General features: G+C 39.4%; 5 protein-coding genes and 4 long non-coding RNA genes across 11 annotated transcripts; 3 read left to right on the top strand and 6 right to left on the bottom strand.

Annotated features, from left to right (window-relative positions):
* Positions 1 to 25,189: 25,189 nt before the first annotated feature.
* On the bottom strand, positions 25,190 to 29,016 carry LOC124254741. The gene is made up of 4 exons (XR_006892542.1): positions 28,883 to 29,016; positions 27,614 to 27,701; positions 26,697 to 26,767; positions 25,190 to 25,321 (listed from the first exon to the last, which is right to left on the bottom strand). It is a non-coding gene; the product is annotated as an uncharacterized LOC124254741 (long non-coding RNA).
* A 2,868-nt stretch (positions 29,017 to 31,884) lies between these two features.
* On the bottom strand, positions 31,885 to 35,733 carry LOC124254742 (proprotein convertase subtilisin/kexin type 6-like). The gene is made up of 4 exons (XM_046688586.1): positions 35,622 to 35,733; positions 33,403 to 33,496; positions 32,767 to 32,837; positions 31,885 to 31,929 (listed from the first exon to the last, which is right to left on the bottom strand). The coding sequence occupies exons 1-4, from the start codon at positions 35,695 to 35,697 to the stop codon at positions 31,922 to 31,924; spliced, it is 249 nt and encodes an 82-aa protein (XP_046544542.1). The 5' UTR covers positions 35,698 to 35,733; the 3' UTR covers positions 31,885 to 31,921.
* Positions 35,734 to 43,651: 7,918 nt separating this feature from the next.
* On the bottom strand, positions 43,652 to 45,001 carry LOC124254707 (neuromedin-U receptor 1-like). Its single transcript, XM_046688554.1, has one exon. It carries the CDS (start codon positions 44,999 to 45,001, stop codon positions 43,652 to 43,654), a length of 1,350 nt encoding a protein of 449 aa, XP_046544510.1.
* A 10,666-nt stretch (positions 45,002 to 55,667) lies between these two features.
* Positions 55,668 to 56,105, bottom strand: LOC124254709. Its single transcript, XM_046688555.1, has one exon. The coding sequence runs from the start codon at positions 56,103 to 56,105 to the stop codon at positions 55,668 to 55,670; it is 438 nt and encodes a 145-aa protein (XP_046544511.1).
* A 2,763-nt stretch (positions 56,106 to 58,868) lies between these two features.
* Positions 58,869 to 60,302, top strand: LOC124254729. Its single transcript, XR_006892536.1, has 3 exons — positions 58,869 to 58,883; positions 59,632 to 59,725; positions 60,232 to 60,302. It is a non-coding gene; the product is annotated as an uncharacterized LOC124254729 (long non-coding RNA).
* Positions 60,303 to 67,048: 6,746 nt separating this feature from the next.
* On the top strand, positions 67,049 to 70,950 carry LOC124254730. The gene is made up of 4 exons (XR_006892537.1): positions 67,049 to 67,206; positions 68,259 to 68,346; positions 69,721 to 69,791; positions 70,824 to 70,950. It is a non-coding gene; the product is annotated as an uncharacterized LOC124254730 (long non-coding RNA).
* Positions 70,951 to 79,620: 8,670 nt separating this feature from the next.
* Positions 79,621 to 98,522, top strand: LOC124254726 (protein rolling stone-like). 3 transcript variants are annotated; one of them, XM_046688569.1, is made up of 3 exons: positions 79,621 to 79,756; positions 95,683 to 95,801; positions 96,898 to 98,522. In XM_046688569.1, exons 2-3 carry the CDS (start codon positions 95,715 to 95,717, stop codon positions 97,705 to 97,707), a joined length of 897 nt encoding a protein of 298 aa, XP_046544525.1. In that variant the 5' UTR covers positions 79,621 to 79,756; positions 95,683 to 95,714; the 3' UTR covers positions 97,708 to 98,522. The 3 variants fall into 3 exon arrangements, with proteins under 3 accessions (XP_046544525.1, XP_046544524.1, XP_046544526.1); XM_046688568.1 differs by lacking the exons at positions 95,683 to 95,801; positions 96,898 to 98,522 and adding exons at positions 84,998 to 85,144; positions 88,229 to 89,908; XM_046688570.1 differs by lacking the exons at positions 95,683 to 95,801; positions 96,898 to 98,522 and adding an exon at positions 88,229 to 89,908.
* Positions 98,523 to 122,037: 23,515 nt separating this feature from the next.
* On the bottom strand, positions 122,038 to 123,138 carry LOC124254679. Its single transcript, XR_006892520.1, has 2 exons — positions 123,067 to 123,138; positions 122,038 to 122,182 (listed from the first exon to the last, which is right to left on the bottom strand). It is a non-coding gene; the product is annotated as an uncharacterized LOC124254679 (long non-coding RNA).
* Positions 123,139 to 124,164: 1,026 nt separating this feature from the next.
* LOC124254711 (proprotein convertase subtilisin/kexin type 6-like) lies at positions 124,165 to 127,132 on the bottom strand. Its single transcript, XM_046688557.1, has 4 exons — positions 127,014 to 127,132; positions 125,838 to 125,931; positions 125,194 to 125,264; positions 124,165 to 124,309 (listed from the first exon to the last, which is right to left on the bottom strand). The coding sequence occupies exons 1-4, from the start codon at positions 127,087 to 127,089 to the stop codon at positions 124,302 to 124,304; spliced, it is 249 nt and encodes an 82-aa protein (XP_046544513.1). The 5' UTR covers positions 127,090 to 127,132; the 3' UTR covers positions 124,165 to 124,301.
* Positions 127,133 to 144,179: the final 17,047 nt, after the last annotated feature.

Consider the following 144,179-nt stretch of genomic DNA (forward strand, 5'->3'; position numbering starts at 1 on the left):
GTTCTCGTCCCTCTGGTGACAATCTTGGCATTGCCAAATAAACTTTACTTGCGGAGGTACAGCTAAAATGAGAACGGTTTTTTGCCGACGGTCATGATTTATACCCCTAATCAGCATGTTTTACGCATGCAATATGTGCTTTTCGTGTGTGTTGTACATGAATTTTGTCATGTGATGTGTTCCATGATGTGTTCGGGCAATCCGTTCTTTACTGTACAGCATTATTTATTGTCTTTTGTGTTATTAACAACATTTCCAACGTTCATTTTCACTCTCAAAACAATCCTATTACCATGTTTCAAAATTTACATGTGGTGCGTTTTCAATGATGTTCAGTATATTAATGTTATCTGACACAGGTGGGCAGCATTGTGGGTGTCTGTAGGATTGTATTGCGTTCGCACGCAAAATTGAGGGGTCAGATATCGGTTATCTTCCCCGCTCGGAGCAAGGAAGATATGGGTTATCTTGTCGGGTCCAGATATGGACCCAACGATATCGCCAATATCGGGGTAGCAAAAACAATGCATATACGGGGAAATTATTACTCTATTTAAGAAATACAGTTCGCTCTACTACCATGTATAGTTTAATAAAGCACACTTTCGCCCTGAACTATTATAGTTAAAGCACGAGGACGCTATAATAGTTCAGGGCGAAAGTCTGCTTTATTACACTATACATGGTGGTAGAGCAAACTGTATTTCTTTTCTAAGATGTCAAATGTAATACTTTCTAAGGATAATTACGAATAATCTAAGGCAGAAAACATACGACGGTGCCAGTGACCCAAATTAGGAATCCTCGCACAGGGCAAACTGTCGCGCTGTTCTATCGATGTGTCTTCTTTTTCCTTTTTTTTTTCCCCTCCCCCAACACAACACACACACACCCCTTTACGTTAAGACGAACGTTACCAGAAACATGTCTCAAGGAACAACTGTATGACTTGCTTTTACGTTTGCTTGTCTGGCTGTTTAACTCCGCACTCAGCAATATCACGGCTATATGGTGGCGGTCTGTAAATAACCGAGTCTGGACCAGACAAACCAGTGATCAACAGCATGAGCATGGATCTACGCAATTGGGATACGATGACATATGTCAACCAAGGCAGCGATGACCTGTGGGAATATGACAAACTAATATAAACATGTATGTCATCGAAGGAGCCGATCTTCAGAAGATAGGATAAATAATACATGTATGATGGTCATTACAATGTTTGACCAGTGGTCTGGGGTTTGGTGGCATGATCTTATGGCCAGTTATGGGCACGTGGAACCAAAAATCAAAGCCACAAGACTTTAAACAAGACACGTTGGGTAACTGAGAAAGAGAAGAGCCGTTCAGGACTTAAGCATGTGTCCTAATGAAGCCAGTGTTGAATAGCGATACATCATGGCACATACATCGCCACAGCTGGAGCATCATCAACTCCATGGATGACACGCCAGTGGTTGTAGGCGGTTAGGGACCGTTCATAATTTATGGCTAGGTGTGTGTGTGTGTGTGTGTTTGTGTGTGTGTGTGTTTGTGTTTGTGATATTATGATGATTTTTATGGAGTAGCATGTACAATGTGAATGACCCCCCTAAAAGTTATGTACAAAATAAGTGACCCCCCTGCATGTCATGTACAAAATCAATTAACATAGTTTTGATCGTGCCTTGACACGGCTGAAAGTTTGTCACCGCTCCTTTTTCCCCACAGGTAACACGCTTTATTCTTTACCAAGGCACTGCTCATCACGCTGAAGAACCGGGTTCGATTCCCCATATGAGTACAATGTGCAAAGCCCATTTTTGGTGTCCCCCGCCGTGATATCGCTGAAATATTGCTAAAAGCGGCGTAAAACTAAACTCACTCACTAACCAAGGCACTACCTGTTATGACGATCGGTATCATCTGGTTTAAAATATAATTGGATGTGACACTATGACCCTATTAAGTCTATCAACCACTATAATATACATTATAAACTACAGAAACATGTAGGACATTATACTATGAAGAGACTGACCTCGTATTTGAACCCCTGTGAATGCCAAGGTTATCGTGCACACCACGCAGTTTTAGTATTTGAACCATGTGTTTTTTTATTTTGTCTGATATGAATTTTTATATTTAAATCTCATCTAATCTGTAGGCATGTCTTCAACCACAACAAGACACGTGCTATGCATCCAAGATATATCTGCAAAGTTTACTATAAAATGTCTGTAAATCCACTATGGAAAACATAGCCACATTTTCACTGTGACAATGTCAAGTTTTGGCTGACAGAGTTACTTCCCTTCGGTTCGATCCCGCCGACATTTTTGAGTTTTGGAAAATGCTTCAATACAATCTCTCATCAGGAAACTTATATTTCATACAAAGGATAACAGTCATAGTCAGGTGCAAAGTGCTGAGTGTTATTGGTTTCTGAAACAACCTCTTATTAGTATGTCTACGTGGGGCATCAATGTTAAACTGCGGCCTGGCACGTGTCTCTATCACCTGGCACATTCAACGCATCTTTGGTCTACACTAGTGCAAGCAGCCACACAAATGCGTGCAGTTTGCCTTGTAAGTCCAGTAGTTTTGAACGCAATGTTACACGAGACTTCTCAAGTTCCGGTTCCTTTCCGTTGATGGGATGAATAGGAGCCATGTAGAGTTTCCATACTTGGACAAGTATTACACCCTACCTCTTTGTCTTTATAAAATATCTCAATAAAACAACCTTTTAATGCATCAATTTATTCTGTGATTGTATCGACTGATTAAAAAGATCAACTCCAAATCATAACTAAAACCGGAAGTCGGAAGAAATGTTCAGAGTTTCCCCCGGCTTACGTCACTTCCGGCATCCCGTTGTTAACCTGCAAAAAACCCAGCAGTGACAGCCATTTAGATCTAATGGTGTCGCGAGAGATAATTAGCAAATGTTGTTTAATGCTGCAGAATATTTCAGTTGTGTCGAGGCAGCCAGTGACTATCAGATTGTTACATTCGAACCACTGGTTAACAGCCTAAGCATCTATCACTGCTGTAAGGTTATGACAATGTTTCTCTTATCCCATCTTCATTACTACAGGGGCGGTGGGGTAGCCGAATGGTTAAAGCTTCCTCTCGTCACGCTGAAGACCCAGGTTCGATTCCCCACATGTGTACAGTGCGTTAAGCCCATTTCTGGTTTCCCCCGCCGTGATATTGCTGGAACATTGCTTAAAGTGATCTACAATCATACTGATGCACTCACTTATTACTACAGGCTTTAGTCGCAATAGTGTGATATTGTGAACCTGTTCTTTAAGATGTTTTCTGCAGTATAAACACCTCCTTCCTTAACTTGGGTCGTTGTTTGTATAGTATTATCCATTTTTAATTAGTACATGGGTCAGAATCAATATCTGAGAAGAAAACAATATCTCGCATGTACTACCTTCCAACGGTGGGTAGTTTATTGATGAAAGCTCGCTCGTCTCGCCGAAGACCAGAATTCTATTCACCAAATAGGTATAGTAGGCCCTTCTTTGTGTCTCCCGCCGTAATGTTGCTGGAATATTGCTGAAAGCGGCGCAGCACATATTCACTTGAACAACACAAGTATATGTAGATACATTTTGGCACATGAAACACCAACGTATGTGTCTATTACTCGAAACTGCGCATGAGGCGACTAACGGGATCGGGTGGTCAGGCTCGCTGACTTGGTTAACATGTCATCGTATCCCAAGTGCGTAGATCCATGCCTATACCGTAAAGGCACAATTTCACACATTTTCGACAAAACTTTGGCCTATATTATATATATTGGGATATATGCACTCAACTTAGCTTCATGTTGGTGCAATGAAAGACTTATTATCCCTTACGACTTGCCTGAAATCGATAATTGAAACCTCGAGGCTGACAGCTTCCAAACAAAAAATACTTGCCATGGAATGTAAACAATTGCTCCTCACATCGAAAACTGTCGCACGCGTTGTTGTCGATGTTGCAGATCTGGTTTCAGTCACAAGTTGTGCGTAGGATATTCGTGAAGAGCGCTCCAAGGGACATAACTCTGTGGGGTTCGCTTGAAATAATGTTCAGCCGATACAGGGAACGAGATTCGATTTAATGCAACGTTGCATTAATTCATTCGAACTTTAAAATTTAATATTGTAATATAAATACGTATTTTTAAAAATAAATTATATGGAAGCTTCCCTGAGGGCTGATAGTTAGTATTATTGAGAGAATAACAAACAAATCAAGGTTGAGGCTTGCTGAGAGCGGCGTTAAACAAACAAAGTTAACAAACAAATCCAGGTTGAGACTGAAATCTTACCAAGGGTATAGAGGCACAGGGAACCCTGACAGTACATTCCATCCAGGCACTGTTTAACGCAAACAATGTTTCTGTAGGACAAAATTAATAACATATAATTAGCATCAGTTGATAAAGGTATTGTGAATTTAGAGACATGTTACTATAGATGTGATACCACTTAATTGAAACTGAAGTTGTTATATTATGTAGGAGATCTGAAGTTCAGAAATATACTATCCAAAAAAAAGAAACGCATAGGACAGAAATCCTTTGCGAAAATGTTGTATTTTCAAACACGCATAACTCGTCCACAAATGGCTTTAGTGCATAATTTTTTACATCAGTTTAGAAGAAGGTCATGTCTATACATCCAAGTGGATATTTTTAGTTAACGGAGATCGTGAGCGCGATGGCGACGACGTAGCACGGTCCCGACGTCGGGTCTCCTGGCTCTCAGTCCAATCTCTCTCAACCTGTTCCGTACCGTTTGACCGGATATCCTCCGAAGTCCAGGCACCCTGGCTGTTGTGCTCTCACCCGTGGTAGTACGATCACGTAAATGTAGTACCCGGATGTACCGATCTTGGGCGACAGTGGTGACTCGAGGTCTGCCTGTACGGGGACGGCCATTTGTTATACCTGTTTGGTTGTAACGAGCTGCAGGCCGTGATATCGTGCTAAGACTCACATTCAGACGCCTGGCAACATAAGATTGATAATCTCCAGCTTGCATTCTTTCAATGGCGATGTTCCGTGTCGCAGTGTCAAGACGTGTCAAGACGTGAAACGTCTTCAAAACGAATGTCGATTTCCGAAAGTAATCTGGACTTTTATAGCCAGACAGTGTATGCTCTTTGCTGCACAATTTTAACTTCAAGGTGATTTCTGTTGCGTTGTGGCGCTGCTTTTTTAATCCTTGTAAGAAATCTCATCAAAATCAACATTTTCAGGTAAAATATTTGACTTGCACAATTGTGTAAAATCATGTTATGAACACTTTTGTTACCTATTTTGACGACTGTTCGAACACAAAAGGCAATAAATAGATTTTTATAAATACAAAATGCCTATGCGTTTCTTTTGGGGCATAGTATATTATCTCTGTTTTATAAAGACAATTATTGACGATATAATTTAATGTTTCCATTGCAGGTCTGTTGTACTTCCACAAGTGTAACACCTCACCGCAGACTTGAATTCGATTCTATGGGTAACCTATGTGTGGTGTTTCCTGAAGTCTCGGACTTTATATCTTTTGTAAATAGCTCACCCGGTTTTGTCGTCGGAATAATGGCAGTATCCCGGATCACAGCGGAGACACCCCATGAATGGGCACACGGTATCTTGACAGTTGGGAGGACAATCTGTGGCAAATATAGTTAATATCAGTGACAAAAAGGTCTTTCTGGTTGCTAAGATGTTGTAAAGACAAATTTGAGCAGCTTCATGTTATAACGGTTCGTTCCCATGAAATAGGATTGTAAAAACATAGGACTGAGCTTGGAGGGTTTACCTTCAAGGCCTGATGATCTCAAACAAAGGCCAGTCTATGTTTTAACAGGCATAGGGTTGATACGAAAACTTGAACTAGTAAAGAAACGAAATGAGTGTAAACTGATATTTAACATTTCATGACATAATTTATTTGGTGTCGCCACAATTAATCACAAGATGAAACATATCATATGAAACATATCAAACATTGCACCAAACATTACAAAGTACAAATATATATTCTGTTATATGTACAATTCAGTTAATACATTTTTCCTTAGTAACAAATTAATTATTTTATCAATATCACTATAAAGCACCCAGTAGTCACAATTCACACAATTCATACTACACATATTACATTACTTCAAGCTGGTTTCATTCCATGAGATACTCTATCTAAGTAGTACAACACATCAATGTTTCCACGCGCAAGTCTGTGTTGCTGGATGGACAGTTCTCTGTGGAGGTCTTGAAATCGTATCGAGATATCCGAAATATCGAGACATCCGTATCGAGTTAAAAGAGCTTGAATGATGATAAATTATGAAGGATTCTGCCGGGATCGAGATGTTATATCGAGACAACCGAGATATCGAGTTCGACACAACGGTGCTCGACTGTACTTCATTTTCTTTTGGGGCAGTCTCTGGCTGACACTGTATTGCAACATTTTCAGTTCGTTAATTTTTTGCTCGTCCAATAGGAATTTTATCATCTTGAATACGTTGGGTAGGCCTTTCAACGATCTTTAATCTGCCATGCCATCTCTCCAAGCTGTTGTTTGTTCTGGGCCCGTTCTGCGACCTGCAGACATCTGTTGTCCTGGGGCATGTCCGCTAGGATTTGGAGCCAGACATCTTCCACCTAATATGCAAAAACACAAAAGTTAGACAATGTTACCTCGTAAAACTCGAAATGAAATGGTTTGGGTTTTGTGGTATCATAATACATTATGTAATTATATTTTTGAGAAACAGTAATAGCATGGTTTGGTTTTTATGGTATGATATAATGAAATATATTATATGTGACTATATAACAGTTTATGAATCAGTAAATATACTTACAATTGCCTCTGTAACTAAAGAAAGACGAACACGACGGATGAACAGCATCCTCGTTGTTCTTGTAGTCCGTCTGGGGACCGACGTTCTGTGTTTTCCTACACGCACACTGGGCAAAATGAAAGTAACATCCTTTCCAGGTATTTTTTACAATATGTAAGATATGCAAGTGTACTCTGTGGCACTGATTGTGTGAACAAATTAATCAGTTTCACATTAATCAGTATCAAGTGAGCTAAACTCAGTGAACGAACTCAGTAAATTCAAATCATATTTCACAACACAGTTCAGAATTTTACAGCACCCAGTGACTTAACCCTTTACAACAAGGGGATGATACTGTAATAACAACATTCTACTTCACGGGAATACCTCGTTAAAACATATTCACTCACCTACACTAGAAAGTACACACTTGTTTGGGGGAATAACTTTAAAAACATAAAGTTTTTCGTGTTTTCATAGTGATTTACACTGTGTACACGGCGCCAAAACAAGACAGATATCCTTTCCACTGCTACCCGTGAAGATCCGGGTTAGAATTGATCTTCAGTAACTCATGATTTACACTGTGTACACGGCGCTAAAACAAGACAGATATCCTTTCCACTGCTACCCGTGAAGATCCGGGTCAGAATTGATCTTCAGTAACTCATGATTTATATTGTGTACACGGTGCCAAAATAAGACAGATATCCTTTCCACTGCTACCCGTGAAGATCCGGGTTAGAATTGACTTCCATTAACGCATGATTTACACTGTGTACACGGTGCCAAAATAAGACAGATATCCTTTCCACTGCTACCCGTGAAGATCCGGGTCAGAATTGATCTTCAGTAACTCATGATTTATATTGTGTACACGGTGCCAAAATAAGTCAGATATCCTTTCCACTGCTACCGGCGAAGATCCGGATTTGAATTGATCTTCAGTAACCCATTCTTGTCGTAAAAAGGGACTAAAGGGATCGGGTGGTCAGGTTCGCTGACTTGGTTGACACATGTCACCGTATCCCAATTGCGTAGATCGATGCCCATGCTGTTGGTCGCTGGATTGTCTGGTCCAGACTCAATTATTTACAGACCGCCTTCATATAATTGGAATATTACCGAGTGCGGCGTAAAACTAAAGTCACTCACTCATTCCTTATCACTGCTGAGACTGGAATATCATGAAAATTATGATTTTTAAAAATCTCTTGCGCTATATTTGCACCAACACTGTAAACACAGTCGATTGATATTGTTAGCTGTATACAAGTATACCTGTTAAAGGCACAGATCAAAATGTCAATCTTAGCATCATTGGAAGGAGAACGAACCAATGGAATGTCGTAGATGGGGGCTTTGAACTGCTATGTTGCCAGAAAGTTCGGTTGTACAAGGCAGACTATCATTAGACCAGGCTGGTTAGACATCTTGAACAGCAAGACTGAATGTGACCACCCTGCAAGATGGCCGTCACCTGCGCATTCATCTTCAGCATCAACCGCGTCGCGTCATCACATCAGCAAGAACACGGTGATGAGACGACTGCGTGCTGTCAGTATAAGGGCCTATAGACCATTTCGGGGCATGTCATTAATCGAATCGTCCACGTTGGGCGAAGAACGTGAGCCTCTGGCAATGTCCCAGCTGGGTACGATATATGTGGCGTTTTGGCAACATGTACGCAATGGTAACATGTTTACAACTTTAAGTCGAAATCTCAAACCATTTCTCAAACTGATCTTTTGGAACATGATCCCAAAACACCAAGCGTGTACTTTCTTTTCTACGTCAGTTCAGTCATATAATCGTTATAAATTTATATATTCATACACTTTGATAATGTAAAGGATTTAACTAGTCGGTCATTAATATTTTAATGATTCCGGTTTAATGGCCGATTTTTAACCACTTTGTGTTTAATATATTTTGATGGATAGAGACGGGCAAAAGGTTCACAGAACTCAAAATACAAAGTAATTGTTGTGAAAGATTTATGAATTCCTTTTTTTGGATATAATATCCCTGCACATCAGTGCAAGTTGTCCATATGTACTGAAAGCTGCCAATGCCTTGAAGTCTTCTGACTGACTGCTGTCTGCAGGTACTGTAGGTCAAGCTGCATACGCCCACGCTTAAACTCAGCAGCCCATCTTACCACAGCGGAATATTAAAGGTCAAACCCCCACCCCACATCCCACCCCACCCCACAATTATGCATGCATGTTGATCGCGTTGACTCCCTCTTTTGAGAGAACCCTAAGCACTACTCTGTCCTCAATTTTGGTGTTTTTCATTTAAGTAGGGTGTTTCTGATTACACTACCACTGTAACACTAGGCAAGATAGACTTGGAATTTTCTTACCATCTCATGGACATTCTAAGTGTGTAACACCACTATCGCCACAATTGTCTTGCAACTTTGGGTAGTGTTGAAGATTTTTACCTTCCCGCGTACGTTAATGTCGAGGGCATTGTTTCTTCAAATCATTATCTGAACTGCATGTCTACTCGGAGTGGAAAGTGTGTTGTAAATATGTGACATTTGGTTCAACACGATTGTCTAAATGAAAAATATACTGCGTTTAATTGTATTTTAACTTTTGTGTGTGTTCGTTGAGTATCTGGCCACAGGGTTACGTAGTTCTTCGTAAGTAAGGACAAGGCACCATTAGGAGATAAGGCGAGAGTACGATGTCAAGACGACCTCTGTTAACTTTGCTCACATACGTCAACTGTTTAACGGATTTATTAATAGACAAACAAACAAACAGCCATATACTTACTGCCACCTAACTGCGCCTCTGCAATGACAGCGGTGGACAGCACAGTCAAAACTACTATGAGCAAACACTTCGCCATTATCGGTGGAAACTTGTTATAAACAAGTCTTCTTTTGTAACATGCTATCTATATACCCTGACAGAACAGTCTTTTAATGTCAGCACGTTACTATGGAATGATGTAAAGGACATATTAATAGGACGTATTGCATTTTAAGAGAATATGTTCCTTATCTGTTTGTGCCATGAAATTCTGAAGTTACTGTGAAACATCTCTGTATCATCCATTACCAGTTGCTGTTGGACTTTTACATGAAAAATCATTCTTAAAATTAGATTAAACCCTTAATGTTGGATGAATTGACCTAGTTTGGAATTGGGATGAAACACCCGGGTGAAACGACTTGGGTTGAAACGACCCGGGACCGCTATGATACAGGTGGATAATGTCTCTTTCTGGAACTATTACATCACTAAGGAAGTAGGTATGGTTCAGGCTATCCTCAGTATCACCAGTTTACATGGTGATCCGTTTCCAGTGTCTGCCTGTTTGCCTCAAGTATAATGGGTGTGATTGGGGCATGCCATGCTATTTTCCAGCACAATAAATCCGATAAAAGACTGCACTCGTAAAAGCAGAAGCACACATGCGTGTACGCTGCTATGTATGTGCAGCAACTTTGAATGGATCTTAACTTCTGTTCACCTCCGTATACCAGGTTCCTTTTCCATTCAATATAGAACAAACTTTATGGATAACAACTTCTTTTTATTCGTGAGTGCGACGTTTCGATACAGATTCTTGTACCGTTGTCAAGCATAATGACATTCTGTATCGAAACGTCGCACTCACGAATAAAAGGAAGTTGTTATCCATAAAGTTTGTTCTATATTGTACTTCCCAACTTCTAAAATGCCACTCAAAGAGGTTATCCTTTTCCATTGGCGATAGTTGAACAGGAAACAGTTAAAGCTCTCCGCATTTAGACACAGTAACACAACACAATACGTCTTTGTCGTAATAAATCATCTCCAAAAGATAAGTGTCCAATGCATCAATTTATTACATTATTTTATCCAATATTTAAACAGAGTAAACCTCAGTAATAACCTATGCCAGAAGCCTATTGAAGAGTCCAGTGTTTCCTTTGGCTTTCTCCACTTCCGGCATCCCTTTCTTTGTGTCACTTGTCTACAAAGAAAAGACATGGACGAAAGCGTAAATCTGATAGTGTCAGAGTGAATCAGAGAATGTTAATTTGTGTCGCCTTCTGCTTTTTCTGTTTGTTCTGAATTTATTATATACTATGTTAAAGTAGTGGTATACAGTATATGGATCAGAAGAGGTATTCGAGAAGAAAATATTTCTGATCAAACTCCTTCAGTCAAACTATGTAGTATACATACCTCCACCATATGAATATGCAGTTGTCACGGCGATCTACACCTATCGTAACTCGATACTTTATTATAGGCTTACGAATGCCATAGTGCTACGAACGTTTTATGGATCAGGGTCCCGATCCACAAAGCATTCGTAGTGCTACGACGTTCGTAAGCCAATGGTAAACTATATAGTTACGACAGGTCGTAATGTTACGAACGCTTTGTGGATCGGGACCCAGAAACATAAAAGCAGAGTAGCACGAAAACCACACCTAAATGGGCATGTATGCAGCAACACATGAGTCAAAAACACGCGTGTTACGTGCGCCCCAAAAGCTGAGAGAACAGCATCTGTTATACTGAGTGTATGAAGAGAATCCCATTTCAGATGAGGTAGATTTATTGCTTTGCGAGGAAATGTGTTCACTTTACATCTCTCCCAAAATAATGTAGGTGTCTTTGATGTGTTGTTGATTTCCAGTACGATGTTTTATGTTTTCTCTCGGAAAGCCTTTTCTGGAAATTGGATGGTAATGTATTGTAAATGTTATTGGATGGCAATGGTTATAGAGTTTTTGGTTTTTTATTTTTGTTTAACTCCGCACTCAGCGATATTCCAGCTATATGACTGCGGTCTGTAAATCATCGGTTGTCTGTACCAGACAATCCAGTGATTGACATCATGAGCACCGATCTACGAAATTTGGATCTAAGCAATAGATCTATGCAAATGAGCTTGACCACCCTATTCCGTAAGTCGCCTCTTACGATAAGCATGGGTTGCTGAAGACCCGGATCTTCGATTGCTAATTCTAACCCGGATCTACACAGGCTTATAATAGGTAGTTCAAAAGGCATATTAGTGATTTTACGGAAATCACTGTCTGTGCTAATCAGACTGGAACTGATAAGGTGCCCCTATGAGTGATAGGGAAATCATTAGATAAACAAATGCTTAGGCGGAGGAATTAGGACCGGATCATCTTTTTTTCTACCCTCATAGACATACCTATGTCTCGAATACATCGATAAGTCGAATTTAATACTTGGTCCCCAGAGATTCGACTCATCGGGATTTGACTGTATGTCATAGATGTGTTTTGGATCTTTGCAGCGTTTCATTGGCTATTATGACCAAGTGAAATGTTGATAACATGTTTAGTCATATCCAATTTCATGTCACGCAGATGAAGACTGGAGTAGGTTTAAGTTGGTTTGCCTCAGGTTGTACCTATGTAACTGTTTGCTGAATATGTTTGATGCCCTGAATGTATCAAGGTACACCAAGGTTAAGGAACTTACCCTGGATACACAGGTTGAGGCGTGCTTGACAGTACATTCCATCCGGGCACTTTGTGACGCATCTGAATTTACTGTGGGACAAAACATATGACCTGTTAGCACCAGTAGATCATGTATCTGTAAATTTTGATACGTGTTGTCGTAAATTTTTCAAATTTGAAGATGTTACCTAATGTCGTAAATCTAAACTTAAGAAATATTATCCGTTTTACCATAACCATCATTAATGATAAATATTTCAACTGCACCTGAGCTGTGTGTGCAAGTTTGAAGGCCCAAGACTTGATTCGATTTCATGGGAAGCCTTTATCTCGTGTCCACCGCCCTGAAATCTCACGACGAGAAGAGATTTTATATTTATATATTTTGTATTTTCTCACCGGGTTATGTCATCCGAATAATCACAGTATCCCGGATCACAGTGGAGACAACCCATGAATGTGCAGTCAGTCTCTTGACAGTTGGGAGGACATTCTACGGCAAATATAGGTAATATCCATGACGAAAAATTCAATAATGAGTTTCTGATTGCTCAATTTTCTAACGAAACAACAAATATCTTGTGATTGACAGTTAATTAGATTTTGTGTATTTATATTCCATGATTAAATATCAAATGAGTTAAACCATCAGTCATTAATCATTCCTGTTTTTTTCACTGTTTTGCATGCACTTCAGGCCGATTTGTAACCGGTTTGTCTTAAGTATATTTTGATATACATAATTCAATGTTAAAAGATTGTTTTCTTCAAACTGATATGAATTTGGGGATAATCCGAACTGTATATGTACTCGTTACGGAAGTAGGATTGTCTAATTGAAAGAAATTTAAGTCTAATTGTATTTTTGAAGATTTGAACATGTTCAAAACGTTTCTTGCTATCGGGTTACGTAGTATAGTATTTGTTTGTTTGTTGTTTAACGCAACAATGTTCAGCAATATTCTGATTACGTGGCGGCGATCTGTAAATAATCGAGTTTAGACCAGGCAATCCAGTGATCAACAGCATGAGCATCGATCTACGCAGTTAGGATACAATGACGTGTCAACCAAGACAGCGACCCTGACCAAACGATCCCGTTAGTCTTTTACGCATTTTCATGTAAGAGGCACATACTTTGGACCGTGCTATGGCAGGTTAATTGATATGCATAAAAAACATAACCATTCAGACACAGGATCATGGCGACGTCTGTTCCCCTTGCTTGTACATATCAACTGTTTAGAGGATCAAATATAAGAGTAACAGACAGACAGACAGACAGACAGACACACAGATATACAGACAGACAGACAGACAGACAGACAGACTTACTGTCACCATCTGTAATGGCCGATATGGACAGCACTGTCACAACTACGACAAGCAATAACTTCGCCATTATCACTGTACGCGTGTCCTGAATGAGTCTCCGCTTCTCACAAGCTATCTTTACCCACGACAGAACAGCTTCTTAATGTCAGCGCGTTACTGTGGAGTGATCTAAGGGCCATATCTGCTTACTCACATTTAATCTCTTCCACAATGGAGGTAGTTTGTACATTCTCATGATAAAAAAAGATGTTAACTCTTCTTCTGTCACCCAGGTTGCAATATGGACAATGAAAAGTGGATTGCAGCATCATTATAAAAATAACGTATGACGTCCAATCACGTCCGCGTAAGCGGATCCGATATAATGTTAGATTTTTGCGGCTATATAACCACCGGTATACGTCCCCAATTCGTCAAACACAGTACAGTTATCCCCATTCTAATTCAACTTGTTTCACACTGTTTGTTCGTGAAAGAAATTCATTATTTAAACCAGGTCAAAGTTCCTCTAGGTCAAAGGTTAATCATATCACTCCTTGAACTTACACCATCGCCAGTAAATGTTCAACACGTTTATTATGTGCACACTGACTAAATCGGACAATGATGAATAAATCATAGTGTTATAGCTAAAATGGACAGAATTATCATGAAACCGCCCTCAAGTTTTAAGAAATGATCGAGCCGCTGCAAATGAAAATGGCCCGCAGATTCCTCAACTACGGGCCAGCAGGTGACGTCACGTTCCATAATGACGTCATAAATCTTATTTCATCACCTAACAGTGCTGGGTCAACAGCCCGTTGCGAGTAAGTTGTTTGAACTTTCAATTAAATTTATGATACTGGTTTGTCTTTTTTAAAAGCAAAATCCATCAATTTTGGCGGGATAGGGGAGTTACTTGATCTAGAGCTTCTGCAAATGACAATACCCTGAAAAACAGCGTTACCCCAGTAGTGTAGGGATGCATTCAAAGGGTTTGGTGAATCGGTTTTCAAATTGCGACCATATATGCTGATTAAATCATTGACCAATCAGAACTCGTGTTACATACTAAGTTGAATTAGAATTGTGGGGTGGATGGGGCGTTAATGATTGAGAAGCAGCGGGAATCAAATATACGTTACCACGCGAGTGTGTTTTGGGATGGTAATATCCTGCATTAGGAATATTGTATTTTGTGTTTGGCGAGCCTTTTTGCATTTTTTACGAGGAGGAACCACTTGCTCGTAGAACAGCCAGGTGTGCGAGTTTTAGCTGTAAAATTGAAATTTCACTACACACGCTTGTTAATTACCTGGGTGTTCTAATAGCAAGTGGTCTTTCCCTCGCAGAAAATGCGAAAAGTGACAACAAAATAATGTTAAACACCTTTTCTATTCTGGTGTCCAAAATTATGAGACAAATCATTAGAGCTGGTTTGTAGATTTCAAGTGACTGTGCATATTTGGTTTTGTTGCCATTATTAGATTTTGTGTTAGTGAGCAATACATTATAGATGTATTGTACTGTGTAGCATTTCGAGTCGGGGGTCATCTCAAAACTTTTGTTTTTCAAATCCGATGTCCAGGCTTGATGGCCAAATGCATATTGGGAAATACATATGTTTACATTTATTGTGTTGTGTAAAAGATAGTGGACATAAACTATTGCACAACCAAAAACAGGACTCACGCATCTCTGATATAGCGTGTACAAGCTATATCAGAGATGGGCAAAATGGTTTAATTATGGTGACCCACTATATCACCCTTCACAAGCAAAACTAATGCCACTACCACATATCTCGATTGGTGTCAACTGATTTCAAATTACCTTACAACGAGTAAGGACTCGTTTCTCTCCACGAACGAATTCGTTTATTAACCGCATAAACGAAATACGCGAACATGACCCTGACCTCCTTTTTGAACCACTTTGACTGTAAGACAATCTTGTGCAATGTTGGTATTTGACCTATGTGTATTTCGTCTGATATGTATATTATTCTAGTTCTAATTATATCTAATCTAATCTGTAGGTATTTCGTCAACTCCGCCCTGTCACTTGCTATGGTTCTCAGTGATAAAAAACCCGTTGTAGTTTCCAAATCCTTTGTTCAGTTCTAATCAAGTCTATACTCAGGTCAAGATTCAATTCAACTTCAAAGTCACATGTCATGCACTTCTTCAACAAAAAATGCCAATACCTTCAATACAGTTGACTTGTCTTTTATTCTTCATCAGTGCTTGAATGATTGACTTTAATATGTATGATTCAGGTCCTCAAATCCTTAAACATTAAAGCCAACCCTCCAACTCCAAATCCACACACCTAACACCATGGAGTCCAGCTGACCATGAGTTCACATCTCAAGTCCATGTCCCAATTCTCAGAATTACTTCCCTTGGCCCCTGGCTTGAGCTAAGTGTCCCAAAATCTTTACTAATTTAGTTTCGCACAAAAATTAAAGTTTTGACATAAAAATTATTTCAACTAATAATTTTGGCCATAACATACCAGCCCCTTAATTACGTCATTAACCAAATGGAAGCAATTACGCATGATAATAACCCCCCAAACTGGTCAAAATTTAAATATAACCTTTTGCACGAAATCCCCACAAAATAAAATGAATACTACTAGAGTGGTTGAAGTTTGATATTAAAACCTTAAACTACAAACTTCCCACAAACTAATATAATTTACTGAATTGCTATAAAATGTGTAAAAGAAAACCTTTCAGTATGTAAAGCAATTTACACAAAATGAAAGAGTTCTTTAAGATTCTTAAGTCCTTGTCTGTTCATCAAATCTCTTTGGTCTTGAAATGGTGATATACAACATTGATAATTAAAGTTCACCACATTCACTTCACTGAAGACCAGGGGAGACAATCTTGTCTTCAGTCATTTTCTAGCAGCATGCACAGCTTATGTACTGGTCGAACGTATTCGCCCGACCGAGTTTTGACTCGAACAGCACGAACGAGTCCTTTTCCATCAGCCATCACATCTAGGACCCTGGCCATAGCCCAGGAGTTTCTCGGAGGGTTATCAACTACGAACACAACGTCTCCGACTTGTACGTTTCTTTTCGGGAAACACCACTTCTGTCTTTGATTTAACAGTACTATATACTCTTTATGCCACCTTTTCAAAAATATGTCTGAAAGGTACTGGATTTGCTTCGAGCGACGTTTCCCATAACTATCATCTTTGTCGAAGATACCAGGTGGAAAGCTTTCACCAGGTCTAAGTAGCAGGAGGTGATTTGGAGTTAAAGGGGTCAGGTCACTGGGATCTGAAGATAATTCTGTAATCGGCCGATTGTTGAGATTTGCTTCGATCTAAAAAAAAAGCGTTTGTAGCCCTTCATCGTCCAAATGAATAATTTGCTCTTGCATGAGAGAATGGATAATCTTTCTTAATGATCTAAGGAGTCTCTCCCAAATTCCACCGAAGTGTGAGCCACTAGGTGGGTTGAAGTGCCCATCAATCTGCTTTTGTTGGAGTTCTTTTGTGATTTTGTGTCGATTCCCATTCTGAATTTCAAGTTTTAATTCTTTCTGAGAGCCAACCAAGTTGGTTCCATTTTCTGAGTAAATGGATTTCACATGGCCTCGTCTCACAGTAAAGCGCTGAAAAACATTTATACATGAATCTGTGTCGAGGCTGTGTGCCACTTCCAAGTGGACAGCCCTTATGGCTAAACAGGTGAAAACTCTCCCACGTTTCACCAATATTGGTCCAAAGAAATCCATTTCTGTGTTGGCAAATGGTGGTTCGTCAGTTGACAATCTTCTTTGCGGCAAGTCACCCATCTTCTGTCCTAGAGTTTGAGCCTGATATTTCTTGCATGTTACACATTTAGACAGGACACTTTTGATTACATTTCCTGCTCCTACAATCCGAAACTTTTGATGAAGTTCAGACAGCATTGTGTTTTTCCCTAAATGTCCAACCCTTTTGTGAATATCTCTCACAATGAATTCAGTGATAGGAGAGTTCTTTGGCAATATGATAGGATGTTTAGCATCATAAGAAAGTTCTGCTTCGTCAAGTCGACCTCCAACCCGAACTGTGCCTCGTGAAATAATGGGATCAAGTGCTTGATTTGTCTGGAATTCTGTTTCTGCTGATACAAGAAAAAGACTAGAAATTATTAATAGAACTCTAGGGGTGGAGGAAAAGAAAGTTGACAATAATAGGGAAAATAACTGTTATTAAAACTTTAGCACTTTCATCATTGGTGCATATCTTCACTTCACTCCCAAATCCTTCAAAGGAATTCATTGACAAATTAAACAATATATTTTATAAATTCATCTGGAATGATAAGCGGGATAAGATAAAGCGAACGACACTTATTAGAAAATATGAAGAGGGGAGGTACAGATATTCATAAACTCTTTAAAACTGTCAGTTTTACATAAATATCTTCAAAATAATAGCAGCTCTAGCCCTAGCATCTTTCCATTTAAAGATATATTTCTGCTTGGAGCCAATATTGAAAATTATGTCAGTGTTATGAATCCCTATTGGAAAGATGTATTGGCTGCATGGGGAATATTCTATAAAACACATAAAACTGATTTTACAGATATTGATCAAATCTTATCCCAACCCCTTTGGTTCAATCACCAATTCCAAAATAGTAATTTCATTATAAGACATTGGCATCTCAAAGGTATTCACTCTATAAGAGACTTGTGTAATGATCAAGGTATTTTGCCATTTAGTGAACTTAAGAAAACTTACAAAATTAAAGGCACAATTCTTGACTATTATCAGGTTCTTTCAAATATACCCCAAAAATGGAAAGATACTATAAGAAAGAATTTATTGATTGTTCATAATCATTATCTTAACACATCACTGATAGATTTACTTTCAGCACCAAAGAGATCCAGATATTTCTATGATAAACTTATAACTACTGAAAAAACCTACCTACAACATGTGAAAAATGGCAAAATATCTTTGATATTGCAATTCCATGGCAAGATTTTTTTAGAAAATATAGAAGATGTACAAAAAATACTAAATTGATTGACTTCCAGTTTAAATTTATCCACAATATTGTCTACACAAAGAGAGAATTATTGAGAATGAAATTAGTAGATGATGAACTTTGCTCATTTTGTAATTTAATGTCAGAAAATTTGATACATGTTTATTGTGAATGTGAGTGTGTGAAAACGTTCTGGTTGAAACTGAAAGAATATATTGAAGATAAATCATCAGAAAATTTTACCCTGACAAAATATACAGTCTTAATTGGCGAAAATAATAACGACCTTATGAATCACATACTTCTTGCCAGTAAAAATATATCCATATATCAAGCATTAAAAAAATCACTCACTCGATACATTTGTAAAAATATTGAGTGATATTTTCAAGACAGAAAAGTTTATTGCCAGTAAGAATCAAAACATATTACAATTTGACAGAAAATGGTCATCTCTACTGCACACATTCCCAGCTTAATGAAGATTTCAATATGTGTAATGCCAACCCATATGAATTTGTTTTACGGTGTACAAGTGTTGTTGCATCATGTACTTTTTATATTTTGTATCTACTGATTTTGAATGAATAAAAAAACAAAAAAACAAAACAAACTTCATCCAGTCTGAAAAATGGTGGGAATAGTCTGAGTCATTGTGCTATTGACATGGCACTTGATTTCTGGATCGTCGCTTTCTATTTTCAAATGTTTTTGATCTTGGTTTCCAGTGTTGATTGGAGTCTGTAGAATTTCTGGTCCATTCAACCAAATACTCGAGTTATTACCTCTTGACGCCATGTCTGCTGGGTTAGACTTTGAGTCTATGTAGTTCCACTGTTCAACATCTGAAGCTTCTCTGATCAATGCAACCCTGTTTGCAACAAAAGTGTGAAATCTGGTAGTTTAATTACTTATGTACCGTATAAGAGACATGCTGTCGGTCCAAAAGTAGCCATGTTGCAGTGGATATTCAAGTTCTCTTGTCAGCACTTTGCTTAGTCGTACAGATAGAACTGCAGCTCTGAGCTCGAATCGTGGAATAGTGATCTTTTTCAGAGGAACCACTCTTGACTTTCCGAGAACTAGGATGCAGTGGATTTCATCTTGACTGTTTGTAATGCATATGTAGGCAGTGACACCGTAGCCTGCATCACTGGCATCAGAAAACATGTGTAGATCACAAGTGCTAACTTCTCCAAAATTAGGTGGTTTGTAACATCTTGGGATTTCAAGTTCACTTACTAACTTTAGATCTTCAATCCAAACGTGCCACTTCCTTTCATTTTGTCACCAATGTCGTCATCCCAGTTGATCTTCAGTCTGCACAGGTTTTGCAGCAGTATTCTTGCAGTTAGCATAAATGGTGCTAACAATCCAAGAGGGTCGAAGACAGAGCTTGTTACTGATAGAATACCTTTCCTTGTTTCTGGCTTGGGTTTGATGTTCACGTCAAATCTGATTGTATCTTCTTCGACATTCCAATGAACACCAAGTGCTCGTTTAGATGGAAGTTGGTCTTTGTCGAGGTTTAGGTTCATGGCACCTTTAGCATGCTCTTTGATGGGTACTGAGTTCATGACACTATGGCTGTTACTGATTCATTTGTTCAAATGGAAGCCTCCATTAGAACATAGCCGAGTTACTTCTTGGGTAAGTGCTTTCCCCTTCTCATCTGTTCACGTTGGCTTTATGAAATCGTCCACATGGAAGTTTTTCTTGATCAGGTTCATGACTTCTTCTGAAGGGAAGGTTCATTGCCAATATCAGTTTGTCTGAGGTCTATGTTCGCACAGGTCGGTGAGGAGATGGCTCCAAACAAGTGAACAGTCATGTGGTAGGTCAAGGGATATTTAGACATGTCGCCACCAGAAGCATCGTAGGAAATCTTGACCATCTTTTGGAACTTTCACCTGATAATACATTGCCTCTATATCCCCCATTATGGCAACTCTTTCTTCTCTAAACCTCAACAGTATACCAAGTAGGCTGTTGGTTAGGTCAGGTCCTTGTAATAGCTGGTTGTTCAGAGAGATGCCCTGGTGTAATGCGGAGCAATCAAATACTACTCGGATCTTTTGCTTCTGGGGATGGTAGACGTCATGGTGTGGTTCTCGTCCGTCACCTCTGTTAAATTCATCGCATGGCACCTGTTCCGCATAGCCATTGTCAATGATTTTGGTAGTGAAATCTGTGTAGTCGGAATGAAACTCTGCATTCTTCTTCATCTTAATCTTGAGATTTCCAAGGCGTTGTAGTGCTTGACGTGAGTTGTTTGGTAACTTGACGTTGTCACTTCTAAAAGGCAATCCAATCGTGTAATGTCCAACTTTGAAATCTAATGACTCTGTCACCTTGTTGAGGAACATCAAATCTTCCTGTGAATATTCTTTTCTATCATCTATTGTCCGTTCCGGGAAATCGTAATTCATCGAGTCTTTCAACATCTTGTTGTAACTTTTTCTTCTTCTGTTACAGCAGCTACTTCTATTCTGTTGGCATATTGCATGTTGTTGACATCAGTCACAGAATCTCGAAGCAGGTTCCATACTACCCAGCCGGTTCTCACTTTTTTGGGGTGTGTATGCGCTTGCCACATTGTTGCCGATCAATAGTCCTATTTCCATTTTCTTCTTGCTTAAGTTGATGTCAGATAGGTGCGACCATTTTGAGACATCATCTTGTTGTGGAATGTGGTTTCTTGATACGGGTAATTTTTCCTTGGTATAAACCTTAGGCAACTCAATTATAGATTTCATTTCCAGTTCACAGACTGTAAAACCGCTGATTTCATAGGTTGACATAGTGTGGGGCTTACCAATAGTTTCGAGAGATATCATCTTCTTTCTTCCTTCACAACCTAGCCTATTCATCAGTGTCTCTGTGCAAAACTTTGCGCTACTCCCGGGATCAAGGAATGCATATGTCTTAATGTACTTCAAACTGTCCTTGTATCTCACCTTGACTGGGATAATAGCCAAAGTGCACTGTACTTCACCAGCCCCTGTGTCATCTTCCTGCGTGTGAAGCTTGGCGCAAGCACTCAGTGGACTTTTGTTGTCTCCGACCTGCTTTGTCACAACCTTGTCCTGCCTGTCAACTTTTTCATCTTTCTTGTCCATGTCAAGAATGCTTAGGTGTTGACCCTTACACTTCTTACATTTTGCAACTTCCCTCTTGGGACAAGACTAACTGACATGTCCATGCCTCAAGCACCTGAAGCAATGACCTTTGTTCCTCAGTATGTTGATCTCAGCGATATGTTGTAGAGATCTCCACTGTTCACACCTTTCTTCACCATGTTGGTTTGACTGGCAGAAAATACACAGTGCAAGATAAGCTTGTGCTCTTGTCAGAGACTGTAACTCTTCACTCTGACTGTACTGCTTGGTGGGAAGATCAGTAGCAAAGAGATTTGCTTGTCTTTATATACTGGATTCCTATTGCTGTGTTGTGTCTTCTAAACTGGTTTGTGTTCAGGCCTTTGTGCCAACTTGCCATAGATTGGGTCGTTTGCTTTTCTGGCTTCCAGCTTGACAAAGTCTACAAGGTGATGAAATCTTATCAGCTGTTTTGTACTTCTTCGTCTCTCCACATAGGCTCTCCCCTTGTCATGATAGTAGTAAGGCAGCTTCGTGACTAGCTTTTGATATTGTCAGGGTATTCTAACACCTTCATAGCTTCAATGCTTTCTACTGCATTCATGCATTCAGTGAGGAAAATTGAGAATTCGTCAAGTGCTTTACATTGTCATTCTTGATGGGGTTCCAGCCTAGCGCCTTCTTGATGAACGCTGATGCAATTGTCTCTGTATCACCATAGTGACTCTCTAGTTCTCTCATCGCAGCTTTATAGCCTCTTCGTGAGTACAAGTAGCTAAAGCTGGATACAATTTTGTGAGCTTCCCCAGTTGTAAACTGTTTCAAGTAGTTCATAGTTTCATCTGTATCTTCTGCATAAGCAACTACCTTTGTCCTCAAGTGATGAATAAAACTCTTGTACTCCAACAGATTACCGCTGAACTTGATGATTTCTGGAACTGGTTTACGGAGCTGATTGACGACGCTTGTGATTGCTTCCTCAGGATTTGCAGAGTGCTGTTTGGGTGTTGGTCCACTAAGTGTTTGTCTCTCCGCTCTGTCAAATTGCTGTGGCTGAAGCATTTCAGGACGAGAATTAGCTTCATAGTTCAACTCTTCCCAATCTGACTGTATCCTCCTGTTCAGGTTGAGAGTGTCTCTTATGTAACCACCTTGAAAACATGGCTGTTCCTCTTCATAGAATCTATCTCTTCTATTGTCTCTATAGTGATTATTATTTACCTCCTTGTGACTTGGGTTCTGTTCAGTGAAACTGTTTTCTAAACATGCCTTGTGTTAGTTGCTGTCTCTCATCAACTATTTGTTTACTGTCCCGCTCACGTACATATGGTCTGGTATCTACTTCTTTCTTCATGGTTTCACTAATGACACTACTGTGTGCAGACTTGTGTATCTCTTGCTTTAGTGGTGAATGACTACCAGTTCTATGTTCTGTATTGATACCTTTGTCATGACTTGGTCTCATTCTTTGGGACCTACAGGTACTTGTTACACTCGAATTTTCAAAATCTTCTAAAACCTTTGTTCTAGCTTCTGCTATTGCAATTTCCCTTTTAGGTACATTCTTTCTTCTTCCATTTTAAGTTTCATCTTGGAGATTTCTAAATCCTGTAATTTCTTCAAAGCTTCTATTTTAGCCCAGACTTCAGCTTTTTCTGCTCCTCTCTAATGCGAGCAGCTGTCACTGAAGTAACCTGTGATAACCTAGTTTTATTTGACGCTATCTTGGGGACCAATTCTTCTTGTATTGTTGGCCAGTTTTCTAGCTTCATTCTCACTTAAACTGTCAACTTGAGCTTTTAAGAGCATCAGCTCATTTCTTTTGCTATCAGTTTTCTCATTATACTCTTGTCTTTCTTGTTCATTTGCTTGCCTGAAATATTCCTCTTCGTCACAAAACAATTCCTCAAATACAAGAAGAAAGTTACTGTATTCAGTTCTGACGACTTCATAATCTGCACCCTCTGATATAAGTTCATTCACACACATCAAATTGTTCATAACTTTCCTCAAAGTCAGTTTCAAGTTATCATATTTCTCCTTCTGATGATATTCTAAGCCTGTGTCAGTAAATTTTTGCTGACGTTTTGGTCTAACACTTTCAAGATAGCTCATGCTAAGTTATGGCTTGTTTTCCACATTCAAAATATATCCTCTTCTAGTATTCAATTCTAGAAAGTCATAATAATATTAATGTCAATTAAATGTAGTTTCCAAATCCTTTGTTCAGTTCTAATCAAGTCTATACTCAGTTCAAGATTCAATTCAACTTCAAAGTCACACGTCATGCACTTCTTCAACAAAAAATGCCAATACCTTCAATACAGTTGACTTGACTTTTATTCTTCATCAGTGCTTAAATGATTGACATTAATATGTATGATTCAGGTCCTCAAATCCTCAAACATTAAAGCCAACCCTCCAACTCCAAATCCCCCACACCTAACACCATGGAGTCCAGCTGACCATGTGCTCACATCTCAAGTCCATGTCCTAACTCTCAGAATTACTTCCCTTGGCCCCTGGCTTGAGCTAAGTGTCCCAAAATCTAGGCCAATTTAGTTTCGCACAAAAAAAATTGTGAGACGATAAAAATCTATCGGCTAATATAAACTTTTGGGAGACAGAGTTATCTCACTTTGAGGTTTCCGTTCGTCATTGTGGAATGATTATATTCAGAGTAAAAAAAACCCGAACTTACGTTCACTCACATATCATGCATCGAATTATCAGGGCCTGAATGATGTCTTGTGATTTTGCTGAAAGCATCCAGGACATAAATTCATTTCTCAAAATGTATTCTATTTTGTTATCAATAGCATATGCCTAGTGTCATATTGATGACATTCTTTGAATATTTCACAAACAGCCGCAGTCTCCCTTGTTTTTGTTAAGTCAGTATTAAGGGTCTGAGTGGGGCATGTGATGTTAATCCCCCCAGGCAGTAAATTCGATAGAAGTCTGGACCAGTACAAGCAACCACACACATATAACAGTTTGGGACGCGACGTTAACTTCCAGTTCACCCCACCTCTCGAGATTCCCTAGGGCGAGTGAGGGAGTGAGTGAGTTTAGTTTTACGCCGCACTCAGCAATATTCCAGCTATAAGGCGGCGGTCTGTAAATAATCGAGTCTGGACCAGACAATCAAGTGATCAACTCCATAGGGCGAGAGTTGAAAGGAGACGTGTAGACCTCTCATCATTAAGACAGCAAAGAAACACATCACAGTTTATCTGAGTGAGTGAGTATGGTTTTACGCAGCATTTTAGCAACATTCCAGCAATATCACGACAGGGGACACCAGAAATCTGCTTCACACATTGTACCCATGTGGGGAATCTAACCCGGCTCTTCAGCATGACGAGCGAACGCTTTAACCACTATGCTAACCCACCGCCCCTCACAGTATAAAATCAGTATTAAATCAATCCCAAATAACAAGTGTTTAATGCATCAGTTTATGAAAGTATTTTTATTCAATAATTGAATACTTATAACAAGGAATAACCAATGCCAGAAGCCCAATGAAGTGTTCAGATGTTCCTTCAGCTTGGCTCGCTTCCAGCACCCAGTTGACTGACTCACTCGTCTACAAAGAAAAGACAAGGACAGAAGATGTACATTTAACGTCTCAGAGTAAATAACTGAGTGTTATTTTATGTCACCAGGAATAGGAATTGGCCACCTATTCTGACCAAAATATCCAAACCTCCTGCAGTATATTCTGTGGACTAAACATAATTTGTCCACTTCCTTGATTTTGAAGTTATTATATTCTGTTTGTGGTATATAGTATATGGGTGAGAATTATATTTGAAAACAAGTATTTTTGATCAACCGTCTCCTACAGATGTTTAGGATGCACATCCTCACCACATGAATATGAAGATGTCACTGCTGTTCAGAACCACAGGAACATTGATACTAGAAAACAACACCCAAGTTTACATGTATGCTGCAGTACTCGAGACAAAATCGCGTGTGTTTCATGCGGCCAAACAGTTGAAACAAAATCTGTTCCAGTGTAGCAGTGTTGAAGGAGCACCATTTTAGATGTGGTAGACATCTTGCTATGTGGGGATAGGGTTTTAGGTTACTCTCGAGACAAAATTTGAAGACGATCTAAGTGGGTTATGTTTGATGTCCATTACAATGTTTCATGTTCAATGTCGCAAATCCTTTCCTAAAATTGAAACAAATAAACGTGTGATTGGATGGTAATGATTGTTTGCGGTTTAATGTCGCATTCAGCGATACTCCAGCGATATGGCAGTCTGTAAATAATCGAGCCTGGACCAGACAATCTAGTGATAACAGCATGAGCATTGATCTACGCAATTGGGATACGATGACATGTGTCAGCCAAGTCAGCGAGTCTGACCACCTGATCCCTTTAGTCGCCTCTTACGACAAGCATAGGCTGCTGAAGATCATGTCTAACCCTTATCTTCACATGGGGAGACAAGCATGGGTTCCTGAAGATCAGTTCTAACCCGGATCTTCACATGGGGAGACAAGCATGGGTTCCTGAAGATCAATTCTAACCCTTATCTTCACATGGGGAGACAAGCATGGGTTGCTGAAGATCAATTCTAACCCGGATCTTCACGGGTAGTATGGTGATGTATTGACGGGAGCATCATGGACTTGGATGTTTGTAATTATTAAGTCATACCCAATTTCAGGTGTACTTTGTTTTGCCGGTGGACATTATTAATGAATGAAGGCTGCAGTATATTTGAGTAGTTTTGCCTCGGGTCCTACCAACGAAAGTGTTTGCGGGATGCTTGAAGTCCTGAAGTAATCAGTCTAAGTAAACTTAGGCTCAGTATTATTCGTTACCTTGCTATACTGAGTCTCAGTTTAGCAGTGTAACAAATAATACTGAGCCTAAGTTTACATAGACTGTGAAGTAATGAGATGAGAAGACGGTTCATGTACATCAAGAAACATGGAGAACTCACCCTAGACACACATACGGTAGGTACTTTGGCAGTACTGTCCATCCGGGCACTTTTTCACGCATTTGAATTTTCTGTGGGACAAAATGGATACCCTATTACCACCAGTAGATTGAGACATGTTATAGTAGATGTCAACCCCCATAATATGAAACCTTATATGACACATTATGCATCAAACTTAATGTAAGAATACCATTACACTGAATACCGTCTCTGGGCACCGAATAACAAGTATCTATAATGAACATTTCGGTTGCACTAGTGGTATACACTGGTGACAATCATGTCTTTGAAGTTGGTATTAATTTCATAAATATTTGTTACTATTGTCATCAAATGTCCGCTTGATATTTTGTTAGACTGGCATTATTGTTACGTATTTTACTTGAATTTCACCACTCACATGACCACTATCATTTCATTAGAAGTGTCTCTGTAAGTAAATGGCGGTATGTGGAGCAGTCAGCACTGTTGCAGCTATATCGAGGCCTTATGTACTCGAGTGTGACCAGGCAAAACAGTGGTTGGTTGATAGAACGAGCAGCTTGGTAGCCTTCCGTGGCACGATGAATCACGGCCAACCGGGTCACACAGTAACAGGCAAAGTCGACTCTCTCCACATGCAATGACCGTATGGTAACCCTGGGGTTAAAACCTTCGCTTGTTAATCTTGACCCCCGGATTCAATTCCCAACGTGGAAAGAATGTGTGAAGCCTATTTCTGGTGTCACTCGTCCTGATATCTCTCTACAAGTACTGACGTCGTGGTAGCCTTGGGGTTAAAGCGTTCGCTTGTCACACCTAAGCCTCGAATTCGAAATCCCAACATAAACATAATGTTTGAAGCCCAGTTCTAGTGTCCCTCGTCCTGACATTTCTCGACAAGCAGGGGACTGGATGTCTTATTTTCTTCTTACATGCCCTCCTGGTAGGCGCAGAAGCCCACGTCACAGTCCTGACATCCCATGAAGGTGCACTGGCTCTGGCTACAGTTGGGGGGACAATCTGCGGCAAGTGAACACCAATAATGAATAGTTGTATGGACAGACGAACAGCTCAGTCTTGTAACCAAACAATAAACGTCTTATAAAGACAGGTGGATGTAATAGTTCAAGGTGATTATTGAGGTCACTTCGCAAATGTTCTTATAGGTAATGTACACAGTGAGAGATCTCAATATAACCTTAAAATATAACCCATTAAACTGTATCTATGTATAATTAATAGAAGAACAACTTGATGAACGCTACCGTGGCATCTCAGAGTATATCACGTGTCACAGGGAAAGTTACAGCAAAACTGTATTTTTGTTTTGGAACTGGTTAGGTTTCAGGCAATCTTGTCCCAAGACGGCGAGATTTACCTGGGAACGTTGTCACAATGTGCAGACGCAGGGCGTGTCAGGTAAACTAATTATGTTGCAGATAAAGGCGTGATATATTCCTTTAAGGCAGTCTCAGTTTGTGTGGTAGTACTGAGACTGGAGACTGGTACCATGAGTAGCCCTACAGATTGTTCTCAGTGCGTCTACATTTCACCTTTCCTACTCCAATGCTTGTTCTTGTGAACAATTACCCCACACCTGAACACTGCAGTCAAAGATCGCTAAACTATATGAAAACTATATATTCTCTAACGTATTTTTCTGGAATATTTAAGCAATGTAGTCTTCGAATTGATCTAGTTTGGGAAATGTTTCACCTGAGCTGTTTATCTCCACGGCAAAGAAAGAGTGTGACAATATCTGACATTTTGTCAGTACCTATACGATTGTCCTACTGAAGAGTCTGTAAAGTTTAATTGCAAACATAGTATTAGCAGACATGGTATTGCAAATGACGAGTGAGTGGGTGAGTTTAGGTTTAGGCCGCACTCAGCAATATTCCAGCTATATGGCGGCGGTCTGTACATAATCGAGTCTGGACCAGACAATCCAGTGATCAACAACATGAGCATCGATCTGCGCAATTGGGAACCGATGACATGACAACCAAGTCAGCGAGCCTGATCACATTAGTGGCCTCTTACAACAAGCATGGGTTACTGAAGGTCAATATTCTAACCCGGATCTTCACGGGTCTGTACATGACGAGAGTCTAATAGCGCCATCCCATTTACACATCAACTTGTAAGGATCAAATAATGTGTTAAACAAACAAACAAACAAACAAAAGACGTGTACTTACCGTCAGCTGCAATGACCGCTATGGACAGGACAGCCAAAAACACCACAAGAATTAACTTCGTCATTATCGCTGGAAACTTGCCACAAATGAATCTTCTCACAAGCTATGCTACTGTGGCACGGCAGATCGCCTTTTAAATGACGGCCTTTATTATGGAAGGCTGTGTGGGACATATAGCCGTGTTGTATTGCATTTTAATTGCATCATTTAAAAGACGTAGAGATTAGATATATTATTGTGGTTTTTTTCAAAGGTTAATTCATGAGTTTATTGTGTAATATGATTGCATAAATTTGGTGACAATAAGGGTTGCATTTTTACTTTCGACAGTTGGGTATTTGCTCTAGAGAAGGCACACATGTCATCGTATCCCAATTGCGTAGATCGATGTTGATGATGTTGATCACTGGCTTGTCTGGTCCAGACTCGATTATTTACAAATCATCGCCATATAGCTGGAGAATTGCTGAGTGCGGCGTAAAACATCAAACCAACAAACAATCTAATGAAGATAAGGGAAAGTGTATTTTCTGAAAGTAAAACTCTCAATATATAAGTTGAAATGGTACGTCATAATAGTGAGCGAGAGAGTATGGGTTTACGCCGCTTTAGCAGTATTGATTTAGTTTTTTTAGCTTAACGGGCCAGAGTTGCCCCCCCCATCCCCTTAGATTATGACGGAATTGGTCACAATTTGATTTTGAAAGGTCTCCTGTCTTATCCCAAAGCAATACCACAGGAAATAATAGGATGGACAAGTATGTAAAAACTAAGAAAGGTTCACTATAATTGAAACTTTAAGCCGAAAGATACATTCATCATGTGTAGTTTCATAAACCTCGATTCAATGGGTTTATCAAATACAACAATGCATAACAATGTTTACTTATATATGACATCACTATCGGTACGCACGTTTCACAAAATGGCGCGTTCACTCACACGAGTATGCGGGATGTTATTATATTAGGAAGGAAACTGTCGTGTATTCAGAGATAGTATAAGCATAAATGTGACATGGAAGTAATCACGTTCATTCTGACAATGTGCCTCTTGATATTTCCTTTTCGTTTCCATACAAACCAAGAGAAATAGGAATGGGGAGACGTATCGTTAACGTTGTGCGTGAGTTTCCATTCAGTCATGGTGTCATGTTTGACGGAAACTATAATAAATTGTGTTGAAATACATCTGGCTTTATTTCCCTAAATCTTTGCTACGATAATCTTTCCATGCATATTCTACACATTCGCAATCTTTGCATACGAGTTACTTTTCCAAAGGTCAATATCCAGAGAACGGTCTTTACAGTATTCCATACTTTCAAGATTACATTGTGTTGGGCTGTTCCAGAATACCTACATACGCTTGACTTCTTTTTTGACAGCTACGGCTCTGCGTTATTTCGGTTTTTACCTTGCCCTCACCTTTTCTCGCTCTGTGATGAGTTACATATAGCCTTGCTCATAAATGTAGATCACTGAGTATATATAGCGTAGATGATTGGCAATGTATAACTACTAGATGTGTTCTAGTTTTAGAGGCGTATGTAAACGAGGCATGGCATAAGTCCCCAGTTGAGGTAAACACTGTATGTCGATAATATGTTAAGTCAATACCATCTGTTTTGCACCCATCTCCAGCATGGGAGAGAGTTGTAAGAATGACGTTACAGAATATATCGTTGTACAAAGTGTATTTTGTACTTTACTCAGAATATATAAACCTGCATACTCGTGTAACAACTGACCATGTGACGTCAGTGTGTATACATAGCCCTCGGACATACATTCATCAGAGGAGTGCAACAAAGTTCCACAAAGTACGTGGTCAAGTTGTTGGATCGCGATTGTGGCGATTTGTGGGTGCGAATAATGAATGGGACTAAAGCCCTTAAAGTGTATTGGAAATACCAAGTATTAACCAGTCTAGATCCGAGTTAGAAATGGTCTTCAACAACCCATGCTTGTCGTGAGACTTCTAGACTCGCTGTCTTGATTTACACACGTTATCGAATCCCAGTTACGTAGATCGATGCTCATGATGTTGATAACTGGATTGTACAGATTCGATTATTTACAGACCGCCTGAATACTGCTCAGTGTGGCGTTAAATATCAAACAAAAGGAATTACTTTACTGAGACAGTGTAATATGTAACACTTGTTTCATTTTCACGGTGTATTCATAGCTATAGAAACCCAGCCTTCTATAGACTTGATCAACAGAGATCAAGAGTATTACGTCCCAGCAGAAATAGGATTCACACATTAATGTCGTGTGTGGAATCGGACCAACAGAAATGACCCTGACCTTGACCAAGTTAATCTTGACCACCACCCAGTGTTGGAATTTGACCTTTTTTGTACTTTGTCTGATAAGTATTTTCCATGTATATCTAATCTAATCTGTAGGTATTTCTTCAACTCCACCCAGTCACTTGCTATGGTTCTCAATGATAAACATATGAAACCGATAGGAAATCAAATGAATTACTTCCATATTATTTGTAACCGTCAAGGCGCCATGTTGAAGCTGTGACCTGTGTATAAAGCGTTGGCTTGCCACTTCCATGGTGTGAATATGTGAAGTCCGTTTCTGCTGTCTCCTGTACTGATATCTCACGAGGAGCAGAGCTATTTGATGTATAAAGGTTGTCAGTTGGTTTCACGAACAGCCGCAGTAGTTTCCCTTGTGCCAGTATAATGAGTGGGCATGTCATGTGAATTCTCCAGCACAATATACTACAAGCAGCACTCTTCCTTGTGTGTGCAGTAATGTTGAACGCTTTGTTCACTGCATGTATCAGGTTTCCATTGGTGCTAGGTGACTAGCGAACAAGGAGAGTTCTCCCTGTTGAGACTGCTATTACCTTACATCTGTGTCTAAATCATTTCCAAACCTTGTGTTCAATGCATCAATTTATTTCGTGATCTAATCTTACATTTATACAGATCAGCTGTCAATAATAACCAGTGTCAGCAGCCCAATATTCAGAGGTTCCTTCGGCTTGCCTTGAATCTGACACCCGGTGTTTGCCTCACTCATCTACAAAGAAAACACAAGGACATAAAACGTGGATCTAACGACTCAGGGTGAATGGTATTTTATGCCGTTGTCAGCAATATTTCACAAGAATTGGAAGCAAGAGAAAGCAGCGTATGTGGGGTATGAATACTACCCATCAAAAGTTAGACTCACTAGTGTAAATATAGCCACATACTTCAGGCAACTGTTCTGAACTAGACTTTGCTAAATATTTCATAATGTTTCAAGGTACTGTTTACACATAAACTGATGTACTGTAAAACAAATTCGTAACGTTGAAACAATTATTTAACAAAACTTTACACCAAAACGCAGCTGTTCACATCCACGATATTTGCACATGCTTTTAAAAAACTGATGCACGATTTGCAGATGGTTCCTTTGAGTTAGTGGAGAAATTCATCTTCGATGTATCCGTATATATATACATAACATACACTGCACTTCGCAGTACACAAGACACAGACGTCTTGAGAGAAGACACAGTTAAAGAACCCATTTCACATTAGGAACACTTATTGTAGTAACGTTTAATGTTTGGAAAAGAATCTTTTCGATTTTCGTCTTTGATTTCAGTGTTTCTCTGATTTGTTTTCAAGTAAGCACCATTTTATAAACTTTTGTAATGTTTTCGTCATATATTATTTTAAGTGCACTTTGTTTTCCCGGATGTTCACATTGTGAATATGCCGGTGAAGGCGTTAATTAGTTCAACAAAATACACGAAATGAGATACTTTGCCTCAGAGTCTACAAGCGAAACTGTATGCAGGACATGTTTTATGTACCGAAAATTATGCGATGACAAGAATGTACATAAGGTTTATTGAGAACTTACCGTTAACACAAAGGCGATGGGTACTTTCACAGTACATTCCTGCAGGGCACTTCTTGACGCACGTGAATTTACTGTAGGACAAAATATATAGGATATTGCCATCTGTAGATCAATCATCTGTGAATTTAGACATGTTATCGTAGATTTGAAACCGCATAATATGAAACTTTATCTGTTTATTTAAATTAAACATGCGTATCTACTAAACCGTTAAAGAAATAACTTAAGTGTGAGTGAGCAATATTTTAGCAATATTCCAACAGTATCACGGCACGGCACGGCTTCACACATTGTACCCATGTGGGGAATCGAACCTGGGTCTTCAGCATGACGAGCGGACACTTTAACCATTAGGCTACCCCACCACCCACCACAACCCCGAATATCAATTACTTCAGTTGCAAGAGTGGTGAACTTTCGACTGTCTTGTCATTATTTCGAAACAGCCATTAAAGACTGTGGGAAGCCCATTTGTGGTGTCCCTCGTCCTGGTATCCGTCAGGCAATGGCGATGAGGCGATCTTTTGGTCAAATCGTTCACTTGCCACTTCCACGGTTTGCACATGTGAAGTCCATTTCTGAAGTCTTGTTTTGATATCTAACGAGAAGCAGAGATATCTGCTGTATTCCTCTCACCCGGTTCCTTCCCCGGAATAATGGCAGAAGCCCAGGTCACAGTCCAGACATCCCATAAAAGAGCACTGGGTCTCACGGCAGTTCGGGGGACAACCTGCGGCAAATATTGGGAATAATTAGGGCTGTGCAATATTACCGGTAAACCGGTATATACCGGTACAGTATCTCGCGATACGATTATCGCGATATGGTTCAGATTCTGCAATATATTGGGTCATTCAGACTTAGCTCCCTTTGAATAATGTGCCCTTGATTTCCATAGCAATAAAATGTGCTCTAAAAGTGCCAAATATACATGTACTTTAATTTCTGTTGGTTTCTTGTAACATTTTACAAGTGGAAGTGTCTTTATAAGTGGTTCTAAAGGTTCCCAATATTCTACCAAATGGTTCACGTTTTGTGGGTTTGAATGGTTTCATATGTGACGTTTTGGATGAATTAAGAGGCCTCAAATGGACCCATCTTTTAAGAAAAGCAAGATTTAAGGATGCCAACTTCTTGTTGTGAATAACACGGCGTATCGGAATGTATGTTCACTCACTCCTTCATCAGGTCATGAAGGAGTAAGCATACATTCCGAAACGTCGTGCTATTCACAACAAAGAAGTTGATATCCATAAATCTTGCTTTCTCATGCATTCCACTTCTAAATGCCCTTCGAAGATTTGACCAATCTTTGATTTGGATTTATTAGTAGAGCTTCTGGTTCTGAGTGACCAATTTGTTTTATAATGGGACATATGTTATCAATTTATCAAAAAGTCCCAAATCTTATTTGTTTTGTACGACTGTAAAATGACATTCTTGTCAAGGATCTTAGCTATTGGAGGTCACATGACGTTTCAAGCTCAAGTAGTTCATCAAAATCATGTTTTTGTTTCATTTTGCAACAGTTCATGTTAACACGTGTTTATATTTGAGCTGAATCTGAATGAATCACTGACATACATTTACAATAATTACATACTGCATTGAAGTGCATTCTGTTGAATCAAACAACACTGACCATGAAAATCATGTTATACTATTACCTTTTAATTATGTTCGCAAAACTTTGTTGCAATACAGTACTTCAATTAAACATTCTACATAAACGCTCTATATCATTTTATGTATCTGTAAACCATTTTCATACAGCCATACACAGTGGGAGCGGGGAGCCTGAAGGTATGGTGTAACAGCAACTAAGAAGATGATGTCGCACACAGAGAGCTATTGTGAATTTATGATGTACGCACATGGACCCCGACCGCGTCAAAAAAGACCTTCCAGTCAATATATCACAATATGTATTGCAATATCTCTTAAATGGTATCTCAGTGGGCATCACTATAAAACCAGCTTAAGTCAGGGCTAATACAAGCAGCCGCACGTATCGCAATATGTGAATCAGAGCAATATCCAGCCCTAGCAATAATAATGGCGAAGTGAGTTTCAGCGATTTACTGGTTGTTGAGTTTCTAACTAAAGGGCAAAGCACTCGTATAGAAAAAGATTAAAGTGGCTTGATGTGAATGTCTGAAGCAAGTACTGAGGTTACTCTGCAAACATTTCTCACAGGGAATGTACACGACGAGACACCTTAATACAACTGTGTGGATAGATGTTTTCATAAAACCATGTAATCATATCATTTCAATGTCTGCTGAAGTCGAGAATTAACCATACAAATTTGAAAAAACGGCCCCGACACAAATTCTACTTGCCACGAGCCAACGGGAAACGGCCTATCTCGTACACTGGTTATAATTGCTATAATTTAGTTCTATGATTTGAAATCCAGTAAAAATGTTGATGTACAAATAATATAGCAATGTTCTTCTGAAAGATCTTGCACGGGAATAACTGCAACTCAGCTGTATATTTCCTATGTATAGGGGCGGTGGGGTAGTCTAGTAGTTAAAGCCTTGGCTCGTCACGCCGAAGACCCGGGTTCGAATCCCCACATGGGTACAATGAGTGAAGCCCATTTCTGGTGTCCCCCCGCCGTGATATTGCTGGAATATTGCTAAAAGCGGCGTAAAACCAAACTCAGTCAGTCAGTCAGTCCTATGTATACAAAGTGTAATTAGAACGGGACATCTTATCAGTACGATTGTCCAGTTTGAAATTTGTACGTGGATACGTAATTTGTTAAGTAAAGGCAACGGTAGGGGCGCACATGTAAACTTCTGAGGATTTGATTAGAATGGAAAACAAACAAACAAACATATACTTACTGTCACCGAACCTCACCCCTGTGATGACAGCAATGGTGAGCGCAGCCAAAACTACGAAAAGCAGTAACTTCGCCATTATCGCTGGAAGCTTGTCACAGAATGAGTCTTTACATTTCACAAAGACATTCACGTACCCGTTTATGAGGAACACCCTCTCAAACATTCAGATACTATGGGTTGCTGAAAGGGACACCTTTGTTGGGTGTATTGCATTGTAGAAAGTAGGGATCGAGCATATGTATGTTTTCTGTTGGTGGTCTGTCTATCAAAGTTCAATGTGTGAAATTTTCTTTGTGATGTGATTGCATAATGTATTGCCATTTTATGTTGGTCAGCCTTATTGTACAATCCTCACACCGTTTCACAAACGTTCCCAGCGCTACGATTATCATACGCATGAAGCTTAAACATTCGTAGCTATGCCTCTTTGTGATACACTGGAATTTTGGGTAAGTGTTAGGCGCCTTGGAGTAAGTTACTTTTGGTACATGCAGTACGTGGTGGTGTTGTGAGACTCTGAGGGTTGAGGATATGGCTGTGATGGGAATGTTTCTGTCCATGCAAGTATCTACGGCTATCATGCCGTTTTGTTAAAATACGTCGTGAAAGCATGATATCTCGCCTTGGGTTTGTGGTCTTATTTGACAAGTCGTAAAATGTCACATTCTCAACTTCCGAGAGGGACTGAGGATTTGATTAGAATGCGAAACAAACAAACAAACAATTTAGCCAGGAATCAGGGACATAGAACTACTATGTATTAGAAAGAAACCCGGCGTTCTGAAACTGTTTCCACATGCACAGGTCAAGATCCTGAAAATGGTCCCTACAGTATTCCATACGCTAACGCTTACAATACTCCGTATAGGTGCAGATCATTGACAAGTACCTATCAGATGTCTCCTGGTTTTAATCCTTTACTAAATCCTTTCAGGGTATATAAACAAGACACGATTCAGTCACCAGTTAAACAAAACACGATATGTAGGTAATCGGTAATGTCAATACTGACTGTTATAAACCAATCACGAGCGAATATAAGAACTGGGTGACTGAGTAATTCGTGTTTGGTGTTTCCGAGAGAACGAAGAGAGCATATGAATAACCTAATTATACTTGTGTACACCCCTATCCCCTTCCCCCGCTCACACAAACACACAGGTAGAGATACACACAGACACACAAACATAATAACCTCTCTATCACCTGTTGATTCCCAAGTTGAAACGAAAATTTAGCCAGGAATCAGTACGTACAAAGCGTAGGTGCGAAACAAACAAACAAACAAAAATGCAATGTGATATTATTAACAAATGTATCCTAAAATTAACTAAGTTTACAAATGAAGACAAATCACTACAAAGGTATGGCAGTGGTAGTACAAAGTAGAATGGCAGTATATTCAGAGGCAGTATATTCGAATTGAGTGATGATAGCAACATAATGTAGTATCCAGGGTAAATATGATCTCCACACAATTCCTGGTCTTCTTGTAACTTGAGATGAAATGTGAGATGAGTGGCAAGAGTTAACTCTCCAGAAGATTCTGCTACTCCCTGGGTCAGAATATAGTGGAACCGCCTATACGGTGGTAGTACCCTGTAGTACCTCCCAGAACTCTGTCTACATAAAACACAACACGACCCCTCACTGACCATCCACATAAACAGTATACTACTCTTGAAACAATGTTACACAATGAATGACACTGCCACATAACACCTTCCCCTCTCTCTCTCTCTCTTCCTCACTCTCCTTTGTTTAAGTGTCCCTCTCTCTCTTCCTCCGTCTTTGTCTATCTCCTCGCTCTTTTCCTCTCTCTCTCTCTCTCTCTTCCTCTCTCTCCTTCTTTGTTTAAGTGTCTCTCTCTCTTCTCCTCTCTCTCTCCTCCTCCGTCTTTGTCTATCTCCTCGCTCTCTTCCTCTTTGTTTCTCTTCCTCACTCTCCTTCTTTGTTTAAGTGTCCCTCTCTCTCTTCCTCCTTCTTTGTCTATCTCCTCGCTCTCTCCCCCTCTCTCTCTCTTCCTCACTCTCCTTCTTTCTTTATTTAAGTGTCCCTCTCTCTCTCTTCCTCCGTCTTTGTCTATCTCCTCGCTCTCTTCCTTTATCTCTGTCTTCCTCTCTCTCCTTTTTTTAAGTGTCCCTCTCTCTCTTCCTCCGTCTTTGTCTATCTCCTCGCTCTCTTTCTCTCTCTCTCTCTTCCTCACTCTCCTTCTTTGTTTAAGTGTCCCTCTCTCTCTTCCTCCGTCTTTGTCTATCTCCTCGCTCTCTTCCTCTCTCTCTCTTCCTCTCTCTCCTTTGTTTAAGTGTCCCTCTCTCTCTTCCTCCGTCTTTGTCTATCTCCTCGCTCTCTTCCCTCTCTCTCTCTTCCTCACTCCTTTGTTTAAGTGTCCCTCTCCTCCTCCGTCTCTTTGTCTCGCTCTCTTCCTCTTTGTTTCTCTTCCTCACTGTCCTTCTTTGTTTAAGTGTCCCTCTCTCTCTTCCTCCGTCTTTGTCTATCTCCTCGCTCTCTTCCTCTCTCTTCCTCACTCTCCTTCTTTGTTTAAGTGTCCCTCTCTCTCTTCATCCGTCTTTGTCTATGTCCTCGCTCTCTTCCTCTCTCTCTCTCTTCCTCACTCTCCTTCTTTGTTTAAGTGTCCTTCTCTCTCTTCCTCCGTCTTTGTCTATCTCCTCGCTCTCTTCCTCTTTGTCTCTCTCCCTCTCCCTCCTCCTCTATCTGTTTTTTTCTCCCTCCCTCTCTTTTTCCTTCTGTCCATGTCTCCTCTGTCTCTGTCTCCCCCTGTGTGTGTAACAAATGTAGTCGTAATGCACTACATGATAGATACACTACTTGGTTCAATGGTGTGTCCGGTCTGCGTCGTGAGCTGATAATAAGCCTAACCTGCCTGAGTGTGCCAGAATCACCCCATATAGATTATTAATCCGTTTAATGGTGGTGACGGTGGTGTGATGATGATGATGATGATGATGATGATGATGATTCAGCTGATCACAGACCGGCATATCATAACACAAATGCAGCTGACTGTTAACAGCATGTATTCTCCCTTTTGGACAATAAAGATAACACACCTTATGGGTAATGACTTCTGTATTGTATAATAATGCGATGATTCGGTATAGATTACAATGACGCTGTCTAGCAAGAGTGAAGTACTACAACATGGAACAGGCTTATGTTATCCAATGGAGATTAAACAAGCCCATCCAATATGATGGTACGTGATTATATGTTTACGTTTGTCAGCTCCATATCGATGCACATTGGATTCGCAAATGTGGTTAAAGTCTAGATCTAAGCCAAGATACAACTGATATACTTTCCAGGACAATACAAACAGTACACGTTTACATGTGTCATACACCACGTGCTGATAATAAGCGTGACAAAAAACAATAATTTTAAATCCTTCATTTTCCCAATAATTCATGTTTCGTGTGAGAAGACATGTTAACGTTTATCGTTACAGTCCAGATTCTATGATACAGTTAACCAACTGCATGTTTTCTCAGCTTTCACAATTGCCCACATATCCTATCTGAACCATTTCTAAGGCGACGATAAGACTATATATGCTACAAAGAACCAGCTGTATGTTCATGTTTTGTTCTGCCTTCTTCTGAGGTGATGAATTAGGTGAAATACACATATAGTCAAGACTGGAAGACTCGTGTAAGAATTCATGTATCACTTCGCTAACGCTCGGCAAATACAAGAATTCCATGACTCGTATCGTTACATCATTATGACAAATTGCTCTTATAATAATTAGTGCAATATATCTGTGTGTTATTTAACACAAGACATCGGAAAAACATATATATCCTTGAAGGTATGGAGGTTCACAAATAATTTTACATCAAGCAGTGGTCACTGAGAATATATATTGGCCCAGAAATATTGTGGTAAAAGTAGATTTTTGTATATTGAAAATGTTTTTGTACCTATCACTTTGGTTTGTGTATTTGCTGTAATTGTCTTGTGCAGTATATACCAAAACATATTAGAACATCGTTTTAATTGTGTCTTGAAATGGCTGAAATAGGGTCACAGACTCACAACTGCTTCACTCTTTACATGCTTAAGGTTTCACCACGCCATTGCCTTTTGTGACACTCGGTTTCTAATGGTTTAAAGACTTTAACCTGTCAATAAAAGACGACCGTCTTAAGTTAACATTTTGTGTATAAGCTTCATGAACAAATAAGATGGGGCGCACTAAAATGACCTTGACCTCACACTTGAGACCCGTGAATGTCAAGGTAATCTAGCACGCTGTCTGTGTTGCGTGACCCGTGTGTACTTTGTCACATATGTATTGTCTTACCTGTAATCTAATCTGTAGGTATTTCTTCAACTCGATCAGGTTTTTTGTAAGAAATGCGTTCAATGACACAAATATACTCAAACGTCAAAGTGCACAAAAGCAGTTTAATGAAATATATATTTTGACCTTACAAACCCTCCAACTGTTATTGTCGAAATATTTAAATTTTCGTTTAGAACGTGTTGATATACTGTTGTGTCATGGTTCTCCTTGGCTAGAGCACTGGTCAAATGGCTGTTCACCATTAGGGTCACGGGTATCACAGTGATATCCCGATAAGGAGAGACTGCATATCACTGACGGCCTATAGAAGTACACACTGTAGTTTGTTGTTGTTTAACGCCGCACTCAGCAACATTCCAGTTGTATGTCTGTAAATAATCGGACCAGACAATCCAGTGACAGACGTCATGAGCATCGATTTACATTGTTGGGACACGATGACATTCAGTAGAATGTTGAGCATTTCTAAAATTATGTTTGACAAGGTTTAGTGACATCAATGTATGTAATTCTTGCATAGCTTCTACCTCTATCACATCATTAATGTAAATCCTGAATTTGTGGGTGCTATTGTATTAAAACCAAACTTCAGTAGGCAGCCATCCGTAAATACTCGAGTCTGGACCAGACGATTCAGTGATTACCAGCATGAGCATTCGGTGATTATCAGCATGAGCATCGATCTACGCCATTGGGATACGATGACATGTGTCAATCAAGTCAGCCTGACCACCTGATCCCGTTAGTCGCCTCTAACGACAAGCATGGGTTACTGAAGACCAATTCTAACCCGGATCTTCACGTGACCGTGTGGTGTCCAAAACATGGCCACAGAACAGAACAGGTGTTCCTGCGACATAACTACTGCTGGTTATCACACTATGTCAGAAAATGGAACGAGGTTTCAGAACTGACAAAAGACGTTTTTTTCAACCAATGGTTGACAAAGACTGAGAGATATCAACTGCAAGGTGTCACAAATTGCACAATATGCACCTTTTACGACAAACATTGATTGTCAAAATATTCTGAGCCCAATCGTCACGGGTCCACACAATGCACATGTACAGTCACAAGCTATGTAGAGCACAACTTACACTTAATCATATCATGTTGGACCACGTATGTGGTATATTCGATACTGCAACTGCGGTGAGAGGAACGTCACGGATTAGTGCAGGCAGCCACACACACACGTGCACGTCATTACCTGTGCAAGAATCTTGAACCAGACTTTGAAACTCAATACCCCTATCACATCGCACACAGGCTGCTAAAACACCTACGAAACATCTGCTTGAGTGCAATATGTTACACGTTGTTACTTTGTTTCTGTCAAGATTCACTTATTCTCTAAATCTATTCATTTAGTGACGTTAAATATATACTTACTCACACACTCAGGATTTGCGACAGTAATGTTTATATAACTAAATTTAGATGATTTTCGGATCAAGGGTGCTCTAGAACCTTCTAGGACTGTATAAACCACTCCAGCACAGTGAAGAAACATTCCGGAAGATTTTGTCAGACGACAAAAGCTGGCTGGTTGGTTGGTTGGTTGGTTGGTTGATTTAACGCTGCACTCAGCAATATTACAGCAAAATCAATATGACGGTGGTCTGTAAATAATCGAGTCTGCACCAGTAAGTCCAGTGATTAACAGCATAGGAATCCATCTAAGCAATTGGGATACAATGACATGTGTCAACGAAGTCAGCGAGTCTGACCACCCGATCCCGTTAGAAGCCTCTTACGACAAACTTGGGTTACTGAAGACCAGTTTCAACGGCATGCCTCTCACATTACACTAAGACCAGCTAATTGCTGCTCATCATGTGTAGTCCTATTGTGAGCTTGACCACTGTTGCTGCTCTAAGTTATGATCACGAACATTATTGCAAATTACTGCTATAGTACTGTACTTTGAAATGTCATCGTACTGCCATTGAATATAGTACTGCGCCATATACTAGTACTGTAATAACTCTGAAGTAATGTGTATTACTTTGTTAACCTAGTTAATTTTCCTTGTTTATGGTAGTACTATTTTGTGTTTTTGTAGTCTTTCTAGAAGATTATGTAGGTTACCCTACTGTTTCAATTTCGATATGGACAGGTAACAAATCGCACACATGCTGATATTTTGCTTGATTGTTGTTTAACGCCGCTCTCGGCAATATTCCAGATATATGATGGGTTAATTTACTGTTTCAATTTCGATATCGACAGGTAACAAATCGCACACATGCTGATATTTTGTCTGTTTGCTGTTTAACAGCATGAGCATCGATCTACGCAATTGAGATGGGGAAGCGAGCCTGACCACCCGATCCCATTAATTGCCTCTTACGACGGGCATGGGTTGCTGAAGATCAATTCTAACCCGGATCTTCACAGGTCCTGACCGTTACGATAATCGCTGTATTTACATGTGTGGGTACAGCCGCATTCACCAGGCCCCGATTTCTCGAAACCGGTAAGTAGCGGAGTAGGGTACATGGTACAGCCAAGTCACCAGAGTAGGGTACACGGCACTAGTAAGTAGCGGAGTAGGGTACATGGTACAACTAACACACCAGAATTGTATGAGCAAAGAATAGATTTATGACAATTTATCACCTAGTATGTTCACCATTTGGCGATAGTGACCACTGTATAAATCTAAACAGTCGACATTTTGTTTTTGTTTCTAGACCACCCAAACTTTGTTTGGCTGGGTAATTAACAAGGTTTCGAAATGAACACAAAAATACTCCGAGGTAATTACAACGGTAGTACAGTGCAGGCAACAGTGAGTGAGTTAATGTTAACGTCACATCGCACAAAATCTCAGCCATATCGTGACGGAAAGAATATATACAATAAAAAGTGAAAACATGTGGAGGATTAAAAGCTGTCGACGATTGACAGTGAAAATACTAGAGAATCACAGATGTGAATATAAAACTAGCGAGCAAAGTTAAAACATTCCAATTAAAGAAGACAATACAGTATAAAACACGGGCTATAGATCGCCAACAACTGAAGGTAGATCACCATACTAGGAACCATGGGGACATTACTTTTGCTACCTGCATGGACCCCAGCTGGATTGCAGACCACAGGTAATACACAATTCAAAGGAAGTACAATTGCTATGGCAGTATAAAATTGCAGTGATGACAATGATAATAATTCAGAAATTGCAGAAATGGTGGTCAAGCAAAGTGATCAAGGCTGGATATCCACGGTGAAAATAAAACGTTCACGCAACCGCCGGTTTCATGTTATGTGGGTTGATAGAGTTTTCTACATGTTTTATAAGAATTGCATTTTAGATCATTCTATTCCAAGAAAGATTATTCCATAGATTCGACATTACACATGACTCCAAAGCATAAAAATACCAGTGCTTACATTTAAAAGTAATACATTCCTTACAACATATTACTGCTAATGCAGACAGTCGTGAACCTGCACTGAATTGTAACAGAAAGTACGCCGAGGGACATCGTTTAACAATATGTTGCACGGGCACATAACAAAGTATAGACAATAACATCAAAGCAACTAGAATTGGTGGGTCAAATAAGTTCGGAAACAAGGTCGAAATGAAGAACAATCACAATCAAGTGAAACTAATTTGTTTGTCACAAGTACCTGTTCCTCTGCGATTAATATTGCGTAAAACAAGCGTCCACTGTCTATTGCCCGTTGTTCAGTTGGAACGTGAGATGCCTGTTGATATTGTGCCTAGTCTGGCACTTCCTGTGCCGATCTTCTTTCCTGGTTTACCGCGAGCTGCACATGGGATGAACACTTGGACGAAGGTTTCCCGGAAAGCTGTACTGAGAGCAATGTAGAAGATGAAGTCAGTAAACATACTGACAAGCTCACAAACACCTCCAGCTTTGTTCACGACCAGGAAAAGGAAGTGTTCTCTCGTGTAAAAGCCGTAGTCGTCGTTGACGTTAGCGATGATCGCGCTGGTGTTGGAAGGCAGGGCGAGGATGACGAAGACAACGGTTGACGCCATGATGGTTATCGTCGTCTGCCTCTCAATCTTCTGTTTTTCTCCCGAGTTCTGGCTAGTCTTAATCGATTGCCTCCCCTTGCTGTGACGTCGGAGTGATATTACAATTAGAAGATTGAACATTAGACATCCGAAAAGCATCAAATACACAAATATAACTTTACTAGCGATACTGGAGTTTTCAAAATGAACTTTATCCTTGACATACATTGAGGAATACCCGGATTTGTACGCTGTTGTGTTGTCGGACGCCAGGTAAGATATGACGGCAAATTTCAAGGGGCTGAAGATATGTGCTATTAAGCAAACCGCCATAATTAGTGCGCAGACGACACCTGGGTTTTTCACAAGACGCATACTTTTAGCTTGAAGGGGAAACGTGACAGCTATGAACCTCTCAGCGGACACCAGGCAGGTGTAACAAAATCCAACTCTCCTGAGAGCCACAGCTACGAAGACGTTAATGTAGATGCCATAGTATAGTTTGATGCGTTTAGTCCCAGCCTCGGCGCCGTATATCAGGTTTATGATGCTGACGATCATGAAAATGACGAGGAGGAGGAGCTGGGAAGCGCACAGAGCTAGTAGGATTGTACTTGACGGGCTTTTCATCCGTTTCTGACAGAACACGATGACGTTGCAGATGTTGGTGGCGAGGGCTATTACCGAGCATGCGAACTGGATGTAGTCAGTCACAGTGATGAATGATTTGTATGTAGCCTCTGTCACACTGCCAGAATGGATCAGACCGAATGGGTTGGTCTGCTTTTCTTCTTCGTTAGCAGTGTTGTTACAGCTGTCGTTCATAGTTTCGTTGTTGTCGATGCTGTCTCTGACATCCATGTCGGTCACGTTACACCTTGCAACAGATGCGGCAGTTCCGGCAGTGATGTTACGCAATATTGATGATGCGTCTGCAGTCGTCGACACCTCTGTGTTGTTACGACCTGAGGATGTAGGTGTCACTGCCAACTCTTGTGCTGTTGATGATAACCCTTGTATAACAATCACACTGTAGAACCATTTCAGCTCCATATTATAAATCCGATATAATTAGTACACGTTTCCTCAGCTCTGTTTCACGATAAATTTCAAGTATTTTGTCAGCGAATGTTGCACAAATGTCTCTTATAACAAATCCTACATACAGCAAATCCTTATTTAAATTACCGAGTTCGTAGTCTTGGTATATGGCCTATTCCTCTTACTCAGTCTAAAGTTTGCAGACTTCGAGCAAAGGAACATACTTCGAGTATTTCCTGTGCACTAAGCATTCATATATATAGGCTCACTGTTCCCCCAATCGTTTCATCACTGGGCGCGGCAATGTAGTCTGATTTGCCTTGCTAAAAATCGAAATTATCAATCTGCCTTGGGTAATTTGTTTCCTCCTAATTGATGCCATTATTGATTCACAAATGACCCCCGTTACTGGTGTGGAACATCAGAATATAATTATACCTTCTGTGTTTGTGGGCACCAATAATGAGTGAGTATACTTTATGAGTGGGTATACTTTACCATAGTATTTTTCAGTTGTATAACAGCAGTCATATCACAGTTAAGTATGTTATAGTTACATGAGAATGTACGTGACGCTCTATAATGGAGCGGTGGGGTAGCCCAGTGATTAAAGCGTCAGCACGTCACGCCGAAGACAGGGGTTCGATTCCCCACACGGGTACAATGTGTGAGGCCCATTCCTTGTGTTCATCGCAGTGATAATGCTGGAATACTGCGAGGCGTAAAAAATAAACTCACTCACTCATAATGCTTTTTTTGTTTATATGAATATTTTGAGCCTTCGGATGAACCACCACAATACGTGTACCCATCATTTGGACCCATGCCCAAAGTGTTGACATTTATAACACCGGAGTGGATTGGGGACATGCACATCCACCCCAATGTTAACGTAACCTGCTTTGATCGACTGCGGAAGAGATGATCTAGCAAAGGCCAGAGATAAGTGTTAGTATTTATAATTTTGCCGTCTTCATAGTGAAACGTTTCACCGCCGTTATGGCCTGATCTTCAAGCTTTGCAGCTATGTCCTCCTCTGACATGTCAGAGAGACAACGAGCTCCGTCTTGTATGATACCACGGCAAGAATTGAGAATCTTGTGCAGGCAATAGATTAAGGGATTGCTCCGTGCACACTCCACCAGAAGTGAACCACTACAGAGACGGTTAACAGTTCGAACTTTTCCACAAATCCCATGGATAGCTTTGGAAATAGCGAATGGATTATATTTAATGGGTAGATCGTCAGAAGAATCTAGCCCAGTAGTCAACGTTTGAAGAATTAGTTTCATTTGCACGATCTATTTCGTCCAGGCTTCCCTTTTTATCATTCCGTGATGAAAATAATTCGGCACCCTGCTCCCCACCCACCATGGAATATCAACAAGGTCAGTGTCGACATAGCAACGGAAATATTCAGGATGCTGACACCAGGTATACAGGGGTGTTTAACTCCAGAAAAAAGGACACAAATAGCTGCCTTTATGTGCCAACTTAATGTTAGACTGGTTCGGCCCATAACAATAAATTAGAAATATACATTATTTGGAGGTCATTATCACAAGAATGGCCCATGAGCCAGCGCCCTTTGGCATAGGTCTCTTGGCAATTTAATATAATAGTAATTTGAACATTGATAATCAAATGGCCACAAAGATAAATGTGCAAACTATTTTCTATGCACAGGGCTTGGCGTGACCAGCCGATTGATAGAATCGGGCCAATTCTACCACCCGTCTAGGTGAAGTCAGGGCCAAAGTGGTTTGTTGGGCAAAAGGAACACGGTTCCAGGCCCCTTTTGCCCTCAACCACCAGAATCCCGTTCTCCACCAACCCACGGAAAGCAGGTTGCCCAATTCGGTCTTACGACCAGCAATGGGGTGCTGTGGACCTATATGCCCCCGGGTTCACGCCGGGGTGAAGGGCCGTTAGCGTTACCCAGCATCCACCACGAGGAGATTGCTTTTAAAGGGTGCCTATAAGGGAACGAAGGTCGACTGGTCACCTACCAACTTGCAATTTGAAAAAAATAAAAACTTTAGAAAGTCCAAAGCTCTGACGATGGCGGAAATAATTCTCTGACATTGAATTCACTCGGGACAGATAATCCGTCATTCCACGTCACTTGTTAACTGTTGCCCAGTATATTCCTGGTCACTGATGAATTGTTGTTAATGTCATGCCAAGTATATTCCTCGTCACTTGTGAATTGTTATTGTCATGCCCAGTATATTCCTGGTCACTTGTGAATTGTTATTGTCATGCTCAGTATATTATTCGTCACTTGTGAGTTGTTATTGTCATGCTCAGTATATTATTCGTCACTTGTGAATTGTTATTGTCATGCCCAGTATATTCCTGGTCACTTGTGAATTGTTGTTAATGTCATGCCAAGTATATTCCTCGTCACTTGTGAATTGTAATTGTCATGCCCAGTATATTCCTGGTCACTTGTGAATTGTTATTGTCATGCTCAGTATATTATTCGTCACTTGTGAGTTGTTATTGTCATGCTCAGTATATTATTCGTCACTTGTGAATTGTTATTGTCATGCCCAGTATATTCCTGGTCACTTGTGAATTGTTGTTAATGTCATGCCAAGTATATTCCTCGTCACTTGTGAATTGTTATTGTCATGCCCAGTATATTCCTGGTCACTTGTGAATTGTTATTGTCATGCTCAGTATATTATTCGTCACTTGTGAGTTGTTATTGTCATGCTCAGTATATTATTCGTCACTTGTGAATTGTTATTGTCATGCCCAGTATATTCCTGGTCACTTGTGAATTGTTGTTAATGTCATGCCAAGTATATTCCTCGTCACTTGTGAATTGTAATTGTCATGCCCAGTATATTCCTGGTCACTTGTGAATTGTTATTGTCATGCTCAGTATATTATTCGTCACTTGTGAGTTGTTATTGTCATGCTCAGTATATTATTCGTCACTTGTGAATTGTTATTGTCATGCCCAGTATATTCCTGGTCACTTGTGAATTGTTGTTAATGTCATGCCAAGTATATTCCTCGTCACTTGTGAATTGTTATTGTCATGCCCAGTATATTCCTGGTCACTTGTGAATTGTTATTGTCATGCTCAGTATATTATTCGTCACTTGTGAGTTGTTATTGTCATGCTCAGTATATTATTCGTCACTTGTGAATTGTTATTGTCATGCCCAGTATATTCCTGGTCACTTGTGAATTGTTGTTAATGTCATGCCCAGTATATTCCTGGTCATGCCCAGTTGTGAATTGTTGTTAATGTCATGCCAAGTATATTCCTCGTCGTCACTTGTGAATTGTTATTGTTATTGTCATGCCCAGTGTATTCCTGGTCACTTGTGAATTGTTATTGTGTTAATAGTCATGCCAAGTATATTCCTCTGTCGCTTGTGAATTGTAATATTGTCATGCCCAGTATATTCCTGGTCACTTGTGAATTGTTATTGTCATGCTCAGTATATTATTCGTCACTTGTGAGTTGTTATTGTCATGCTCAGTATATTATTCGTCACTTGTGAATTGTTATTGTCATGCCCAGTATATTCCTGGTCACTTGTGAATTGTTGTTAATGTCATGCCAAGTATATTCCTCGTCACTTGTGAATTGTTATTGTCATGCCCAGTGTATTCCTGGTCACTTGTGAATTGTTATTGTCATGCTCAGTATATTATTCGTCACTTGTGAGTTGTTATTGTCATGCTCAGTATATTATTCGTCACTTGTGAGTTGTTATTGTCATGCTCAGTATATTATTCGTCACTTGTGAATTGTTAATGTCATGCCCAGCATATTCCTCGTCACTTGTGAATTGTCAGTGCCATGCCTAGTATATCCATCGGAATGTTCCCGACGCTTTAATGAAGCATGCTAATTGTAGTCACGTGTAGTGATGTTTAGTGGGTGAGTGAGTGAATGAGTTCAAATTTCAAGTCAATTTAAAGCCATATCGTGACTTAATCAGTAAATACTTTATAATTTTATTTTTAAGGACAGTAAAACAACTAGTGTGCCACAGTTAGAGATATAAAACTAGCATGTAACTTAAAATCATATACTATTTAGGACACTGCAACATTAAAATGGGCTGTAGATCGCCAGCAACTGAAGGTAGATCACCAACTAGGGACCATGCGAACTTGTAGTACCTAAGTACTAAGTGATTTTTACCAGCAGTTTCCTTTGTGGAGGCGACCGCCTCAGTGGTGTAGTGGTTAGATCGTCCGCCCGGAGAGCGGAAGGTCGCGGGTTCAATCCCCGACCGCGTCATACCGAAAGACGTTAAAATATGGTACCTGTTGGTCCCGGCCTGGCGCTCGGCATTAATGGGTACAACAAGGACAGGTCGGCTCGGAGTCAGTACAATATGTCTGAGTGGGGTATTCATGCTTCACTGCGGCATGGTATCTCAGTGGGCTAACACTACGTCGTCCTGCTATTTCTCTTGATCTCCTTTGTGTAATATTGTGATGGATGAGATTCATGCAGTGCAATTGTCGGTTATGTCACATTCTCACCCCAAATTTTATATATTTTTTTATATTTTAGTTTTTTTATTTTAATAAAGTAAATTCTTCTGACAATATGAAACTTAAACTGCCTTAAACTATAAAATATACATGTTATATTTCAGAGAAATATCTCCTAGTGGGCTAACACTATAAAACCAGCTTAAGTCTGGGCTAGTACAAGCAGCCGCACATACACATACACACGCATGCACGTCGTCATATGAGCGAAATATTCTCAAGCACAACGTTAAACCAAATTTCACCTCACCTCACCTCAAAATAATACACGCTCAATATTATTGCCAATATTCGCAGTGTCGATTTCGGGCGGACCTGTACCTGACGACACAAAGAAATTGATTGTGCGGTGTCGATTTCGGGCGGACCTATACCTGATGACACAAAGAAATTGATTGTGCGGTGTCGATTTCGGGCGGACCTGTACCTGATGACACAAAGAAATTGATTGTGCGGTGTAGATTTCGGGAGGATGTACACCAGATGTTAACGCACAGCAACTAATTGGGCTGCTTTGATTTCCTACGGCCGCATGTATTATGAAAAATAATCACACCCAGAAATAATTTGGACTAAATTGATTCATATTTATGTGGCTTATTGTGTGTATCTGTCACTGGAGCAAGTGCCAACCTTATTCGCAGTGAAAAAATGGTTTATTTGTTGTTTAACACCGCACTCAACAATATTTCAGCTGTGTGGCGTCGGTCTGTAAATAATCGAGTCTGAACCAGACAATCCAGTGATCAACAGCATGCGCATCGATTTACGCATTTGTAATACAATGACATGTGTCAACCCAAGTCAGCGAGTGCATGAGGGCGAGTCAGGTAACTTAATCAGCGGTCGCAGTAGAATGGTCCCCTTCGATGTTCGCTCTTCCGTTATTGAAATTAACAATGACAAACATTCCCACAAGCTGAGGGGTGTCCTCTAGTTTGACCAGTTGTGTATTCTTGGATAACAACAGCTACCTTGTTATTTCATGTACCGTAATCCTCCAATAAGCGCCGGAGGTAAAGCAGCTCACCAACAATTACGGTAATTACACCCAGTAAGCGCAAAAAGCGCCGGGCCTCTAATAAGCGCCGGGTCTGGAAGTCCGTTGAAAAAATAAGCTCCTGGGTGCTTATAAGAGGAAATACGGTACATGGAATACCTAGTCAATTTGATATCCAAAGACACAGGGTTGTGTTTTGTTTCAACTACAGCCTGTAAGGAGTGATTTGACATGTAACATTGTCACAACTCCTCCTTATGGCACCGGAAGCATATTATACATCCACTATAAAACAAATAGTCATTAAACTAGAAACTTCACGTCGCCGCGAATAGCTGCAACACTGCTGATGCCGCGTTAAGCAATATTCACTCACTCACTCAGACACTTCACATTCACATTACTGTTAGTTATTTTGAGAGCGGTAATTCTTTTCAGTTTACTGCTGTGGTTGAAGTAGCGTAAAATTATTGTCCCCCGAGGGGGGTGAGTAAGTCCTATTTCATTCACAGTATTTTTCATTGTCCGTGATTTTAATCGTAGTATATATGTATTTTTAAATGTATGGTTATATTGTGCAAAAATCACCACCATCTGAAGGAATGATGTAAATCCAGCTAGAGTCCATGTAGGTAGCAAAGGTACTTAAGTCCCCATGATCCCCAGTATGGTGATCTATAGCCTGGTTTTTATATTGTATTCTACCATGACTTCAGTAAACACTGGATTGTGATTGGCTAATTAAAGTCATTCAGAGGTATATAATCACGTTATACAGGTCTCTGTTTTCCGTGCGCAATCATACATGGTTTACGGTAATGCACTATTTTTGTCTGCCCACCAACATAGCGGACACCAAACAACCTACCGATGTATCGATAAATTACGGCGATGTTACTGTCGGAAATTACACATATGTCTTTAAAGATGGATTTAGCGATGACGGACTCGACTCACTACTTGCGTAAATCACAGCAATAGGTGTTTATACATACAAAAGTACTTCGAAAGGATGGAAACATATTCAGTCGAACAAGATCCGAATAAAAATTCAGCAAAAACAAATATGTTTACGTTGATTCTATGTTGTGTCAGAATAGGTCCAGCAATAGACTGCTACGTAATTTCCGTGTTAAATTTATTATCAGCTTTCGTCAACGATATCGCCACTGATCTTGATCCGGTAACGGAGGATGCATTATCATCGAACGCCGAAGAAGTTTTAATGCCTTCCGTCCATATAAATAAACAGTTGGGTTATCAATTCAAACCAAATGATATTTTGAAATTTGTACTGTTTCAAATTTAGCGGTAGTAAAACACAATTACAGAATCTGCAAACCGTTCTGTTTAGCCCAACATATTTTTTTTCTAAAAGTATAATATCGTTGAAAAAGTTATTTAGCTTAGCCATGATCCCTCTTATCCATTACACTGCTTGATCTAAAGTAGTCTATTAAAGTATAATTAATCACCTTACCGTGTTTATGCCAGAGGTACATCCTCATGTCCTGATCCATCCTTTCGGAAATATCACCACAAATCTGGCTCTTTGTCAACAGCCTCGCGAACATGCCAGCGAATCCGGTTCAATTTGAATTCACTACACTTTGAAGCCACTAGGTCACAAAACACTTTCCAAAATGTAAAAAATAATATCCGTAGAATCGGATTTGAGCACAAAGTACACACATGAGTGTGTAAGAGTCACCACAGCTTTCGCACACAGACGTAGAGGTGCGTGAAATCGTTAAGTTGACAGGGCGTAAAATTCAACAGTATCTAAATTCGGTACAACACGGACTTCTTGTTACAGCAAAAGCGCCTCTACTCTTAAATTTTGTACCAGTACCAGTAATTAGATGTCAAAGACTATCTCAGTCATACAATTAGGTTAACCTTCCGCAAACTGTCAGAGGCTCTCCTGTCGCATATTTCCAAATTTGCACGTAAATGTAAACAATCACTTCCGAGAAAATGGGGCGGTGGGGTAGCCTAGTGGTTAAAGCGTTGGCTCGTCACGCCGAAGTCCCGGGTTCGAATCCATGGGTACAATGTGTTAAGCCCATTTCTGGTGCCCCCCGCCGTGATATTGCTGGAATATTGCTAAAAGCGGCGTAAAACTAAACTCAGGCAGTCCGAGAAAAGGTCAAGGCCATGAGGTTGCTGCCATTATTCTGGTGGGGTAAGGGTCTACGGTGGAATTTTCAAATGTGAACCAAGCTTTTTAAACTTATTTGAAATATGTTTTCCAAATAATCAGTTAATGATTGGTGATTGATGCATTGAAAAAACAAAACGTGATTTGTTATTACTGAATCTGGAGTTCGTTAGTCATTGACGGTTTGCCACCAATCACCCCGTTTCGGGCGATGCCACTTGAGATTGGAATGCGAGGCCGCTTCACGTATTGACTCGTAACCAAAGAAAGAGCTCCACCTGAAATTGTTCATAAAATTGTCATGGTAGAATGGAGATAAACCTCCTGTGTTGGAAAATCAGAGGTATATAACGAAATTAAAATAGCTCTAAATTGTTCATTGAAAACCTCACGCTACGCGTATTATAATTTCGTTATATACCTATGATTTTCCAACACAGTAGGTTTAACTCCTAATTATACATCCTTCGTACTGTGTGTCTGACCTCTTCATTGATGGAAAGGGTTTTGTCACCTTTATGATTAAATATGATATCCACTGTAGAATTTCTGTGCGCTCAAACAAATTAAGACAATTGAAACACAAATCAAAACAGAAAAAAATGTCATTGTCTTTGGTTAATCGCAAATCAAACCACCTGTCTTGTGGCACCAATAGATGAGGACATCCTTAGTTTTTTTTCTCGAACACCTGCCTGGATTTCTCGAAACAAACTTAAGTTTTTACTCAAATTACAAACTGAGTTTGAGATTTTGACTCAGTTGAGTTTTCTCAAATTTTCCGTTTCTCAAAACAATCTCAACTCAAACTCAACTGAGTTTTGATTTGAGATCTCGCTGAGTATTTTTTTGTTCATGTTGTAAGCGGCATGAAGTGCCCGTAACTTCCGTTTCTAATGACAACAACATCGTCTGCTATCTGCTCGCTTGTCGTGAAGCCATGTATACATCAATTGGAAATAATGAAGCTGAAATGTCAAAATGAGCAGTGATTTGTGATCTACATAGAATCCAACTAGCATATTTGTACATGGAATATTTCACACAATGAAAATTTGTTTGTTCATTATGTTATATAAGGAATCATCATTTGAAGATAATTTGTACAATATTCAGGTGAAGTATGACTGACAAAGATAATTTCTAACATTTGTTCCACTCAGATCATCAGCAACTTGGAGAGTGAATTTATCATCATTACAATCATCGTAATCAACATTAATTACATCTTGGCGGTCAATGCCGATATTATGTAATATTACACTTGTAACAGTTACGTTACATGCACTCTTGGGTGACATGCGCAAACCACTGTGCAGACAAGAAAATCTGCGCTTAAGGATTCCGAATGTTTGCTCAATAAGAACTCTGGTTTTCGTTTGACTTCTGTTGAATTTTTCTTGAGCCCTGTTTACTGGAGATAGATACGGTGTCATTAGGTAGGACTTGCATGGGTAGCCAGAGTCTCCCAGAAGTAAACCCTTGTAAGTACCTGAAATGGAAATGACAAATTACAAATGTCAAGTATTCTTTGCTTGTTATTTGTATATGATGTCAATTTGATTAAGTCATAGGCTGGAGAATGTATGTACAATGAACTGGAAATGAGGTTAGGATATGGTGTTTTAGTAGAGCTGGGTAATCATTATAATTCTATATCAAATAGTTAAGTATGATTTAATTAGTATTTAGTGTTATTGGGTAGTTACACTAAGTCTTGTGTGAGTTGTTGGATTATTATGTACATAATCCTATGACATGTTAGTGCATATGTTAGGTGCATATTATTGTTGGTATGAGAAACACTGTGTGTGTGTGTGTGTAATATATATTGTATTTCATTGTGTTATGTTATTATTAGGTATTAAATACACTCATTGGCCACTGGTGGCTTATCACTGTGGAGTACCTGCGTCTCTGAGACGAGGTTAATTTTATTCTTAGATTTTCATCTGTATGACTACAATTTGTGATATATGCTTAGATATATACATATATTAAGTAAGCCTTGTTGTGTTCAGAAAATGTTCAATGTAATTGTATGTTTACTTAAAGATGCTTGTTGCTGTACACCAGTAATTTGTTTATGCCTTGTTTCAAGGGTTTTGTCACAAGATCCACTGTGAGGGATCATCAAATCCCAGACAATAAATCTCAAAACCCTTCACACGTATTCGTCATTACTAAATCTTCACGAGATACCCCTGTTATATGAGTACATTCACAATGGCATTCACATGAAATTATTAAATGTATTCTCATCGCAAAGTTTATACATACCATTTTCGAATGCCACACTGATTTGACTGTCCCGGAAAATTCTACTGTCATGCACACTTCCTGGCCACTTGGCCACACAGTTGGTAACTCTAAACTGTGCATCACAGATCATCTGCCACAAGAAAATAATAATTTGTTGAGTAAATGTAATATTTGGGTTGAATGTTAATTCCATAACATGTAGTAAAAGTAAACTAATGATTATTTTTGATAATCAAAATTAGTTTTCATTTACTATGATGTGAAAAATTACAATAAAATAATCATGAATTAATTTTAATACAAATTCATTACTATTTATTTTTAATATTCAGTTCTAGGAATATGAACAATTTTCAGTATGGAATATGTTTTTAACTTGAAGAATTTTAACACATGAACTCACCTGAACATTGGGTGAATGAAATCCCTTTCTGTTCACATAGTCACCTTCAGCTTTATTTGGGGCAATGATCCTTATGAACGTGCCATCAACACATCCCAATACGTTTGGAAACCCTACAAGGTGTAAATAATTATATAAATTTAAGACTAAAATGATAACAATACCATAGGCAATATCTTTGCAATGTTATAGATTTAAGAAGTGATTTTTTTATTCCGCTTCGCAGTTCAACTTTTATATTTTGAAACAGCATTTGGATTGATCTCCCTTTACATAACATTCGGTAAGGATTCTTAACCGTGGTTTTGATATTTACTGGCTAAGAAAAATAAAGATGTTTACCTGCAATCTTGTAAAACATGGACTTGCATGAGTCCGTGTCCACGGGCATCTTAATGTAGCGCTGTGCCAGGGGAACCAAAGCTCCACAAAAGTCCCTGATTGACCGATACACCGACGATGCGGAAATGCTGCGGTACGTATCGGCAATCAGGTAACAAAACCCACCGGTCGCCAGAAACCGGAGAGAGACGAGCACCTGCGTGAGAGGAGGCAGGGGGCAGCTCCTAGCGGTCTCTCTCCTCAGCTGGCCAGCTACCAGGGACACTATGAACAGGATCGTTTCAGGTCGGAAACGATAGCGGGCAAACACCGATTCCTCAGACATGGTTTCAAGAGGGTTGCTACGGTCGATTAACCCTCTCGCCACTCTAGACTTGTTTCTCCGACGGCGTTGTTGCCTTCTCCTATACGCCATTTTCATCTCAAATAATGACTTAAGTTACCTACCTAGCAGACTCAAATATTTTGAGTTTTTAACTCAAGTTGAGTCGAAAAACAAACTCAGTTTTGTTTGAGAAATGCATTTTGCTGAGTTTTCTCAAATTTGTTTCGAGAAATCGGGGCCAGGACCAATATGAGACCATTCGTAGTGAGTGAATACATTATGTTAACATCAGCAACATTTTAGTTTTGGTTTAGTTTAACACGCAGGCCTGTGATCAATTGAATCAACATCATCATCATCATCATCATCATCATCATCGTCATCATCATCATCACCATCAAAGGGATTAAAATACATAAGCAGAACAAACGAGGATGGGGTGATTCTGACATACACAGACCGGTTAGGCTGTCACTAAACGTAGACTGAGCACAGAATTAACGTCTTCTTGGAAGCGCTGCCCAGTCGAACCTTTCAAGACTCCCCAGCACTGCAACCTTCTGTATGGCTTACTGTAGAGGCAGACAGGTGCTCTACTAACTCAACTCTGTATACATTATTAAAATAGCTTGCCCCTGCTTGAGGTGAGAGTAACAGGTAGTATCGGCATCTGACCCAAATTAGCTACAAACAAGTGTTTTGTTGTGGTTGTAGTCTTATCTGGGAATCGCACCATGTTACCTGAGCGTGCTCCTCTGACATGTAGTAAACATTAAGATCTTGTGGATATCTGATAAGTAGTTATACTGTACTGGCATCATTGATATCATCATATGCTATATGTGAAACATAGTATCATTGTATCTAACAAGCAGTGCATTCATGACCATATTTGTCACAGAGCGAGAGGTTGGCAGAGACAGCGTTCTGACACAGACTGAGAGACAAGAAGGGAAGGCAGAAACAGATAGAGGAAGAAAGAGAGGGGGTGGGGGAGAGAAATGTAGAAGAGAGACAGGGTCACAAAGAAAGAGAAGAAGGGAGAGAGGGAGATACAAAGAGGGGGAAGACAGAGGGAAGACAGAGAGGAATGTTTTATGTGGCAGTGCTTTTCATTGTGTAACATTGTTCCAAGTGTAGTATAATATGCTCTTCAAAACAAGAAGAGGAACCTGAACTTTCAATTTGGATAGGAAGTATAAGCGCTCACAAACTTTTCAAGGACAGGCATCTTATGAACGCACCACCATTTCTCTTCAACACCACCCCTAAACACACCGCATGGGATGCACGTACACAACGCAGTAGCCCCATACACCCCATGCACGGGGTGTCATTCTTAATTATGACGGTTTTAAAGAAGGTCGATAATTTGGACAATCATCCTGCATCACACAGTTGCTAGTGTTTGTTTCTAGCCGGGTTTTTTTTTTTTTGAAATTGAAAATCGTACGCATGCAAATTTCACGTCATACACCAATATCTTTCAAGAGCGATTACTGTACAAACAACTATGGTCATAAGGAAGTGCAAGTGGTGATGCCCCCTAAAACATTCATTATTATAATATCAACATTGATTGACTCCGATATATCACCCAATTGTTTCAATCGTAAATTAATAATGAAGTTCCCCTACTTTTTTAAGAGGATATTATTGTTTTTGTGGATAGTCATGAGGGGCAGTGTTCTGGAAGGTACTACAGGGTACTATATTCTGAACCAGGGAGTAAAGAATTAGTAAAGGTTTAAATCCAGGATATATCTGATAGGTACAAGACACTTTTATCAATGATCTGCACCTATATGGCGACGTGTAAGCTTTAACGAACCGAATACTGTAGGGACCACTTTCAGTATATTGACCTTTGAATCTGGAAAAATGTTTCAGAACTCCAGGTTTCTTTCTAATACATAGTAATTGTCTCTAAAGTTGAGAATGTGGCATTATCCGACTTGTCATATAAGACCACAAACCCAAGGCGAGACATCATGATTTCATGACGTATTTTAACAAAACGACATGATAGCCAAAGATACTCGCATGGACAGAAACATTCCCGTCACAGCCGTTTCTTCAACCTTCAAAGTCTCACAACACCACCACGTAATGCCACGTGACAACCATCTTACTCACAGATCTGGTATCAAACAAGACGCCTTCTAAAGAGCTAACTACCCGTGAAGGTCCGGTTTAGAATATTGATCTTCAGTAACCCATGCATGTCGTAAGAGGCGACTAACGGGATCGGGTGGTCAGGCTCGCTGACTTGGTTGACACATGTCATCGGTTCCCATTTGCACAGATGGATGCTCATGTTGCCGATCACTGGATTGTCTGGTCCAGACTCGATTATGTACAGACCGCCGCCATATAGCTGGAATATTGCTGAGTGCAGCGTAAAAATTAACTCACTCACTCACTTTAAAGAGTTAACACGTAACCCAATTCCAGTGCATAACACAGGGATCGCAGCGCTACGACTGTCGTAGCTCTGTGTTTGCAAGTTTAAGCATGATGCGTACAATAATCGTAGTGTTGGGAAGGGTGTAGGGGTTGTACAATAAGGATTACCCACACAAAGTGGCAATACATGCAATCATATCACAAATGAAATTTCACACACGAAACTTTGACAGACCACCACCAAATGCATAATTATGCTCGTTCCCTACTTTCTATGATACAATGCACCCAACAAATGTGTCCCTATCAGCATTCCAAAGTATATCAATATTTTTAAGGATACTCCTCACATACACGGATACATAAATGGTTTGTGAAATGTAAAGACTCAATCTTAGACAAGCTTCCAACGATAATGGCGAAGTTACTGCTTTTCGTAGTTTGGGCTGTGGTTCGGTGACAGTAAGTATATGGGTGTTTGTTTGTTTCTCACGCTAATCAAATCCTAAAAAATTGACATGTACGCCCCTACCCCTGTCTTTATTTATACAAACTACGTAAGTGCGTTACCCTGTACACAGATACTCTTACAAATATCAAACTGGACAATCGAACTGATAAGATGTCCCGTTCTAAAACACTTTGTATACATAGGAAATATACAACTGAGTGGCAATTATTCCCGTGCAAGATCTATCAGCAGAATACTGTGATTTAGTATTTAGCATTCACCCGATGGAGGAGCAAGAATTTGCTCTGAAACGTCGTACAAAGAATAAGAAGTTGTTAGCCATAAAAACGTGTCATGTATTCATGCTGTAGTATTGTTGTCTAACATTAATGGACGACATTTCTGGACTGGATTTCAAATCATAGACTGACTGACTGAGTTTAGTTTTACGGCGCTTTTAGCAATATTCCAGCAATATCACGGTGGGTAATCGAACCCGGGTCTTCGGCGTGACGAGCCAACGCTTTAACCACTAGGCTACCCCACTGCCCCCTTCAAATCATAGAACGTAATTATATACATTATAACGAGTATCCTAGATAAGCGCTTACCTGTTGACTCGTGGCATTTACAATTTGTCACGGGGCGTTTGTTTTGCTTTAATCATTTTTTACAAGAGCTTTGTCCTTTAGTTAGACTCAACAACCAGTAAATTACTAGAACTCACTTCGTCATTATTATTCCCAATATTTGCCGCAGGTTGTCCCCCCAACTGCCGTGAGACCCAGTGCTCCTTTCTGGGATGTTTGGACTGTGACCTGGGCTTCTGCCATTATTCCGAGGAAGGAACCGGGTGAGAGGAATACAGCAGATATCTCTGCTTCTCGTTAGATATCAGAACGAGACTTCAGAAATGGACTTCACATGTGCAAACCGTGGAAGTGGCAAGTGAACGATTTGATCGCAAGATTCGACCTCATCGTCATTGCCTGTCGGATATGAGGACGAGGGACACCACAGAATTTAAATTGGCTTCACACAGCCTAAACCGGTGGGGCGTTGGGGTAGCCAAATGGTTAAAGCGTACGCTCGTCACGCTGAAGACCCAGGTTCGATTCCCCACATTGGTACAATGTGTGAAGCCCATTTCTGGTGTCCCGTGCCGTGGTATTGCTGGAATATTGCTAAAAGCGGCGTAAAACCTCAATCACACTTATTTTATTTCTTTAACAGTTTAGTAGATGCGCATGTTTAATTGAAGTAAACAGATTAAATGTTTCATATTATGCGGTTTCAAATCTACGATAATATGTCTAAATTATCTACAGATGGCAATATGCTATATATTTTGTCCTACAGTAAATTCACGTGCGTCAAGAAGTGCCCTGCAGGAATGTACTGTGAAAGTACTCACCGCCTTTGTGTTAACGGTAAGTTCTCAATAAGCCCTCATGTACATTCTTCTCATCGCATAATTTTCAGTACATTTCGTTTGTAGAATCTGAGGTAAAGCATCTCATTTCGTGTATTTTCTTGTACTGATTAACGCCTTCACTGGCATAATCAAAATGTGAACATCCGGGAAAACAAAGTACACTTAAAAATAATATATGACGAAAACTTTACAAAAGTTTATAAAATGGGGCTTACTTGAAAACAAATTAGAGAAACACTGAAATCAAAGACGAAAATCGAAAAGATTATTTTCCAAACATTAAACGTTATTACAATAAGTCGTCCTTATCTGAAATGGGTTCTTTAACTGTGTCTTCTCTCAAGACGTGTTTGTTTTGTGCTCTGTGAAGTACATGCAAATATACAGATACGTGTTGTTTTCCATCAACACTGTCTCTGTCTCTGTAAAGCAATGACAACTGAATAAACAGACCCACATTCGCTGCTTTTTCTTGTTTCTTATTCCTGTGAAATACTGCTGACAACGGTATAAAATACCATTCGTTGATTCACCCTGAGTCGTTAGAACCACGTTTTATGTCCTTGTGTTTTCTTTGTAGATGAGTGACGCAAACACCGGGTGTCAGATTCAAGGCAAGCCGAAGGAACCTCTGAATATTGGGCTGCTGACACTGGTTATTATTGACAGTTGATCTGTATAAATGTTGGATTAAATCACGGAATAAAGTGAGGTATTGAACACAAGGTTTGGAAACGATTTAGACACAGATGTAAGGTAATAGCTGTCTCAATACGGAGAACACCTCCTTGTTCGCTAGTCACCTAGCGCCAGTGGAAACGTAACCTGATACGTGCAGAGAACAAAGCGTTCAAAATTATTACACACACAGGGAAGAGGGCTGCTTGTACTAGTCTAGACTTAAGTCGTATACTAGTATATTGTGCTGGGGGATCAACATCTGCCCACTCATTATACTGACTTGAGGAAACCAAGGGAGACTACTGCGGGTGTTCATGAGACCAACACAGACTTATGCCTACTCATTATACTGTCACAAGGAAGACTACAGCGGCTGTTCGTGAAACCAACTGAACGTCAGTTTCGCAGTATTTGTCTCAGATACAATTTCATTTCCCTCAATACTACACCCTTTATACAGCAAACATATCTCCTTATCGTGAGATATCAGTACGGGTGACACCAGAAACGGACTTCACATATTCACACTATGGAAGTGGCAAGCCAACGCTTTATACACAGGTCACAGCTTCAACATGGCGTCTTGACGGTTACAAATAATAATTCATTTGATTTCCTATCGGTTTTATGTGTTTATCATTGAGAACCATAGCAAGTGACTGTGTGGAGTTGAAGAAATACGTACAGATTAGAATGCATGGAAAATACTGATCAGACAAAGTAAACATATCTGCTCCTCGTGAGATATCAGTACAGGAGACAGCATTGACGGACTTCACATATTCACACCATGGAAGTGGCAAGCGAACGTTTTAACCGCAAGGTCACGGCTTCAACATGGCGCCCTGACGGTTACAGATAATATTGAAAGGTATTCATTTGATTTTTTAACGGTTTTATATGTTTATCATTGAGAACCATTATCGCAAGTGACAGGGCGGAGTTGAAAAATGCCTACAGATTAGATTAGATATAAGGGAAAATACTGATCCGACTAAGTACACAAAGGTCAAATTCTAACATTGTGTGGTGATCAATGTTACCTTGGTCAAGGTCAAGGTCTTTTCTGTTGGTCCGATTCCCCACACGAGTACAATGTGTGAATCACATTTCTGCTGTCACCCCGTCGTGAACATTACTCCCACGCTCAGCCATTCACTATCAGAATGTGCAGTTAATACAAAATACCAAAATTAAGGAGACGTTAACTATAAGGTCCTATGTCAAATCGTGTCAAATTAAAATAAATTTTAAAAGATTGACACCGATCTGTGTAAAAAGTAGTGACACGGTGAATGATAAGCGGTGAAGAAGGTTAAAAGGGGCGTCGGGTGACCACGGTTCAGCCTTTCCAATGGAGGGAGTGTGTCTAGTTTTACGCCGCTTTTAGCAATATTCCAGCAATATCACGGCGGGGGACACCACAGATGGGCTTCACACATTGTACCCATCTCGGGAATCGAACCCAGGTCTTTGGCGTGACGAGCGAACGCTTTAACAACTAGGCTACCCCACCGCCCTTTCAAAAGGATGTTCACTGTGGTACTGTTCAATTATTATACTATTATTATTCTAACTTTTGTATAGCGCCAATATCCAGCCCCACTGCCCAAAAGGCGCTTTGACTGTCCCTCGATCATTGGTTGTCAGACTCAAACGGCACAATCTCAACTCCTTGGGGATCATCAAACTCTTGCAGCCACTAGGCGCACCAAGTTAATGTGACTTTCCCATCCTTGCGAAGTTCAATAGCATTACAAATGGACACAAAAAATGCCAGTGATTTCAAAAGGATATTAATTGAATATATTGACCCCATTACCGTTCACTTATGATAAAGATAAACGTAAGCGTACAACTTAACGTACCAAGTTCTGTATATATTTCTCTCTCTCGGTCTGGTGATGGGGTAGCCTAGTGGTTAAACGGCCAGTACCAATTACATATATACAGTGTTTACTTCAACTGGGGACCTGTGCCATGCCTTGTTTACATACGCCTTTAATACTAGTACATATCTAGTAGTTATACAGTACCAATCATTCTACACTATATATATATATATATATATATATATATATATATATAAAAGAAAGTGATGAGAATACCGAGCGTACAGTAGTACATATATAAGAAGAAGTTTCTGAAATAATTATTTCAGAAACTTCTTCTTATATATATATATGTATATATATACATTGCATAGATAAATAAAAACAGAATGCCTTTTTCTCCAACATGATAAAAATTATCAAGTTCAAAATTCGGATAAAGTAAAACGAATTTTAAAAGAACACTACTTCATAGACAAGTACAAACCAATGTTAAACCATTGCAAGCTGTGACCTTGTCGCTCTAGAATGTTGTCCCTATTATGACGTCACAATATATATGTAATGACGTCATACTGTAACCGCTACAATCTCCCTGAAGAGTAAAGAACGAAACATGTTGGAGAAAAAGGCATTCTGTTTTTATTTATCTATGCAATATTTATGACTGAACACCTGTACTACTTTGGACATTTTGTGCGTATATTATATATATATATACTCAGTGATCTACATTTATGAGCAGGGCTATTTGTAAATTATATGCTACTAACGCTTTGCTAAGGATCCCAAAATTCACAACTTTAAACGTAGATTTGAAATTGTATCCATTAAAACTGGATAAATAATAATATGGTAACCCCTCTTTAGGCAAATAGTCACTTTAATCTAACCTTATGCACTTGATACATGAGTTACAATAAAAACGGTTTTCATGGCACCATTCAACCATTTCGCAAAACATGGAACGAGGCATTGATAAGTACACAACACCTGTCAATAGCAGGTGTGGGATCCACAAGATGAAACGACATACTAAAACCTAGGAACCATGCTTACAATAAGCTTAGATATTTAAACCAAATTTGACCCCACATCATAGTTTTCTGTTGAATCCATGATTTGATCCTTAGCAAAGTTTATATATTACAGAGCGAGAGAAGGAGAGGGGGAGGTAGAAACGAAATAACGGAGAGAAAGAGAAGTTATGTTCGCTAGATAACCATCTAGCCATGTTCACGAAGCCGTAGTTTGTGAAAAAGAAATTCAGTTAAGCGTATTCTGGAACAACCCAACACAATGTAATCTTGAAAGTATGGAATACTGTAAGGACCGTTCTGTGGATCTGGATCTGAGGAAATGTAACACCTATGCAAAGATTGCGGCTGAATGTGTAGAATATGCCTGGGAAGAGTATCGTAGCAAAGATTCAGGGAAATAAAAGTCTCATTATTAAGAGAGACATTATCATTTGTAGACATGGAGAGTCAAGCTGATGAATCCACGAAAGTTTCCTTCAGAAACTCAGTTCCCCTATACCCCGAAAACGAAACATACTTGTCGTGTATTACTTACATGTCACATTTATGTGAACACTCCATTTTGTGAAAGGTGCGTACCGATACTGATGTCATATCTAAGTAAACATTGTTACTCGTATACATGTTTGATATTCCCATTGACTCGAGGTTTATAATAATTCATGAATTTATATAGCGCATCATTCACAGTCCTATGCTCTGTGCGCTTAGCAAGGGAAAGCCTGGGAGAAGAGAACAGTCTTTAATTGTGACTTGAAGGATTCAAGTGAAGAGGCAGATTTAAGGTTTTCGGGTAGACAGTTCCATTTTTCTGCAGCTGCATATTTGAATGTTCTCTTGCCAAAAGTTGAGGTCTGAATTTTTGGAATGGTGAAAAGTTTTTGCTTTCGTGATCTGAGAGGTCTCGGAGGACGATAGGTGTTGAGTAGTTCAGTGAGGTACGGTGGAGCAATTTTGTGAAAACACTTGTACGCATACAAAAGTATTTTATAGTCAATGCGGAAAGAAACTGGCAATCAATGGAGCTCTTTGAGTACTGGGGAAATGTGGTCAAACTTTGACGCTCTGGATGTGATTCTGGCAGCAGTGTTCTGAAGGGTTTGAAGTCTTTTGATCTGTTCTTTAGTGGTATTGACAAGTAGACAATTACAATAGTCCAATCTGGATAAAATACGGGAAACAGTCAGTTTTTGTGCAGCAGGTCTGGTGAGGTATGGACGGATCTTCCCGATGTTTCTGAGATGATAGTTTGTAGTCTGGCACACACGAGTAACATGGTGATTCATACTCAGCTGTTGGTCAAACAGTACACCCAAATTCTTCAATTTTGCTGATGGGGTGATGACGGAATCTCCAATGACAAGCTTGGAAATACCGTTGCACTGTTGTAGATGCTTTTTTGTGCCTATTACCATGAACTCTGTCTTGTCCTGATTGAGCTTTAGTAGATGACACAGCATCCATTGCTTGATGTCACTGCAGCATTGTTCAACCTTGATCACACTTGTATCTGCATTCCCAATCGTGAATCCGATATATATCTGATTATCATCAGCATACTGATGTTCCTGTAGACCATGCTTGTCTGCAATCTTGCTGAGCGATCGAGTATACAGAGTAAACAAGATAGGACCTAATATAGAACCTTGTGGAACTCCACAGTTAAGATCACATGAGTCTGATGTTGAGCTGTTTACAACCACTGACTGTTTTCGGTCGGCTAGATAGGATTTGAACCATGCAAGTGCAATCTCTGTAATGCCAAGGTCGTGTTTAAGGATTCCTAAGAGAATGTTATGATCCACGGTGTCAAAGGCTGATGAAAGATCTAGTAACACCAAGATTACCACCTTGCCTTCATCAACAGCAGTTACGATGTCATTCATAACTCGGATCAAAGCTTTCTCAAAACAGTGCTGTGCCAAGATTATCCTTGATCTGTAGGCAGACAGGAATTTTCATATAAACTGTTGCTCTTTGGATGTTGTTGTAGCCTACAGAGACACATTTCTCAAGAACCTTTGATATGAATGACAGGTTCGAAACAGGCCTATAGTTCTTCAGTTCATTTTTATCAAGATATCCTTCTTGAGAAGTGGCTTGACAACGGCTTGTTTGAATGCTGTAGGAACTGTACCCTCTTTGAGGGACTTGTTAACAATGTGAGTGATGGTTGGGAGGAGAACATCCATACACTCTTTAACAAGAGCAGTCGGTATTGGATCCAGAACACAGGTTTTAGCAGGCATAGGTTTTATGACATCTAGAATGTCATTCTCAGAGAACATGTACAGTTCAAATAAAGGTATAACATTTGCATCTTGGTCTTTCTGGCCAAACAATGTGTTTTCTTGAGTACTTTCCTTCTCAAGATTCAGACGAATGTTATCCACCTTAATGAAATTACACGTGATGAATGTATCTTTCGGCTTACAGTTTCAATTATAATGCATCTTTTTACAATACGTTTTCATGCGATTAACGTCTCTGTGGTGTCTTTTGCTTTGGGACAAGACAGGCGACGAGTCCAAATCAAATTGTAACCAATTCCGTCATAATCTAAGGGGGTAATTCTGTCCTGTTTAGCTAGGAAAACTAAGACCCTGTTAGGGCGTATCCGCCGTGATATTGCTTGAATAAGCGGCGTAAAACCATACTCACTCGCTCACTATTATGGCATGACATTTCAACACATATATTGAGAGTTTTACGTTATAAGATAAAAAATGAGTTGATATTTCCAAACACTGATATCAGCTAATTCTAAAATTATTCCATTTTGTGTCATATCAGAAAACAAGATTTTTCGTGTACACTCTCTTTTCTTAGACGCCTTCTTTAGATTGTTTGTTGCTTTGTTTTTAACACCTTATTCAGCAATGCTCCAGGTATAAGGCGATGGTTTGTAAATAATCGAGTCTGGACCAGACAAGCCAGTGATCAAAATTATGAGCATCAATCTACGCAATTGGGATACGATGACATGTGTACCTTCTCTAGAGCTAATACTTACCCAACTGTCCAGATTCAACAAGTAAAAGTGCAACCCTAAATTATGCAATCATATGAAACAATAACCTCCTGTTTTAACCTTTGAAAAACAGACAACAGATATATACCTAATCTCTACGTCTTTTAAATGATGCAATTAAAATGCAATACAACATGGGTATATGTCCCACACAGCCTTCCATAATAAAGGCCGTTATTTAAAAGGCGATCTGCCGTGCCACAGTAGCATAGCTTGTGAGAAGATTCATTTGTGGCAAGTTTCCAGCGATAATGACGAAGTTAATTCTTGTGGTGTTTTTGACTGTCCTGTCCATAGCGGTCATTGCGGCTGAAGGTAAGTACACGTCTTTTGTTTGTTTGTTTAACTTACTTTATTTAATCCCTACAGGTTGATGTGTAAATGAGATCTCACCATTACATCGTACTCTAGTCATAATGGTGATGTGTAATACCGCTAATCTACGCAATATTCACGCTGCAAGATGAAGTCTTACAAAAATTCAAATGCGCAATTAAACTTTAAATCTTTTCAGTTGGACAATCGTACTGATAAGAGATCAGATCTATCCACCAAACTGTTGTTTACTACACTAATTCCTTGCTGGGGAGATAAACAGGTCAGTTGAGACTATTCCCAGATGAGGTCAATTAGACGACCATATTGATTATTCCCAGATGACAAACCGACCTGTTTATTAAATATTACATATTACAAACCGCCTGTTCAAAAACGCAACGTTAGAAAATATATAGGTTTCATATATTTAGCGGTATTCGACTGCAGTGTTCAGGTGTGGGGTAATTGTTCACAAGAACAAGCATTGGGGTAGGAAAGGTGAAATGTAGACGCAATGAGAACAATCTGTATAGGGCTTCTCGTGGTACCAGTCTCCAGTCTCAGTACTACCACACAAACTAAGACTGTCTTAAAGGAATATATCACGCCTTTATCTGCAACATAATTAGTTTACCTGACACGCCCTGCGTCTGCACATTGTGACAACGTTCCCAGGTAAAACTTGTAACTGTGACATCTCGCCGTCTTGGGACAAGATTGCCTGAAACCTAAACAGTTCCAAAACAAAAATACAGTTTTGCTGTCAGTTTCCCTGTGACACGTGATATATTCAGAGACGCCACGGTAGCGTTCATCAAGTTGTCCTTCTATTAATTATATATTGATACAGTTTAATGGGTTATATTTTAAGGTTATATTGAGATCTCTTATTGTGTACATTCCCTATAAGAACATTTGCGAAGTGACCTCAATAATCACCTTGAACTATAACATCCACCTGTCTTTATAAGACGTTTATTGTTTGGCTACAAGACTGAGCTGTCCATCTGTCCATACAACTATTCATTATTGGTGTTCACTTGCCGCAGACTGTCCCCCCAACTGTAGCCAGAGCCAGTGCACCTTCATGGGATGTCAAAACTGTGACGTGGGCTACTGCGCCAACCAGGAGGGCCTGTAAGAACATCAGATATCCAGTCCCTGCTTGTCGAGAAATGTCAGGACGAGGGACACTAGAACTGGGCCCCTCACATCATATCTATGTTGGGAATCGAATTCGAGGCTTAGGCGTGACAAGCGAATGCTTTAACCACCAGGCCACCTCACCGTCATTGCATGTCAAGAAATATGAGGACGAGGGACACTAGAAGTGGGCCCCTCACATCATATCTACGTTGGGAATCGAATTCGAGGCTTAGGCGTGACAAGCGAATGCTTTAACCACAAGGCTACCTTACGGTCATTGCATGTCGTGAAATATCAGGACGAGGGACACTAGAACTGGGCTTCACACATTATATATCTGTTAGGAATCGAATTCGGGGCTTAGGCGAGACAAGCGAACGCTTTAACCACAAGGCCACCTCACCGTTAATGCTTGAAGAGAGATATCAGGACGAGGGACACCAGTAATAGGCTTCACACATTCTATATCTGTTAGGAATCGAATCCGGGACCCGTGAAGGTCCGGGTTAGAATACTGATCTTCAGTAACGCGTGCTTGTCGTAAGAGGCGACTAACGGGATCGGGTGGTCAGGCTTGCTGATTTGGTTGACACATGTCATCGGTTCCCAATTGCGCAGATCGATGCTCATGCTGTTGATCACTGGATTGTCTGGTCCAGACTTGATTATTTACAGACCGCCGCCATATAGCTGGAATATTGCTGAGTGTGGCGTAAAACATAACTCACTAACTCATTCGAACCCTAGGGTTACCCCACCGTCATTGCTTGTGGAGAAAGTCGACTTGGCCTGTTACTGTGTGACCCGGTTGGCCGTGTGTCATCGTGCCAGGGAAGGCTACCAAGTTGCTCAATCTATCAACCACTGTTTTGCCTGCTCACACTCGAGGACATAAGGCCTCGATATAGCTGCAACAGTGTTGACTGCTACACATACCGTCATTACGTCATCACGTTGATGAAATGATAGTGGTGATGTGAGTTAAGACAAGAATGAAATTCAAGTACAATACGTAATATGTGAGTGAATCAATGTTGCTTTAAGCCACATCAGCAATTTTGCAGCTATTGGCGGCTAGGTAATATGTGAACTATCAAAATAGGAGATGGCAATTTAATGACGACCGTAACAAATATAGTAGTAAGTTAATGGCAACTTCAAAGACTGTCACCACTGAATACAACTCTTGAAACCGATATATTCAATATTAATATTTCTTATACGGTATAAACGGTATTCAGTGTTATGGTATTCGTACATTTTATGCTTAACGTAGCACATGAGGTTTCATATTATGGGGGATGACATCAACTATAACATGTCTCAATCTACTGGTGGTAACAGGGTATCCATTTTGGCCCACAGAAAATTCGAATGCGTGCAAAAGTGCCCGGCTGGAAAGTACTGTCAACATACCTACCGTTTTTGTGTCTAAGGTGAGTTCTCCAAGGTCGTTGATGTCCATGAACCTTCTTCTCATCATTCGAGTGGGTCATTACTTCAGGACATCTAACATGTCCCCAAACCACTTTCGTTCGTAGGACCTGAGGCAAAACTACTCAAATATACTGCAGCCTTCATCTGGCATGTTCATAATGTACACCGGCAAAGGATAGAATGTAATTACAGACATCCATGTCCAGAACGATGAAGATCCGGGTGAGAACTGATCTTCAGTAACCCATGCTTGTTGTAAGAGACGAATAACTGTATAGGGTGGTCAGGCTCGCTGACTTGTAACAGGTCATCATCCCAGTTGCGTAGATTGATGCTCGTGATGTTGATCTCTTGTTTGTCTGGTCCAGACCTTAATATTTACAGACCGACGCCATATTGCTGGAAAATTGCTGATTACAGCGTTAAACAACACACAAACAATCATCACTGTCCAGTCACACGTTTACTTGTTTCAGTTTCAGGACAGGTTGAACATTGTAATGGAAACATAGCCGACTTAATTCTTGTCCACAGTTTGTCTTGAGACGGACCTAAAACCCTGTTCCCGAATTGCAATACGTCTACCCCATCTACAATGGGCTTCTCTCAAATTTTGTTTCAACTCTTTGGGCGCATGAAGCACGTGCGATTTTGTCTCGTGTGCTGCAGCATACTGTCCACTCGTAGATGTTGTTATCTGGTATCAATGCTTCTATGGTTCTGCACCGCATCGACATCTTCATATTCATATGGTGGAGATATGCATGCTACACGTCTATAGGAGACGTTTGATCGGAAATACTGATTTTTCAAATACTAATTCTCACCCAGATACTATATACCAAATAACGTTGTAAAATGAATTCAAAACCAAGGACATGGACAAATAGTGTTTAGTCCACAGAATATCCTTCAAAAAGACATTTGGACATTTTGTTCAGAACAGGTTGTCAAATTCCTATTCCTCCGTATTAATGCTTACTGCGGCATAAAATACCATTCTATTTTCGTTTTCTGTCCTTTCTTTGTAGTCAAACAACGGGGTGATGGAAGTGAAGAAAGAAAAAGGAACATCTTCCTGGGCTTCTGGCATTGGTTACTCTTTGTAATAAGTATTCAATTATTGAATAAAATAATTACATAAATTCATGCATTAAACACTTGTTACTGTGTTACTTTGCTGTCTAATGTGGGGAGTTCTACACATCTCCGTTCACCCTATGGAAACGCGACAGGAGAGGTGGACTGGAGCTTAATATCGCGTTCAAAACTGTTGCACTTTAATTACATAACAGCGTACATGCCTGTGTGTGGCTAGTCTGTGTGTGTGTGTGTGCGTGCGCGCGCGTTTGTGTACTAGTCCGGACTTATATGGATATAAGTCATGCTGATCTCACACCCAGCATACTGACTTGAGTGACTGACTGACTGAGCGAGTATGATTTACGCTGCTTTTAGCAATATTCCAGCAATATCACGACGGGGGACACCAGAAATGGGTTTCATACAATATATCCATGTAGGAAAGCGAACCTGGGTCTTCAGCGTCACGAGCGGACGCTTTAACCATTAGGCTACACCGCATCCCCTACTGACTTTTGGGATTGAAAATTAAAGCAAAATTACAAGACATTATTTAGGCTCTGAAATTCGATGTATGATACATGAAAGATCGTAGGTTCGGTTTCGTGAGACTGAATATAACCATTCCACAAAGACGAACGGGATGTGTAAAATGACGGAAACCCCGAAGGGAGATAACTGTGTCGTCCAAGAATTTACATCAGCCGAGAGATACCCGATTAGCCGAGAGCCTGATTTGAGGTAGTAAAGGAAAATAACGTTTAGCAAATAATTGGGAATTCCTCATCTGATTTTCCTTTGGTTTTAACGGTTTTTATTACTGAGAACCATAGCAGGTGACAGGGCGGAGTTGACGAAATACCTACAGGATAGATTACATATAAACATAAATAGAAAATACCGACCAGGCAAACTACACACAGGTCCAAATACCAACATGGCACAAGATTACCTACAGTCCAATCAATCTTTATTTTAGTACTTAAAAAGGCCACAGGCCTGTAGTACATTTAGAGTTTACATGAGTAGATAGAAGTCATTTATAAACTCTTTCTGCAACAGTACTTTTTCTTAATCTCATAACGAAATAGATGTACATTGCCAGATTCTGTAATATTGATGTGGTAGTATCTGTTAATAGTGAAATTAATGTTGTTACACTTGGATGCTTATAATAGTATGGCTTTAAGTAGTTCGTTCGTCGAGTCGTATAAACGGGACAGATTAGAAGGAAATGTAGTTCATCCTCAACAGTACTCATATTACATAACTGACATATTCTGTTTTCTCTTTGTATGCCTGCATACCTGCCAGTTTCAATAAATAATTCATGGGAAGAGCAACGAAAACGAGAGAGAGCTATACTGAACTTCTTTACGCCGATTTTTGCTAAATAGTCTTCAAAACGTATGTCCGATTTCCATTGATTATAGTATAAACATTTTGTGGATAGAAGTAGTGATTCCGACCAAGACTGGAAATAGATATCTTTCATTCTTTGTGTAAATGATATGATAAAATTGGTATGCAACTGAACATTGTGATCACACCACACATAACCATAACCAGTTTTGTACAACAACTCCCTAATATCACTCACCCAATTTCTTTTCCCATTTTCGTCATACAATTTCATCATATCATAACATTTTTTCGGAAACCTATGGCATGGCATATGCAGTAATCTTACCCAATACTTTATGGCTTTAATGGAAGAGTATATAAACAAGTGGAATCTACCTAATTCTCCGTAAACCATCCTATTACATGTGTTCGGTTTTACACCAAGAAACCTTTTGCATGCATATAAATGAACTCTTTCAATACTGTCATATTGTTGTAATCCCCATATTTCAGAGCCATATAGAAGTATTGGACTTATCTTCATATCGAATATTTTAAAGAATGTGTTAAAGGACATTTCACCCAACGATCTCATATTTTTACAAACACCGATTAAGATTTTCAAGGCTTGTGCTGTCGCTTGTTTTGTGTGTTTGGACCAGGAAAGGCTATTACAAAACTATACACCAATATACTTATGAACACTGGTAGTTTTGAGTAGTTGCCCTTTATAATACCATTTTTCTAATTTAGAGAGCTTTCCACCGTTCTTAAAGACGATAATTTTGGTTTTGTCTCTGTTTACACACAATTTATATTGGTCAGAAAATTTGTCTAATTCATCTATTAGTTTCTGTAAACCGCTAACAGTACTAGAGAATAGTACAATATCATCGGCAAAGAGTAGCAGAAATAGTTGTATTGTATCTGAGTGTAGTTGAATCCCATTCGTACATGTGTGTCCTCCCATTACGCAGACAGCCAGTTCGCAGACACCTTAAAACAACAACATTTACAGTTCAGTGAACAGATTATCTACTACCTGTTACCTACACATTATAATGGAATAGTCCAAATAAAAACACAGGAACGAACTGAAGCTATATTATTTATTTGAAAGATGGATGAAAAGACATAAACATAAACATTTCTAGTCTAACGGGAGTTGGCATCATCATATTGAAAACATTAGCTTATCTATTAGAAATTGCGACACTGTTGTATCATATAAATCAAGTAAAGACACATGTGAACCTAACTTTAATTCATATGCAATAAAGAAGTTATATGTTTTGCACACAATATTAAGATATATGACGAGTGCACTTAATTACGATTTATTTAGAATAAATATATTTTAAATATGACGCATCATGTCAATGTGGCCATGGATGTGAGAATGTTTTTCATTACTTCCCTGAATGTCCATTGTATACTACTCAAAGACAAACTGTTACAAACTTTAGAAAGTATTGTTAAAATTAGAACACTGATTGGTATTAATCGTATCTTACATGGTAATGCAGGTGTCTTATTTACTGCAAATCAGAATGTTTTCAAATATATACATATCTATATCTCTCCAACAAAACGTTTTCTCAATTAACTTCTGTTGTACATATGCTATTATTCGGAGGCGGGCTTTTCTATCAATAAACACAATCAAACCTCTCAGTGACAAACCTGTTTTTATATTCGATAGTAATTGATAGTAAAATCAATTTTGAGAAGAGATATCATTTATCATTTAATCACAACAAAGTTCAATTTACCCACAATCAAACTTCTCAGTAAGAAGCCTGTTTCAGGCTCACCCTGCTCTACTCACTGGACAGTGGATTGTTCCATTATACCCGTAGGTGTTACTCTAATTAAGCTTCTAGTTCAGTGTCTGCCAATTGGGTGTCTGTCAAATGGGTGTCTGTCAAATGGGAGATAACCGTACATGTGTCACATATTTGTATTGCTAATTCATTAATGAAAAACGTAAAAAGGAAAGGGCTTAGAATACAGCCTTGTCTAACACCTAGTTCACTAATGAAAGGTTCAGAGAATTCATGCTGATTCCTTACACACACTTTAACATTTTCCTATATACTCTTCAACATTTTATTCATTTTACTACTAAGACCGTGCGATTGTAGAAGTGTCCATAGTTTATCCCGCTGCACAGAATCGAAAGCCTTTGCAAAATCAACGAATAGTGCGTAGAACTTTCCACCTTTTGAGCTGACGTATCTTTGTATTAGGCTATACAGTATAAAGATATTATCTGTTGTTGTATATCCCTCCATAAAGCCCGCTTGACCCTCGTATATCTGATCCATGACGTCAGTCCATTTAACTAATCTTATGTGGATAATGTAAGTAAATAACTTGCCAAATACACTAAGTACAGTTATTCCACTGTAGTTATTGGTATCTTTAGGGAACAAGAATGCCAACTGACCAAGATTCAGGAAAGTTCCCAGTGTCGTGGATAATATTGAAAATAAGCTCAAGATATGGAAGTAAAAGATCAGATGAATGTTTGAAAACTTCCGGGAGGATGTTGTCTAATCCTGGTGACTTATTACACTTTAGATGTTGTATACTGTTAAGTATTTCATCTCTACGTATTGGGGCATCCAATATGTCGGAGGCTACACCTGAAATATGAGTAGACTCAGTATCGTTCACATAGTCTTGTCTATTTGGATCTGGGTTGTTATCAGAGGTAGAGAATAATTACTGAAAGTAATTGAACCATTCGTCGATTTCAATGTTATTATTTTGGCTTTTCTTAGGATTTAGTGTTTTAAGTTCATACCAGAATTTTTTGGCATCATTTATATTATTTTCTAGGGGTTTTTTTCTTTTCTGTTCCATCAATGACTTTCTCTTTTCCTTGCAGGTTGTATTATATCTGTTTCTAGCTTTGTGATATCTCTCCAGGGATTGCAAGGTTTTATCTTTTCGGAAGGAGTTAAGAAATTTACACCGTTCTTTTTTTAAATGATTACATTCTTCATCATACCAGATAATCGTGTTATGTTTTTCTGAAAAGGGGCGTATCTGTCTTTTCATATCAAAAGCAGCTAGACACAATGCTTCTACGACATAATCTACACATTGACTTATATCAGTGAATGCTACATCAACAGATTTATCAAATAAGTCTTGTATATCATCCGATAGTTCTGAATTCGATTTCTGAATTGCGACAACATCTTGCTATTCCAAACAAATTTGTATGCTTCATGATCAGATTTATATTTACCACTTATAGTCTTTGGCTGTACTGGTGGGTGATGCGCACGTAAATCTAAGGTTAACGGGAGGTGAGAGGACTCTGCTTTAGTAGGTATAGCAAAATCTAGCACTTTGTCAAATAAATGTGCAGAAGCAAAGACATAGTCTATGACGCTTGTGCCATTTGTACCTATAAATGTAAAATCCCCTAATTTAAAATCTTTACCACATCTGCCATTCACAATATGTATATTTAAAATGCTACATAAATCTAAGAGGCAGCTACCGAAATGGTTGACGACTTTGTCGCAGGAGAACCGTTCCAGGTTAAAATGATCCAATATGAAATCCCACCTACAGTCAAAGGGGTTCAGAAAGGAAGTCAAGGCCATTCTTATGTGTTTTGACTTATTGCTTTTATGCGGTTCATAAACAATTTGGCTTTATGGAGAAAACATTGCACAAGATTATCTTACAGTCAAAGTGGTTCAAAAAGAGGTCAGGGTCATGTGCGCTTATAGCGTTTATGTTGTTAATAAACAAATTGTTTAGTGGAGAGAAACGAGTTCTAACTCGTTCTAAGGTGATTTGAAATCGGTTGACACCAATCGCGATATATGGTAGTGGCACTGTTAATTCAGCCATTTCTGGACGCCTTGAACCAGTGACTCTTTATATCATGGCAAACTGATCAGGTGTACAACCATCCATGATTAACGCTACACTCAGAGAGCATGTATATTTTATTGTGTACTTTAAGAGCATGTATATTTCATTGTGTATTTTAAGAGCATGTATATTTCATTGTGTATTTTAAGAGCATGTATATATCATTGTGGATTTGTAAGAGCATGTATATATCATTGTGTATTTTAAGAGCATGTATATTTCATTGTGTATTTTAAGAGCATGTATATGTCATTGTGTTTTTAAGAGCATGTATACCCCGGTATATCATTGTGTATTTTAAGAGCATGCATATATTATTGTGTATTTTAAGAGCATGTATGCCATACTGATGTTACGAAACGGGTGTAAGAATTTCCTGTGTTTCCTGAAATGTCTCTTTCTATTATATACTTGATACTTATACTAGACTGACATTTCTGGGTTTAAGAAAAGTGATGTTTTACTGCAGTGACAGAAATATATTAATATTTTGTAAATATCACTTTGCCGGAACTACTTCATGGCTCAACGAAGTATTCGGTTCAGTTACACAACACAATAAATGGTAATGTAAACATAATTAATTTGGTCAAATGCCTTTGGTCAGCAAGCCTGGGCATAAGATGACCAATCTCCAGCAATCAGCGACCAGCCTCCTGCCAGATAACTCGTGTCAATCAGCTGGTCGCCGAATCATTCAGTGCACGGCACTAACGGTTACACACCACCAAAAGTTTTCCCATAGGCTTCTATAGTAACCTTATAAAAAAAATTAAAAATATCCAGGCTATCAACAGCCATTCCATGTACACATGGGTACACTCTGGCCTTTAAACTACCATAAAACAAAATATCAGACCAACTTGTCCTGCTCGTTTGGCGAGCACAGGAAGCGGAACACATCAACCCCAGTTCCGCACCAAATGTCACCTACTGGAACATATCTGTACACAGAATAAGCATAAGTGATGGTGATAAAAATGAGAGCACTAACTACTTAAAATTGTGGTCAGTTTTAATTACTGGTTGGATGTGCTTTTAAAAAACATAAACATCTTACACTTTTTCATCCAATCACAGCTGTCACATGTCTCTGTCTCTCTTCACCTGTTTCATACGGCTCTCGCTCAAAGAGCATGTGATACTGATTTTTTGTAGTGGAACCTAACCGAGCTCGACTATGCGTAACTGTGCCTCGCTGTGTTGCGTCGAGTCCACTGTCCATTGACAGCGGCCATAACTGTATTTATGCTTACTGTCACAGTTAATAGTCAATTTTTCTCAAACGCGTTTTCCCCCTTTCTTTCGGTTCGCTATGTTTGTTTGTGGTTCTTATGTTTTTACGTTTACGCTAAGATCAGAAGGATCGTTAGGTGGATATTATTATAAGTGCTGATCCTTTTCATACAACTGCAATAAGTAAAAGATAGCAACTAATACAGATATTGTGTCGATTTCAAAACATTACAAATGTTCCCATGCTTAGAGTATTGAAGCTGACTGATGCTTCATGTAATTACCTCCCAGGTTACAACAGGATCCGCAGATCCTCCCTTATATTCCATGTCCGCAGACTGAATATCATTGTCACCCGCCGCAGCGGCTTCACGCCACTCTCGGGCTGGTACCCAATTAACACCGGGTCGGGCAATTACCCACTTAACACTGGATCCTTATCCCCCAAGTTTTAAACCAGAGCTCAGGTTACAACCGGGTCCGCAGTCCCCACTTTAACAATCAGAGTCCGCAGACTCCACACACCGCTGCGGTGCCAGGACGGCAACCTAGCTCTCGGTCATCCCTTCTTCAGTTATCAGTCAGCACCCAAGTTGTGCCAAATAAATGTTTATTAATAAAACAACTGTTGTGTTAAATTGTTTATTGTGTTGTGTTTGCACAAATTCCTATTGTTCTCCGCCTGACTGAACTTGTTGTTTTAGGAAATGTTGGGAAACCGGGGGTAAACCGACGTGGGGTTTGGGTAGGGAAGTGGGTGATCATACTGTCTGACTGTCATCATAAGCTGAGTCCAGTATGTTTGTGTTTCAAAGATATGTGATGTGTCTAGACAACTGTCAATATAAGCAGATCATTTTGTAAATAAACTTATCACTGAGTATGTATGCTGCGGGAATGGCGGTTAGTAAAAGAGAAAATTACAATCAGCATACTACATGTACTGCTAATATACTCATGTACTATTACTAAAGAAGGGGTCAACCTCAATGTTATTTTACTTAAATTACAGTGGACCATGTTTTCCGTTAACTTATTTTGATTCATAATTGGAAACCCCAGACACGTATCGCATGTATGTGTGCGCGTGAATGCGTGCGTGTGTGTATCTGTGTGTAAGTCTTCTATAATATATTTATGATTATAGCTAAAACACATGGAATTATCATGAAACGGCCCTCCTATTATAAGAAATTTGCGGGCCGCTGCAAATGATATTGGACCGCTCAACCTTAACGACGGGCCAGTATCAGTTCTGTGGTCAAGCAAATTTATAATATTGCAAAATATATTTACGGCCCTGCCAGTACCACAGTCAAAAATAAATGGTCAACATTGATGCCGACACTTACAGCGTAACACGCAGCCACCAACACGCCCCCTCCCCCGTCTTCTCCCCTCCATTCCCATCTACTCTTTCCCCCTCTCCTGTCTTCCTCTCCCTATTTCCACACTTTCACTTCTAGTACTTATCGTATATTTGCCCTAATTTTTCAATATAGTACATAAAGCAAATGCTGTACATTTCCGAGGATGTTACTTTCACATCCGTAGATAATATCTTCATCTCTATGTGAAATGGATATATTTGTATTCACATAGTAGCAGTGTAACATCTCGCTATATATATGTACTTATGTATCGGATATGTAACATCTGTCCCTATTCTAATAAAAAAAAAAGAATCTAACCGAACGTTATCGTGACGTCACCAAGCTGTAAACGTTGCCAAAACAGTAAAAAGGTTTTAAACACAACTATGATAGAGTATGAAATACATCCCGATCGCAGAACCATAATTTTCTTCTTCTTTTCTTTTTTTTTAAGACGACTCAAATGTGTGTATGCTTTCTTTTGTCCGGTACTGTAGATGGTTGTAGTGAGTGAGTATGGTTTTACGCCGCTTTTAGCAATATTCCAGGAATATCACGGCGGGGGACACCAGAAATGACTTCACACAGTGAACCAATGTGGGGAATCGAACCCGGGTCTACGGTCTGACGAGTTTAACACTAGGCTGCCCTACCGCCCCGTAGATGGTTGCAAAGCGCTATTCATTAACTCTTACATTAGTATTAACTAGTATTTCTGAAAGTCATCCTTTCATCCGCTATCCTTAACTGAATACCATTAGATAACAGCACTACTCGTGGAGTCTCCATTTGAAACAAGGGTGGACGAATCATGGATTTGAACTCCCAAACGGACACCCGCCACTCCGTAATAATCACTGTTTACGTAAGGCAGACAACTCTTCCATGTAAATTGAGGAGCAACAAGTCCTTGTTTGTATCCGGATAGGATATAACAGATCTCACATCTCGTCGTCCCGTCCTCGACTGCTGTTAAGGTTCGAGATAAGACCAGCCTTGAGACAGGACACGCCCACGATAGTGTAAAGGTTAGTGTAACCCAGATATACTTCACAGAATAAATGTCCTTATAACTGACGTCGAAACGGGTAGTGCAGTTGTACCACGCACATTCTAACATGTCGTAACAGGGTGTACCCGTGATCACGAGTGGCTTGTTTGCACAGTGTATACTACCATGGTCATTCGTACGTCCGTTTTACGTACACATACGTATGGCACGCTACAGATTTGATGGTACTACTTCACCTATCCTGGCTCAGGCCTAAGATTCGATAAGAAAGCGTAATACCGATTTACAGTGACTTGCATTGCTTGAATTACAACCGCTTGTCTAGCATATAGGTCAGACTTGCCACCTGCTTTGTCCTACCGTAAATATACCGAGTGGGTTCGGCCATGTTTAAGACATTATTCATGTGAACCTTCGGATTTATCTGTCTAAAATCAATGTTTTTTCATGTTTCAACTCGGACTCATTTTTCAATGCTGTAACAGCTTGTGTTAACACATATTATGCAGTAAACGTTAAGGTTAAGGAATTTGAAACGGAATTACATGATCTCCCTGCTCTCGGTGTTCAGATTTTTAGTGACATTTTTCAATGAAGCACTTTGCTAATTTGTATAACTGTACGTATTACGTGTCAATATAATTATGACTGAAGGATTCTGTACCCTGGGACTTAAAAATAACTGAAATGTGGGACATCAAACAATACAATGCTTGACAACGCCTGATAATTGCACTGCATGCTCAGCTGCAAGTTTGGTGGTCATAGAAAACCGTTAGACCTACTGTGTGAGTGAGTTAAAATTTGACGTCGTGTCGGCATTGTTTCAGCAATACGGCGACGTTAGGCTTGCTAATGTAATGACAACAATACAACGTGTGTCGGATAGTCTATGGAGATTGAGACTGCAATTCAATCGCCAAGTAAATCAAATAACGAGACATATATTTAAACAATACATGTTTTGCAAAAGAATTTAGATTGGTAAACAGGCATACTATGTACATATCTCTCCCTACAAAGATATTTAACTATTTAAAAGAGGGGACCTTGCATGATATAGTACAGTTAGATAACTGTAGGTATTTTTATAAGTATTTAGATGCAGATGTGTATATTCAAAAACAAAATATTTATATAGTCAGAGAAAGTACGTTTATCTTAACTTTTTTCTCCACACATTGACAGCTGCTATTGATGCTGTATTCAGATTCTGTCGATTCTGTTGTCAAATATTCTGTTGATGAAGCCAAACTGTTATACTTGACACAATCGAAGATTGTTATGTATTATAAACGATCTTAAGTGTTTGGGTATTCGTAAAACAACACACCTGTTGCAGAAACAGATACTCAGAATGGTGATAACTAACTTACTGGTATTTTCTTAGTTTGCCAAAATAATGTAACGTTCATAGTACTATAGTTGACCAGGTAATGTTAACTTAAAGATTTGTGTAACGTTATGAAAACTCGGGTGTTCTTTCAATACGTCTGAAGAACTATTGTAAGAGTATTGAATGATCTTGTGTCCACAAAGGAGTTTTGACCAGCACAAGCGTTTGCGAGTGTGTGTGTGTGAGAGAGAGATCGCGTACGTGCGTGTGTGTGCGCGTGTGTGTGCGTGCATGTATAGAGGTGAGGTGAAATTGGGTCTAACGTCGTGCTTGAGAATATTTCGCTCATATGACGAGCATGTATAGAGTCTCGGGTACTTGTTCTGCTCAAAACTCCTAGTCCACATTTACTCAGGTAGTGAATCTCCCCTCTCACTGGGGCTCGTTTCAGTAAACAGAAATTATCCGTTTCTATCAAAACTATATATTGTCACTAGTGGACAACTCTACGGGGCCGATCTCTGACTTGACAGTTCAGTTGATATGGTGTTCCTGTGAACGTTGCACTGACATGATATCATACTGTGAGATGACAGAATCGAACATTCCTCGAGTTTGCCAACTGCCAGTCTTCCTTAATGGTGACGTGGTGAAATCAAATGAAAACGACCAAACTTTAATTTAAAATTTCCTGAAATTTCACTTTCGAATATTGTGTATGCCCTTTTGTAGAGAACATTCCTTGAATGTTCCTTATTTCTTGCCAAAACAAGAAATAACAATGACGGTTACTAGGGATGCAACGATTCGGTTCGCGAAAATCGAATATGACGCCTGAGTTTTGATTTTCGATAACCATTATCACTATTTCGATTCGATATTTGAATACCTATTTAAATTATTTCCACACAGCGAGAACGTAATTTTGGTTCCAAATCGAGCAATTTCGAGCGCTGAAATAAGTCGAAACGTGATTGGTTGACGCCAGGCTAATTATCCAATGAGAAATCTTGTTAATAGACATCGCCAAGTTGAATATGGATTTTCACGCTGAAAAAGCCGACTCTGGGAGTTAAATGAAATCTGATGTTTTTACTTGTGTGGAGAATCTAATTGAATATGATCGAATCGATGGTCCAATATCGTAATCGCATCGCGGTCTGGGTGAATCGTTGCAGCCCTAATGGTTACACTAATTTTCACACTCTCTATCATCACCACTCTCCCCAGTTCATATAAAATCCATATAACGTTTTGTGGGTGTACAAAACTCCACGTCACAGTTACTTTTGGCTTTGAGTATATTATTGCACTGTGTTTCCTACTCTTACTATCCCTGCACAATAGGATTTGTACTTACAAGTATATGATGTGCATTGTAAGACACATTATTAATCGTGTGCCCTGCTTCTCTTCACTAATAGCTAGTGTTTTGTTAAATATCCAGTTCCCTGGTATAACACTAAACGAAATTCCGTAGCTAGGACCCTATATGTACAAGATCATAAACCGCTGTAGTACTTGTTTAGACTAATGGGGTACGTGCTTGAAGGTAACGCCTTCTTAAATGTCAGCAAAGCTGATTTTTGTTTAATTGAACTCATCATCGATCTTCAATCTATTTGTTTGATCTATTTGTTTGATCTTTTTGTTTGAAAGCCCTGTTATTATGTGACTTACAAACATGTGATATCACGGTTAGAAGTCTGACCTCAAGACTGGTGAATGGCCAGTTGACCCTTCAGTCTGAAATAGAATATATTTGAACACTCTTAAACCATTCACATTCTTCACATTACATTAATCTACCCACCTTCACTTCATTGATTCTAGTATTTAAAGTGTTGCCGAAGCCCCGGGTTCGATTCCCAAGCTGAGTAAAATATAGAGATTGTGCTGCGCGTGTATGATAACATGATAAAATATACCAAATATACTTTGTTCTGTTATTCCACAGTTGCGCAAATGTCTTCGCATTCAAAAGGTTACTATTAGGAGTCTGGAGAATATAAAGTTTGGGAAATATATAACATGTACACATGACAGGGGTGTAAGAGAGGTTTCAAACATTTTTTAGAAAGCTCCGGTTTTTCACGCCAAAGTCCCGTGTTCGATTCCCCAGGTGGGTAAAATGTGTGAAGCCCATTTCGGGTATCCCTGATATCGGATATTGTGGAATATTGCAAGAGTATTGCCAAAACCATAATCACTCTCTCACTCAGGAATGGGCACAGGAAATAATCTGTTGTCGGGTTGTCATCGTGCAACGACTCCAGCAAGTGTCAGTGGGTACCCGTCAGTTTCCTGAAATCTCTTCCAACTGTGTTACATGTCATCGGTTCCCAATTGCGCAGATCGATGCTCATGCTGTTAATCACTGGATTGTCTGGTCCAGACTCGATTTTTTACAGACCGCCACCATATAGTTGGAATAATGCTGAGTGTGGCGTAAAACTAAACTCACTCACTCACTCCAACTGTGTTATGAAGGACTAATGTATGTACTCTCCCTCCAGTATTTCGCTTCCTATTTCATGTCGACCAATCAATACAAAAACGGAGTTTAACAAAAGAAAGAGTAAAACAATTTACTCAAAATGTATGAAGTGTGAACAATACAAACAAATACCAAGGAATCTCATCTTAATTTCCATTATGTTTCGCTGAAACAAATGCGACCTCGCGTGCGCTATCGTCGTAACGGAACCAGTGATATCTCGATCCTTGCACGGCTCTTTGAGCTGTACTATTTTCGGTACCACCGACGGTGCAGGATACTCTTGTCTTTTTCGAAAACACCTGGTGCCGTAACGATTTGAAACTGAATTACTGATAAACACATCCAAATGATATGGTCAGAATTTGTCGCTTTTATTAACGACGTTTCACCGTCTTAATTTACATTTGGGGATTACAGTGACTGTAATAAAACTTTAACTCATCAAAATATAACATCCCATCTCAACCTCGCCAACACGAACTCGAATGTTCCTGAAGAAAATCAATTCACCAACACTGAACATGGAAACACTATACATTCATGAGTGTTCAATATAGTCCGTTCATAACTTTTCAAAGTCACGATATGGCTGAAATATTGCCGATGTGACTATAAATCCTCACTCACTGACTCACTGACTCACTGAATATGACACAGAAACGACAGATCTACTCAAATCTCTGCGTAAAGCGGAGACGATTGTACAATATTGACTTCATAATGAGTAAGTGCTTGCTTGACGCTTCTTTCACCCCGTTTTCATTAACCTTTAAAATTACACATGCACATGACTGTAATCAACGAAATGAATTCGTCGATATTGGAAGCTGTCATCATATTATCTACACGTAATGTCATTTATTATGCAGAATATTTACAATATTTACCAATATATTAAATAAACATTACTGGTTTACTTGACATCCTTTGACTAAGTAATAGGATGTGCCATTATTACACCATCAAACACTGTCATAATGAACGAAAATACATTATCATTCGTTACCAATGCTATAGAATAATTCCCTTTCCATATCTGACAAACTTGCTTGGAAGGGTACCATCTGTTTGCCATTACAATATCGACGAGAACGGTGCAATGAGAGACGAATGTAGAGCACGGCCAACATAAGAACACTTATCGAATTGTCCGGGTTCTTCAACTGAACACTTTAACAACCATTAACCTCTGTTATAGAATTGTTTGTCATCGTGCTTAATATGCTCCATATATTGGTCCCTTTTGTAGAGCACGGCCAACATAAGAACACTTATCGAGTAGTCCGGGTTCTTCAACTGAACACTTTAACAACCATTAACCTCTGTTATAGAATTGTTTGTCATCGTGCTTAATATGCTCCATATATTGGTCCCTTTTGCGCATGTGACTTGTGGGGTATATTGTTCATTTCATGTCACAGTTGATGATCGATTATACCACCCCATGATCAAACACAGTCACCCCGATTGCCCAATGCACCACGATGTGTTCTGTCGTCCGGAATGAGTTTCGTCTGTGTAATTTCGGATTGAATTTTCATCACCCTGAATACTTTGGGATCTCTCAGGTAAGATACGCTATATATTTATACACTTTCAAATGAAACATGAATATAATTTAAATATTGTTCAAATGAAATGATTTCATTGTTAGAATTATAACATTACAGTGATGGATGAGAAGTTTGTAAACGTGGAAAGACAGAAGTATTGGCAAGAAAACAGAATGATCAGTAGTGACAAAAATACTAATAATTTAAAAAATCAAACAAACAAAACAATAAAAACAAACTTACTCCCAACAGTAACGCTTCCGCCCCCTCCCCAACTGACGTTAATAACAATACTGTGGGTGTAAAACCTTATTGTCACAATTTTTAGTGCAATGCATAAGAAGTGGAGCACTTTTATGTTGTCTATCCACAAAAGTGTTCTATTTCAACATACCAGCTTCTAAATGCCACTTAAGGGAGTCAATGCATAAGAACTCTACAGTACATTACAGAATATCTAATCACTATCAATAAATACATGTACAATGTAGGTATCTAAGACACGCGGGTGTTATGACGATTATTTATCGGATGTTTACAACAATGTCCACAAGTGGCTTTTCCTGCCTGCTTATTTTTCCCCGCCCAAAGGACAATGAGCGGTGGAAGAGTTTTATTTTAGGCCTTCGTAGGGTCGTGTTAAAGGCAGACAACAGCAGTAACACAAGGGTACTGTATATTCCCGATGTTATACTGCACAACGATATTCACCTTCCTGCACATACTCATGGCAATACTTAAAGGTTGCCTTCCTGCAAATACCCATCACAATTCCCAATTCCCAACACTAAAACATAATATTTTGTCAAAATTGACTACACCAAAACAAACGCCTTCAAGCAACACTTAACAATAAAACTTCGCCTTTCTGTATCACTTACCAATAAAACTTCGCTTTCCTGCAACACATAACACTAAAACGTCGCCTTCCCGTAACACGTAACACTTAAACTTCGCTTTCCTGTAACCGCTTACACTAAAACGTCGCCTTCCTCTAACACTTAACACTAAAACATCGCCTTCCTGTAACACGTAACACTAACATATCGCCTTTCTGCAACACTTAACACTAAAACATCGCCTTCCTGCAACACTTAACAATAAAACGTCGTTTTCCTGTAACATGTTACACTAAAACATCGCCTTCCTGTAACACGTAACAATAAAACGTCGCCTTTCTGCAACACTTAACACTAAAACGTCGCCTTTCTGCAACACTTAACACTAAAACATCGCCTTCCTGTAACACGTAACACTAAAACGTCGCCTTTCTGCAACACTTAACACTAAAACATCACCTTCCTGTAACACGTAACACTAACATATCGCCTTTCTGCAACACTTAACACTAAAACATCGCCTTCCTGCAACACTTAACAATAAAACGTCGCTTTCCTGTAACATGTTACACTAAAACATCGCCTTCCTGTAACACGTAACACTAACATATCGCCTTCCTGCACCACATAACACTAAAACGTCGTCTCCATGCAAAATCAGCCAAAGATTTATACACCCACTCGGGCTTATACACCAATGATCTCACACAATCTCGAAAGTCATTTCTTAAATCCACCGAGAAATGGGTGAATGTTTTGTAGTACTGCAAAGTACACAAAAAGTACTGGACTTTATGCATAAATAGGTGCGGCCAATGTTTGTTGTCGTGACACACACAGCAGCACGAGTACTTGGTCAACAAGAAACCTATATGTGCGTCAATATAGGTAAAACTCTATGGATAACATCTTCATTATGATGCAATGGCGACGTTTAGGTATAGATCTGTATATACCGTTGTCAAGCAAGCATGAGTGTAGAACATGGTACAGAATGTTTATGACGGAGTAACTTTAAAAATTATCATAGGTACGAGGAAGTAACGATGGTAGACTGTAGGTTACCTTATAACAACAAAAGGATTATACTGTAACCAGAGAACGCACAATGGAAGCCAAGTAAATAAGAGGCCAACTAAACCGTATTAAATTATTCAGATGGTACACTTGAACCGCCCACAGCAGGAGAAAGGTAGAAGGCTCGTTTGGCGACTGTAGAGAAGATGTCTGTCTTAGCTTTTAAGGGGAGGTTAGTGTATAACGGAGTCCACTTTGTCATCTGTCAACCCCCCGAGAAATGCCAGCCAAACAATGTGTCCCCCAAGCCTGCGTTAATAATAGTGTATTTGAAGTTCCCAACAGTCAATGTTGAACGGTCTTCTTTAACCAAGGATGTTATCATTTGTGTTATGTGCATAGATCAAGAGTAATGCACCTAGAGAAATATATGCTTGCACCTAGAGAAATATATGCTTGCACCTAGAATAAAATATGCATGCACCTAGAATAAAATATGCATGCACCCTGAGTAACATATCCATGCACCTAGAATAATATATGCTTGCACCTAGAATAAAATATGCATGCACCTAGAATAAAATATGCATGCACCCTGAGTAACATTTCCATGCACCTAGAATAATATATGCATACACCTAGAGTAATATATGTATGCACCTAGAGTAATATATGCATGCACTAGAATAATTTATGCATGCGTCTCCACAGTGAGATGGGGCACTAGATGGCGAGTTTATTGATCAGAGAATGCACTTTGGGGACTTCTCGTTATCGCCTGGGAGATTGTGTTGTACTTTTTAGGCGTACATGTACCTGGGCCACTCATCTGTTCATACTTCTCATCCACGAACGATTAAGCTGGGAATTTCTGACTGGGGTTGGAAGCAAACCATTCGACACTTTTGAAACTTTCATTTCGTAACGTATGATAGTGTTGCTTATTAGACTATACATGTTCAATTTTCCCATACAGTGTAGCATACACAACAATTGTGTAACGAATTGTAAAACAATTTGAGTAACGAATTGTGAAACAATTTGAGTAACGAATTGGAAAACATTCTGGGTAACAAATGATATATTATCGGATACAAAATTCTAATAGTATAAATTCATCTATATTGGCATTGTTCGTAATACTGCGAATAGAACAACATTATTTTATCATTGCATGTAACACTTGACGTTATTATGAAAACACTGAAAGTCTCTTCATGTATGTTTAAATGTCTACTTTCAGTGGAGATGGCCCCGTCCAATATATCTGATTTACCGTCTAGTGATGGCGGGATATACACTGTTTGCCCTCATCTACACGCTGGCAGAAGTCGACGGAGCATCAACAGAACCCGTGTCCAAACAAATGGTGTACTTTACCAACTGGTCATACCTGGTTCTTACATTACATTTCTTCATTGCTTTCGTTGTTGCTGTTGTATGTCATATACATACCAGGACGACTACCAAAACACACCCAACGTCAGAAAACGCCCCCTCCGCAAACGTCGGTGAAACTACGACTAACAGCGACCACGACAAGGGGAAGGAAAGTCATGAAGACAGTGCCATTAAAACTGACAATGAGATAGGCACTGGCGGATCAAAATCAGAATCCAAATCTCCAGACTTCAGTGAGGCTCAACCCGTAAATACAACACCCTGGTATTCCAAGATATCCTGGATCCTTGCCAACATCACCTCCGATACCTGCATCATAGTGACGTCGATCTTCTTCGGTGCGTTATACGATCCTTCATCAGGAATGACACTGTCAAATCTGAACGTCCATGGCCTCAACACAGTCTTCGTCATCGTGGACACCTTCATCACGGCGCGACCTGTCCGAATTCTACATTTTATCCATGCGTTGACATACGCTGCGGTGTATATGATCTTCAGCCTCATCTACTGGGCTACAGACAAGGCCATCATTTACAAATATATACTGGACTGGTCCACGCCCGGGTCCACCGTTGGTATACTGTTGGGCATATCTGTGCTTGTGTTTATACTGCAAGTTGTATACTTTGGTCTTTATCAACTTAGGCTGTACATCTACAGGAAAGTATACGGTAAAGAGAGTTAATAGGCAAACTATAATACTGACACCTCGAGGTTAAAGAGGTCCGTGCTTCCAAAGTGTCTGAATTGACCTGCGAACAAAGATTCTTATCAGTACTTCTCATACAATATATCACATCCTCTTTTATTCTTGTGGTCAGGAGTGACAAGGGTTTTACACAGATGTCATACGTTTACAATCTTGGCGATACCCGAGGAGATCTGGGTTAGCATTGGTCTTCAGCAACCCATGCTTGTCGTAAGAGGTGACTAACGGGTGGTCAGACTGGCTCACCTGGTTGACAAATGTTAGCGTATATTAATTGGGTAGATGCTGTTGATCATTGGATTGCCATTTGAGTACCTGGTCAAGGATCATTTACAAACCGCCTTCATATACTTTGAAAAACTGATGAAATCAGAGTAAATCAACAAGCAATCCAAAAACAAAACAAATTAACTCAACGTATGACCTGTTTATGTTAGTCATAGTGTCAACAATATACTTAGCAAATACTTAGCAGCGTTGTGCATTAATAAACAGTAAGTTTCTCAGCTTTTCATCGGACACCGATAAAGCACTGTGCGAAGATTTTTTGTACTTGCCATCTTTAGAGAAAGTGAACAAAATAATTCCAGATATATGTGAAATGGGTTTATGTACTTATATATAACGTTATACATTGTATGTGCAAATTTACTTGCAATAAATCACGAAAATGGATTTCCTCTATGACGTCAAACGACGACCGAGAGGTCACAGCCGTATAAAGATAAGGGGGCAGTACTACGCAGTGCTTAACGTCAGGTCAAATTTGCTGCGGGCACTGTATTGTCGTGATGTTTTGTTCACGATGAAGAAGACTATTCCTAAACAAACATCCTCACTGTAACCGGATAAGTTTTGGTAGTAATACAATTTATAAGAAATTATGATATGGTATTACATGAGAAAGCACGTAAAATCGAGTTGGATTACCCTATCCAGCATGTAAATTAGTTTTCAGATCCCCATAATCTCCTGTATGTGTACATGCATTTTTTGCGCCATTATTAACAGAGTATTAGCCATGTCTTCATATATATATGTCTTTTGTATGTGTGTGTGTGCGTTTGTGTATATGTCTGGGCTTGTGTGTTTGTGCGTGCGTGCGTGTGTGTGTGTGGCTTTACTATCAGTGATTTTTTAGATATAACTGTGATGTTTTTCTCACAGGCCATATGGCCGGATGCTGATTTTAAATCCCTGGAACAATGTAATTGTAATTCAGCATGTGACACAGTAATAAACTCCATTTCTTCTTCTTCTTCTTCTTCTTGTAATGAAATTACAGAAAACAGTACATCATCTATAATAAGTTGACGTCATAGCTTGCTTTATTGTGTTTTACGACGTCAGAGGAAGACGTCATTGGTACCGTATTTTCCCTACTAAGCGCCGGAATATCTGAAAAGCGCTGGGGGTAAAGCAGCTCAATAACAATTACGGTAATAACACCCAGTAAGTGCAAAAACGCCGGGGGGCTCTAATAAGCGCCGGGTCTGGAACAATAAGCCCCATGCGCTTATTAGAGGAAATACGGTATGTTGATTAGTATATAGCTCTTCTAATTTCCATTAATTGTATAACATTTCTCGATTTGTTTGTAAGAATTTGACGCTCTTTCGGCAGAACATGTAATTACTGGTTGTACCATTTAAATAATGTCCTAAATAGATAAACAATTACAGGGTTTGACTGTGTATTTTAACGTTGGAAAATTATTTAATGATTCACTTCAACGTAAATGAAAAAGAATATTTCAAAACACGAAAATTTATAATATATTTTTTAAGATATGACTTTTCTATGGCGGGTTGCACATCATAAGAGCTAATGTACGTAGATCTATGTGTTGCAGTTATGCCTACGTTTCTTCTGTTAACACTGTGAAGCCCATTCCCGGTGTCCCCCGCTGTGATATTTCTGGAATATTGCTAAAAGCGGCGTAAAACCATACTCACCCAGTCACTCTTTTAACACTTGTGTAAATGTTACAAATATGGTGTACTATGCTAGATGTGTCAAATTCTCATGTAAATATTGTTCAAACAAACAAAAACATTCACAAGATAAAAATGTATAGCCTATATCCACATATGATAATATTGAACAGGGCAAGGTAGATAATGAAATTAGTTTCCTGAAAAAATATCTGAACGCCACGCAAATTACATAGTATACTATTTAAGCAGCAAGATAGGGTGATTATGTTTAGTCTTATTCAACCGACCTTCACCTCAAAGAAATTGCAACATATGTACAACAATGTTGACATATGACATCACTGTCGATGACCGATTGCAAACAAAATGGAGGGTTCGCTAGTGTCGGTAAGCAGGATTTTGCAAGGGGCGTTCCTGTGATCAAGGGAACGTGTGTCTATAAATATGTGGGGGTTAACTACTCAGGAAGACTCTAAATGTCTATTGTTATTTGGTTTTAATGTTTTCATTGTAAGTAAGAGAAGAAGTCAGAAATGCCGAAATTTACCGTTGTCATTCTGCGTGAGTCATGGCGTCACGCTGCAAGGAAACGTTTTGACAATTCATTTGATATCAATTAAATCACTATGTTGTTATCTATTTTCAATTTCCTGTTTCTTGCTACGTCACATGCAAATTCTAAACTTACTTACCCAATGCATGCTACGAATAGACCCTTAGATGTCTGAACATTTGAGAAAATGCTACGCCGCGTAAATCCTGCATTTGTCCTCGTTTTCACGCCTAAAATGTTTCATTTGATTTAATTTAGACCCTTGGATTTGCTGACAAAGACCATTTGGAATTTAATTGTAAGATGTATAAGAAATTCAGTGATGTACTTGTCGCAACTGAGTGTCAAATATACGTGATGTAATAGGCGTCACATGACCGGCCTTCCTGATCGATCTGTCACCATGCAATATCCAATATGGCGAAAAGTTCACTTGGGCTTTCGTGTTCATGTATTTTCCAAAACATCTTAACCGATTCCAGGTTTATCGGCGACGTTTCAGAATTTTTATTACCATTGCTGATTTAATTAAAAACTGATTTCCGTGATAATTAATATTCTATTTTCAAAAATTCAATCCTCCAAATAATTATCCGTTCTTTTTACATTTCAAAACGTACTAAAAAATAACAAGGTGAATCGCGATTACGAAAAAGGCGAAATTTACGATGTGCCCAATTCTGAAAGATCTTTCTGCAGTACTTTTGCCTTGTCTAAGATGATAGTGGGTGACATAAAGAAACTGGAAATTTCCCACTGAATTCAAATCTGTGAAGTGTATTTGAGTGCGTGAAACGTACGTTTTGAATTTATGTGGAACAATATATGTGTCGCTCTGGCAGGGCGTGCCAGCTTAGCGTGGGTAAAAAGCCCGATGTGAACGTTTTGGTGCTGAAACACAAGGATCCACCACGGGCACCAAACCCAGAGTCACCTGATCCTTTCACGACTCGTGTCAACTCCTGAGATTTTGTCCAATACACGTGTTCCACTCCCGGTCCATTTATTCATGTAGGAGAGAACTAAACTGTGTATGTGTGTGTGTGCGTTAGGTCGGTAGGGGTTGGGGTGACATTGGGGTGCGTGGTCTGAAGGCTCGCTTTTTCCGACAACGAATAATAATATTTACATATTTAAATTATATGGTTCAAAAGCATTACATTATGGCATGTTATTCAAAATATATATATAAGGTCTAGGCGGCGTGATATTGCTGGCGTAATGCTGGGTGCGGCCTCTCAATGCTGCTGTCGAACCCATTCGACAGGAGAGCAGCATAATGACACTAAAACTTACAATAACTACTGACAAAGTAGGATTTACGTTTCAAATATGTATGAAATGCATGAATTCACAGTTTACTAAATATAAAAACCGTAAGTACTAACTGTTTATGTACCTTAACACGAAAAGTCCGCGAATTTAAAATGTATTTCCCAAATTTCTCCGCACGCAGCCACAAACATTGGCCATTGTTGACTTCAGGCACTTCATGTCGAGTGGTACTAAGTCTAATATATTATCTTCAAAATGAAATCATTTCTTTTACAATTTGTTCAATAATTTTGTTCCTTGGTGGAGAGAAAACACTTAAGTTCCCTACTTTCTAAAAAATAGCAACTGCTTGTTTAATTAATCATAAACTAAAACAATCTCAATGATAAATCGCGGATTGGATGCATAGGAACGATCACGGGCGGTAAACAAACAACTCCACATGCATCGTGGTAGCGAAAACACTATTCCCATCTTATTAATATATCCAACTATTTTCTTTTTTTGTTTGAGTGGCATTTAGAAGTTGCTTCTGTAGAGATGACACATCTTTATGGATGATCAACTTCTTTATTTTAACAATAGCGACGAAAACGCTTGAAAACGGTATAAGAACCTATACCGAAACGTCGCTATTGTTAGAATAAAGGAGTTGATAATCCATAAAGTTGTGTCATCCCAACTATTTTCGCTAAAAATAATTTCATTACGTAACTGTTAATGTCTTTGTGAAAAAAGTATCATATTTAGCGAGTTTATAAACCTTCTAACATTGCCATTGTTGACAGCCGTAGGTGACACGCTTGGCCTAAATTGTTTAGGTGACAAGACACGATGAATGTTTGAAAATACGAGTTCATAAGCAGAATCTAAACTTATATACATCCTAACAAAACGATTCAATATCTTAAATAATGCAGATCATAAAAAACTAATCACAGTATTTGTAACTGTATATTCCCTTGATGAAACCGGAAGCACATCGAGGTAAAATATGCACGAGTTGGAGAGCTACCATTGATACATTTTCTAAATAGATTCAGATTCCCGTAATGCAAAATATATTGTATAATTAACTTTTTAATCACCTTCACTTGGTTACTGGTAATTGGTATAAACTGTTTTTCTTTAATATTGCCGTCGGTGCGTAAGATCTTTTTTCCCACAAATCCGAAGTCGTGATGGATTTCGCAGTCGATGTTTTTTCGAATACTGTTCTGACACGGGATGATATTATAAAATGTCAGTATGTCATCACAATCACATAATATTGTTCTGTGTCTATGGACAATTCTGATAATTGTAGATGTCAATTCATGGAGGACCTGTAGTTCACTGAAACGAATGAAAACACGTCTAGTGTAGGTAACTATATTTATGGTAATTGGATTTCCTAAAATTTGGAATAATGGAATCAAGAAATATTCATCGTCTATGTGAATTAATTTCACTCAAAATCGGTATTTATTTTAGACATTAAAACAGGTAATCAGCACATCTTTTGTTCTTAAAGTAGGAGCAAAATTTATATAATTTGGTTGCCTCAGCAAGTATAGCTTTCAAAGTTGTATTCCTATGAGCTATGATTAATCATACTAAATAGGCATTAATTGGATTTGAAAGATCACATATTTCCAAATTTACTGTTAACATTCAACAAAGATTTCTGGTAGACAACATCTGTCTTTGACATCCGGTGACCTTTTCCCTTACTAGCAAAACGAAGTTAGATTTCGCGATCTTAATTTTCGTTTTTCTCTCGTCATATTCAACTGAAAATGATGAATGGAACACTTGTAGAAGAAACGGTTCGTCAAATTTCGCCAGGGTTTATACATGAAAGTGGTGTAAACTTTGCTCTGATTAAAATAGCTATATGATTTATTTTCGTACGTGTTACGGAATACAACACCTGCGTTATGTAGGTTAGAGTCGAAAATATTAAACATTAACACTTGAAATTAGGACTGGTGAATATTCATAAATCATGTGTTATATTCTGAAATTTTCGTGACTTGACACGTTGGAATAAAGTTAATAGTGTCATTTGAATAAAAGATGTGATGACATCGAAAATACGATTTGTTTACGACTAACGTTGTCGAATATATTTTTCAGAAACGATTTTAATTTGTCGTCGCATTGATATTTGCAGATGCAAATATACGAATTTAAACTCATTTGAATATGCGATATCGGAGATAAGAATATTGAAATCGGTTGCCGCTAATTTAACGATTTATACAGGTTCCTATAATATGAAACGCACTCCACTGTCAATCAAGTAATTCAGGTAAATTCAAGAAAACTTAATTGCTTTGGCCTTAACCTCTGTATGTTTGAAAATATCAGGATAATTTTTGATAATAATATTCACTCTATCTAGTATTAATGTGCAAATTATTTTTTTCAGTTGTCCCTTATTTAATGACGGAACAATTGTTTGAAATCACCCACCCTCTTTACAACGCCGTATGCTGAAATTAATTCAGCAGGATAGAGTTAAAGAGTGAGAGGAGTTGTTCACATTATACGGGTCAAGTTCTCAGCATTAAGAATCCATTATCGCTATCCTGAAAACTCGGGAGAGACACCATAAAATTCTCACCCTATAATCCGAGTTTTGGATGAATTCAGGCTGATTCCATTTTGAGAAACTAGTGAAGAGTCGTGTCCTGGCTTCTTATAAATTTGAGTGACATTACCTGTGTACTCACACGTAAACATGAGACGCTTTCTTTAGACTTCTATGGAAGGTGAGAACCCCTTCCTATTCAAATACCTGAGCGTTCAAGGTCTCGTGTCATGTCAATTCACAGGTGCATATTGCCGTGACTGACGTTTGAACAAAATGGCTGAAGTACAGAGCAAGCTGCGTTTGTTTGTGAGGCAACTGTCTCCTGTCCCCGAGAAAATAGAACCCTTCACCAAATCACAGGTAAGAGTGTCACATAACCCACATTCGTGTACATTATATACACTATCTAACAAATGTATCAGAGCTCCACTAACGTTATTTTGGGGATTGTGAATTTCCGATGTGGACCTTATCTATTTCATATAACACACCCAGAACAATACACGCGGGTATGACATGTCACGTGCACAGGTCACAGGTCACATGTGGTCCCAGTTCTTGTTCTCGTACAGGGACCTTGTTTGTTTATATGTACACTGAATAATTGCTATCAGGATTAGTGCAATTCATGTTTGGTGGAACGTGCAATAGATTCTGCTTTTAGGGGCGTTTTCTTTGATTATTGAAATGATGATGTCTCTTCTATTTGTTAGAATATACTTTGACACATAAGGCACCCACTGTCACAGCCAACCCGTATCCCTAACTGCTGAACCTCAGCCGCCAATGAATTATTTACCAGCAGTAACAGACCACGTGGTGGTTTTCTAGAGTTACTGCCCACGTTTTATTCAATGTGTGGGTTATGAAAAGGATTGTAAGGAGGGAGGGAACAACTCCACCCCCCACCCCCACCACCCCCGGGATGAACAAGAGCATTTAGGGGATGTTAGGGTGAATGGAGGGAGTGGGGTTGTGGGGATGGAGGATTACCTTCAGGGGTGAGGGGGCGAATGCGAGACTTCAGGAGTGTGGGTTGTGGGGGTGAAGGAGAGCCTTCGTGGATGTGGAGTGTGTGTGTGTGTGTGTGGGGGGTGAAGGAGAGACTTCAGGGGTTATGGGGGATGGGTAAAGGGGATGAAAGAGAGCTTTCAGAGGTGTTGGGGGTGGAGGAGGGCCTTCAGGGGCGTGACGGGAATTAAGTAGAGCCTTCAGAAGAGTGGGGTGAGAGGATAAAGCAGTGTGGGATGAGGGGCTTGAAGGAGAGCCTTCATGGGTATGGGGATGAAGCAGTGCCTTCACGAGTGCCTTCAGCAGTCTCCACTATTTACAGACCGCCGCCTTATATCTGGAATAGTGCGGCGTGAAGCTACAGACGAACTCACAAACAAACCTCCTTTCCAAAAAGGTGTATCGTTACTTGAAAAATGATCATTCCATTATTGATTTGTTTCAGTGGAGCTGGTGCCCGTCCATAGCCCTCGCAGTGTTCTATGGGGTAGTGACGATCTACTCATTGAATGCATTCACACTGTGGTACAAGTCAGCTGTTCTCCAGTACGATGTCGGCGTGTTCCTCACCACCTGGTCCTACTGTACGGTATTCCTCCACTTCCTACTGTCCACACTCATCGTATGTACTCACCATGTATCAGTGTACTGTCTGCAATCCCGTTCTGCTGTGAGGAATAGACGAAGTGATGAGGACTCCTCGAACCAGGACGGTCAACCCGACACCAACGACATCGTCAACGACGACGCCAGCAACATTTCTGAAAACAACACCAGCAACAAGTGGATCACGTGCCGGGACCACTTCTTGAAACACGTGACCATTCCAGCATCATGGATACTTTCCAATATTGTTTTTGTGTTTGCGATCGTTGTGACAGGCGTTTACTACACAGTTATCTGTCCGAAGGATGTCACCTGCGGGAGATTCTCCAACATCAACGTCCACGCTCTGAACACCGTCTTCATCGTCGTCGATGTCATCGTCAACGGACGCCCAGTGCGAATGTTTCACGTAGTTTACCCTTTCATCTTTGGATTCATCTACGTAATGTTTACTGTATTCTTCTGGGCGCCCGATCACAGTCGAGTTATTTACCGCATTGTGCTGAACTGGAACAAACCAGGACTGACAATTGGCGTTTTGGTTGGTGCCATTATTGGCATTGCGTTGCTCCATGCTCTTCACCTTGGAATCTACAAACTTAAACTTTATCTGTACAATAGAAAATACCAAGAACCTATTCGAGTTTAAACGATAAATAATATAGGGAGATATTACCATACTATGAAGGTCCAAGTCTTGCCGATAGGGTTTGCCTTAACCGATAGGGTTTGCCTTATATATTATATCTGTGATGTTGTTCAGTGGTCCGGGACACGTCAGCGAAGTGTCGTGTCTTATAATCGAATCCACTGATCGATCTGATTCCAAGTTCGCCCAGAAGATAGCCAGTACCTGTGCTCATGGATTTAATAAAAGTGCTTAACGTGAGGGGATCGTCTCCTTAGGATTTCTTGCCATGTTCAGGATGTTTCCTGGAAGAAGTTTGTGACAATACGCACATTGATGAGGACGGTATCGGTAATCCTTTGATAATGTCTTATAACACCATGTTTATGATATAAAGCATGCTTTTTGCAGAGAGTATCACAGACCAAGAATCAAGTCTTCAATGATACGGCGTGATATATATAAAACAGAATTCCAATTCTAATATAGGTCACATATTGCTTCCGACAAACGTGAACGAGGAGAGGACGTAATGTTCTACTGCGTCACTGACGTGTAACCCTCATCTTACCAGTTGCTTGATAACGACATTAGAATCTAATTCGAAACGTCGCCTCTCAAGAATAAAGAAGTTGTATATCCATAGAATTATCATCGTTCTTCATCACCTGAACTTCAAAAATGCCCATCAAAGAAGTGTTTGAATATTGCTCAGCATAAAGTGAAAGGTGACTACTGGAAGGAAGAATTAATCCAGTGGAATAATTCAAAAACAGCTTCTACATTCTTGCATACTAGTTTCTCTCTACCAGCTCAGCAATAAATGTTAATAAGTATTTATAAGTATTTTTTTCACGAAAGCTCTGAACCTGGGGTGGATGGGGTTAACTTACTCAGATGACAGCCAAGTGTGCATCAGTGCAAAAGCATCCCAATTAAGTTATCGGAAAACTCAGCTAGAGACCTGTGTCGAAGAGGTGCGCTCCTGGGTTTATTCCAATTTTCTGAAAATGAATGACGAAAAAACCGAATTCGTGATTTTTGGCTCACAGCAACAACGACTCAACGGTCCCCACACACACACCCCAATGGCGACAGCTCAGCTATGCGGCATCTCGGCGTGATGTTTCATCCATCCTTATTTCTCCAACCCCACGTGAGATCTCTTTCTGTCTCTACAATATCAGCAACATCAAGAAATATCTGACTGTGGCTTGTCTGAAAACTCTTGTGCAACTAGTATCACATCCCGCCTTGATTACTGTAACTCGCTGCTTTATGGAACATCCAGCTCAAACATCAAACTCGTACAGCATCTACAGAACAGCTCTGCTCATCTCATCACGGGTTCGAGGAAGCACTGTGAAATCACACCAATCCTGCGTGAGTTGCATTGGCTTTCTGTACAGCAACGAGTCACCTAAAATCAAGGTATTCATTCCAGAAAAAACTTAAAACACACCTTTTCAGGCAATATTTTAGCTTTGAATCCTCGACCACCCCTGATTCATCATCTTAGCTTTTGCTGTCTTTTTAAGCATCACTGTTTTTAATCACTGTGTAATGTTTCTGTAAAGCGCCACTGAGCAGGCAATAACCTGGATATTAGGCGCCATGCAAATAAATTGTCATTCATTCATTCACAATAAAAAACTCATGTTGTAATCGACAATCGCTGGCAGAACTTTTCCAGTAGATGGGTCCAAAGGGATGTGTCAATGTTATTTACCTGGGCCGGTGGGGTAGCCTAGTGGTTAAAGCGTTTGCTGGTCACGCTGAAGAACCGGGTTCGATTCCCCACATGGGTACATTGTGTGAAGCCCATTTCTGGTGTCTCTCGACGTGATATTGCTGAAATACTGCTTAAAAACGGCGTAAAACTAAATTCACTCACTGTTATTTACTAGAAGGTATTTACCTACACAGCTGGCTACCACGTAAGCTCACTAGACATTCAACCAGGTGAGCGTAACAGAAAGCAGCTTGGTCGTGATCACAATACCCCACTATGCACAATTAGATCTCAGTCAACACGAGAACGCAGTTATCTTCTGCGAAGTATTGTCTTCTTTGCAGTGTAATAAAAACTACGCTTTTCACAACGTAGCATACCGTGGTCTTAGGCCTACTGCGCTGGCAGGTAATTTGTAAAGCCGCTATACCACTGAGTCTCGTATTACATTATAGATATATTTAGGTTTCACAAATTGTGTACTGAATCGGAAACTATGCGAGTTAGGTAAACCTGTTTACATAACAAAATGCATTCAAGCACAAGGAAAAACATGGTATAATTACGCTATGGTATTTTCGTGTTTGGGACAAAGATAACACAATGCAACCTGTCAGCTACACCTGCTTGCTATTGTTACTGCATGTTCGCTCAACTTCGCAAAAACGCCTATTATTTACTGCACATCGATACCAAGGTTACTTACTATCCCTTCTCCATCCAAACTTAGAGAAAAAATTCGGACACATTTTGCAAGAAAAACGCCAAAAAAGGAATATGGGAATCCTACATTGGCTGGGATAACAGTTGTCACATTAATAGTCCCAAATGTAAATGTTGTACCTTTAAGCATTGTAACAGCAGCTGAAGAATACTGAAAAAAATATTAAAAAAATCCCTTGAACACTTTCTACTTATACACAACTGATACAACTCCAAAATACAAAGCAAATCGTGAAGCTGAATCAAGATTCAAATTACATGACACCAGAGTTCCACTCCATCCTTATTTGGGCCGCCATGAAGCTGGAATATTGCTGAGTACGGCGTTAAACAACAACCAAACCAAACCTGGTTGAGAACGAACAAGGTGTCGGTGTAGTAGAAGCCATACGATATTACCACGGATGAAATGGAGCCACAACCTGCAACATAAGCAGCTGATGTGAACAAATTACAAATTATGGTGATAATTGTAACACTAGGTCTTCCTCTTAACTCGTAATTTGACAAAACAAAATCCCTGAAAGTGGTAATGGTTCTTTAAGAAGGATCAACTGACGACAGACAAGGTGAAACGTGTGAAATGCATTGATTATTCAGCTGTTATAACTGCTTGTCACTCAAACAGAGAACTTCTGCTGCTTGGAATAACTCGGGGGTATTGATAGGTATCGGGACGTGAACATTTTTAATGTACTGTTAGAATATCTGTACATTTAACCACACTAAATGAGTTGAAATCGAGTTCATGCCACCAAGGTAAATAAATGGCATAGGCTATGTCGCCATACTATATCAAATTGCATTTAAAAAGAACACCAAGATATATTTGTGTAATAAGTGAGCATTAACAATTTAGGCGAAAATATAGTTTCTATTTTAAATATACTAACATGTTACTCGTGATTCATGTGGATATAAAACAAAATCGTACGGTCGTTGTAATTATTAATATGAAATGCTTTTATAATATTTCGGAAAGTGTCGTGTTCTCGAGTAACTGCAAAGTAGATATCAAAGGTCCTCTTCAAAAAGCATTCATAGTTGCATGTTCAAACAGTTACATACCATTGAACCATGCCTATCACCACCTTTAAACCTTAGAGTAAGCTTAACACGATGTAGAAAGGGTATACGTCGTCCAATAGAAACTGGTCGATGGTACGGCGTGGGGCGAGACTCAGAGACACGTGATCTAATTGTCAAATCACTGACGTCCCCACGGGTACTAAATAAGAGTATCGTTGTACATGCTGACATTTGTTGCAATGGCCTCACCATTCAAACACTTCTTTAAATCACTGGAGGACTCTGTGAGAACAGAGATTTTCGGCTCTTCAATATGGCATAAATCGGTAAGTATAATACTGTCTTCTACATACATGTTAAATTTTGCTGCTGCTACTTCTGGTAGTAGTGCTTTTACTAATGCTGTTGCGAAACACAGAAGGAATACCATTCCGTTTCAAAGAAGCAAAGAAAAGTAATAACTTGTAATAAACATCATCAAAAGGAAAACAACTGAACCAAGACAAGACAGGTATAACTTTGTTGAAATTTCGCGGAGCAATCAATGACAAACGTCAAAATGCGTACAAAATAAAACGTCAGCTAAAGTGAAAATTCTTAAGTTAATGTTAAAGAAAAGGACAGAAAGGAACAGAAAGAAGGATAATAAAAATTAATTTGATCCAACAAAACAAAAACGTGCTCAAACGTGATGAAACACATGATTATAGGCACTTAATACATGGAAAACAATTCCTATCTAATGAGTGGTCAATATTTTGGATATGTGGAGTTCATACTATCCCAAAAAAAACCGCATAGGCGTTTTGTATTTGTAAAAACCGATTAATTACCTATTGTGTTCAAACAATCGTCAAAATATATAACAAAAGTGTTGATAAATGGTTTTGCACAATTGCACAAGTAAACAATCGACTTTACCTGCAATTGTTGATTTTGATGAGATTTCTTACAAGGATTAAAAAGGCATCACCACAACGCAGCAGAAATCACCTCCCTGTTGAAATTGTGTAGCAATGAGCATCCACTATCTGGCTATAAACATCCATATTACTTTCGGGAATAGGCATTCGTTTTGAAGGAGTTTCAAGGTCAAATCACTACGTCACGTCTTGACACGGACACGGAACATCGCCATTGAAAAAATGTACGCTGGAGATTATCAATCTTCTGTTGCCAGGCGTCTGAATGTTAGTCTGAGCACGATATCACGGCTTGCAGCTCGTTACAATCAAACAGGTATAACAAATGACCGTCCCCGTACAGGCAGACCTTGAGTCACCACTGCAGCCCAAGATCGTTACATCCGGGTACTACATTTGCGTGATCGTACTGCCACGGGTGAAGGCACAGCAGCCAGGGTGCCTGGACTTCGGAGGATATCCGGTCAAACTGTAGGGAACAGGTTGAGAGAGATTGGACTGAGAGCCAGGAGATCCGACGTCGGGATGTCTCCATCGTACTCAACGTCTCCGTTATCTAAAATTATCCACTTGGTTGTATAGACATTTCCTTCTTCTAAACGTATGTAACAAATCATGTTCTAAAGTCTATTTGTGGACGAGTTATACTTGTTTGAAAGGACAACATTTTCGCAACACATTTCTGTGTTATGTCGATAAGTTGTTCCCTGGTCACGAGGGGGGAGGGGAACATATACAAACATCCAGGGTACATCAACCCATGGGCCCCGAGGGACCAGTGAACAACGTATTAATCTTACCGAACACCTTAATGTTAATTTTGAATTGTTTGAAGCATGGGTACAAATCCTTTTGTAGCCCTGCTAGATTTTACTGACAAGAAAAACATATTTAGAGTAATCTCCCTTCCATCGATTTGCATTCGCAAAACATCGGTAATTTCCGTACATCATACGTGATTCAACGTAATTCGAGATAAAGAATTACTGCCACGAAGTACCAAATGAGTTGCCATTGACAGCGGGGTACATTGAAATGTACCTCGCTTGTAAGCGGGATACATTGAAAATAATAGAAGAGTGTTTAGCCAATGAGAAAGCGACATTTATGTGTGAGGTAAGATAATAGCATATGTTGATAAACACAGTCAGGTTTCAGTTTGTAGAAGTATTTCAGCAATGCAGCCTCAATGGACGCAGATACGACGCAAAACATTGCGAAAATTTTAATAGTACGGACATATGGATCAGGAAGACCATATATTCCAAATGTTGAAACACCACTCAGTCTGCTGCCAAGTTCCGAAGAGCTTATGTACTAAATCCTTATGAAATGATAGTTCTGGTAAACGATCATGATGTTTTGAGGTTGATGGTTATAATTTTGAAAAGTTTCTAAACCATTCAAAGTTTCACTCTGTTCAGTATCAGACTGATAAAGCGGCATTTTAGTTTGTCTTAGGTAACCAAATATTATGATCGCTATCCACGGATATAAGGTTCATTTGAAGTTGCTAACAAACGAGCAGGACATCATATGTTACGAGCCTGCTGGGGCAGGTTGTATGAAATCGTGCAATCTGCCTCGAATGTGAATGTGAGTTTGTGGATTGTTGTGTCAGGTTTTTATCGGGATATCTGAAATGCATCGACAAAGAGTCCGTCAAAAGGGCATGGAACTTCAAGGCTTTTACAATGGCTTGCCACATTCACTGCAACTCGGAGCGGTAACTTAGTGGTTAAAGCGTTCGCTCGTCACGCTGAAGAACCGGGTTCGATTCCCCTCATTGGTACAATATGTTGAGCCCATTTCTGGTGTTCCCCGCCGTGATATTGCTGGAATATTGCTAAAAGCAGCGTAAAACTAAATTCAGTCACTGAAACTCACGAACCTTATCTGGCGGAATTGGCACAGTGCAAACTGTTACAAAATGTAACTTTCTCAAATTTTTATGCTAACCTTGTACATCGCCAATATCCAGCTCAGCTGCTCAAAAGCGCTTTCTTTTTCCCTCGATCATTTGATGTCAACCTCAACTCCCAGTTAACAGCAGTTTTTTGACATTCATGTGCTGCACGATAAGCTTATCGACACGCACATACACAAGTATATCGTAGGTGCCCATGCCGAAACCACTGACGTCACGAAACGTAGTTCATGCATAAGTGTTCAATTCAATTCAGTTATTACTATGTATAAATCTGTATTTGTGTACACATACAGTTCCAGATTACGTTTTTAATTTCCCTTGGCCACAGTTTCCTTATGTGCTTCGTATATAATATTCAACGGCATTGTATGGAGAGATACAGATGCACTGTCTAAAGATGAAAAATCCGAGGCTGCTTAAGATCACATCTGACGTTCTGAACAATGGAAAACGTCGTCTTCAATTATTTGTGTTTGAATTATTTTTGTTGTTGTTGATGATGATGATATGTTTGGTGTTTTACACCGCACTCAGCAATATGCCAGCTATATGACGGCGGTCTGTAAATAATCAAGTCTGGGCCACACAATCCAGTGATAGACAGGCAACTTCCTATGCCCTAAAATGGCGGTGACAGCTTAAGGGTGTCAGCGAGGTCCGATGGTTGTCTTTGTTTATTTATTTAGACGTAAAAACGGATCCGTGGTTAGTTGTGGTTTGTGTTAAGAAAGTGAGCGAGTATGGTTTTACGCAGCTTTTAGCAATATTCCAGCAATATCACGGCGGGGAACACCGGAAATGGGCTTCACACATTATACCCATGTAGGGATTCGAACCCGGGTCTTCAGCGTGACGAGCGAACGCTTTAACCACTAGGCTACCCAACCGCCCCTGTTAAGAAAGCTTAATCAAAGGCGAGGAATACAATCATACAAAATAATGAGTACTTCTATAGCGCTAACTTCCATACACCAAGTGTATTGCAGAGGTTAAAACATAGTCGGGCCTTATCTTGAACACGTACGTTTATTGGATTATTGTCCGCAGACTCTTTACAAGACGCCGAAGCGTAGGTAGAATTGAACTTGATACGCTTCAAACTGTATAAATAAAACAAACAATTATTTAAATACAGCTGAACAATTTCCAATGCTAAATCAATATCTTGACTACTCGGATTAATGCAATGTATCTGTTAATATAACGAAAATATGAAACACGAACCCACGTGCCTGGCATGACAAACGTGAAATTAGTCCAAACAAATATGAATTCATCAAACTTAACACGCTTTGTGACCTTATCAACAATGATCATCAATATAAATAATAATCATCAACTATTTACAAATTTTATTGGCCCCTGATACCTCTACAAAAATGAATCACCGCAGTGACACGGATCAAAACTACCTGCCGGGACCACTTAAAATCCGGATCCTTACCGGCGGCAACAAAAACAAAGCCCGGATCAGTTTACCAGTAAAAACCAAATTAATTTTTATCCTTAACAAAGTGCATGCCGAAAGCGTATACAAATAGACAGTTCATTATTTCCCCGGCTAACCCAAGCTGCCTCTGAGGTGCCAGAAGGTTACAGTCACATGACTCATCCCACCGGGTACCCATATTTTGCTGGGTGAACAGAGGCAATTTTGAATACTCATAAGGGCACTTCTAATGCTGATGGCAATGAAAATGTTCAGCTTGAATGTAAAAGGTGTCAAACAGGCACCCAAGACGCCTAATGTACCACCTGATGTTCCACATTGTGTTTGCCAAGTGCGTGGGTCAAAAGCTGGACAAGCAATCAATTCCTCTAGACAAAATGATGCTTGGCCTTTGGATTAAACCCGTATTTTAGGTACTTCCCCTCTGGCTTTTATGAACTAGGTTTTCGGTGCCATTGCAGGCTTCTTCAATTCCTCTAGACAAAATTATGCTTGGCCTTTGGTTTAAACCCGTATTTTAGGTACTTCCCCTCTGGCTTTTATGAACTAGGTTTTCGGTGTCATTGCAGGCTTCTTCAATTCCTCTAGACAAAATTATGCTTGGCCTTTGGATTAAACCCGTATTTTAGGTACTTCCCCTCTGGCTTTTATGAACTAGGTTTTCGGTGCCATTGCAGGCTTCTTCAATTCCTCTAGACAAAAATATGCTTGGCCTTTGGTTTAAACCCGTATTTTAGGTACTTCCCCTCTGGCTTTTATGAACTAGGTTTTCGGTGTCATTGCAGGCTTCTTCAAAGCGACAAGGAGGATAATACATCTATCTCTGTTAAAACTGCCCCATTTCTAAACTTCGTAAGAGCTATCGCAGTTAATTTATCGGGGAGGAATACAGTATTACACCGGTGTGCTCCAGGTTTATAATCTAATAAACATACATGTATGTGAAACAAATTCTGGAAAGACATTCCTTTGAACGATTTTAGTATCATATGTTAGGTCTTGGGTAACTTAATGAACAATTTAATTGTTAAGAGTCTTCCTTGGTGAGGCTGTGGTATATTTATTTAATCCGATCGGTCCATCGGAAAGTATTCATAGTTGCCAAAAACTGTTATGAAGTCATTGTTCTCAGGAATGATTTTGACAAAAGACAATCAGTGAATTATGTTTGTGAATCCCCGGCGTGAACGGTTATGAAATATACAGAGTGTGGCCATGGGCCGTATTTCACTGTTGGCGTATTGTATTGTCTCAGTGTTGTCCGGGGAAGTAAAATAACAGACAACAGTGAAACAGATGTTAAAAACCTTTTACCTGAATCAGACCTGGATATTTTAGATGATGGAAACTATATCCGAATTGATTTTTGTACGTGAGTGGTTTCTTATCTGTGTGTACCCGCTGTGATATTGCTAAAAGTGGCGTAAAACCATACTCACGCACTTATCAGTGTGTAGGTCATATACTCTTAAATTGGATGCTGGTGTATCTCTTACTGATATACGGTTAACACAGTATATGTACAATCTGTTACAGGCATGGTGCAGACTCCTCCCACCACGTGGAAGGTTCATACTGCACTTCCTATACCACGTGGCAGTGTTTCTGTACGCTGTGGTGAGCCTCGTTCTATGGTATACTGGGGCAGAACAGACGCACAACAAAGGATTGTATCTGTCAACGTGGTCCCACATCACGGTACTAATCCATTTCTGCATCTCAAGCATCATCAGCTTCGTGAAGGCAGTCCTGAATCGTAGGACTGAAGACTCGGACCCAGGACGTCAAACAGATGCCACATCAGACCAAGAGTCAACAAAGGTTGACGAAAAGACAACACTGACGCCCAAAACAGGCAATCAGGGCACACATAAAATTACGCGGTCACTTCTCCACCTTTCTGAAATATTCACAAGTATTGTCTTTGTACATGCACCATTTGTGACAATCGCATATTATGTCAACATCTGTCCCAGAGACGACAAATGCAGTGCATACCCCAACATCAGCGTCCATGCTCTTGATACAATACTTGTTGGTTTTGACTCCATCATCACTGTCCGTGAAATACGTTGGTGGTCTGTCATTTGGCCGTTCCTGTATGGTCTCCTCTACATAATCTTCACCTTGTGCTTGTGGCTCTTCAACGACAATGGCATATACCCAGATATCCTTGACTTGGACGACTTTTGGCTAACCTTTGGAAAGATTGTCGGGGCGATGTTTGGTGTTGTAGGTCTACACGTTATACATTCAAGCTTACACAACTGTCGTTTAAAGAAGTACAAGGTCAAGCAGGGTTCTTAGAACATGGATAAACCGGTTTAGGAGACTGAAACAACTCAATCACATGACACCGGAAAACATCAAATGAGAATATGCCCCTCGAGTATTATGGACCCTAAAAACATCACATTGACAAAATTCGTGTAAGTGCGAAATTTAAATGTTTACACCTAACAAGTGTGGCTAAGAGGCAAGATGCCTTTTGGAAACCTCCTTGAAAGATCATTCCCGTTTGCTCGACATGATCGAGCTTTTGAGCCGAATCCCTTTAAAATTTGATTTTGCCAAAACTAACTGCATCGATGGTCACCATATTTAGTTAGGTTTACTTTTTACTTACGTTTGTCAATGTGGAAAGTGATGTACAAGTACGATCTTACACAATTGTTTATGTTAATGGATTAAATTTATGATTAATCTTTGAAACGGGGATTTTAGGGTACATTTGTTCACCCCTCAGTGTATTTCTCTTTGCCCGTCTTTTCGTGGATTCCAGGATTGCAAGAGGCATGGACATGTGTTCTCGTTGATGAGGGGTATATATAGTATGTTTTGACAAACAGCATCTGGTTGTATTCACTTTTAGCTTGATAACGATGTAAGAATCTACATCGAAACGTCGCGCTGTGCAATAAATAAGAAGTTGTCATCCATTAAGTTGTATGTTTCATTTTTTGAGTCACCAACTTCTAGTATGCCGATCAAACAATTACTGATGTACTGTTAGTCCAGATTTTGTTCAGAGTGAACTTACTATAGTCTGTTTGGCTCAAAAGCGGACCGATGAATTGCAATCTAACTCGAAAACTAATAAACATAAAATACTCAATGAAACGCTGATCATAATCAAAACATCATACCCACTCTGTGAGGTTTTTGCAGAATTTTTGTCCTAAAAATAAAAAAGTTGTTTAACAATCGATCATTAAAATATTGACACAGTTCACTTTTTGTTACGAGGGAGGAATGCAGAGAAAAGGGACAGCCAGGTGTTTGAGAACGGATGGAGAAGGCACAGCACAGGTTAATGAATAAATAACTTTGTCTGTGAACGTGTTTCTCGAACACCTGGCTGTCCCTTTCTCTGCACTCCTCCCTCGTAACAAACAGTGAACTGAGTCAATATTTTTTATGATAGTTTGTTAAACAACTTTATTATTTTTACTAAAAATCTCACAGAGTGGATATGATGTTTTGATTATGATCAGCGTTTCATTGAGTATGTTATGTTTATTAGTTTTCGAGTTAGATTGCAATTCATCGGTCCGCTTTTGAACCAAACGGACTGTTGACTTATGGAGCGTTTCCAACCTTCACCACCAAAAAGTTGCGTTGAGTGAGTCGCTGCGCATATGTTTATCACTGGATTGTCTGGCCCGCAACCATATAGGTGGAATATTGCAGCGATAACCACACACACATCCATTTGTCCGTCTTTCTATGTGTGCATAAGAATATTTATGTTCCAGAAACAAATCTTTGTTTATGTTACAGTGTTATGCAACAAGCTTTCATTGGCTCACAATTTGCTTGAGCCTGACAGTAACCACTTCAGGAACACCACAACTTAATGGACTTCTTGTTGCAACTGTGCTGCTAGTTACATTCAGTTTCCTTCGTATAGCTCAAACAGGAAATACTCTTTATCTGTTCAATAACCATTAATAGAATTTATACATGTTTTGTTTTCGTTGGAACTCTTTCGATGCAGTTTTGGGTTCAGGTTGTTAGGTAAATGGTATCAACGTAACACCTATTCACTCAATGTACTGTCACATGGTGCTACATGTCCATGCAGTACTGCCACATAGTTTCTGTGAATTGTTTCAGGCTTCTCTGTAATTATGAAAACAAATGTCACAAATAAACATTTCATAAATGGTGAAGGCTTTCAATGGGTGTTATTATTTCAATATTAAAATTGGTGAATCGGTTTTTTTAATAAATATTGTGGGTGAAGTAACTTTCTGTGAACTGTTTTAGGTTTGACTGTAATTATAAAAACAAATGTCACCAAATATATTTCGTAAATGGTGAAGGCTTTCAATGGGTGTTATTATTTCAATATTAATAGTGGTGAAATACGTGTTGTACAAATATTGTGGTTGAAGTAACTTTCATGCTTGGGTTGTAATTATATTTGCTATTTGATATTGGTGTCGTGGCTGAGGATGTTGTTGCTGTTTTGTTTCTTATACACCTGTGGATGGGACACCACTGCTAGAAACGCGTGTTATCGTATTCCATGTCCGCATTTGACTATTTCTTGGTTCTGACCTTTGGTAAGATTATTACGAACAAATATCGTGATTGTATATGTGGTCAGCATGGCCTATGCCCAAGGATTGAATTAGTTATGGTAAAGGGTTTTAATGTAAACATTTTACTTTGTGGTGACTTTTAAACAATTAATGAGTTGTGACACTATGCGTAATATATTACCTTTGCTTTCACCAAACTGTTGTGTGACAATGTACAAATCATCTGCCTACCAGCTAATAAAAATGAGCCATCTCTACAAGGGTGTTGTGTACTGAGTCCCCTTCATCGCTACATGTATTAAGTTCGTCAGCTACGTCAAACCATACCTTCATTTTCACTGCAATATACACATGAGCATAAGTCAAGCACAACCTACGTTTTACACAAGTACGAAAACACCACATATGTATATGCTATGAAAATCAAGGATAGGGATAAAACCTATAAGCAAATGAGGGGAGACAGTGAGTCAAATGTAAGACACAATGTTGAAACTAGATTGGAGCAAAAACTTTCAAACAAGATTATACGCTCTCGTTAACAAGTCACTGCATTCGCGAATGTCCAGCAAGTATCACAGGGCGCGAGGTCCGACTTGAATCCAGGCATCGATGTGACTTAAACAGGAGGAAACGTCGATGTTTTCGGAGAGCTATTTTGTACGTAACAGGCCTGCAAGGAGATGGACGGAAGACAAGACGGAGGGGATGGGGAGGTCTCGAATCCGATATTGGCACAGTAGGCGTTCCAGAATTTATTCTGCCAAGCAATGGTTGGAAGGAAGCCATGCATACAACACGACACAGTAGAGCTCCTCACAGAGGTTCCCACTAGAACGGGGAGCTGTAAGTGAAGGCGAGCACTGTGCAGAGGTTTCATATTAAACAAACAAACCAAGGGAGACTACTTCACATCCAGGTTATCAATTCTATATTTACATCGCATGCGACATTGTGTGGGTCCCAGCACATGTTGGCAAACATGGGAATGAGATTGCAGATAATTTGCCCAAATCCGGGTTACAGTTTCCTGAAGCTGATTTATTTATATTTCAACCAATTCCTAAAGATTTTTAAAAAGGTTTTATCGAAATCTGTTACAAGGAGTTGGCAACAGTTGTGGGATACTGGTACTACCTGCCGACATATGTACAAACTTAGACCATCACTAAAATCTGGTCATAAAATTCGTCGTCGTAAAAGGCGTGATGAGGTTATTCTTTCACGTCTCAGACTTGGACACTGTGGACTAAATGCTTACAGGAGTATTATAGATAAGACGGTCTCTTCTAAATGTGGCCATTGCAATTTGGAGACGCCTGAAAACATCGAACATTATCTAATTACATGCCCTGGGCATAACAAGATAAGACATAATCTCAGAAGTGCTGTACTTGAGGTTGATGATGTATTTTCATTAGAAACAGTTTTGGGCCCCAATATCATGTATGGGTCTGTGCAACGGGCAGTTTGAGATTTTGTCTTGTCATCTGGAAAATATGATGTAATCTAGACAGGCTCTCGAATGGCTTAGACAGATTTAGTTCTGTGTTTTTAAATCATTTTAACACTCTGTCATCTGAACCTACTGCTTTTTTAATGACTGAGTATTTCATGTTTCAGAAATGGAAGTGATTACTTAAGGTTTTGAATCCGTAACACAAAGCAGAGGTTATTCGACATACGTATACATCTATCCAAATTAATATTAATAGTGTTCTCGTTTCTTTTATCTTAACTAAACGATTCCTTTTGGCGATGAAATTACCTATGATTGTTTATTAAATCAAGTCAATGTGCTGGGCGCAAATAGGCCTCGTATTAGCCCACGTCGCCCTAAAACTATAAAACCAACCTATCAATTCTATACGTGAGTGAGTGAGTATGGTAGTATGGTACGACGCCACCTTTAGCAATATTCCAGCAAAATCATGGCAGGGGAGAGAGGTAATGTGTTTCACACATTGCACCCATGTGGGGAATCCATGTGGCCGCTCTAACCAGTAAAGTAACCAATATGTAATTTGTAAGCATCACCACGGATGGTTATGGCCCGGGAAAGCGAAATCTGGACCAAACCTCCTCAATTTAGGTGTCGCTATCGCGGGAACGGTCAAGCTACAGTGAACACTGAATTTAGCGTTCCGAAGGCCTCTCAATACACAAGAAAAACAAGGAAATGTGAGTCGTCGTCTGATACCGTAGTCATGGTAGAAATTTAATAAATAAATAAATACGTTTAATATTAGCAAGCCATGGTGAAGCATATATATTATTTTCTAGCATTTGTGATAAAACATTGTGAATTATAACTGGCATTCTATTTTGATGTACATTAGTAGCAAGTTTAAACCAAACTGAAATTAACTGTATTTAATCTGGCCTCAAAAAATCGAGGTTACGATTTCTCATACCAAACAAGGGGCGGTGGGGTGGCTCACTGGTTAAAACGTTGGCTCGCCACGCTCATAGGTTCAGTGTGTGAAGCCAATTTCTGTGTCCCCCGCCGTATTGCTGGTATATTGATAAAAGCGGTGTAAAACCATACTCACTCACTCATACCAAACATGTATCTTATTTGTGTGTTTTTTAAAAGACTGTTCAGTGGCTGTCCTATTTTCAGACTATAGTCCAAATTGGCAATCTTCTGACTCCTCGGCTGGCATCCTCTCGGATTACTTGTACTGTAGCTGCTTGCTGACACCACACATCACAAACATCAGGGGTCCGTAGTCTACGATTTTCCGTACGACAATTAAGGCATCGTGGGTGACCGAGGGCTACGACGTTTGTGTTCACAGTGTCTACGGGCATCGTGCGATTTCGTTTGGGACAGGTACTGCATGGGCCTGAACAGAAATCGTACGGAGAGGGTACGGAGATCGTGCGGTCTCCGCAGCTACTGCACGGACATCGTACAGAACCCGTGCGGCGTCCGTGCGGAGGCTGAGCGGAGATTGGTTAACCATGTACATCTTATTGTTTTGGACCTCTCTCATGAACTAAGACAAATGATATACTGTATATAGAACTGGTAGGGATTGCTAATGTATATACCCATGGTAAAAATGATTGGTCCATCGCAAGGCTGCCGCACGGACATCATGCGTCTGCCGAAGGATGACTGCAGAATGTCCGTGCGTTTCACGGGCACCGTAAAGAGGCCGCATGGTGATCGCGCGGTAGCCGTGCGATGGCCGTGCGAATATCCCGCGATCCTACGATCGCCGTACGAATTTTTGGAACTAAACAATCGTGCGTTTACCGCACCATCACCGCGCGATGTCCCCTACGGACTACGGGCTTACCGTTTGTTTGTTTTTTAATTTGTCAAACTTTGCTGTTTGACAAAGTCGTAGAGGCTATGGCGCCCGCAGAATCGTGCGATAATCGTACGGCCACCGCCTGCCGCCGCACGGCGACCGCACGGAGATGGAGCTACGGGCACTTTACGGGTGCCATAGACCCATCGCAAGGCAAATGTGAACCAGGCATAAAGTATGGGAGTTACGATCACCTTAGCCCTACGATCGCCCCAGGCGCCTACTTATTCAAATTGAGGTTACATATATGATTACAAAGTCAACAAAATTTGAACTCTGACGAAAGACCTTAAGACTCCCATAGAGGTAATCTATTAACACTAGCACACATTGAGCACAAAACTGGGGTTTGTTCTACCAGTGTACCAATGATGACACGTGTGAGCTGGTGTGCCATCAACTGGGCCGTTGTCTCAGATCTGTTTCCAAGCAACTGCTAGATGTTCTAGGTTAAAGTGAGTGAGTGAGTGAGTTAATATTTAACGTCACATCGGCAATATTTCAGCCATATCGGGACGAAAACTATTTATACAATACAAATATGATAACTTTGTGAAGAGTTAAACCTGTCGACGATGGACAGATATGAACATAAAACTAGCATGTAAAACTAAAACAATGTAATTAAAGAAGACAATACAATATAAAACACGGGTTATAGATCGCCAGCATCTGATGTTCTAGGTTAAAATATTTGTGATAAATCGTTCAGATCCGTTGCTTCGGGGAAATGTAATGAACGTCCGGAGAGCCTCAAGATCACGGAATTCATTGTAAAAGCATCTGGGACTTATTTGTCGATGTGCTTGGGCTGTCAGACGTCTTGTGTTCACATTACATATACGTGTGTTTCGTTACTGTTATTGTTGATTGATAAATGGAATGTTCATCAAAAACGTCTGTTGCAAGTCCGTCATATGGAGGTGTTAAGTGTCCGTGGAAGAATGTAAAATGGTTAATTGGTATCTTGAACAGCCTCGGCAACCTCCCGTCGGCTTCGGAAGTCCATAAACACAGCGCAGGCATCCGTGAGTGATGGTATCTCAGTGGACTAGCGCTATACAAGCTTAGAGGACACGCTAGTCTGGTAGTCTTGAACGTGACGTTAACTCCATTTCTCTTCACCTCTCAAGTTCTGTTTCTTTACTATAGCTGGTAGGTGAATGGGAACCATCTGGATGTCTCCATAATCAATAATAGTAACAAATCTTACCTTATATCTCTGCCGCTGAAAACTATGTCAAAACGAAGAGTTCCTATTGCAAGAATTTATTCGTCGATTGATTACACAGATCAAATCGCAGTCATAGATTTACAATCGTAAAGTGTTCCGTTTTTCCTTCGTCTTTCCACACTTCCAACACACTGTTGTTAGTTTCGATCTTCTACAAAGAAAAGGTGGTGACATTCAGTCTTACAGCGTCATGGGAATTGGCGGATGCTGCTTTATTTCACAATATTTCCGCGATTTAAGGAGAAGCTATAAATAATCGATTCGATTGGAGCAACGATATCTTCACACTCAGCCTACGAGAACACGCATTCAGCCACGTAACCCATATCAACATCCCGGTGTATTTAATTTCGGTTCATATATTTGGAAGAAATCTCCAAATATTTTTTAGGATGTTAAGTGTAGTAAATAGCTCTTTTCCTACATTGGCTTTTTTGTGTAGTGGTTGTGCCAATTAGCCTTTATGTTCGAAGTAGTATTGGACATGAAAACAATGTCAACCACCTTGCATAAATATGGAGTATTATATGCTCCTAAATCTAATAATTCACTCATCCTGTACACAACTCGCCCCCTTCACTTTCGCAACCCAACCCTCCTCCTCTTCCCATTTCACCATGTACAAACGAAGCACAAAGAGACATACATAACTTACGAGTACAAATGGAGAGAACACCATGGTAACAGTGCATTCCAGTCGGGCACTGAAGGACGCATACGCCTAATCTGTCGCACAAAACGAATTACGTAGATCAGAGTACAGTGAATTTAGACAGGTGGCATCGTAGATAGGACACTGCATATGAATAGTTCTACATTGCCATGTAGAAAGTGGTCAAATGCAGCATATGGAATACTTGCGATCACAACTTAGTACTGATTCCAGTACGTTTTGGGAATGATTTTAAAAACATAACATGTTATATGTAAAGCAGAATAGTTAGTCTATATATTTCAAAATAGGCTTTCATCTTGGATAAATATATGATTCACCTATGACGGATGTGGAGCGATCTTAGATTTGCGACAATCCTACGACATCTAAAGGCAAAAATAATTTCGAAAATATACTACGACAGGGTTGAAATCGTTTCGAAAATCTAGGACTGAGTCCCGATCCATGAAACGTTCGTAGTGCTACGACATTTTTTTCTATGTTAAACTATAGGGTTACGACTGGTCGTAACGTTACGAACGCTTTGTGGATTGGGACCCTGAACATTGATGTCGTCACACATGGCCACGTTGCCCCTTTTTGGTAACATTAGATATCCATGCATCAACAATCATCCGTCTCATCTCACTTGCTGCTTTTGTTGTAGTATAGGCAGTAGCCAGTGTCGCAGGAGGTACAGCCCACGGAGGAGCAGGTGGTGTCTCGGCAGTTGGAAGGGCAACCTATGGCAATATTATAAAACAACTCGCATTGCTAAAGTGTCCATATACAATTGAAGTTCACGAAACCTGTGAAACGATAGCAAAATTATTTTAATTATACGGCGTTACATATTCGTAATATCTTAATATTCTATGGTTTATTATGATTAATCATTAATGGTGATATACAAATAATACTCACTAAAAAGGAATTGTGCCTCTGCAATTGCAAATATCGAAAGCACAATCAACACCACGAGCAGGAATAACTTCGCCATTGTCACAACACGACTCAGAACAAGAGACTTGTCACGTGTGGAGCTTTTACTTTGCCAAGCCAATAAACCCTAGCGCGTTACTATGGTGGTCTGTAAGGGACATAAATGCATAGTGAAGAATGCTGAGAGCAGGCGCGTACTCCTCTGTTATAGGTTCCTTGATGACAATACAATGATTTGTATTGGGATGTTAAATTGTGAGAGCACTTCCACTAAAGTATTACGACAAAAGTACCGAGCATGTTTTAGTGTGCTTTAAGATGGTTTGAATGCATTTTTTTTATAACAGAATGCAAATTTTGTGTATACAAATTCTTGTCGGTCAGTAACGAAAATTCGTTTGCTTGCAATTGTAAATATACTGAACATCACTGAAAACGCACCAGTCTAAAATTGTCCATATTTTCATCAAGATGGATTTCAGCATAACAATGATCAATGAATATAACTAACATGAAGTCGAAGGGTATGTCCAGTTGAAATAATGCTCTAGAAACAAATTCCTGTCCACAGTATGACTCTTAATTCCAAAATGCATCAACATGCAGCCACGCCATGAAAAAAGCGTGAATTTCATTCTGAATTCATACTGACTGTGACATTAAAACAGGTGTATGAGAACCGATTCCCATTGCTTCACTAACGATTGTGAAACGAGGACAGAGATGCCGAGGTTAACACCTCACGAAAGAGAACGTGCACTAGGCATGATTCAGGTTGGCACCAGCAGCAGGGATATTGCTCGACAACTTGGACTTGGCCACTCCACCATCGTTAGGCTTCATAGACGACAGCAGTAGACAGGCAGTACCCGTGACCTTCAATGACCTTTGGCAACAACGTGTTACGACGCTCCATCAGGATCGCCGTATTGACCTTGTCCATATCAGTGATTGAACGCTGCCGACTGCCAGGACTGCTGCACTACTTCAAGGTTGACGTGGGGGTCATCAGCGCTCACTCCATGCGACACCGTCTACACACTACAGGGCTCCATGCTGGACGTCCTTACGTTGGACCAATTCTGACCGACAGACACCGTAATGAGCGTATACACTGAGCTAGCAGGGATTTTCAGTAAAGGTTACAACAATGGCATGGTGTGGTAGTCACTGACGAGTCACGTCTTCATCTACGTAATACTGACAGCCGATTACGTGTTTGGCGTAGACGTGGTGAACGTTATGCTGATGAGTGTGTGGTTCAGACAGACCAATCACAGGACTGCCTTCATGTCTGTCAAGGGAGAGTTAATGCCCTTTATTACCGTGAGCAGATTCTTCAGAATCATATCGTATCTGTCTTCAATCACCACCAAGATGTCCATACTTTTCAACAGGACAACGCACGGGCACACACAACAAGTCTTTCCATGCAGAATCTGGCCTAGGAACACATCCAGGTTATTCATTGGCCAGCACAGTCGCCAGATGTATCCCCCATGGAGCACTTGTGGGACAAAATTGGTCAAAGTCTTTCGCGGCGACAACAGATGCGAAACATCCGGGAACTTGAGGCTGCACTACTGCAGAAGTGGAATATCATCCTCAAGAACTCTATTCGGACGCTTATTGACTCAATGAGGAGACGTTGAACTGCCCATCTCAATGCAAATGGCGGTCACACGCGATATTGACTATTCGATTTGACTCCACGTGTGTTTGATCCTTTCTGACTATGTGGCACCCATGAAGGGCCACCTCCTCGTGGTGGGTGCTGGGTAACGCTAAGCGCCCTTCAACCCCCGTTGTGGACCCGGGGGAATATTTGGTCCACCAACCCGTTTGCCGTGGGTTGCGCCCCTGTGTCGTCGGAGGACGGGATTCTGGTGGTTGAGGGCAATAGGATCCTGGAACCGTGTTCCTGTTGCCCAACACACCACTTTGGCCCTTACTTCACCTAGACGGGAGGTAGAACTGGCCCGTTTCTATCCATCGGCTGGTCACGTCAAGCCCTGTTCATGGTGGTTATATTTGCACAATAAATTATGATTGGGTCTTGGGAATTTTTATTTTCAATGTTTAAATTATTAATAACTTTAAATTGCCTAGAGTCCTATGCCAGAAGGCGGTGGCTCATGGGCCAATCTGGTGATGTTGACCTCTGGGTAATGTATGTCTCCAATTTCTTGTCAAGGGCCGAACCAGTCTGGCATTAAATTGGTAGATAAATACAGCTATTCATGTCATATTCTCTGGAGTATAACGCCCCTGTATCCCTGGTGTCAGCATGTTGGATATCCGATGCATATTGACACCGTCCTTGTTGACACTCCATGGTGGGTGGGGAGCAGGGGTGTTGAATCATTTCCTTTCGCCATGGCACTATCACATGCTGGTTCATCTCGTAGTGAAAAGAAAAGACGTTTTGAAGATTTAGATCCAACATCTGTAACAAATTCTTCTGACAGTGATTCTTGGCCACGATTTTTAGTCATTGAGGCTGCAGATTTCCTGCCAATCAAATTAAATCCGTTTGCCATTTCAAAGGCTGTATCTGGTATTTGTGGTGAAGTAAAGAATGCCACCCGTCTTCGTAGTGGTTCACTTCTTGTGGAGTGTCCACGGAAACAGCAATCTGTCAATTTGTTATCCATCAAAACATTTGCCAACATTGAGGTTGCTGTGTCTGTGCACAGAACGTTAAATTCCTGTCGCGGCATCGTTCGTGACAGAGCCAGATGTCTTGCTGACATGAGTGAAGAGGACATTGCCACAGAACTAAAAGAACGAGCAGTGACGGCAGTAAAACGTTTTACAGTCAAGAGAGATGGTGTTATCATTAACACCAATACGTATCTTTTGACGTTTGCTCGGTCTCATATTCCAACATCAATTAAAGCAGGATATTTCAACATGGGAGTGGAGGTGTATGTCCCCAATCCACTCCGGTGTTATAAATGTCAGAAATTTGGCTACGGATCACAGTCTTGTCGTAACTCTCAGACCACCATGAGGAACCAGATTGTCAGAAAGATCACAAGTGCGCAAACTGTGAGGGTCAGCATCCTGCTTCATCCAGGGCATGCCCTGTGTGGCAAAAGGAGTCCAAAATCATGAGACTTAAGTGTGAAAACAATATTTCGTACTTTGAGGCAAAAAAAATGTTATCAGGCCAAACATCAACTCCATCCACTTTCACATATTCTGCTGCAGTTACACAGTCCGTAGCAACGTCCTCTATTTCCTGTCAGATTGACTTGACTTGGGTCAAGTCAGAGAAACCTATCGTGTCAGCTACTGTAACTACGGCTGCAGTCACTCAGTCTCCACCCCCGGTCACTACATCTACGTCGGGAAGCCAAACAGACCGTCTGCCTGGCAATTCATCTCAAACGTCTTCGTCTCAACCATCAAGTGCAAATACAAAGAAAAAGAAAGAAAGGAAACTAAACAAAAACAACCCTACCATCCCTTCAGCAGCATTATGTCTTCAAGAGACTTATCTAAAAAATACTGATAACTTTAATCTGAGACAGTATACTGATTATCACTCCTTTTCTCCTCCAGGAGATAAAGCAACTGGGGGTGCTACCATTTTGGTGCGCCAGGGTATTATTCATAGCCCTGTATCTCTGAATACCAATCTTCAAACTGTAGCTGTTCGGCTGACCTTGCACATTGCTTTGACTCTGTGCAGCTTGTATATCCTTCCTTCTTCTGACATTCGACTGTCAGATCTTCAAAATGTATATGATCAACTTCCGAAGCCATGTCTCATTATGGGCGATCTTAACGGACACAACCCTCTTTGGGGAAGTGCCCACATTAATACTAAAGGTAAAATACTTGAGGATTTCATTTCCGATAACAATTTATGTATTTTTAATGACGATTCAGCCACCTATTTACATCCAACTACGGGAACATATTCTTCCCTGGATTTATCACTTACTGATTCAACCTTATATAATGAATTTGAATAGATGGTACATGATGACCTATGTGGGAGTGATCACTTCCCAACCATTCTCAAAAACATCAACCCTGGTGATGATCCACCTGTATTCAGAAGGAACTTTGCCAGGGCTGACTGGTCATTGTATAAGACTATGTGTGTTGAACACATTACGCATGATCTTTTTAGGAACAGTGAAGATCCTATACAGTCTTTTTCGGATATTTTAAATGACATTGCTGACAAAACAATTCCACAGTCCTCTGCAACTCCACACATACGTAAACCATGGTTTAATAATGAATGTAAACAGGCCAGAAAGTGCAGGAAGAAAGCGGAAAAATATTTTCGCAAACATCCTACAGTCCATAATTTAGACAAAGTTAAAATATCAAATGCCAAGGCTCGACGTGCCTTTAAACAAAATAAGCGTCAGTCTTGGAGGAATTATGTTTCCAAAATAAACTCACGTACACCTATGTCCAAGGTGTGGAACATGGTCCAAAGAATTAAGGGCAAAGGTTCTAAATCTACTGTACACCATCTGAAGGATGGTGATAATCTCTTAACTAATAAAACTGACATAGCAAATAAAATTGGCGAAACTCTTGCCAAACATTCTTCATCATCAAATTATGTCCCTGAATTTTAAAAACACCAGAAACAACAGGAGAAGAAAAGAATAAATTTTAACTCAGACAATGGTGAAGATTATAATGAATTATTTTCACTCCATGAGCTACATAACATTCATCAGAGGAGTGCAACAAAGTTCCACAAAGTACGTGGACAAGTTGTTGGATCGCTGACTTTGTATTTTGCCGATTTGTGGGTGCGAATAATGGATTGGACTAAACCCCTTAAAGTGTATTGGAAATACCAAGTATTAACCAGTCTAGATCCGATTTAGAAATAGTCTTCAACAGCCCATGCTTGTCGTTAGACTACTAGACTCGCTGTCTTGATTGACACACGTTATCGTATCCCAGTTGCGTAGATCGATGCTCATGATGTTGATCACTGGATTGTCCAGACTCGATTATTTACAGACCGCCGAATACTGCTTCACGAGGCGTTAAATATCAAACAAAAGGAATTAAATACTAAGACAGTGTAATATGTAACACTTGTTTCATTTTCACGGTGTATTCATAGCTATCGAAACCCAGCCTTCCATAGACTTGATCAACAGAGATCAAGAGTATTACGTCCCAGCAGAAATGGGATTCACACAGTAATGTCGTGTGTGGAATCGGACCAACAGAAATGACCCTGACCTTGACCAAGTTAATCTTGACCACCACCCAGTGTTGGAATTTGACCTTTTTGTCTGATCAGTATTTTCCATGCATATCTAATCTAATCTGTACGTATTTCTTCAACTCCACCCAGTCACTTGCTATGGTTCTCAATGAAAAACTCATGAAACCGATAGGAAATCAAATGAATTACTTTCCATATTATTTGTTACCGTCAGGGCGCCATGTTGAAGCCGTGACCTTGTGTAAAATGCGTTCACTTGTCACTTCCATGGTGTGAATATGTGTAGTCCGTTTATGCTGTCTCCTGTTTATGATGTGTCCTGTACTGATATCTCACGAGGAGCAGAGCTATTTGCTGTATAAAAGTTGTCAGTTGGTTTCACGAACAGCCGCAGTAGTCTCCCTTGTGCCAGTATAATGAGTGGGCATGTCATGTTAATTCCCCAGCACAATATACTAGTATATGAAATAAGTCTAGACTAGGACAAGTAGCACTCTTCCTTGTGTGTGCAATAATTTTGAACGCTTTGTTCTCTGCACGTACCAGGTTTCCATTGGCGCTACGTGACTAGTGAACAAGGAGAGTTCTCCCTTTTGAGAAAGTTATTACCATACATCTGTGTCTAAATCATTTCCAAACCTTGTGTTCAATGCATCAATTTATTTCGTGATCTAATCCAACATTTATACAGATCAGCTGTCAATAATAACCAGTGTCAGAGGCACAATGAAATGTTCAGAGGTTCCTTCGGCTTGTCTTGAATCTGACACCAGGTGTTTGCATCACTCGTCTACAAAGAAAACACAAGGGCATAAAACGTGGATCTAACGACTCAGGGTGAATGGTATTTTATGCCGTTGTCAGCAATATTTCACAAGAATAGGAAGCAAGAGAAAGCAGCAAATGTGGGGTAAGTATACTACCCAACAAAAGTTTAGACTCACTAGTGTAAATATAGCCACTAACTTCAGTCAACTGTTCTAAACTAGATTTTGCTAAACATTCTATAATGTTTAAAGGGACTGTTTACACATAAACTGATGTACTGTAAAACAAATTCGTAACGTTGAAACAAATATTTTCATGAGTTCAATAAATGATGAAACTCAGTGAAAACTGGCGAATTCTTAACAAAACTTTACACCAAAACGCAGCTGTTCACATCCACGATATTTGCACATGCTTTTAAATAACTGATGCACGATTTGCAGATGGTTCCCTTAAGTTAGTGGAAATATATCTTCGATGTATCCGTATATATAGACATAACATACACTGCACTTCGCAGTACACAAGACACAGACGTCTTGAGAGAAGACACAGTTAAAGGACCCATATCAGATTAGGAACACTTATTGAAGTAACGTTTAATGTTTGGAAAAGAATCTTTTCGATTTTCGTCTTTGATTTCAGTGTTTCTCCGATTCGTTTTCAAGTAAGCACCATTTTATACATTTTTGTAATGTTTTCGTCATATATCATTTTAAGTGCACTTTGTTTTCCCGGATGTTCACATTGTGAATATGCCGGTGAAGGCGTTAATTAGTTCAAGAAAATACACGAAATGAGATACTTTACCTCAGATTCTACAAACGACACTGTATGCAGGACATGTTTTATGTACCGAAAAGTATGCGATGAGAAGAATGTACATGAGGTTTATTGAGAACTTACCGTTAACACAGAGGCGGTTGGTACTTTCACAGTACATTCCTGCAGGGCACTTCTTGACGCACGTGAATTTACTGAAGGACAAAATATATAGCATATTCCCATCTGTAGATCACTCATCTGTGAATTTAGACATGTTATCGTAGATTTGAAACAGCATAATATATAAAATTTGTCTGTTTATTTAAATTAAACATGCGAATCTACTAAACTGTTAAAGAAATAACTTAAGTGTGAGTGAGCAATATTTTAGCAATATTCCAGCAATAGCACGGCATGGGACACCAGAAGTAGGCTTCACACATTGTACCCATGTGGGGAATCGAACCTGGGTCTTCAGCATGACGAGCGGACGCTTTAACCATTAGGCTACCCCACCAACAACCATAACCCCGAATATCAATTACTTAGTTGCAAGAGTGGTGAACTTTCGACTGTCTTGTCATTATTTCGAAACAGCCATTAAAGACTGTGAGAAGCCCATCTGTGGTGTCCCTCGTCCTGGTATCCAACAGGCAATGGCGATGAGGCGATCTTTTGGTCAAATCTAATCTAATCTGTACGTATTTCTTCAACTCCACCCAGTCACTTGCTATGGTTCTCAATGAAAAACTCATGAAACCGATAGGAAATCAAATGAATTACTTTCCATATTATTTGTTACCGTCAGGGCGCCATGTTGAAGCCGTGACCTTGTGTAAAATGCGTTCGCTTGTCACTTCCATGGTGTGAATATGTGTAGTCCGTTTATGCTGTCTCCTGTTTATGATGTGTCCTGTACTGATATCTCACGAGGAGCAGAGCTATTTGCTGTATAAAAGTTGTCAGTTGGTTTCACGAACAGCCGCAGTAGTCTCCCTTGTGCCAGTATAATGAGTGGGCATGTCATGTTAATTCCCCAGCACAATATACTAGTATATGAAATAAGTCTAGACTAGGACAAGTAGCACTCTTCCTTGTGTGTGCAATAATTTTGAACGCTTTGTTCTCTGCACGTACCAGGTTTCCATTGGCGCTACGTGACTAGCGAACAAGGAGAGTTCTCCCTTTTGAGACAGTTATTACCATACATCTGTGTCTAAATCATTTCCATACCTTGTGTTCAATGCATCAATTTATTTCGTGATCTAATCCAACATTTATACAGATCAGCTGTCAATAATAACCAGTGTCAGAGGCACAATGAAATGTTCAGAGGTTCCTTCGGCTTGTCTTGAATCTGACACCCGGTGTTTGCATCACTCGTCTACAAAGAAAACAGAAGGGCATAAAACGTGGATCTAACGACTCAGGGTGAATGGTATTTTATGCCGTTGTCAGCAATATTTCACAAGAATAGGAAGCAAGAGAAAGCAGCAAATGTGGGGTAAGTATACTACCCAACAAAAGTTTAGACTCACTAGTGTAAATATAGCCACTAACTTCAGTCAACTGTTCTAAACTAGATTTTGCTAAACATTCTATAATGTTTAAAGGGACTGTTTACACATAAACTGATGTACTGTAAAACAAATTCGTAACGTTGAAACAAATATTTTCATGAGTTCAATAAATGATGAAACTCAGTGAAAACTGGCGAATTCTTAACAAAACTTTACACCAAAACGCAGCTGTTCACATCCACGATATTTGCACATGCTTTTAAATAACTGATGCACGATTTGCAGATGGTTCCCTTAAGTTAGTGGAAATATATCTTCGATGTACCCGTATATATAGACATAACATACACTGCACTTCGCAGTACACAAGACACAGACGTCTTGAGAGAAGACACAGTTAAAGGACCCATATCAGATTAGGAACACTTATTGAAGTAACGTTTAATGTTTGGAAAAGAATCTTTTCGATTTTCGTCTTTGATTTCAGTGTTTCTCCGATTTGTTTTCAAGTAAGCACCATTTTATACATTTTTGAAATGTTTTCGTCATATATCATTTTAAGTGCACTTTGTTTTCCCGGATGTTCACATTGTGAATATGCCGGTGAAGGCGTTAATTAGTTCAAGAAAATACACGACATTAGATACTTTACCTCAGATTCTACAAACGACACTGTATGCAGGACATGTTTTATGTACCGAAAAGTATGCGATGAGAAGAATGTACATGAGGTTTATTGAGAACTTACCGTTAACACAGAGGCGGTGGGTACTTTCACAGTACATTCCTGCAGGGCACTTCTTGACGCACGTGAATTTACTGAAGGACAAAATATATAGCATATTCCCATCTGTAGATCACTCATCTGTGAATTTAGACATGTTATCGTAGATTTGAAACAGCATAATATATAAAATTTGTCTGTTTATTTAAATTAAACATGCGCATCTACTAAACTGTTAAAGAAATAACTTAAGTGTGAGTGAGCAATATTTAGCAATATTCCAGCAATAGCACGGCACGGAACACCAGAAGTAGGCTTCACACATTGTACCCATGTGGGGAATCGAACCTGGGTCTTCAGCATGACGAGCGGACGCTTTAACCATTAGGCTACCCCACCACCAACCATAACCCCGAATATCAATTACTTAGTTGCAAGAGTGGTGAACTTTCGACTGTCTTGTCATTATTTCGAAACAGCCATTAAAGACTGTGAGAAGCCCATCTGTGGTGTCCCTCGTCCTGGTATCCGACAGGCAATGGCGATGAGGCAATCTTTTGGTCAAATCGTTCACTTGCCACTTCCACAGTTTGCACATGTGAAGTCCATTTTGAAGTCTCGTTCTGATATCTAACGAGAAGCAGAGATATCTGCTGTATTCCTGTCACCCGGTTCCTTCCTCGGAATAATGGCAGAATCCCAGGTCACAGTCCAAACATCCCAGAAAGGAGCACTGGGTCTCACGACAGTTCGGGGGACAACCTGCGGCAAATATTTGGAATAATTAGGGCTGTGCAATATTACCGGTAAACCGGTATATACCGCTACAGTATCTCGCGATACGATTATCGCGATATGGTTCAGATTCTGCTATATATTGGGTCATTCAGACTTAGCTCCCTTTGACTAATCTACCCTTGATTTCCATAGCAATAAAAGGTGCTCTGGTATCAGTGATGTCAGTGATTTTATGTATGTGTAAACCATTTTCATACAGCCATACACAATGGGGACTGGCAGCCTGAAGGTATGGTGTAACAGCAACTAAGAAGATGATGTCGCACACAGAGAGCTATTATGAACTTATGATGTACGCACATGGACAGAAACCTTCCAGTCAATATGTCACAATATGTACTGCAATATCTCTTAAATTATAGCAATATATCGCAATATGTGAATCAGAGCAATATCCAGCCCTAGGAATAATAATGGCGAAGTGAGTTTCAGCGATTTACTGGTTGTTGCGTTTCTAACTAAAGGGCAAAGTACTCGTATAAAAAAAAGATTAAAGTGGCTTGATGTGAATGTTTGAAGCAAGTACTGAGGTAACTCTGCAAACATTTCTGACAAGGAACGTACACGACGAGACACCTTAATACAACTGTGTGGATAGATGTTTTCATAAAACCATGACTTGTAATCATATCCATTCAATGTCTGCTGAAGTCGAAAATTAACAATACAAATTTGAAAAAACGGCCCGACACAAATTCTACTTGCCACGAGCCAACGGGAAACGGCCTATCTCGTACACTTGTTATCATTGCTATAATTACGTTCTATGATTTGAAACCCAGTAAAAATGTTGATGTACAAAATAGAGCAATGTTCTTCTGATAGATCTTGCACAGGAATAACTGCAACTCAGCTGTATATTTCCTATGAATATAAAGTGTAATTAGAACGGGACATCTTATCACTACGATTGTCCAGTTTGAAATTTGTACAGGGATACAGGGCAACGTGCTTACGTAATTTGTAAAGTAAAGGCAACGGCAGGAGCGCACATGTCAACTTTTGAGGATTTGATTAGAATGGGAAACAAACAAACATATACTTACTGTCACCGAACCTCACCCCTGTGATGACAGCAATGGTGAGCGCAGCCAAAACTACGAAAAGCAGTAACTTCGCCATTATCGCTGGAAGCTTGTCACAGAATGAGTCTTTACATTTCGCAAGCCATTTATGTACCCGTGTATGGGGAGCACCCTCTCAAAAATTCAGATACTATGGGGTGCTGAAAGGGACACATTTGTTGGGTGTATTGCATCGTAGAAAGTAGGGATCAAGCGTATGCATGTTTTCTGTTGGTGGTCTGTCTATCAAAGTTGAATGTCTGAAATTTTCTTTGTGATATGATTGCATAATGTATTGCCATTTTGTGTTGGTCATCCTTATTGTACAATCCTCACACCGTTTCACAAAACGTTCCCAGCGCTACGATTATCATACGCATGAAGATTAAACATTCGTAGCTATGCCTCTTTGTGATACACTGGAATTTGGGTAAGTGTTAGGCGTCTTGGAGTAAGTTGCTTTTGGTACATGCAGTACGTGGTGGTGTTGTGAGGCTGTGAGGGTTGAAGAAACGGCTGTGACGGGAATGTTTCTGTCCATGCAAGTATCTATGGCTATCATGTCGTTTTGTTAAATACGTCATGAAAGCATAATGCCTCGCCTTGGGTTTGTGGTCTTATTTGACAAGTCGGATAATGTCACATTCTCAACTTCAGAGAGAACTGCTATGTATTAGAAAGAAACCCGGAGTTCTGAAACTGTTTCCACGTGCACAGGTCAAGATCCGGAAATTGGTCCCTACAGGATTCCATACGATAAGGTTTACACTGCTCCGTATAGGTGCAGATCATTCATCATCAAGTACCTATCAGATATCGCCTGGTTTTAATCCTTTATTGAATCCTTTCAGAGTATATAAACAAGACACGATTCAGTCACCAGTTAAGCAAAACACAATATGTAGGTAATCGGTAATGTAAATACTGACTGTTATAAACCAATCACGAGCGAATATAAGAACTGAGTAAATCGTGTTAGGCAGAAAGAATCCCGAGAGAACGAAGAGAGCATATCAATAACCTAATTACTTGTGTACACCCCTTTCCCCTTTCCCCGCTCACACAAACACACAGGTAGGGATACAAACGGACGCACAAACATAATAACCTCTCTATCACCTGTTGATTCCCAAGTTGAAACGAAAATATAGCCAGGAATCAGTCCGTACAAAGCGTAGGTGCGAAACAAACAAACAAACAAAATGGCAATGTGATATTATTAACAAATGTATCCTAAAATTAACTAAGTTTACAAATGAAGACAAATCACTACAAAGGTATGGCAGTGGTAGTACAAAGTAGAGTGGCAGTATATTCAGAGCCAGTATATTACAAATTGAGTGATGATAGCAATAAAGTCAGAGGTGGTAATATCCACCTTACTGCAACAATGGTGAAGTTTTAAACATAATTGAGTATCCAGGGTAAATATGATCTCCACACAATTCCTGGTCTTCTTGTAACTTGAGATGAAATGTGAGATGAGTGGCAAGAGTTAACTCTCCAGAAGATTCTGCTACTCCCTGGGTCAGAATATAGTGGAACCGCCTATACGGTGGTAGTACCCTGTAGTACCTCCCAGAACTCTGTCTACATAAAACACACCACAACCCCTCACTGACCATCCACATAAACAGTATACTACTCTTGGAACAATGTTACACAATGAATGACACTGCCACATAACACCTTCCCCTCTCTCTCTCTTCCTCACTCTCCTTTGTTTAAGTGTCCCTCTCTCTCTTCCTCCGTCTTTGTCTATCTCCTCGTTCTCTTCCTCTCTCTCTCTCTCTTCCTCTCTCTCCTTTGTTTAAGTATCTCTCTCTCTCTTCCCCTCTCTCTCTCTCCTCCTCCGTCTTTGTCTATCTCCTCGCTCTCTTCCTCTTTGTTTCTCTTCCTCGCTCTCCTTCTTTGTTTAAGTGTCCCCCTCTCTCTTCCTCCTTCTTTGTCTATCTCCTCGCTCTCTCCCCCTCTCTCTCTCTTCCGCACTCTCCTTCGTTTAAGTGTCCCTCTCTCTCTTCCTCCGTCTTTGTCTATCTCCTCGCTCTCTTCCTCTCTCTCTCTCTTCCTCACTCTCCTTCGTTTAAGTGTCCCTCTCTCTCTTCCTCCGTCTTTGTCTATTTCCTCGCTCTCTTCTCTCTCTCTTCCTCTCTCTCCTTTGTTTAAGTGTCCATCTCTCTCTTCCTCCGTCTTTGTCTATCTCCTCGCTCTCTTCCTCTCTCTTCCTCACTCCTTTGTTTAAGTGTCCCTCTCTCTCTTCCTCCGTCTTTGTCTATCTCCTCGCTCTCTTCCTCTCTCTCTCTTCCTCTCTCTCCTTTGTTTAAGTGTCCCTCTCTCTCTTCCTCTCTCTCTTTCTCCGTCTTTGTCTATCTCCTCGCTCTCTTCCTCTTTGTTTCTCTTCCTCACTCTCCTTCTTTGTTTAAGTGTCCCTCTCTCTCTTCCTCCGTCTTTGTCTATCTCCTCTCTCTCTTCCTCTCTCTTCCTCACTCTCCTTCTTTGTTTAAGTGTCCCTCTCTCTTCCTCCGTCTTTGTCTATCTCCTCGCTCTCTTTCTTTCTCTCTTTCTCTTCCTCTCTCTCCTTTTTAAGTGTCCCTCTCTCTTCCTCCGTCTTTGTCTATCTCCACCACACAAAATGACTGTATTAGCCAAATTTACTAACGTCAGGAAATACTCGTTTCATCCGGCGGCCATATGAACAACGTGTGAAATCTACGTATCATCTGGCCGTCAGATTTACACACGTTTAAAAGGGTGTTAAAATAAACGAACATTCGACTCTGCATTTACATGTATTTCACAAGTGTGTAAATCTGGCCATTGTTTTCATGTGTTTCCTTACATGTGTAACATATGTAAATGCTGTGATTGTAGGACATGCATTTCAATACCCTTGAAATCTCGTATAACCAGGGTTAGGTTTGTCATATATTTTATACATGCGTAAATGGTTGGAAATGTGTAAGTATAGTGTTACAAGATTAGCACTACTTTAACATGTATTTCAATGGTGCTGTAATGTAACTGTCACATAGGGTTCGTTAGCGCGTCCGACCACGCCATAATGTACTGAGATAATTAGTAACACATGGTGAAGTGATACCCATGACTGAGCACCACTAATAACGTGTGTGTCTTTCTTGACATACACATGGTGTCTGTTTAAAAGGTTCAAATATCGGGTCTATGGGCCAGAGCGATATGTATGTTAGGGAGCGTGTGTGTGCGAGGGAGAGGGTGTGGCATGGGGTAGGCCAAGGGTGGGGTGGTGGCGGTGGCGGTGGTCGGTGTTGGGGTACTGATAAGTCTTTCTGACCAATAGGTAATATCATTTATACTTTTTGTAATGGAAATTACATAACAGTTTAAATAACTGACCTTAGGTACACTTCTTATATATGCTATACAAGGAGACACTGCTAATTACAATAAAACACAGATCTAGACGAATGTGTTCACACAGACATGAACCGGTAGGTCCCTAATTTTAGTGCTCACTTGTATGAGTTATCCGACTGATCATAACTGAACAAACTTCATTATCTATACTTTCATAAAAGATGATTACAATGTATTAATGATTCCCGGTGTAAATTACTTTTGTAAATGTGTGAACATGCACATACTTGGTGTGACCTCTTTTTGATTCGGAATACAGGTATTATTCCATACGGACGTTTTCTCCAATTTCAGTTACCCGACGGAATAAAATGTAGACATATTTTGTTTCCACCTCTTGGGTAGACTAAAGAAAATTGTAGTGATTGCAATTAGCTCATAATTTTTATATTAGACCTATTTTGTTTCCATCTCTTGGGCAGACTTTAGGAAATTGTAGTGATTGCAATTAGCTCATAACTAAGCAGTTTCGATAATTATTGAAGCTTACTACCTGACAGCATTATGTTGCTCATGCGTTTTTTTTGCTTTTGCTTTTTGCTGTCTAATTTGTTATACATTATATAATCATGTTAATCATTTTGGTATCTCAATATCATGGAATATAATATGTACTTATAAATCTATCAAAGTACCGAAACGTATTATCTGTATGCTTTACTGTTATTTGGTGAAACTGTTAAAAGTACCTTCGTACAGAATTTCGTGGAAACAGAAACTGAAAGTTACTAGATCAATGAAAAACTAAATTGGATAAAGATCGCAAACAATCATTATTTATATTCCACTTTTTAAATTATCAGTGTGCAGATCATGTCACTAACATAAAAACTGAAGGATATATGGTGACAAAACTGGGTTCAATCTTGAATGTATAATAAATGTACCAACAGTATCAATGAATGATGGGGTACACTCGTGGCTAAAGCGTTCGCCTGTCAGGTTAAAAATCGGTGTTTGATTCCCGACAAAGGCACATTAAGACTGAAAATATATTATTTTGATAAAAGTAAAGATCTTAATTTCAATTGATAAAAAGAGACGAAGTAATTTGGAAGATTCACCGACTAACAACATCTATATTGGGGCTACAGGTGCAGGAAGCATCTTCAATTATAAAATCACATTCCACAAATATCAGATAAAGGTTTAAATGACGAGCATATTTATTGGTACCTTGCCAAGCTCTGTCCTCTCCCAATGCAGTATAACCAGAGTGCTGTGGTCACTACCTCCGGTGGTCAAATTCAGCAATCCCATTACTTTACAGTATTTTCTTACAGTTGTTACAGTGACTAAGTCAGGACAGCCATCGTCCAAATATTTAAAAAGTCCAAAACTATGTACTCAAGACATGTGAGACTTTATTGTAATACATAAATGACGCTAAGCTGTATTTTTAATCACTACTGTACATCCTTATCACTACCGCATTGTAAATTGACTTGTCAGCCCATTAATTATTGTATAAGACATTTATAACCTCCATTGGTAATCCCCCTTGGCCGTGTCTGCCATCACATCAACTGGTCAAGGAAGTACTATTGTTTTTCTGTCTGTCCATTGATGAGTCGTCGCCTGACCATTGTTGTCAAAAACTGTATATATACTTAGTATGCTCACATCTAGACAGCGAAGGAGTACGAGTGCCGTATTTGGACTGTCTGTTGGGACGACCACGAGCAGGATAATGCCGCTCGTTGGAAACGCCCTGTGGTTGAGCAGGTACTCCGCTCTCCCACATGTATGTCTTGTGCATTTGTTTGTCATGTACTAAAGAAGTTTGAACTCAACTATGCCTTCGTCTTCATCAACGCACACTTCATCTTAATTATGAGCTAATTCCCCAGTTGACGCGTACACCACGCGTTGACAAATTGGTGGAGAATCCGGGTAGAGTAACTTTTTAGTTTACTCCCGATCTTGGAAACCTCTCTATGTGCCTACCATTAACATTGTGTATCAAGGATGATTCCCCAAGTTCTACATCTACCTGAAGAGATTTCAAGCGTCTTGATCAACATGGATCCTCAACGCCGCCATCTTGAATGGAGCATCATACAGAAACCACCTGATGGACAACCTACAAGTTAAGGATGAAACAGCAACATACCACAGTCCAAGCAAGTACATGTGTCTCTCCCACAGAGATCTGATCACAGCCATCATTATGGAGATCCTGTATTCATACAGAAAATACCTCAAGGACTTCTTCAAGATGGACATTGTGTACAACAGAACTCATCAGGACTTACTTATCTGTGTGTTCTCAAATGGACTCCGTTCAGGATATACAATGTGTTATTGTTGATAAGTGCAACCAGGTATGTTAGATCACAGACCAGTACATTACTATCTTCTTATCTATACCATAATGTATTAAGTGCATATGAAAAATGTGCACCAAATTACTTCTGTAAAATGATGTCAGAATAGGGATATTTTTGGGTCCAGCCACCCACAAACATACATGTATTTATTCATGTGTCAGTATTAAGAAGACATTGACAGCGAAGTAATATTCAGCATTTTAGAGTTTTGAAGTCAGAGTAGGATTATTGTTATTTTTTCTCTCATTGGGCATATCACCCACAATATATGGGCAAGCTCTGTCAACGAAACAGGAATAGCGGATTCTTAATATTTATGCATGTGACCTTTGACCGATTCCAAAACGAGGTTATACCCGCAAATATGGCAGCTGATCACTGCTCTGTACCTCAGTGTACATCTGATGCGAGATACAACAATTCACTTTCGTTTCACACATTTCCGAAGGCTGAAGATGTGCGAAGGAGATGGATAATTGCCATTCGTCGGGACGAAGGACCCTTCTTTACGGTAGGTTAAAATTTTCATTCAGGATTTTCGAAATTAAATCTCGAGAATTTGAGTCGTCCAAACAGCAACGAATATATTATCGGAGCTGCAGTTGTCAAACAGATTATAAGACAAAAAGATATTTTGTCTCAAACAACTACATGATAGCATTTTGCATGTCAAATTTGTTTTCAACTATCCTTTCGTGTTACTAAATTACCAGGACGATTGCATACATTAGCCTTTCGTGGTCCTATTTGAAACAATGGCAGATGGACCCAGGAAGAATTATTATAGAATCACTTATATACACAACTATTTATTGTAACTATTAAAAAAAAGAGATATTTTTTAAATCTTGGAGCTCAAAATCTAAAATGACAGTAGACTTATTTTAATTTCACTTGTATTTAGATCACCAGGAAGAGTGTTGTTTGCTCGAAGCATTTCCGGCCTGAGGACTACAAGTACACACCGGTAAGGAAGACCCTCAAGCAAGGATCTGTGCCATCCATATTTCCTTGGAACTTGGAAAATATGAAGTCCAGAAAAGCACCAGCCATCCGTCATCCACTGATGCCAAAACAAGTTATTTCATGGGAAAGGTCAGTTTAAGAGTTAAAAACAAATTGGTAGATGTGTAAGCACTACTTCAGTTCAAATGCTATTTAACTAAAGATGTCTTTCTTTTTTGTGGTATCCATTAATTTAAAGTATTTCCATCTAATTAAATTTCAGATGAAGGATTCATAATCACTGATGACCCTCATACCTCATCATAATATTTAGAAATGAATAAATGTTGAAGTATACAAACATTTTGATTTCCACTGAAAGTAAATTCTTTATTTTTTCAGTTCTGAAAATGCAAACTCCATGTCAGATTGTGACCCTCATGCTGAAGGTGAGCACCAGTTGTCAGCTCAGACCCAGACAGATATCAGTCTGTTTGATTCACAGGTGCTTCTAAAAAGAATTCAAGAGCTTGAGGAGGAGAAAGATTTGTTAAAAGAACAGCTCACCCTTGAGACACTAGAAAAAAAATGGTCATATCCAAACATTTCCAATTTGGAAATATCATATATCCAAACATTTCCAAAATTGGAAATATGAGCTATCCAAAGCCTTGGAAATCTTTTGGATATATAGGAAGGATTTTACTGCTGCTTCGTTCAGTTCCTCCTTCAAAGGATCCCCATGAGCGTGTACGTTTAACGATATCATACATATTTTGTTCTGTTATAGTTCTTACTGTTGATCTACATAATGCATTTTGCATTTGACAAAATTTATTCATGGCGATTGCATGAATATGCCATCTTTTTGAGCTATCTATTTGTGCTTTATATTAATGTAACTGCATCTGACACGTGAAGAGATACTTCTTTTGAAAGTTGTGATCATGTTTAAAATAGGTGTTTTCTACTCGTCCTTCAACTAGGAACCAATCCTTTATATTAGTATAACTTCACTCATCTTCATCTTTCTTATTGTCAGTGTCAAAAATGTATATTGTCTGTTATATTTGCCCCAAGTAAAGGTACAATTTTCCAAAATACCGTTTTAAATGTATATTTTACTTGTTATCCACAAAAGCGGAAATATTTTTCCCAATTTGTATAAACACGAATTACATAGACCTACTTTACATCATGGATTAATTATAAGCCCTCTGTCTGCCAGGACAAGGTTTATTACATGTCATGAAAGTGAACCTTTGTCAGGGAATAATGGGCTTATTGTGGTAGAATATACATTTAATTGGTACCCTCTAATTAGCACCTGCCACAAGAGGTGGACATTTTTAGTGGTGTATCATTGCGTAAAAAACAGTCAACTAACCATGAAATGTTGTTTTAAGACTGTGGGCTAATTTGGGTTTGTGGTCAGAGACTGTGTGGTACATGCCGGGAAGGCTGAAATTGATGACCGGCCACATGCAAAAATGTAAATATGACTATTGACGGTGAGGACACATTTCAAGAATGTTTTGTGCATGGGCTTGTCTGTCACACTAGTACTCGAGTGTAAGACTTATCACCAGGTTTAGTTCATATATCTAAGATATATGTTTGTGCAAATGGCAACAAACTTCAACATTATCATTATTATTGTTTTAAAGATATAGGTTTATTATTATGTGTAATTATTGTATGTAAAATACCTATTAGCCTATTATATTGTGCTAATTATAGAAATAACCTAAATCACGATGCTTCTCGGTTTTGGGGTAGGAGCGTGTGCAGTTCAGTCTAGAATATTTTACCCATATATGATAATACAATATAGAAACCGGCTATAGATTGCCAACAACTGTAGATATAACACCATACTTGGGACCATGAGGACTTACAGTTCATTTGCTTCCTGCATGGCCCCTTGCTGGATTTACACTATCCCTTCAGCCGTTAGCAATTGAATATTCGAGTAAAAGTTGTTTACACAGAATATATACATATCACATATATATAATACATAATAATAAATAATATCTCTGTTCAATGGTTTAATTATTTCAATCGATAATTGGTTTACTTATCTAAAGATACTAACAAACCTTTGTTCGATATCTGAGATCTGACTTGCCAAAGAGTCCACCCATTCCTGTTTTGTTGTATGTTTCATACATCATTATAATAACTGACTGTATGTTTACAATACACAAACTATACACGACAGTTCAAACATTCGAAACAGCCGAAACACAACCTACCCATTGGTTAACGATATAACCAATCTCTGTTCATTCTGCTGAGTCACCAAATGTTCCTTCAGAAATTTAGGCCACGTCCCATCACCTGTCACCTGTCCTTCCTATGTGACAGGTATATCATAAAACGATTGGTCATACATAACAAATGATCAACCACTGTAATGAGCAATTGAGATAGTAAGGAGTCTTTCAGGAACGTGATCCAATCCCATCACATGACGCTTTGTATCAAGCGTTCACTCTGACTTAGCCAGAGTCCCACCTAAAAGGTCTTGTTGAAACAACATTGCACTATGGCTAGGTGAGAGATGCGAGCCAGGTAATTAGCACTAGCCACCGAAGCGTGAGCCTTTGTTCAAGGGCTATAGTCTATATTATATCTACAGTGTGACAAGATTAAAGAAATATGCGAGTGTGCGTTTTGTAATAATTGTAAAATCAAAATTTGGTTTTAACATATATATTTATGTGTCTCCAGACAAAATAACATTTATGCGATTAACACGATTACAAAAGTACATGACATCATCTGGGTAATACCATACTGAGCATCAATAATACATATCAGTGTACATGTATCTCCCTTAAACACATTTCATGAACCACAAATATCACTAACTGAGCATTTTGTTAAAACAAACTATAACTCATATGGACGAAGTGTTATCAGAACTCTAACTCCAGTCAGCCAAACCCCACTCTGGCTTTGTGAGAGACCAGTTTTACAGAATCTGGCTAAGTGAGAGGACACCGTATCAAGTCAAGACAAGGAAAATGTATATGCATGGTAATATATGGTTGCAGTGATGAAACAAAGTGACAAAGTATGAATCTGTTCCATCTTACTTCATATTCATATTGGTACTGTCCTTGAGATATATGCAATATTAATAGATGTTTTGTAAAATTAAACCTCACGCAAAGGTATGAGAGAGACAGTTTGTTTATGTATGTCTCGTGTCTTACATACAAGAAATACACACAAATGTTAATTACACATAAATGTTCGATTCGCCAAAGGTCTACGGGAGAAACTTGCAATAAAATTACATATAACGTTGCAATATATGACAGCACACCTGCTATCTTTCAACATATACCTTTACGACACAGTTGAACAATCAAGACTTGTTTGAATGACTAGACAGTTTCCTGTTTAATCCCCTAGGTGTGTAGAACACTAATTAGTCTCACCACAGCGAGCCAGGCAATCAGTGAGGGGCTCCAGGTGTTGGAGCAGTGAAGCGACTCTCTGGCTTAATGAGTTCATGGTGGCAACACCAAATATATTATGTCATGAAACATCAAATTTCAACTCCAATCATGCCTGTTAAAACACACACTAGCCTTTTTTATCATAAGACTTTGAAGGTAATAACCCCAATCTCATTACGGTGCTTTTACAAACAGGGAAATAGTGTACATTCTCCAATTAACACCTGTCGCAAACATTTGTGTTCATTAACGGTGTTATGCAACGGGTGTATTCACGAAATCTCATGCACTTTAACAGTAGATTTGTTGTGTTGTCAAAGATGCGAGGTTTGACAAATACTCAAATGAATTTCCTTTTTAATAAATCACAGTGTAACTAAATTAATGTGACCATTTACAAGAATCATGTTACATGTTTCATTTTATATCAAATTAATTTCCATAGAAACCAGGACACAAAGTCACAGATGATTCCACAGACAGGCATACATTTGGAAGATAAGCATAACATAAGCAAGCAAATGATACATATAACTTTAATAGAAATTTCACGAATCTCACTAATTGAGCTTTTTGTTGAAACAAACTATGAGACCAGTTTTTACAGAATCTGACTTAGTGAGAGGACACCGGGTGAAAGAGGAGATGTCCAAGCCAACAATGTCACAAGTGGACTCTCATTTGTCCTTTTATGTTAAACATGCATAAATCGATAAATTGCTAATAATACATAAAACATAATATACATAACTGTGTATGTCACAATAATCAATGTCCCTGTGGCTTGTTATTAGAAGTTGGAAGTCAGATATGGCATGTCGGACATCCAAAAGTGAAACTCTGTATTTACGTTTATTTAATGATTGTTGTATTTGATATGCCATTCATATGATAGTTCATATGACGCCACATGCTTCAATTGAATTATGTATTACAAATTGTGTGGGACCGGTGTTCATATAAAGTGTAAAATTGTTCAAATTCATTTTTATGAATAATAATAAAAACGAAACAAAAAAGCCCCACCCCCTGAATACATGGAGATGTTTGGAGTTGTATGGAGAACTGCAATATAATTACTAAACAAAAAACATTCCCTCAGTTGTGAAGGCCGTGCGATATTGGTATAAACAATCAAACAAGCCCAGTGGACCAAGCCTCATAATCCATGACATACCCTTAAATAAACAACGTGCCTGACTGGCAAACAACGATACCATTTGTATGACATATATTTCTTTACTTGCTCCACAAATTGTTGTATGCACTGCCCATTGTATTTCTTCCAACAAATACAGTACGGACATTCGTTAAGATTTGAGATGCGTTCACAAGGTGTGTATGCTAGTAAATTTAAGAATCATGAGAAGAGGGTTTTAATTAGTGACATCCGGACTGTTTCGAAATACAGTAACAGGTTATTCAAGCCAGATGAAACCAGCAGAAAGTTGGAGAAGCTGCAGATGGGAGGAGCAACTCATATGTAATTGGATGAACTCATAGTTCTGAATATATATATGAACACCCGATAGGAAAATGCAGTCCATTATCGCACATCAATATACTGAATTTTGTGCTATCGTAAATTTGAGATTTTGCATCTACGAAGCCGTCCAGAATGTCTGTCAGCGATATCTCTTTAGAAGACGCTATCAGCTCAGGTAAGTATATTATTGATTACACAAGATATCAGTAAGGCAATCCTGATGATGCAATGTGCTCCTTCAACAGTACAGTTGTTGAGAAATGTTACACTCAAGACTACCATACCAAATAATGACTATTTAGTATATTGAATCACAATTTGAAAACAAAAGTAACAGACCGACTAATTGGCTGTTCAAACCTTTAATGGATGACATAAAAGTTCTCCCTGGGGCTTGTCAGGATAGCAGGTTGAATATACTCCCTAATTAACACCGGCTATTTTTCTGTGGGACTGTACAGTGGCCAGAACGGTAAACCAAAGATCTGTATGTCGAATTGATATTTCAAAATATGTCCTATCCCTATTTTGAATCGGAGACAGTACATTATCTTGTATGCTATGTTTGTGTTCCAGGGAGTGAATACCAAATAGACACAGACCAAACTAGTACGACAGACTCTGCCAAAGGCAACCAGGTAATTACGGTGTCACAACTGCATATTCTTAACATGGTCAAATGCTACTTCTACCATGTATTACTTACTGTACTTACTGTCAGTGAAATCAAACCTCATTCTATCTCAACTAATGATAATCTTAATGTCCTGAAATAAAGGGAAACATATATTCCGACTTCTCTGTCCAGACAACAGCAAACGTGTTCACTTTTTCTATCTGAGTCGATGAAAGAAAACTTGTGAAGGTATGACCAATATCCATTGTTTATTTCATTATCATGGTTCAAAATGTTGTATAAGAATGCAACTGAATTTTCAGAAATCCGGTCACCAATCACGTCCGCGAGCGACAAGAATGAAAATCAGACAACAGCGAGCAGCGGTGCCGTTCACGTCTACTCCTACGGCAACGGCCTGTGCAAATGCAGCAGCTTCATTCCTGTTATCAGGTACTTTCTCTCCGATGTTTCAATGGGTGTTCCCTCTGAATGTAGTTCCAGTAATTGTAATATAACGTGGCTTCTTTGATGGTTATGCATTTGATGTTTACGTGTGTCACAGGCTAATGTTTCTAATTACAGACTGCGAAACTGAAGACGATCATCAGTTTAACCTTGACAAGAGATGCTGTAAGTAGCGTTTATATATAGCAGGATTATACAAATTAGTTACTAATATAACAATATACTTTATCTTATCATTTTACGGGAAGTGCTTGGCTATAACAAAAATAGCGACGTACTTCAGTCAACTGTCCTGATATAGAGTTTGCAAAATATTCCACGTTTTAGAAGGTACAGTTTACATATGAACTGAAGTATCGTAAAACAAATTTGTAATGCCGAAAAGGTTATTGTCAAGATTTCAAGAAACGAAGAAACTCCGTGAAAGTCTTAAAGGTCACATGCAACGTAAAATACAACTTTGCAGATTCTGATACCTTTGGAATTACTGAAACAAGTCATCAAAAATGCAAATTCAACTCATAAAGTTGGAAAAAATGCGATGAAAAAGCCAGCTAAGTCGGAGTTCAAACGATTCACTAAATTTCCACTAGCGCTGGGGGAACAAGTGCTTTCAACAGCTGCGCTCATAACGCATGCGCAGTGAGCAGGTTCGCGGAGCTTGAAACACGATGCATATCAGGATTATATATATACAAACAAGTAAATAATATCCTCGTTGCATAAACAAAAAACATGTTGATTGTGGTAAGCAAACAAAACTCAATCTGCCTGCCTGTCTGCTCACGACAATATGCAACACACAATTTCAATGTCACTGACAACATGCAATTTGAACTTAACACCTATCGGGCTTATTACGCCATAAACAAAACCGAATGAGTGCATCAGCTAATGAACCAATAAAACGACCCCGTTACACATGAGTGCAATCACACCCGCTCTGACTGGGTTCGGTATGTTTGATTTTTTGGATGCATGTGAATTTTAACAAAACTTTGCACCAAAACGCAGCTGTTCTCATGCACGATATTTGCACACGATTTTCAGTTATTTGATGCATGATCCTCGTGCAATTCATCTGCATAAGGTTTGCAGTTGGTTCCCAAAAGTTGTTGGAGAAATTCATCTTTGATGTAACCATATATTCATATCATACAGTGAGTGCTTTATTTGAGTCTAAACTTTTGATGGGTAGTATATGACATCAGGACGACAAGGCAGTTCTTCAGCAAATAACTTTGAATTGTACAGTTTCAGAGAAGCAACACACGGAAGATATTCTACAGATAATGGAACGGAGGATGAAGCTGATGGAGGACAAAATGTGGATTGCTATTGGTGCCCTGAGACGAGATGTCGCAATGAGAGATCGACAGGTATGGTGTAGCGCTAAATCACCGAGTTATAGTTATTTGTTTTCTTTTGCGGTTATACACTTGTACATTATCTGAGTGTATGTTCCACTTGAACGAAGCTTCCCGGAGAGGCCACCTGTCTATTACTTAAATAATCAACTAATCAACAGAGATCAAGGTTATTACATCCCTACGGCTTACGATCAACTAATCAAGCCTAATCAAGAATAACCCACCTTTCTCCACTGGCTTCAATCATCTCCTATCACAACAAGCCCCATGTCAACACACTGCACATCAACCTCCTCTACTGTATAAACACATACCCGTCATGTATATAATTCTCCTTGTGCATACATTGTGCATCATTTGCTTGATAACGGTGTTAGAATCTACACCGAAACGTCGCATCCACTGCAACAAAGAAGTTGTCATATCCATAAAAGTTCTTGATCCTCATCATACCAGCTACTAAATGCCACTTAAAGAAGTAATCAAGGTGTGAACGTGGGGGCAGTTTTGGAAAATGTACTAGTTGTCAAAACAAAGAGTTACTCTGCAAGAAAGTATGTCATTTTCAGTAATTTCATTTGCAGATTGCAGATATGCAAAACAACTGGAGAGACTGCAGAGAGGAAGGGATAGTCAAGAACCAGTGACTGGAAACAAACAGAAAGCAACTAACCATGCAAAGGTATTTCTGCTGCCATTTCAGTAACTTTTGGTAATGATTTTTAGACGATTCAGTGTTCTGACACACTTTGAGTGAGTTAATATTTACTGTCACATCGGCAATATTGCAGCCATATCGTGCCGCTGACACGCAAGTCATATTTATCGGAATGTTGTATTTTTCCCATAAATCTTTTACAGGCAACTGTGAGGCAGGCACTTCAGAATGCAGAGACTGCTGGAGGGATGGCTCTAAATCCACAATACAAGTATGAATATACTATATATATATATATATATATATACACTAAATTCAAGAGTTTCAATGCATTAAACCGTTCAACAAATACAACTTCAGGTAGAATTACGACAATCTTGACTCTTGAGTGATAACTTTGTCTTCCACAAGACAATAAATTTAGAACTTTAAATTCAGGTTGGAAGCAGAGCAGAACAAGGAAGTTGTGGACTATGCTTGGAACTTTGCTAAGACAGCACTCCCTGCTATTCCGCGCCCTGAATTTCAAGGTATTGCAGTTTTGCTATACAGTTCTTAATCAGTTAATGATGCATTTACATGCGTCACTGCACAGCCATAAATAAGCAAGACCCACTATAATGTAATGATAATACTCATTTCTTGACTTTCCGAAAGTGATTTTTTGTTGCGTAGTACAAAAACCTGTTATGTTCATGGGCGATTTTATTTAACCATTGTATTTTGTGATGACTTCGTTAGATATGTAATATTCATGCGTTTTCTGCCACTGTATTGCATTTTTTTGTTCAGTTGCTATGAAAAGATGTCTACAGACAAAGAAGGAAAGGGCCTCAAGACAGAAATGTGGCAGCCGAACAAAGCGGAATGATGACATGAGAAAATACTCCAGAAAATCTACAGTAAGTAAAAATAAAAACACAACAAGGTGTCCTAACTGACTTGACTCACTCATCAATTAACATGTTAATTGATGAACCTTAACTGACATGACTCACTCATCACTCAACAGGATTAGGCCTTGTCAATTAGTGAATCTTAACTGAAATGACTCACTTATCAATTAACAAGGGATTATGTATTGTTAAACATTGAGTTTTTGTTAGAGGCTGAACATGTCCAATAAATATTAACTATTAACTGTGTTCAAATCCACTAAACATGCAACTATCGATATTACTGACCATAAGATTATCAGAATAGCCATTAATTCAATTATCACGTTGGTTTTACACTCACTTTACCTATATGGAAATATAAGTATGAGCATATTGGTTTGTTTTCTTCAGAAGAGTCGTAACAGAGTGAAGGGTATTCGAAAAGCTGACCTCCCCAGCCACAAAAAAGTATGAAGAGGCTTTGAAGAATGTTCAACTCATGTCATCGGAAGAAAGTGATATTGACGAAGGTGGCTTCAGATATTTTATTGTGCGACCGAAGGTCGAGTCACGAGAACTGATGTCAGCAAAGAGGCTTGCTGATGAAACTTTTCAACAGTTGCAAGGTCAAGGGGCCATCCCAAAGGCAAGGCGTGTCCGTGGACCACCGTCCAAAACCAACATCCCAAGAATGATTAATGATCTGTCATGGGTCAACACTGAGTATGGAATGTTTTAGATAAGTGGAGAAAGTTTACGTCGCTTTTAACAATGTTCCAGCAATAATTAATTAAGTTGACGTGTCTGGTGGCTGGTGTATAATATATAGTATAATATATCTTCTATAATATATATATTATATAGGATGAAATAGATCAGATCATTATAATAGCATAAATGACGCTTTAATGTATATATAATGCCATTATAATGATCTGATCTATTTCATCCTAAATAGTTTTTCTTTCATCCAATGTTTTGAAGCTCAAATGATAACATGGAAGTGTTACTATTCCAATCCATTCTTCAAATGGTCCAACAATATAGTCATTATGGTTACCACCGGCCTGCTGTTTAATTACTATCAAGTTGGATGATATATTAAATTATGCGCACAAACCCACACAAAATATCTGTGATTTGTGAATTCTGTTTTGACAAGGAAATATAAGAATCATTATAGAAACTATGTTCCCTCCCTCTGAGAGGAGCATGACATTATTTATTCATTTTTTGATAATTTTATTTGCATAATAATGGGGCTATCAAAAATTGAAACAAACTCCTGTATACTACCATTGCGCCAATATTGCGATATTGACCATGGAACAATGTTAAAGGTCACATGCAACGTAAAATACAACTTTGCAGATTCTGATACCTTTTGGTATGGAGTTACCGAAACAAATCATAAAAAATGCAAATTCAACTTATAAAGTTGTTAAAAAACGCGATTAAAAAAAAGCCCGCGAAATCGGAGTTCAAACGATTCACTGAATTTCCCCCGAAACTGGGGGAAAACTGGTTT

This window comes from Haliotis rubra, unplaced genomic scaffold, assembly GCF_003918875.1.
Source record: "Haliotis rubra isolate DU_JTF1 unplaced genomic scaffold, ASM391887v1 Scf58, whole genome shotgun sequence".
NCBI classification, from domain to species: Eukaryota; Metazoa; Mollusca; class Gastropoda; order Lepetellida; family Haliotidae; genus Haliotis; species Haliotis rubra.

Excerpts from the sequence above, each read along its gene's own strand:
- LOC124254707 (XM_046688554.1), bottom strand. The coding sequence starts at position 45,001 with ATGGAGCTGAAATGGTTCTACAGTGTGATTGTTATACAAGGGTTATCA.
- LOC124254711 (XM_046688557.1), bottom strand. The coding sequence starts at position 127,089 with ATGGCGAAGTTACTGCTTTTCGTAGTTTTGGCTGCGCTCACCATTGCT. Across the intron at positions 125,932-127,013 it reads AGGGGTGAGGTTCGGTGACA|GTTGTCCCCCGAACTGTCGT; the intron begins GTAAGTATATGT and ends TATTTGCCGCAG. Across the intron at positions 125,265-125,837 it reads TATTCCGAGGAAGGAACCGG|TAAATTCACGTGCGTCAAGA; the intron begins GTGACAGGAATA and ends TTTGTCCTTCAG.
- LOC124254726 (XM_046688568.1), top strand. The coding sequence starts at position 85,061 with ATGTGTTCTGTCGTCCGGAATGAGTTTCGTCTGTGTAATTTCGGATTG. Across the intron at positions 85,145-88,228 it reads AATACTTTGGGATCTCTCAG|TGGAGATGGCCCCGTCCAAT; the intron begins GTAAGATACGCT and ends GTCTACTTTCAG.
- LOC124254709 (XM_046688555.1), bottom strand. The coding sequence starts at position 56,105 with ATGGCGTATAGGAGAAGGCAACAACGCCGTCGGAGAAACAAGTCTAGA.
- LOC124254742 (XM_046688586.1), bottom strand. The coding sequence starts at position 35,697 with ATGGCGAAGTTACTGCTTTTCGTAGTTTTGGCTGCGCTCACCATTGCT. Across the intron at positions 33,497-35,621 it reads AGGGGTGAGGTTCGGTGACA|GTTGTCCCCCGAACTGCCGT; the intron begins GTAAGTATATGT and ends TATTTGCCGCAG. Across the intron at positions 32,838-33,402 it reads TATTCCGGGGAAGGAACCGG|TAAATTCACGTGCGTCAAGA; the intron begins GTGAGAGGAATA and ends TTTGTCCTACAG.